The 106,100-nt window shown below is 51.9% G+C and overlaps 2 protein-coding genes and 2 long non-coding RNA genes across 13 annotated transcripts; 1 reads left to right on the top strand and 3 right to left on the bottom strand.

Annotated features, from left to right (window-relative positions):
* Nucleotides 1-41,641: 41,641 nt before the first annotated feature.
* Nucleotides 41,642-43,166, bottom strand: LOC148120573 (uncharacterized). Its single transcript, XR_015739015.1, has 2 exons — nucleotides 42,438-43,166; nucleotides 41,642-41,952 (listed from the first exon to the last, which is right to left on the bottom strand). It is a non-coding gene; the product is annotated as an uncharacterized LOC148120573 (long non-coding RNA).
* Nucleotides 43,167-44,346: 1,180 nt separating this feature from the next.
* Nucleotides 44,347-55,269, bottom strand: Slc35h1 (solute carrier family 35 member H1). Of its 7 annotated transcripts, none has more exons than XM_087911020.1 (11): nucleotides 55,185-55,266; nucleotides 51,583-51,747; nucleotides 51,045-51,398; nucleotides 50,551-50,701; nucleotides 49,772-49,835; nucleotides 49,058-49,130; nucleotides 48,473-48,641; nucleotides 48,308-48,391; nucleotides 46,022-46,197; nucleotides 45,260-45,389; nucleotides 44,347-45,093 (listed from the first exon to the last, which is right to left on the bottom strand). In XM_087911020.1, exons 3-11 carry the CDS (start codon nucleotides 51,162-51,164, stop codon nucleotides 44,972-44,974), a joined length of 1,089 nt encoding a protein of 362 aa, XP_087767146.1. In that variant the 5' UTR covers nucleotides 51,165-51,398; nucleotides 51,583-51,747; nucleotides 55,185-55,266; the 3' UTR covers nucleotides 44,347-44,971. The 7 variants fall into 7 exon arrangements, with proteins under 7 accessions (XP_087767146.1, XP_087767150.1, XP_087767147.1 ...); XM_087911024.1 differs by having other exon boundaries at nucleotides 51,045-51,395; XM_087911021.1 differs by lacking the exon at nucleotides 55,185-55,266 and adding an exon at nucleotides 55,012-55,158.
* A 1,272-nt stretch (nucleotides 55,270-56,541) lies between these two features.
* Nucleotides 56,542-94,822, bottom strand: Elmo2 (engulfment and cell motility 2). 4 transcript variants are annotated; one of them, XM_087911017.1, is made up of 22 exons: nucleotides 94,764-94,778; nucleotides 93,026-93,184; nucleotides 83,900-84,018; nucleotides 83,632-83,672; nucleotides 83,142-83,214; nucleotides 82,476-82,526; nucleotides 79,114-79,295; nucleotides 77,640-77,739; nucleotides 76,316-76,467; nucleotides 72,351-72,429; nucleotides 69,467-69,517; nucleotides 65,640-65,762; nucleotides 65,246-65,380; nucleotides 64,523-64,627; nucleotides 64,334-64,442; nucleotides 63,722-63,858; nucleotides 62,203-62,366; nucleotides 61,738-61,850; nucleotides 61,527-61,634; nucleotides 60,721-60,803; nucleotides 59,007-59,084; nucleotides 56,542-57,878 (listed from the first exon to the last, which is right to left on the bottom strand). In XM_087911017.1, the coding sequence occupies exons 3-22, from the start codon at nucleotides 83,975-83,977 to the stop codon at nucleotides 57,678-57,680; spliced, it is 2,163 nt and encodes a 720-aa protein (XP_087767143.1). In that variant the 5' UTR covers nucleotides 83,978-84,018; nucleotides 93,026-93,184; nucleotides 94,764-94,778; the 3' UTR covers nucleotides 56,542-57,677. The 4 variants fall into 4 exon arrangements, with proteins under 4 accessions (XP_087767143.1, XP_087767142.1, XP_087767144.1 ...); XM_087911016.1 differs by lacking the exon at nucleotides 93,026-93,184 and having other exon boundaries at nucleotides 94,764-94,822; XM_087911018.1 differs by lacking the exons at nucleotides 93,026-93,184; nucleotides 94,764-94,778 and adding an exon at nucleotides 91,189-91,212.
* Nucleotides 94,823-95,047: 225 nt separating this feature from the next.
* Nucleotides 95,048-98,367, top strand: LOC148120572 (uncharacterized). The gene is made up of 3 exons (XR_015739014.1): nucleotides 95,048-95,237; nucleotides 95,655-95,841; nucleotides 96,241-98,367. It is a non-coding gene; the product is annotated as an uncharacterized LOC148120572 (long non-coding RNA).
* Nucleotides 98,368-106,100: the final 7,733 nt, after the last annotated feature.

The following is a 106,100-nucleotide window of genomic DNA, read 5'->3' as shown; positions in this document are numbered from 1 at the left end:
CCAGTGCCCCCTCCTCATTTTCACTCCTCGGAGGACCATTATTCAATCCTGCAGGGCCCTGCTTGTGCCTCACTCTTTCCGCAAGTCTCCACTGCTCATCCATAGCTCTGATCACGGTGATGGGAATTGTTTAATTGTCTGCTGGGCACCCTGGACCGCTGGCCTCCTGCTGGCTCAGACTAACAGCTGTGTCGCCTAGCACACATACATGCTTAGCGGACACATGTTTACATTTTTTTTTCAACTGGATTATGAAGGAATGGACGGCTGCACAGGCAGGTGTATGGGTGGACACGGGAAAGAGGCCCCAGGGTTGGGTCATTGGGCTTCAGAAGATCTTTGGACAGGGCATTCTGAGGAAGGGCAGGTTTGGCCTTCTGCAGGACTGTCGGGTTGGAGGCACCCTGGGAGATAAAGGAGGAGGCAGACGGATTACAAGGACCTTGAATGTCACTGTGCAGAGCCTGGACTTAATTCAGTAGGCGATGGGGAGCCATGGAGGGGTTTTAATCAAGCAAGTGACGTGGTCCCACCTGTGCTGGAGAGCAGTCGCTGTGACTGCAGCAAGGACTGGGGTAGGAGACAGGAGGCCTGGAGGCTGGCAAGGAGGTTTCACCACGGCTGAGACTTTTCAAAGCCAGGATGCCTGGGTCAGAGCGGGAACCATGGGGTGGGTCGGGGAGAGAAGACAGAAACTTGGACAGAAGGAACCTGTGAAAATCTAGAACCTTCCTTCTTTGCCCCTGGCCTTTTAGTTAGCATAGGGGGAGTCTGAGGTCAGAGGGAGCCTGGTTCTAACTCCCTGCTCCCCCGCCATAGCCAAGCAATTGTGCCAAAGCAGGGCGAAACCACTGCATTCAGGATTACCAGCAGTGGGGCATTTCCGTAACCGATGTTTTGTCTATGGGCATCCTGAGTGCCCAGGACGGTGCTAAGGGAACTGGTTTGTGCATGTTTCTTTCTTTCTTTCTTTCTTTTTTTCCTCACAACAACCAACAGAGAGGTGAAGTAACTTGTTAAAAGTCACACAGCCCAAGTTGCAGTGACAAAGTCAAACAGCAGACTGATGGGTCTGATGGGGAAACAGCAAGGCAGGGCCTGGAGAACCAACAAGGAAGGAAAGGAACACCTCCAGATTCTGGAACCTTCTATGCTCAGACCCAGACTCAGAGTTAGGAAGGGAGAGGCCTCTGTAAGAGAACCCAGCTATAGGGTTGGCACTGTGTGCATCCTCAGCAGTAATAAAGCTTCTGAGGGGGAAACGGTGGCATAGGCCCAGGCCCCAGGAGCACCGCATGCAAGCCTTTTTGCAAATTAGACGAGAGTGTGCCTTCTCCAGGCAGATGCGGTTGCCTTCAGGGCACCTTACTTGTTGAGTGGAGCTTAAAATAGATTTCAGACCCTCCTCTCCTCCTGAACCGATTGTCCTCGAGACAGTCAACAACCTGCCCAACGCTGCACAAGACAGCTACACTTTCAGCCTCCCTATTCCAAACCCCTGCCTCCTAGTATCCAGGCTCTCTCCCATACACATGGACTCAAGCCATTTTGGGCAAATGTAACTTTTCTGTTAGTCTGCATGCTTCCCGCCAGACAAAGTCTGATGCCTCCTGCCCGTGATCCTGATGACAGCGTTAAGGTCAGAGCCTGTCCTGATTAGGGCAGGAGCAAGAAGTGTGGTGGGGATGAATGGGGGCAGCATCTAGGCTTTCTTTAGAGACACAAGAAACAAAACTGAAGGTTCTAGAAAGCAGAGGCCACCTGTCAAGTGTTCCTTCTTAAGGGTGTTCTGAGGAGCCAAAGCTAGTGGAGAGGACCCTCCCCATCCGTGGGGGGGGGGGGGCGTTGGCAAAATAAGGCTTGGAATCCTGAGCCTGGACGGAGGTCTTGATCTCCTCCCAGCCAAATATGACTGATGCTGCTTGTCCTGGCTCACTGGGGAGGGGTGGTAGGATTCTAACTGGGGTCTCAGCCTAGCCTCTTCTCAGGGTCTCCTTCCACTGTTAGGAAGTAACTCCTACCCTGTCCCAGGTCACCCAGCATGGGTTTGGTTACATAAACAGGAATGCATTCTCCCCCCACACCTGGGGCTGCATTTCCAATGGATTTTCCTGATGGAAGGAAAGGAGAGGCAACTCAGACAAAAGAGGAAATTTAATTGGCCAACTCGTCTATCTGGTGTGGTAAATAAACTGCTCCAAACTTTGCTATATTGGAGGTCCCTGTTCCAGCTCTCGCCTGACCCTGACAGGGAGCCTCAGAACCCCACAAATGAGGACACAAAGAACCCAGAAAGGGCAGAGGCTGAAGTCCTACTTCTGTGCAAATTGTAGACTGCTGGAGAAGCAGACACAACCACAGCCACCACACACACACACACACACACACACACACATGCACGCACGCACACACACGCATGCACACATGCACACACACACACTTTAGATACATGTACCCAGCCAGGCTCACAACAGTGTGTCATTTTGGTTTCTCTGTCAAAGTCAGTGAACAACTTTCTTCCCCTAGGAGCTCAGGGATCTACCTTAAACACCTCATGAGGCCTGGGTGTCAGGGTACCTGGGTCCCCATTCTGCCTCTTGATAGTGCTTGTTTTGTGACGTCGAGCCTGCTTCCCATACTTTAAGATGGGAAGGAGGGCAGCCTTGGTCAATCGCTTCAGACATGGTGACCCAGAGGCAGGTGCCCTAGGCGGAGAGAGACCTAGCTTGCTTGGTCAAGCACCCGCTGAGAGATACTGGCACTGGTAATGAAGGAAGAGGACAGAGACACCCCGTCAACCCTCCCAATACCAAGCAGTAGTTAAGGGACCACAGTGACTTCCAGGAGCAATGAAAAAGGCAAGGAACCCAGCTGGAGTAGGGAGGAGTAGAGGCAGACTTGAGGAAGAAGGTACCTCCTGACCTGGCAGAGAGCAACTGAGGCAGACTTAAAGAAGGTGGACACACTAAGGATGAGATGGACAAGAGTAAGAGTAGGCACTGGTGGGCAAGCGTGGGGGATATACCTAGCGACAGAGCACGTGATACATAGGTTTTCAGGACAGTAGGGAAAGAAGAGGGTGGGAGCTGGGAGCGAGCACCCCGCTCCAGCAGCCCTGCAAAGGCAGTAGCCAAAGCTAATAAACAAGTCACTGGCCAGGCTGGGCACTCCGGCCAGCCCGTTCTGGAACCCGGGGAGCGCTAGAATCAGACCCTGGTAAAGCAGAACGGGAACGCACACCACCCCGCAAGCCAGCGACCGGGGAGGGAGAGTGGGAGAGAAAGCAGAGTTCCCAGCTGCGCTTTCAACCTAAGGGCTGGCTTCAGCCAGCCAACGCTCCTGTGCCTGCCAGCAGGGGGTGCCCCTGCGGCTTGGGGAGACCTGGGGGACTTCGGTTTCTGTCTGCGCTCCGCTCGCTGAACCCCACAGGGTAGTCTCCCGCAGCTCCCCGGCTGAGGCAAGGACCCCTACTAGGCCACAGCGGGAGTGGTGAGGTCAGGTCCCCAGGCAAAGGCGACATGGATAGGAATAGTGTCCACCGAGGGTCCCGCAACCCTCACGGTCACAGGGTTCACGCCTCCCGGTTCCGCACCCCGGGCCTCGAGGGTCAGTCCCGAGTGGCGCTCGCTTTGGACGTGAGCTTGTGAAGCCCGGGTCTTTCTCCGTGGTGGGAAGAGAGTCCCCGGAGTAGCGTGCGGAGGAAGAGGGAAGCGCTGCCCCTCAATCTCCGCCCTCATCCGACGGCCGAGGGGTGCAAGGGTCACGTCTGCAGGGCCGCAAGGGTCCCTGTAGCCTGTCCTGCTCACCCCACCCCAGGGTGGCCGCAGCCGCGCGTGTCTCAGCGGCCCGACCCGCACACGCACCCGCGCGGCGCACACGCTCCCGCCGCGCCGATCGCCGATCCTCCAGGAGGGGCCACGAGCCCACGAGCCCATGAGCCCAGCCCGGGCAACACGGGGTGAGCTGCAGGGACACCGGGATCCCGGCCGGTTTCTAGGCTGGGTTCGTCATTCCCGCACCCCTTCCCGCGCGCCGGCCCTGCATCCCGGTGCTGCCACCGCCCCCCCCACCCCCCGGCCTGCGGGGCATCCCCGAGCTCTGGGTTCAAGGACCGCGACTCCGGGTCCGGGAGGTGGCCGGGCTGGGCTCAGCGCCGGGGAAAGTTTGGACGTGGAAAAGTCCCCTTCGCCCTACCGGGGAGGGGGCGCGGGATGGGCGCGCTTGTGCCGTTGCCCCGGAGCCCGCGCCGCGCCCGCCTCTCCCCGGTCCGTGCGCCCTCCCGGCCCGCAGCCTCCCCGGCGGCGATCGGCTGGCCTCCCGCGGGCGCCGCGCGCTCTTACCTCGGGGAGCGGCCGGGCTGCACCCTGGTCCCCTCGCCTCGGGACGCCAGCGAGCCACGGGATCCCGGCCAGGTCCGGCCCCGGCGTCCGCCTGGAGGAGCCGAGGGAGAGCGGGAGCGAGATGGGGAGCCGCGGCGGCGAGTGCGCGCGTGTGTGGAGGAGCGAGAGAGCGAGGGAGTGTGCGTGTCTGACTAGGGGGGAAGTGTGCAAGGGACGGATCCCTTCCTTCCTCCCGCAGCCTCTGGTGGAGACTCGGAGAATGCAGCGCCCGCCGGGCAGGAGCGTCGCGCTGTGCCGAGCCGCAGGCGGCCTCCGGGCCGGACCCTGCAGCCAGCCGGGGAACCCGGCCCCCCGCCCCGACCGCGCCCCTCCCTCGCCGGCGGGGCCGGGAGGCTCCGTCTCCCCTGCCGCCGGCCACGGGAAAGCCCCCGGGGAAGTGCTCCTCCTCCTCCCGGCCCCGATTCGCGCGAAGGGAGCGCCCCCAGGAGGGGAGCACGATCCTCCCTGCCTGGCGGCTCAGCTGCCCCGAGGCACCCGTGGCAGACTAGACCCAGTCCCCATTACTTCCCTGGCCTGAGACTTCGCTGCATCTAACCTACAAGAACACACACACACACACACACACACACACACACACACACACACACACACAAACACTGAAAGCTTGGCTTCAAAAGAAGAGGGTGCAAGCTAAGGTAGGGGCGGGCTTCTCAAGAAGCCACCCCTGGCTGGTTGCCCAGAAAGGCCCTTTGCACAGACTGAGGTTTCAGAAACAATCACTGTGCATTGAGGTGGACAGAGCCCCTTTCTGGGACTGGTAGTCTGCTGGCAGGTGGAAGGTGAGTTGTCCTGGGAAGAGAGCCATGGTGGACCATCCCTCTTTAGGAGAGAGCTCTGGAGTCCTGCCTCCAACCAAACCAAACCAAACCAAAAAAAAAAAAAAACCAAAAAAAAAACCAAAAAAAAAACCAAAAAAACAAAAACAAACAAACAAACAAAAAAAAAACAAAAAACAAACCAAGACAAAACCAAACAAAAACCCAGCCCAGCCTAAACTCAGTGTCCAGTGCCCCTTGTCTTTTTTTGCTTGGACTGCTTTTTCTCTTGGCTGCCCTGGGGCCAGCTAGGTGACTGAAGTATATCCTGCAGCTGTATGTCTTTGCCATCCCACCCCTAACCAGGCACCCTGGCCTGCAAAACAGACACTGGAGTTAAAGTGGAGGCAGCACCCTCCTCCAAGACCCTGCCTTCTGTGGGCCTCCAGGGAGCCACACAGTCTACTCACACTGCTGGGCGCTCTAATTTCCACCCCTCACACTCGTCCCTGGTGACCCACTTCCCCTCTGGGTGGTTGCATTTCTGGTCCTTCCTGCTAAACTCCATCACTCTTATTTATTTTGAGATTTATCCTCTACCTCGACAGCCAGTTGCCTCCCTCAAGTCCTTCTCGCGGTTCAGTCCCTTCATTGATCTCCCAAGCCTCGCTTTTGTATAGTCCCTTCTGGTCTCTTTCCTCCCTCCTCTCTCTATTCTTAGCCGCTACTCTTTCATGCTTTCAGAGACCAGAGGCTGGCCCTTCCAGATGCATTTCTTCACTTTCTGCGTCTCTCAGACTGACTTTTGCAGCTGTGGCTCCTCCTTTCTTGTCCCTCCCCATGCCTGGGTGTGTGCCGCTCTCTAAAGAGTCTGACCTAATTACATGGCCACAGGTTATTTGGGCCTGGGTTGCCGTCCACCCTTGACTGCACATTCTGGGGTGCTCTTCTCCCCAGAACTCTTTATTAAAATCTCACTTTTTACTCTGCCAACATCTAGCCTCCCATCTGAGGCTGCCTCCTGTCCTTATCTTTGACTCTTCTTTCCACAAACCTCCTCTGGACACATGCCAGGTATTGTCCTGGACTCTGGGGATACAGATGACTCACCATCATCACAATTGTCATGATCCTGTTTATGAAAATACAGCATCAGTCCCATTTTACAGATGAGGAAACTGAGATTCCACATTTTGGAATATCAGGAATACACAGTCAGCAAATGGCGAGAGCAGATTAATGTGTTCTGCCTGGGTCCTCCACCCTTGTTCTCCACCGGTCTGATAGTGGGTAAGCAAGAATCTCGCTGACTGCAGTATGTGACCAATGCAGCAAGAGGCAGTGTGGTGTAATAGAACTGCCTCCTCTCTGTTCTGCTTGGGATGGAGGAGGCAGGCCTCTTTCCCCAGTGTTGATGCATAACAATAGCGGTCAGCAGGCCCTGTGCTGTCCATTAATTTTTACATAGATGATTTCACTTGATTTTATACACAGGGAGGCCGGGGCAAAGAGAAACTCTGAAACTTGCTGCAAGTCACAGGGCAGGTGGAGGAGCTGGACTTGGGGCTCCACAGCCTCTGAGCTGAACTGAACTATTGCTTCCGGGCTAGCTACCGGCCTAGTGTACCTCGGGTGTCTTTATGACATGTGTGAAGGTGACCACAGCAGAGGAGAATCACTCCTCCAGGACTGCATGAAGTCATGAAGGACTTGGATGGATAAGTTAGGGATTATTCTGGGAGAAGCTTGAGGTTCCTTCGAAAGACTACCTTTGGGGTAGTCATTTGGGCCCCTGGTCTTCACCCTCTTTTGAACCCAGGCTTCCTCCTCCTCCTCCATTTCATGACATTTGGGGCCATAGCCCTGTGTCACCATGTTGTTCCGTGCATGGCAGTCTGCCTGGCAGTGTCTCTAATATCTGCTCACTAAACCCTGTGGCACCAGCCCCTTCTCCTAGTTGTGACAACGGTAAGACAGCATCCAGATGTTGCCAAATGTTTCTTGAAGGGCAAAGGCAGCTTAAGCTGACCATCAGGGCTCCCGCGTGAGGGTCTGCTCCAGGGTGTTGTGCTTTTGAACAGGTGTTACCAGGTGTGCGTGTATGTGTGTTTATGTGTGTATATGTATATATGAGAGTGTATATGTATGTATGTATGTGCATCTATATGTGTGTATATGTCTGTGTATATATATACACACACACACTCACACTGTGTGTGTTTATATGTGTATGTAGGAGTGTGTATGCATGTGCACATACACATACACACAGGCACACTTTCAGGTCCAGGCTCTTCCTCTCCTTGGTTCTCCCTCTCATTTTTACAGTTGTTTACACTATAACCAGACCCTATAGGGCTCACCTGCCTCTCTTCTCCCCACCTACAGCCCCAGAATGGCTTTCTGTCCTCCTGCTTGTCTGTCTGCCTGTTGCCTTGATACACATATTCTGCCTTCTCTTCTCTGACACCCTCCATCCTGGCTGTCTGTTCCTCTCCAGCAGTGTTTCTCTGCTGCTTCCTGAATGTGTGTCCTCACTTGTCCTCTCTACCTGTCCCCACGTCCCCCCACCCTGTCTCTGTCTTTGGCTGTCTGCTTTTCCTTAGTGTTCTCTCTCTCTCTCTCTCTCTCTCTCTCTCTCTCTCTCTCTCTCTCTCTCTGTGTGTGTGTGTGTGTGTGTGTCTGTCTGTCTGTCTGTCTGTCTGTCTGTCTCTCTCTCTCCATGTCTCTGTGTGTGTGTCTTTCTGTCTCTGCCATCAGCCCCCCTGCTCTCAGGTCTCCATGGTCCCCCTTCCCATGTCACTGGATTCTCTGACCTCACCCTGGTCCCTTCCCATCTTCCCTCCTCCCTCTTCACTTCTTTCCTCTCCCTTCCATGCTTCCCATCTCTCCTCTCCTCCCTCCTGCACTCCCCCTTCACTCCCTCTCCCCCTCCCTCTCTGTCCCTGGGAGCTGGAAGTTAAAAGCTCTTCCGAACTTGCTCTGCAGTCGCTGTTCCCGGCGCCTTTCATCTCGCCAGCACATTTGTAAAACTGCGCAGACTGAAGGGCCGTGACATGAACAACCAAAGAAATGTCAACGCTAGGATGGGGCCGCCAGCCCACAAGGCGGGTGGGGGAACTATTGGGGCACACCCCAGTGACTCCTCGGAGGGGATTCTTGACCCAGACAGGGTGGAGGCCCCTTATCATGGCTCTGTACCTCTTCAGAGCTGAGCTCAACACAGGGCGGGGCAGGGGCAGGCATGGTGGAGGAAGAGAAGACCTTAGGGCTGCCAGCTGGACCAAGGCAAGACTAGGCTGGCAGCTGGCATTTGGGAGCTCTGGGGAGCAGAGCTGGTTGGGTTTGTTACCCCGCAACAATTCATCCTGTTCAAACTCACCAACCAAAAGCCAAAATGAAAACCCTACCACCGCCACTTCTCAGCCCTGTCACCCTGAGCAAGTAGCTTTACTCCTGTTCCTCAGAGGAAAGCAAAGATGATTCTAGCAACATCTATGTCGGAAGCCTGGAGCGAAGGTTAGATAAATTAACACACGCATGATACTTAGAATAGGTGTTTGTTGTAGTCAACAAGAAATGGATCTGCTAGATAGGATGGTGGGCCCCCAAACTGCAGAAGGGGAAACTAAGAGTTAGAGAAGGAGATGACCTAAGGGAGGAGCAGGGGTTAAAGTCCCACTCCCTCTCTCCTTTTCCTTTATCCTGGGGTTTGTGAGCACAGGGTTGGGACTTGCACTCTAGCTGGCCGAGTTACCTGTTTGCTTCCCTGCTATGTCCTGTGGAGGGGAATCATAAACGCTTGCGAATAGATGGATAAAAATGTTGGACCGCATCAAGGTTAGAGAACTGAAAGGTGCTTCATTTGCAGGTGTGTGAGGGGCAGGCATGAGGAGCAGTGGAATGAGGCTTGGAGAGGAGTCTGGACCCTGCCCTGGGGAGTTCTAGAATGGGATTTTGCCCAGATCCATAACTCCCATCTGGCCTAAGAGCCGGCAGCACCCTGGACAGCAGACATGGTGACAGGCGGCAACCCACCTGCCTTGGCGCTGCCCAGAGACTGTTCTAACCCATTTGGCCGGCTCTCTCAGCTTCTGCCTGGAGCTAGGCTCCAGCCTTCTGCCCATGCCCCCACCCCCGACCCCACCCCCGACCCCCCCCCCCCCGCTGCCAATCTTGCATGCTTTGCTACGTCCCTTTTCTCATTCCCTCTGGCCCCAGATCCAAAGTCAGGCGTCCCACTGGGGCAAGTGCCCCTCCTGCCTCCTCTCTTCACTGCCTTCAGCCCTGAGGCTGACACTGCAGGTGGCTGTATGGAGACAAGAGAAAAGGTCCCCAGGGCTTTTCTGCTCGTCCCTAAAGATCCAGCAGCCTGGAACAGGGCCCAGGCACCTGGAGCGTCCCTCTTGACCCCCTCCTTCCCTGTGGTTGCAGAGTGAGACAGCCCTGACACCCACATTCCCCAAAAACACACACTTCAAACACTCCTCTCTCCCTGAATTATTCACCTGCCTCTCCCCAGGGCTGCTGCAGAGCGCCCAGCCCAGGTGCTGAACAGGAAGGAAAAAAAAATAGGAAGGCCCATTAAATTTAAACACCACTGAGGATTGTCAGACATGAGGTTCTATTCCTGGCCTGGAAAAAGAGCAGATACCGAAGGGGTGTGGATCAGTGAGGGGATAGTAGGGAGAGATCACCATGGAACTGGTGACCCACTAAACCATAGAAAGGCTAGGCCAGGGTGCCACAGATTCCCCACGCTGCTGGTCCTCATGTGTGAAGGGTGTAGTGCCTCCCTCCCTCACCTGCTCTGGTAAGCCGGAACACCCACCTAAAAATAGCTCTTTGCAGTTTCCCGAAAGCCCACCATTCCCGATTCAGCACTCGGGGAGGAGCAGGGCACCACTTCTCCAGCTGCCCGTGTTGCTACTGGCTTCCTTCCTGCATCTCCCATCCTGGAAACGCCAAAGCTATTTCAGGATTTTATCCTAACTCTGATCTTTTACAGTGTTCTTACCACTTGGAACTCTGTTGGGACTCAGACTTACTGGAAAACTCCTGTTTATCTCTCAAAACCCAATTCCAGTGGATGGCAAGGAGCTTGTTTGCCTCTGCACTTCATCAGCCTGGAACACCTGGCTCTGGCTGCCTCCTTTGTGGACCGTGAAATGAATATCAGAATCCTCAACGGTCAAACAGCATACAGCCATCACCGGTGATCTGCGATCACAGCTACTTGAGAACAGGTGGTTGGAAGCAGAGAGAGGAAGTGGGGTTGCTGAGAAGTGTTCCTCCACCCCCAGTCCTGGCTATGGTCCCAGCTCACTCTACTTTGGGCAGGTCCCTGGCTTGCTGAGAAGCACTTTCCTCCCAGTCCTGGCTATGGTCCCAACACACTGGTCCCAGGGCGCTGTGCCTTGGGCGGGTCCCTGTCTTGCTCTTAGCCTTGATTTTCTACCTTGTGAAACAGAAGGGGCATTGTAGGAGACAAGGAGGGTGACTGACCATTGCATGAAGGGCACTGCCTTCCCAGTCATTAGCACTCAGGAGGCTTTGCCTCTGTGTAATTTCCCACGCCATCTCTGCAGGAATTCTACTTTAGGCCTGAAATAGCTGGTTTATACTGGTTTATCCAAAACAACTGTCACACACACACACACACACACACACACACACACACACTGAAAATTTTACAAGCCAGTTTTGCAAGCCCTCGGAAGTAGCCCATTGGGTGTGTTTATCCAAGCCTTGCCCCTCAGGCTGCTCCAGAACCAACTGGTCAGCCTGGACTTCCCAGCGCCCACTCCAGGCCCTGCCCCTGTGGACCTGCTAGAGTGATTGTCCTTCCTGCCTTCAATCCCTGACCTCCCTCCTTGCTCAATGGCTGCCTACTCAGGACTCCTTGCTTGCCCTACACTCATCCTCCCTGTCTGGGATGCTCACCACAAGGGACCATAGTCCAAGTGCATCAGTAGATACTCAGGAGTGGACCAATGAGAATGGACACCCAGCGCTGCTCTGGGCTCATAGACCTGCTGTCGGTGTTTCTGGTCAATGGTACCTTGGTAGAGAGGTCCATCCCTCCTTCACCCGCCCCTCCCCCACTGCACATTCTTTCAGCCCTGTTTATCAATCTCAGGAGCTCTTCTCACTGCGAAGCTTCCATTTCACTTCTGGCGCATCAGGTGTGTGTCTCTCTGGAGTGGGCACGGTTTGAAGACAGGGCTCTCTCCTGTCCCGCCCACTCCCGCAGCCTCATCTCCAGCGCTGCCTAGCAGAGCAACCATTTCCTTCTTTCACGGGGCAGGTGGCTGTATGACCTTAGGTAAGTCACACCCCTCTCTTTCTGAGTTCCCTACTGGTGGAGGCACTGTGGGCTGCAGCTTCCTGCTCAGAAGCTGCCTCAGACAAGAACCCAGGTCTGGGATCTTGGTCCCTTCTATAACCCTAACTCACTGTGTTACCCCGGACAAGTCCCCAGCCACCAGCCACCAGTCACCAGTACCAACGCCTTGATTTTCACCTTTCTCTCACATCCAGTCGAGACAGCAGCTTGAGCTCAGGGGGTGTGTCATTTCGATCTCTGGGCCACATCTTCTGCCCTTCCCGCCCACCTCATCTCCTTCTCTTTAGCTCATTCATTCATTCCTTCACTCAACTAACACTTACTGATCATCTACGTGTCAGACATCGAGGACTTCCTTTCCAGTAGGGAAGCCAGTGAGCAAGATAAATTAGTAAAATAAATAGCATGTCAGAGAAATCTAAGGCAGGAAAAGGGCCCCGGGAGAACTGCAGAGGGCTGTCAGTTTTAGGAAGGAGGAGCAGGCAAATAGCTCCCCTAGAAGATATCCAGGCAGAGAGATACAAAGGAGGTAGTGGTATTGGTGAGAAAGAGCTTCTAGGCAGAGGAAAGAGCAAGCACAGAAGGGAGAAGCCAGGGAGGCCTGGTGAGTGTGGCACTCAGTGGGTCCGTGGGCGCTAGGAGGGTCGGAGAGTCAGGTGGTTGCTCCTGCGTCTCCTTCCCTTCATCCTTCTCTCCACAGAAAGCTGGTCCCAATGTTGATGACATAGGAGCCTGGAAAGGGGGGCTCCCATGCACCGCCCTCCCTCCCTCTACCCTCCTAGCCTGCGCTGCGGGGGCCTGCAGCTTTGGATCCGCAATTTATCTCCTGGTGCCAGGAGTTTCCTGGAGCCCAGCACTTCCTCCCCACTCAGCCCCGCTCCCCTGAGCGGCGAAGACAGGTGTGAGGAATTAGCTGTGGGGACTAAAGCCGTGACAGGAACCGGCACAAAGGAAGGGGACAGAGTGTAATGTTTATTACGTTTGAAGCAAAGCAAACATGCGGCCTATTTATGTATCTATAGAGAATTAATTGGCGAGCGGCAGCGAGAAGCAGATTATAAATTAGAATCATTTTCGCCAACTGAAACCCATTCATCTTGCTTCAGAATGGGCCTGTCACTGCCTCCTGACTAATTCCTTTTATATTCCATGTTTTTTCTCTCTGGCCCCCCGCAGGCTCTCACCTTGAGACCTGAACCCCGGGGGTTATCAGTACCACAGGGAAAAGTCATGGTTCTGTTTTCCCTGGACCTTGGTGCTCCTTTCCACCCTCTTCTAGAAGTACTTCCCCATAAACCGCTCGGGATTGAGTCCCTGACACCCTCTGTCATATCACTGTCCCTTTTCTTCCTACAGCCCCAGCTTGCCCAGACTCTCTATGGCCTTGCTCTGTCCCTGAGAGTCTGGCAGGAAGGGCCTTTCCCGAGGCAGAGTTTCAGACCAGGCAGGTGGAAGGGGCAACAGGAGGCTGCCATGCTGGGGAAGCTGGGAGCACTGGCGAGGCTGCCATCCTGGGGATGCTGAGGGCACTGGCGGCTGTTGCCTGCCTTTGATTCCTGGCTCAGAGCAGGCAGACTCCACAGGAATCAAAGAGAAACCACGTGGCTAGGGTCCTGGCAGGCCTGGCTCCAACTCCTCTCACCTGGAGCCCATGGAGATGAAAGGCCAGGGCAAGTGCCAGTCTTTGTCAGGCCCATGAAAGAGGTCATGGGCTGTGACCCAGTTAACCCTTTCCTTCCCGCTGCCAACGTTGTACCAGTCCTTTGGGTCTGGAGGCTGCCACACACAGGCCCTGTCTAAATTGGGGATAGCAATGCTAAACCTGAATGGCCTAGGGATGAACGAGCACTGGAGCGAGCCCAGCACAGGCCTGGTTTTTAGGGAGCATTTCTGGGTTACAGGTGGTAGAGTCCTCCGAACCTCAGTTTCCTTGGTGTAAGATGGAGGTGCAGAGCCTGAACTGACGCTAGCTAAGGTTTGTCGAAACCATGCAAGAGTACAGTGCGTGCTGACACACAGCTTTAATCCCCGCATTCAGGAAGCAGAGGCGGGTGGGTCTCTGTAAGATCGAGGCCAGCCTGGCCTACTAGGGCGTCCTTAGGCCAGCCAGCGTACATGGTGAGACCCTGCCTCAAAGAAATGAAAATGAAGCAAACCTTCAAGACTTCCAGGCTGGTCAGTAAACCGCCAACCCAGCAAATGCTCTTCCCTGCTCCTTCCTCTGGGCTGCCACCCACTACCTCCCTTCCTCATGATCCCCAGACGGAAGGTCAAATCGTCAGGGCCTCAAGAGCCTGCTTCAGCACCTGCAGCTGATGCTCTGATTGCTGTTTTCACACGGCACTGGGTCAGCATTCCACACATCTTCCCTGTCTGTGCCCTAGAGCGGCTCAAAGATGAAAGGAGACGATGGGTACAGTGCCTGCATCCGGTCGGAGTGTAGTAGACACAGGTACTACTTGGCATTATTGATTTGGGGCACAGCTGTTAGCCATGAATCCTGATGGTCAATCTCTCTCTTCCCCACCCTCCCCACCCTCTGGAAAACTCTAGCCATTTATAGTTTCCTACCACAATGTCACAGTCCTCCCCCATCATCTTCTGGGCACCTGGGGACTCTCTGTGCCGAGCCTCCAGAGCCAGAGCTAGGTCCTGAAGGATCCTCTCCTAGGACAGAGCCTTCACTGGTGAGAAGGTAGACTCTCAAAGTGGCAGACTGGCCTCTACCACAGCCCAGGGTCCATCCAAGATATTAAGATACTTGGCCTCATCACTTCAGGGCCCAGAACCTATGACCAACCCTCAGGGATCTGTTAAGGGTCCACAGAAAACATCAAGATGTAAAGGGAAGCAAAAACAAAGATTAGCTACAAAATGCCAAAAGAAAACTAGAAAATATAAATGAACATGTACCTAATCAAGTGTCTGCAAGACCCATCACTGGGCCAACTGGTCAACCGTGGTCCAGCTCCTCTTTTCCAAACTCACTGATAAAAATGGATGAGGTGGGATCACCATCTGACTACATGTGGGATACAGCGGATGAGGACTCTCAAAGCAGGGGTGCTGGGGATCTGTTTTGGTCTTCGGACTCTCTTGGGCTTCAGCTCTGCTCCCAACTCAGCGACTTTGCACACATCACTGCCGTTCCGAGTCTTCATTGTCAGACAGGAAGAACCACTGTCTGGATGCCAGGATGGCCCTGAGAAGAATGTGAGCCTGCTCTGGGAAGGCAGCAAGCACTTAAAAATGCTCATTACAGGCACACACCTATTAGCCCTGCTCCGCAAGAAGCTGAGGCATAAGGATCACAAGTCTGAGGCCAACTTGGGCTCCATAGCAAGACCTCGTCTCAGTAAATCCAGAGGACTGGAGGGATGGCTCACTTGGTAAAGTTGCCTTGCCTGAGTTCAAGTCCTATAACTCACATACAACAGCCGAGCATGGTGGTGCATGGTCTTAGATGCTGGGACTCGTTGGCCAGCCAGCTAGCCGACCTAGCCTAATCAATGAGTTCCAGGCCAATGAGAGACCCTGTCTCAACAGAAAGGTAGCTGAGGACTGGAGAACACTGGAGTTTCTCCTCTGGCTTATACGAGAGAGAGAGAGAGAGAGAGAGAGAGAGAGAGAGAGAGAGAGAGAGAGAGAGGGGAGAGAGGAGAGAGGAAGGAAACAAGTGAAGTCCCCATCAGTCCCCATCATGTGCTGTGGGGATGGGGGGAATGATGGGGATGAATGAATAGAAAACCTACATCTCCTCTAGATGGGAGCTTCAGCTCCAGGAGCCATTCCCCTACAGAGGTCATCGACACGCACGACCCTCAAAATGTGTGAGGACTTGTCACAGGCATCAGAAGCCAGGCAGGGCCACGATGTCAAATGGAGTCAAAGGCCAGGGAAGGAGCTTGTTCTGAGGAGGTAGGTTGAGCCTTCAGGGGGTCAAGACAGTGACACAGCCATTTGCCCCTTAGAGTAGACACGGATATATGTCCCCATCTGAGCGCCAGCACAGCCAGCCCTACTGGTACACACGAGCTCTGCCTGCTGGGGATTGTCCTCCACAATGGTTGGAGATTTAGAAAGAATTGTTGACTAACGTCCAAACACAAAGATTCTGCTTAAAATCTCAGTGAGATTCATAAATCTCAATACACTGCTTAGCATGCCTCATGAGGGACAAACCTGAGGATGGCTATCCCAACACTGTGCCGGGGATGGGGTAGGGGTCAAGGCACCAGGCACCCACGTGAGTGACAAGCAGGGAAGGCATGGGGGACACACACTGTGCCTGTCCTGGCGGTGCTGAGAATAGTAGGCACTGCGCAGCGCGAGCCAAGGGCGCAGCTTTGAAGCATGTGATCAAAGGAACGAGACCGGCGGGTCTCCACAGCATAATACCATTTGTGGATTGAAAGTCTGATCAGAAGGAGGTCGCCGAAAGCTAGATGTGTGTTCAAATTTATAGGACTGAGTACACTTTAAAAAAAAAAAGTCAATGCTACTGTATGATGATTCCAATAAAACAAACAAGAGACCACCTTCAGAGGGCTTGCGGCTTAGGAGAACAGATGCTCTTTTCCGAAGTGCACTCAGGGCTGGCGGGATGGCTCAGAGGGTAAACGCGCCCGACGACCTGAGCTCCGTTCCCAGGGCCCACACGGAAGAAGGATGTAATAGATTCCTGCGTGCCATCTTCTCTCCTCCACATCAGCACTGTGGCATGCACAGGTGTGCAGACACACCCTAGAGATAAATAGATAATGCAAAACTACATTCACACAAGTCCAACAGGCTAGCAAGAGCATGTGCCCAGAGACTGCCTATGGCTTTGCCTTTGGAAACTTCCTGGGGCATTTGGGAGATGCGGTGAAAAACCCCTCCAGGTTCATCAGGGCTCTGACACATGCCAGGCACTCGGGGACCACAGAGGCACGAAACAGTTTGTTCTGTCTAGGGAAACCCTGGAAAGCCGCACCTCAAACCCAACGATATGTCACTGGAGTCTCTGCCTGAGTCCTAGGCTCCTGTGATGTCCGCATCAGAGAGCAGCATCATTTAGCCAAGGGAATGAGGCTGCATGTTAGATGCTGGGGAGAAGCAGGCTGGCCACGGGCCAGATTGGGCATGGGTTCTTCTTGTCTTATCAGCTCCTGGCAGCTGGGACCCCTGCAGCATGAGCTGGGATTAATCTCGCAGGCTAGGCCCCACCATAGGACACCTGACATGGTGCTTAATGCTGGAAGGGGTACAGCCTCCTCTTCTCTGTCACCCCACCTACTCCTCTCCAGTACCCCATCTACTCTTGGTCATCATCCCATTCACCCCACCGACCCACTGCCCTCTCCGTCATCCCACTGCCTCACTGCCCTTCCAAATCACTCTTGGGCTTGTCTCTTCTCCATCCCAGCCTGGGCTGCCCTGAGCCCTTGCTTTTCTGCACTGTCGCCAGTAGCAGATCCCTTGTCTTGGTTACTCTTCAGCCTGTGGCCCGGGGGAGCCTCCTGGACTCAGGTACCCTGCTGCACCTGCATAGTTCCTGACCCTTCATGTAGCTTTCTGCCTCTCCTCTGTCTCCCAGAACCCACACCCACTCCTCCCCTTCTAACACTGAGTCTCCCTGAGTGATTTTGGCTCATTCTGCTCCCCTCCCATCCTTTCGGGCTGACACCTATGCATCCCTCAAGGCCCCATGAGAGCTTGCCTCTTCCAGGAAGCTCACCTGAACTTCACCAGAACTTCAGGCCTCCTCGTTGCTCCACCAATCCAAGTCCCTTTTGCTATCAGGATTCCCGAAAAGACATTTTACTTCTCCGCTAGGTTTTATGGCTAAAACAAATGAACTCTGGGTTTGGGAAATTGGAGGTGCCATCCTGGTTCTCCCATGGTGAAATTATGGTAGCCTTGGTGACCTTATGGCAGGGACAAATTGCTTGATCTTTCTGTGCCTTGGTTTTTTACCCTCAACATGGAGATGGTAATAGTATCTGGAAAAAAAATTAAAAGCAAGTGAAAACAAAAACCCTAGGGAAAAAGGTACTGTCTCCACAGGTTTGAAGTGTAGCGCTTAAGCGCCTGTCACGGAGTCTAAGAAGTGCCGGCCGTTGCTGAGCGTGGCTGTGCAGGCCTGAGATCCCAGTGTTGGAGTAGCAGAAAGAGGACTGAAAGTTGAAGGCCACATTGGGTTCCATAGTGAGCGAGGGGCTGTCTACAGAGACCAAGGAGCAAAAATGGCTCGGTGGGTAGGGGCACTTGTGGCCAAGCCTGATGGCTTGAGGTCAAACCCTAGGACCCACATAGTGGGAGGAGAGAACAGACTCTGGAACGTTGACCTCTGCCCTCCACATGTGTGACATAGCATGACTCATCTGCACACACACACACAAAATATACATACTTCCATACATATACACATATATACAAAACACACATACACACACATCATTCATACATACATAATACATAATATACACATACATATATACATACATAAAGAAACCAAGGACTGAGGTTAAACCTAGGCATAACACTTTGCTTAGAATTATGTGGGAGGCCCTAGGTTCTGTGCTCACCACTGAAAAAAAAGAAAGAAAGAGAGGAAGGGAGGGAGGGAGGAGAACGATTATTATAATTCATCTCCCTCTACAAGCTGTGAGGTTTTAGTGGTTAGAGTAGAGTCCAGACTGTTGACTGACCATCTGCTGAGACCCAGTTCCTGTGCACAGACAGGATATTCCAAGGATGTCCCCGAATGCTCCTTAAGTGCATGGCTGCCCGCCGAGTGCTCCTTAGGTGCATGGCTGCCTCCTGAGTGCTCCTCAGGTTCATGGCTGCCCTCTGAGTGCTCCTTAGGTACATTGATGCCTCCTGAGTGCTCCTTAGGTACGTGGATGCCCCTAGAGTGTTCCTTAGATGCATGGATACTTCCAGAATGCTCCTTAGATGCACGGACACTCCCTGAGTGCTCCTTAGGTGCCTCGATGCCCCCTTAGTGCTCCTTAGGTGTATGGATTCTCTGAGTGAATAGATAACCCCAGTGCTCCTTGGGTACATGGGTGCTCCCCCCGAGTGCCCTTTGGGTGCTCCCCATCATCCTTTTTTGAGCCCATGCTCTCAGAATTGTCTTACAGTTCACTGTGCTCTCAACTGGTGACATCTGGCTTCCAGCACAGTCACAACCTTTCCCACACTGCCCTAAGTAGGCTGCCCTGCCTGGGTGGTCCGTGGCCTCATTATCAAAGAACTTTCTTTGGCAGCGTTACTAATTAGCAGCGAAAGACGATTAGTGCCATTAACAGATTCAAAATGTTTGCATGATGGGTTCCTTTCTGGCTTTGAGGTGCCCTGGACAGAGGCAGGGGTGGGAGTCCTGGAAAGAGTGGACTGAGAACGAGATGGTGGGAGGGGTGAGGGAGCTGGCAAGAAAGAACAAAATTTAAAGTGGATGAATTATTTACCGCAGCAAACAATCGCAGACTCACTTCTTCTCACTTGGAACATCCCAAACTGTAATCTACGGCATTTTTCACATCTCCCTCGCGTGCCCAGTGATTTTCTTTACCGCTGGATCCGGAGGCCGGGGTAATCTTGGAGATTGGCTTAGTATCGATCACTGCATCCCCTCCCTGAGCTCCAAGCTCCCCCCTATCCTGGACACTGTTTCCCCAGCTTGACCATGTCCCCAGGCTGGGTGCCAGATGGGAGTTGATGAGGGGCCATGCTTTGTAGTGAATAGTTGAGCCGCCAGGATGGACCCCCTTGCCCTTAGAGCCGCCACAGCCTTTGTTGGTCTGGGCCCAGGGCGGCCACTAAATGAGCCCCTGCTATTTTGTCGTGCCTTTCGGATGCATTATGCCATTACCCTTCCGAGAAGCCTACGGTAGGTGTTATTAATCCCATTTTTCAGATAGCTTCAGTAGCTACTTCTTGCCCGCCTCTGCCAGTCCTGGGCCTCTGCTAATACCTTTAATTCATCATCCCACTGGCCCCTCACAACAGTCCTGCTGCTGAGAGACGTGGAGGTGACCCGCTGGCCTGGAGTCACACAGTGAGGGGCAGAATTGGCCTAAACCCTGCTTTTCTTACAGCCATCATGGGGCATAGGGGGCCGCTGCTGAACTGAGGGGCAGCCATAGCTACAGACTGTGAGGTGTACGGATGGTTTCCTCCCCATAGGGTCATGCTTTACCTACCCAAGGTGACAAGAATGTATTAGGCACAGTGGCCTTCAGAGAAGAGCTGGGAACACACCCTCATTCCCCCATCCCAGTTCCACCCCCAGAGTTGGCTGGTGGATCTTCACTGGGCAGCTGGTACTTCCTGCCCACCGAAGGGGGAGCGGCCCCAGGAGTCCAGGAGGTGAAGCCTTGGGAAGGACAACTGGAGGCAGAACCTGTTTGGCTCCAGCCTCCACTTCTCCAGGGAGCAAGAAGGGGCCCGTGTCTTGGGCTCTGGTACTCACTAGGTGACCAGTTTTCCGGAAGTCCTGACTTCCGGACCTGGCTTTCCACATGCAGAGTGAAATCTTTATCTTGGGTCAGAAAGGGAGGTGGCGATGGGTGGAGTGGGGATGGGTGGGGGCGAGGTTCTGTACGTTGGTTAAAGTTCAGCTGGTTGCCTCAGTGTAGAAGGGGGAAGACCGTTCTCCTCCACCATGCATGACGACTTCTTGACTCATGAGGGACCCTGGATGTCACGGTGGTGTGCGGTACCCCGGATGTCATTTACCCTGAAGCCTGTAGATGGGGCACAGGTCACCAGCAGTCAGAGACAGGACCACGGTGGTCCTTGCCTCCTGATGCCCCTAGTGGCCTCATCCAGGCTGCAGGGACTACTGGATTGTGAGGCTGTTCCACTTGGACTTGAGGGACCATGAATGAAGCAGCCTGGAAAAGAGGCAGGAAGTGGGTTCCACGACAGGTCCGTGGCTCTGGCAATTGGCCACCTTTCTCCTGGCTGTAACTGTAAATAAGTACCTCCCAGCACCGAAAGAGTTTAACAAGCAGTTGTGAGTGACCCACTCTATTAATGGCCCTTTTAATAATAAATAAGCACGTATTTAACAAGTAATGACAGTTTTAATGCCCTCAGAATCCTCAGAAACCTGAAACTCTGCCATCAGCGCTTTAGACTGGCATCTTCTGCTCATACATTTTGTCTATTTTTAAATTTACTCTCTCTTATTGACTAGCAAAAGCTCTTTGTATAGTAAGGCTACTAAGTGTTTATTTGCTATATCGTCTCCTAAATCCATATAAAGACTTCTCCTTAAGAGTTCAGAAGTTTAAACATTTTATATAGAAAAAAGTCTTTAAAAAATTTAAAAACTTGAGCCTTCTGAGTTTTGAGAGTTACTTAGGAGGCTAATTAATTCTCTGGGGAGTTTGGACGGACCAAGACAAGGTTGCGGACATGGGTGTAAGTGATGATCAGAGGAGCTCACAGACAAGAGCCCCAGTGATGGACTGCGACCGTGGGCGACTGTCAATCCCTTGGGGCCACCCTGGTGATGAACTGCGACCGTGGGCGATTGTCAATCCCATGGGGCCACCCTGGTGATGGACCACGACTGTGGGCGACTGTCAATCCCTTGGGGCCTTGCTTGTTCTGTTTGTGCAATGACATGTTTAAGATAGACCTCTAGCTGAATGGCCTAGGGATTTACCCTCTTCACACACACCAGACCTCCAGCAACTTCACCAACAGGGAGGGCATCCTTCTACTATTGTGCCCTTAGCACCTCGCAGAAGGCTACTGAGAGGAATACCCTAGGAGAACCCTGCTTGACTGAACCACTGGTTATAGCTGGGAGCAGTCCTAGCTCCATGGCATGCCCATTATCAGAGGGGTGGAATAGAGCGGATAAGGCAGGGTGCTGCCTGAGTTTGGATGTCAGCTTGTCTTTGCTGGGCTTCATGACGTTCAGCGTATGACTTCACCTCTCTTAGCACCTCTTCCTTACCTGCAAAACTGGGAAAGTCCATGCAGGCTTGCTGTTGAAATGTAACTTGATCTTGGTGTTAAGAAAGGCTCTTGTCTGGGGGCTGGCTGGAGAGACGGCTCAGCTGTTAAGAGCACTGGCTGGTCTTCCAGAGGTCCTGAGTTCAATACTCAGCAACCACATGGAGCCTCATAACCATCTATAATGGGATCTGGTGCACTCTTCTGGCATGCATGCAGAACACTGTATATATAATAATATATAATAAACAAAATTCAAAAAAATAAGGAAGGTCCTTGTCACACAGTAGGCACCTGGTAGGTTTTCAGCCCTCTTGAAGGATCTCACACATGCTATGTAGGTAGGCACTGTACCTAAGTTAGCTCGCCATCCCTTCCTGATGCTTCTCTATCGCTAGCCAGACAGCAACAGGACTTCAAGGGCTCAGAGTTTGGGTAGGGGCTTCCCTCAGCAGAGGACCCTAAGATAAGGATTTGAGGGCAACCTGTTGTTAGGATAGTGATCCCTGCAGTGTGGGAAAAGCAGCCAGCACAAAACAAACAAACAAACAAACAAAAAAACCTGCGACTACAGTACCAACGGGTGAGCGGAACCCTGAGGATTCTGGAAGCTCCACTCCTTCGCTCCCGTCTGGTGCAAGGATGCAAGAGTCCCATCCCAGTCCTAGACACTTCAGCCGCAGGTCCTAAGTCATCACTTACAGGCTGGACATCGTTCCCAGCCTCTCCCATCTGCCACCTGGACAGCGAAGCTGGAAGCCAGCCATGGAGCTGTGTACTGAATGGCTAAGGACGAGAAGCCACTTTGAAAAGATGGGCTAAGCAGTTGTCTCCGGCTGGCCCCATGGGTTCAAGGAGAGGCTCTGCTGGTAGAGGGGTTACACAAGGTTGGTCCTCCGTTGCTCTCTGCTTGAAATTGATAGCAGGTACCAAAGGGCAGAAGTGTCACCTCTCAATAAGATGAAATCTATGTCTCAAGCTCATGGAGACGACAGGAAGATTTATCAAAGTCCTGGCAAAATTAACATTTGGACAGAGGACACATGGCAACAGCGGCCTCCAGAGGGGGTCTCTTTGCATCGACTCAGGAAGGTGGACGGCAGAGGGTTGGTCGATTGGCCAGCTGGCCTTGGAGGGGAGGGATGTCCAGACAGACAGATGCTACGGACATCCAGGACAAGAGAAGACTGGAACGAGAGACATCACTCAGTGGGAGCAGGGAGGCGCAAGAGACTTGGGGCTCAGTCCCGGCCCTGCTACTTTTTGTTCTGATGCTGGGTCTCAGTATTCCCATCCGAAGGGCAAGAGCATTCTCCATGTTGGTCCCATGTGAGACTCTAGCAGCCTTGGGAGGCTCCGAGGAATCTGCCTGTAGAAAGAAAATGCTTTCTCATAGTTGGGGCAATAGGTGGAAATTGCTACCATCTCCATTTACCCGTGATTCAGAGAAGTGAGATCATTTACTCAGGACCCCACAGTGGGCTGGAGCCCTATGGAGATTTAACTCTGGGCCTGTTGGCTGCCCTAGGCCATGGCTCTTGCCCTGGCTTCAGACCCCACCCCAACCCTGGGCTGCAGCTTCGGTGGCTCTGCCTCTCCACTGTGCAACATGTGAACGAGGAGCCTAGCTCAGTGCTGGAGAGTTTGTCCAGGGCTGGTGGCATGTCCCCAGCACGAAACAAGCAGACAGGAGCTCAGCCTTGGAGACACCTGATCGGCATCTTTCTCAGTTCCATCCCCTACATAGCGCTTAGCATGGGAGCTCTGCACAGGAGCGAGAGGTGCTTGGTCTGTGACAGGGGCCGATGAGCAGTACCAGGTCCATGGTCAAGGTGACTTGGGGACCACACAAAGAGCCTGGTTCATATGAAACAGGTCCAGTGGTGTGAGCCCCCTCCATCCACACTGGACCTGTGCTCCCTGGAATCACTCAGAATGGTTCTGAGTTAAAGAGGGGTCTGCCCACCCTCAATAGGGTGACCTAGACCTGACAGGCCCAAAGAGCCCCCACAGAAGTCTCAACTCTGGCAAGGGGCATGACAGATTGATTCAGCAAGGGCAGGTGTCAGAGGTAGAGGACCTTAGTCAGTTACCCTGATGTATCTGAAAACCCAGCTTTGGGCCCTGGACTCTGGAGTGGGGAAAGAAGCTCTCAGTGGGACAGCCAGAATCCTAATGCCAAGAGCAGCTCCAGAGCAAGCCTCAGTTTCTCCATCTGAAAAATGGGCACTGGGAAGACCATCCACACCTCAAGTCTGTTTGGGCACAACTGAGTTTTTCAAACCGGGACTCTACACCGTTCAGATCTGAAACTGGGCCTCAGTGTACTCGCCTGAACCCACTGGCCTAGGCTGTAAGAATTGGAGGAGCTGGGGTATGTGCTAAACCTAGACAGTGCCCAGTCATTAGGAAACCTGCTATATTATTATCACCACCTGAGACCAGAGTGCGGGGTCCAGGCTGGAAAATGGCTTGAGCAAGGCCACTCTACAGTTAGAACTGTAGGGAGAGCTGTCACCTAAGGGCCTGGCTTTAGGGACCACAGCCGCTCACACTGGGCCAAGCCTAGATCCTTGGGCCTCCCCTCCCCCATCAGGCTGCCCCTCCCTCACCCTGGAGGAGGAGGCCCAAATCCAATTAGCCTGGGAGCCAACTGCAGAACGTCGTCCCTTTAATATTGCCAGAGAAGCTGCAGAGATAAATGGGAAATTAGAATTCTACTGGGGTCCCCGGGACCAGCCTGCCAGCCTGCCCTGAGCAGAGGCTGCGCAGTTCTCCTCCGGACCAGCGGAGCTGTCTTGAGTCCTAATGGTGGGGCTGTCTCTGAGAGGCCTGCTCCAGTCTAGGCCTCTCCATCCTTCCAGCCTCTGGCCTTCCCCCTGAGCCCCGGCCCCTCCCGCAGGAGTGTACTTTTGCCCCTCTGAGGCCCTTTCTGTCTCCTTCCACAGCTTCCTCTCTGGGTATCTGAGTGTGGTTGGAGGCTGTTGAAGGTCCCCCAGCCAGGGTGTCAGCATCACCCAGCTGCTTCCCTTGTCACTTCCTCCTCTGGTCTTCATCCAACCCAGGACCCTCCCTGGCTGAGCGTGGTCCAGGGCAACGAGGTGGGGCTGAAGCCTCTGCTGGGTCCTAGGACATCTATAGTTCCGTTGAGGGTTCACCACAGGATTGCTTCTGAGCCCCTGGAGCCAGTGTGCAAATGGGCATCTAAGACTCTCTACCCTATAGGGAGTGAGCTTCTAGACGGAGCTCCTGCTGCCCCACCTCTGCTGCTCCCTGCCCTGCTACACGGGCTCAGAGCAAAGCGGGAAGACTCCACGGGGCCTGGACACCCCAGCCATGACTCTGGTTCCTGTGGTCCTCCAGCCCTGCCTGAGTCTCCCCAACTCCCTCCCTGGGGGAACTCGCTGCTGCTGGGAAAGTTAATCCATTACAGTTTAAAGGCTCCCTTCCTCGCTGGCAGTAAATTACCTGTTTTGCATTTCGCAGCAACAACTTAACGGTATTAATTTATTGTGCTCTGTCTTTAACAAACATCATTATCATATTGCCAGCCAGGATTATGCAAATGGGAGGGACAAGGGAGAAGGAGGCCGATTCTTGTCCCCAAAGTCACCTTGATTTATTAACTTTGGGACTCTGCAATTGGCCAAGTCTCAAAGACCCAGGTAAACTTGAGGCTAGGAAAATCTAAGAGTTGGACAAGAGTTTGCGGCCAGTAAGGGCTGTTGGGGAGATCTTCCTGTAAATGGAGAGCTGGCTGGGCTGAGGAAGAGTCCCGTGTCACAGTGGATTAGTCCATTCTCTCTCTCTGGGTCTTAGCTTATTCGGCTGTAAAACGAGTTGACTAAGACCTACAACATGCACTGCTGAGAACGTGGCTCACTAGGTAGAGCGTTTACCTAGCTCTGAACTCAATCCCAGCACCACATAAAGCAGGTCCGGTGGCACATGCCTATTGGCCGTCACTCAGGCAATGCAGGCAGGGGCATCAGAAATTCAAGGTCACCTCTGGCTATCTAGAAAGTTAAAGGACAGATCTATAAGATCCTGTCTCAAAAAAAAAAAAAAAAAAAGCAACAGAGTTATCGCGTGCAAATTTGAAATCCAGCAATACCTTTTAGGCAGGCATGGTAATGCGTGCCGGGAAGCCTAGCACTTGGCAACTGGAGACAGGAAGTCTGCTTTGAGTTGAAGGCTAGCCTGGGCTACACAGGAAGACCTTGCCTCGCATGTGTCTGTGGGTGAACTCAGGCCACAGCGTGCATGTAGCCAGAGGATAATTTTGTGGGGTTGGTTTTCTCCTTCCACCTTTCTGTGGGTTCTGGTGATAGAACTTAGAGTGTCAGGCTTGTCCATTTGCTTCATCTTACCAGTGCTCAAAAAGCATCCTTTAGATTCACTCTAAGGAGGGTGTGAGAGGGCTGGACGGGGGTAGGTTGATAAAGAACAGAGTCACGTGATTCTGGGCTAACTAACGTTCCTTGTGCTGGGCTCCCTGGTTTCTGTGGCTGCTATCCCCAGGACATCTGGACAGTTAGGGAGCGCTCCTTGGATGGTCAGGCTGCTAGCAGGGGTGCTAGTTGGTAAAGGCGGTACCAAGTTGTGGGGGTGGGGCAGTACCGTCTGATTGGTCACTGGGCTGACTGGAACTATGGGGGCTTTCCTCCAAGTCTTTCTCTACATAGCTTCTGCAGCTCTTACTGTGGTTCTGGACTCTAAACTCCACCCCAGGCTCCAGGTTGGCCTGCCTGGAGGCCAAGGTAGGCAGCAGAGGCTAGTGACTCAGCCTAAACACCTGCCCTGCAGACCCAGCCTGCCTCCTGCTTGCCGCTAGCTCTTAGCTTTCACGGTTTTCATGGCGAGAGCTTGCCTGATTACACAGCTGGCTGTACCCTGGCCACCATGGCCCATTCCCCACCACCTGCAGCCTGGCTCTGCCAGGAACTCACTGCAGCTTCTTCCAAGCACTGGTGGGCTCTAGCCCAGGGTTCTGCCCCCGGCCATCAGGACTTTTCCCTGGGCCCTGTAGAGGCGCCAAGGTGGAGGCTGGACAGGGGCCAACAGATAGAGAGGGCGCAACCTGGCCCATGAAACTTAGGCCTGATGGACACGGGGTGTGTGTAGGACCAGCAGGACGGGTGACATCCTCATCTCTGCCTTGTCTCAACCCTCATGGCCCAGCTGACCCTGCCTCTGTTCTCAGTCTTTGGTCCCATCTAATGCCTAGCTACCTGGGTACTCGTTTCTCTTACTTCCTTCTCTTGGTCTCATCTGTCAGGGAACCAACCACGGAAGGAAGGGATAATGGAGGGGGCAGTCATAGAGGGGAGGGGTAACAGAGGGGCAGCTATGGGGGGAAGGGGTATGGAAGGGCAGCTGTGGGGGGAAGGGGTAACGGAGGAGCAGCCATAGAAGGAAGAGGTAAGAGAGAGGCAGCCATGGGGGAAGCAATTCAATTTCCAATGTTGGACCTGGCAAATCAGGCTGTGTCATGATAAGAAAGCCATTTCCCTCCCGAGATGGGCTTCTAATCCAAGCTGCCTTTGCATTCTGAGGCTCCCTCCTCCTGCTGCTGCACGTGCTCTCTCAGGAAGAGCCCTCTACTCCAAGTGAACCCTGCTGAGCAGTGGATCCATGGCTGGACAAAGGCCAAGGGCCAGAGGACACAGACCCAGGAGGACCAGAATTGTCGGTGTCAGCAGATGATCTCTAGGGTTGAAATCTAAGTAATCCATGCCCTCAGACAGAGCGGTGAGCTCACTGGATCCTCATACTAGATGGGATCCCTCCATCTTGCAGATGGGAAGAGAGAGTCTGGAAATATGTGGGGCTGTGGTGGGGGAGCTGGGAAGCTGGCACAAACCAGGAAAGGGGCAGGAGAGGCAATCCTGGAAAAGGCCCACTAGAACCTTTTCTTCCTTCTAGGCAAGGACAGGAGGCAGAGGGAATTCTCCCTCACATTGGCTCCTTCCTTTCGGTCAGCTGGACCCTCTGGAGAGGAAGAGAGAGGGGCAGGAATTTCATCCCCAGACTGCAGACCATTGGGTGGTGTTGGCAGCATCTTATTGCTGGCTGGGCAGGTACCCTATAGGTGGAGAGGCTAAGGCAGTCACAGAGACACAGGGGCCTATGGCTCAGGTGGCCCTGTGAAGTTTTTTTTCACATGTCATGGAGGACAGACAGCTGTGTGGAATCTGAACCCTGTTTATCTCCCTTTGCACCCTACCCCATCATTGACTCCCCACTGGGGAAAGACGGCATTCTCCGAGACAGGTAGGGTCTGTTATGCTCCCACCTGGCCCTTGCTGACCCCAGTTTACATGGGTGGTGCCGACTGCGGGAGATTCACTGCGACAGCTGGTGGCTGCGCAGGGCCGTGGGTGGTAGCGAATAGGGACTTGCGTTAGCAAGCAAGCTAATCTCATTTGGTTGTTGCAGCCCATACCATCAGGGCTGCATGTTAAGTGACCAGAGGCAGTGGCAGGCCCCAGAGAGGCCCAGAAGAGGGGCGAGCCTCTATGTAGAGGGAGGCAACCCAAGCCAGCCTTTGACTTGGAGATAGGGGCACAATGGGCAGCCAAAGGAGCCATGAGTGAGGGCCCATCTCATGTAGCATCTGCTGGGAGATGAACCCTGGGTCCCCCAGTGCTCTCAGCTGTGCCCTTTCTTCTCAGCCCTCCTCTGGGGGTGGTCTCATGTGGGTTGGCAGAAACCTGAGTCTGTGTCCCTGGACAGGAGGCATCTGGGGAAGCATCTCCCTCCTCTGTGTTGGCAGAATTGCCAGGCAGAGGAACCCATGGTCACAGCAGAGACAGGAGAGGTGCTGGTGGGAAAGGGACTGGGGTGTGCTAGTGGGGAGGGCTGTCTAGAGGCTCCTTTCCACCACCCCAATTCTCAGAGTCTATCTGGAGGGAGAGAGGGCCAGAGAGCACCCCAGGCAGTATGAAAAAATGAGGCTGGAAGCTTTGTGAACTAATCTAGAAACATCTTTTTGCTCAGAGGGGAGAGAAAGGAATGCCAGAGATGCAGTGCCTAGGGCAGGAGAGGGGGCTGGCTGGGAGCTGGCACTCCATGGGCCTCTGAATGCATCCGTGCTCCCAGCGTGGACTCACCTGCTGAGCTGTCCATGCGGAGGGAGATCTGGAGTCCCAGGGAGTCTGGCCATTGGGCAGAGAGCTGGGAGGTGGCCTGAACTCATATCACAACAGGGACAGGAGCTGAAGCCAGAGCCTGCGAGGCACTGCAGATGGTCACAGCTGTCACCTAGGTCCCTTGATGGCAGCTGCCAGGCTCCTGCAGCAGCTGACTCAGTTATATCCTGACTCAAGCTCTTAGCTCAGGTATAGCTGATACACGTGATGTCTGCCCCTCCTGAGGGGCTGGGAGCCAGACATAGAACCACCTGCAACTCAAGTTTCCTCGCCTGTGTTCAAGTGTCTGTCCTGCTGCCCTTCAAAGAAAGCCCTGTTTTCACGTTGCATCACCCTGAAAGCATCCCTCAAATGCTTGAAATCCCCCCAGTGCTCCGAAAAACCCCTCTGTCCACTGATGTATAATGGTGGGCAGTTCTTTTTACCTCTCCGAGCCTTTGTTTTTCCATCTGTAAAGTGGGAGTAAGCAAACTTTACTGGAAGCCTGAGGGTGAGGCTCGGTTGGCAGAGTGCTTGACTAGCAAACAGAAAGCCCCGGGCTCAGTCTTTAGTACCAAGGAAACCAGCCACAGTGGCAACCCCAGAAAGCCAGATGGAGACAGCAGGACCAGAAGGTCAAGTTCGTCTTTGGCTATATATTGAGCTTTAGGTTAGCCTGGGATACATGAGACCCTGTCTCAACAAGGAAGAAGAGAGTTGGGCATGGTGGTATATGCTTTTAATCCAGCACTCTGCAGGCAGATGAATATTTGGAAATTTGAGACCAGCCTACATGGTCTACAGAGTGAGTTCCATGCCAGTCAGGGCTACACACTGAAACCCTGTCTCAAAGATAGATAGATAGATAGATAGATAGATAGATAGATAGATAGATAGATAGATAGATAGATAAAGATAGACAGACAGACAGACAGACAGACAGATAGATGGCTAGGTAGGTAGAGAAGTAGATAGATAGATAGATAGATAGATAGATAGATAGATAGATAGATAGATAATAAAGTTAAAAGATGAAATGAAAGAAAGAAGACAGACACACAGAGGGAACAGTACAGGAAGGCTGTAAGAAATGAAATAGAAAGCACACACCCATGGAGATGACAATCTGCCGCAGGTGCTCACCCTATGCTGTATCTGAACTCTCAGGGACATGGACTTGGGTCCAGTGAAAGGCATGGGCTGGACTGAAGTCTCCACAGTCTGCCCGTGGGGAGCCAGAGAGCTATCTTGGGCCCTTTCACTTTCCAGTATGGCCCCCCCGAAGGCCTCAGGGTCTTGGTAAGGTCGTTGTCAAGTCCACGGAGCTCCAAGACCAACTTTGCTAAGTAATTTGATCACTTTCACTAGGGAAGGTAGAAGGTGCCTGCGCTAAGCCTATGCGGGAAGCCCCTGCTGAAGTCATGTGTAAGGGCCCTGGGGCTCAGGCCATCTGGCAGGATCAGAATCCTCTCCCAAGCCCCTCCTACGCATACCTTCCCCACCCCACCTGGCTCAGGTTGGCTGGATGCTGAAGGGGGTAGGTGGGGGTGCTCACTGAATGTGTGAGAAGCAGCTCTGTCCCATCCTTAGCCAGCTGGAGCCTGGGTCTGGGATGACAGTTCAGCTGGCAGTTAAAGTCCCCCTGGTTGTCTAATTTAATCACAGCTGTGTGCACGGTGACTCTATAAATAATTTTTAGTGCGACATAACCATTATTTCACTAATTGCTTCATGTGCACCCCTGGCCTGTGAGATAAATTAAAGTTTGCTGAGTCAGCACCTTTGGCCGCCGCGGCTCTGGGGCTTCGGAAAGTGCAACCCAACAACTAGGCTGTCCCTAAGCCAGGTTGAACTCTCAGGAGCATAGACTGGGCTCAGTCTGGCACCCTGAGGGCTGGATGTGCAGGCACTGGGGGTGGGAGGGGTGAGGAATCATGAAGGTGCTAACGAGGGTTACCATATATAGTTTTACAGGTTGTACCCTGCACAAGGGTGTTTGGCTGAGAGGCAAGAGTAGGCTGACACCCTGGATGTAAGGTGCTCCATCAATCCATGTGTCCTGTCTTGGATTTGTGAGCCCTGAGGTCGTACAAATGGGCTAGTGGTCCCAGATTTTTTACCCTAGCAGGCCACCTGGTTGTCAGGTCCCCTCCCTGTCAGAGAGACAGTGATGCCGTGTGTCTTGATGACAGTCTGGGGACCCAGGTTCTAGACCAGGGCTGCTCAGTGGCCTCGATCCCATCACGTTACTTCCCTTTCTGGGTTCCACCATCTCCACACTTCATCTTGTGTTAGTCCAGTCTAAGGCTGGCCCTGGAACCCACGCTGGCCTGAGTCCGGACCCTGGGCTCGCTCCTCCGCACAGCCCAGAGGCAAAGGATGTGGCTTTGTAAAATAGGCTCCTGATGTCAGATGAGTCTGGGCAGCATTTTCTTCTTGGTCTAACTTTCCAAAGAGCCAGGGCAAGAGGAAAGCTGGGATGCCACAGCTCCTCCCAAGTGTTAGGACTCTTGTCCTCCACTTAGGACCCTTGTGCTGGGATCATGGCGGTCTAAGGAGAGGCCCAGATCAAGAGCGGCAAGGCCTCTCCTTCCCAGCCTGTCCACAGGCCAGGGTGAGCACAGGTTTAACCCCTGCCAGTTTGACACTCAAAAGCAATCCTGGGTCTCCCTATCCGCCCCTCCCCCCACCCTGGAGAAACAGGACGAGTTAGACCTGAGTCCTCCAGGCTGAGGGCAGCTTTGGGCCTACTGCTCAGTGTTGCTTCCTTCCGGGACAGCTCAGGTCCTGTTTGTCTGTCCAGTGACGTCCGGCCCTGCAAGCTCTGAGCATGTTGTTCCTGCAAGTCCCTGTCACCAGCTTGGCTTGTCATGACTGAGGGCAGCAAGCCCAGGCCCCCCGCAGGGCTGGCGGGAAAGGCGCTTTCTAAGGATGACCAGAGTGACAGATGATCCTTGTTACCTGTGTCCTTGGCTCCCTGCGCAGGGCTGCGGCTGGGATAATTCAGTTATGGCCACCGCTGATTGAACGCTTATGGAGGGCCAGGCCCTGTCCCGGGGACTCTGCTCACATCATTCCTGGCTTGTAATGGCTCGAGATGCTGCAGGGAGGAAAGCGCTTTCCTTGTTTAATGAAATGAGGCCAGTGAGGCTCAGAGAGGTGCTGTGACTCTCCCAGAGACACACAGGCATTAATAGCGGAGCTGGGATTGGAACAGAGAGTTCTTCACTCCACCCCTGACCTACTGGCCTCATACTAGCACTGGCTTCTCCACCCTCCCTCCTGTTCTGGGCAGGCTGATGAGGTGGCTCATGAGGGGAAACCGTAGGACTATGGGCTATGTCATCAAGTCGTTGTCCCTGTTAGTGGTGACAAAGGCACAGCAAGGGTGGCTGAGTGTCTCTCGTGTCCCTGACATTGGCCTGGAGAGCTTCTCTCTCAAACCTGCCCTGCAGAAGGAAACCCCTCACCCCAGGGACTGAGACAGAGGTGTAGGACTAGCGTGTAACCTTTTGGACACATGCAGGGAAGGAGCGGGTGCAGTGGGGTTGGAGACAGAGCTCGGTTGGCAGAGTCCTTGCCCAGCAGGCATGAAGCCCTGGGTTTACTCCCCAGCACCACAGACACAGAGTTTAGAGGCATAGGCCTGTAATCCCAGCTGCGGAGGCAGAGGATCAGAAATCCAAGGTCATCTTCAGCCTATATATTCAAGGCTATATAGCTTAGATTTCAAGGCTATCCTGGGCTACTCTTTCTCAAAATTAAATAACAATGAACAGGTGGCAGGGTGGGTGTCACCTGAGGTTCCAGAAGGCAGCTCTCTCCCTGACTCCTAGGTAGCTGTGAGATCCGGGCCCCTGAACACCCTGCCCATCTGGAATGACTGAACTGGTTCATCCTTGTCTTCCTGACTCCACACACTGACTCCCTCTCCCACAGGTGCCATTGGGACAGCCCCAAGGCACGTTGCTAACCTCTGCCCTCTGCTTCCCCTTGTCCTTGGCACACCATTACCACCTGGGAGATGTTGGAAGCTGATGACAGCACTCTGGGCCAAGCTTCTCCAAGGTCCCTGCTTAACATCCAGGGAGGCCATGAGGACAGAGGGCAGCCGGGAGCAAAGTAGCTGCTGACATTCACAACTGATGCCCGGATCGGCCACGCGGCCTGCTCACCCCGAGTCATCCCGCCTGCCAGCCCAGCTTTGTGGGGACACGGACACCCCTCAGGCTGGCCTCCCCTCCTAGAGCAAGTCTGTTCCCTCTGGTGTCAGCCCTGAAGGCCTCTCTGTGTGGGCCCATCTCCCCAGCGTGGCCTCTTGATTGCTCATTTGTACTAAAACCCTTTGCTGACCACCTGTATGCCTGGCAGTGTTCCAGACACAGCAGAGGACAGGGTAGGCAAGGTCTCTGCTGCTCTGCTGTCCCGGGAGGACCTGGCAGTGAGCAAGCCAAGCTCTTGCAGGGATGGGAAGATTAAAAAAAAAAAAAAAAGAAAGAAAAGAAAGTGAGACTCCTCAGATAGGCTTCCAGCTATCAGTGTGGGACGAGGAATGGCAGGAAAACAGCCCGTTTTATTTCCCCAGTCTCCCCCTGAAACACAACATCTCTTTTCAGTTACGCAGGCTGGGGGCGCAGGATGCAGTATTACAGTGCCCGTGACTCCTCTGTCACCTGTAGAAATCAGATATTCCCTGTCACGTGGTAGTTGTCGCAGACATTTCGGAAGATCATTGACACTTATCACCGCTTCAAAATCGTGGCAGTTAATGGAACGGCTACGTGATCTTTGTGTCTGATGCGTCAGCAAGACGGTGGTCTGGGACCATATCTCATATTCGTTTTGCAAATATTTTGAAGACTGTACTTCAATATAATCAGCCGCCTTTGCCAATCTGTGTATTTTTTTTCCTTTGTTTTTCAAACATTCTTCAGAGTTAGGGGGTCATAAGCTTCACACAGCCCTGCCTCTAATGGGTTATCACCCATGCCTCTGCAGGAGGGTGATAAGCAGGACCAGGTCGAGATGGAGTATCCAGGACAGGACATTCTCTGGGGGAGGGGTATTCTATCAGCTACTCAAAGGTAACCTCCAAAATAAACTGCCTGATCAAGTTCACAGTGGGAAAGGGGAACCCCAAGGCCAAGGACCCTAGCCTAAGATGGATCTGAGAGCCCAGGATGCTAGAGCAAAGTTAGCATGGGAGAAAAGGTAGAGCAAGGAAAGCATGGCCTATGGTCTCACTGTCTGAGTGAGGAGGACTACCGCTGAGCAGGCCTGTGCCATCGGATGTGTGGGGTAGAAAGACCACTTTGGGGAGCGCAGGAGATGGCTCAGTGGGTTAGAGTATTTGCTGTACTCTAACTGTGAGGACCCCAGTTCAAATTCCTAGCACTCCCAGGAAAAGCCAGGTGTGGCTATATGCACACCTGCAACCAAAAGGAATGTTGGGGCTTGCAGGCTGCCAGCTGAGTTCTAAGTTCGGAGAGACCTTGTCTCAAAAGAGTCAGGTGGGGAGAGTAGTCGAGGAGGATGCCCACACACATATGCACTACACACACACTCAAACAAACAGACAAACATGAAGAAAGAAGGACTTGCCTTGGATATTGGCATGACATGGAGCAGGGGTTGGACACAGCCGAAAAGGAAGAGGAAGACCAGGAACAAAGTCAGGCATTTGGGGAAGCATGATGGTGGTGTGTACCAGACAGAGGTGGGCATTCCTGCAGGGAGAACTGGAGACTGAGCTTGCACCAGTAGAAGGAGCCCCAAGTCCTTCTTGGCCTGGCTCATGCATGTCCCCAGTCGATTGGCTGGGCTCTCGGTCCTCGGCCAGCTTGCTCCTCATTCTTCACCCATGGCAGAGGCTGCCAGCTGCCTGCCTTGGTCCATTTCCCCCTTCTGATGATGAGGATTGCATCCCAAGCTCGTCTGCAATGTAACATGGCCAGCTTAGAGGCCATATCTCCCAGCCTCCTTTGCAGTTAAGGGTTGCCATGGAGATCTAATTAGAAGTCATCGGGTGGGGCTTCCAGGAACAGGCTTTTTATAGGAGGCTGACTCATTCTTTTGCCCCTCTTCTTCCTCTTTCTTCCTGGAACATGGGCAGGATGTTGAAGGCCTCTGTCTCCAAGAGTCTTTTTGGTATATTATGAGGAAAAGTGAAGGGAGCCAGGGTACCATAGACCTAGCTATCTTAAAGGATGAGCCTCTATCTGGACTCCCCTTGGTGGGGACAAAACCCTTTAAGGGCCTGAGTCATTTTAATTGGGTTTTGTCACTAACATTGGGATAGAATCTCCACTGGACACAAGCACAAATCCTGCCTCTGTTGGACAGTGCCATCTGGATGATGAGAGGCCCCTGGGACCTGGTGTGCCGAATGCTGAGTCACCTATCCTTCTCTCAAGGACTTCTTCTTCTCCGGGAGTTTGCACACATGTGAGAGAGAGGAGAGATGAGGGCTGGAGAGATGGCTCAGTGGTTAAGAACATTGCCTGCTCTTCCAAAGGTCCTGAGTTCAATTCCCGGTAACCATATGGTGGCTCACAACCATCTGTAATGAGGTCTGGTGCCCTCTTCTGGCCTGCAGACATACACACAGACAGAATATTGTATACATAATAAATAAATAAATATTAAAAAAAGAAAGGAGAGCTGGTGGCATAAGGTCGGTGTGTAACCAGTTAGAGGATGAGAGCAGGTGGGCAAGCGAATACACGGCACGTGGGGCACCTATCTACTTGTCTACCACCCACCTGCACACGTATCACCCATCCACCTCTCATCCTACCCACCTACCCATCCATTCCCCATCAACCCACTCACCTATCTATGTAACCATATATATGCCTACCAATCATTCATCCACTCATCCACCTATCTCCTCATCCGGGCTCATCCATCCATCTACCCACCTACCCATCTATCCACCTGTGCTGTCTGGTTTTATGTCAGCCTGACCCAAGATAAAGTCATTTGGGAAGAGGGAACCTCCCTTGAGAAAATGTTCCTACTATCTTGGCCTGTAGGCAAGCCTGTAGGCAAGCCTGTAGGCAAGCCTGTAGGCAAGACTATGGTACATTTTGTCATTATGTCTGCTACTGCTGCTGCTGTTGTTGCTGATTGAAGTGGGATTATGATGGGTGGTACCACTCCTGGCCTGGTACTATAAGAAGGCAGGCTGAGCAAGCCAGGAAGAGCAAGCCAGTAAGCAGTAGTCCTCTGTGGCTTCTGCATCTGTTTCTGCCTCCAGGTTCCTGTCATGCTTGAGTTCCTTTCTTGACTTCCTTTGATGATGGACTGAGATGTGTGTAAACCAAATAGGCCCTTTCCTCCCCAGGTTGTCTTTAGTCATGGCGTTTTATCACAGCAATAGAAACTGTAAGACACCACCATCAATCTACCCTCTCACCCAACCATCCACCCACCCACGTATCCATCCGTCCATCTGTCCATCCATCCATCCATCCATACATACATCTATCCTTTTACACCTCCTCCACCCCTCTATCCTCCCACTCCCCCCTCCGCCACTATATGCTATACCTTATGCTAAGTACTGAGGCCTGAGATACGAGTAATACATCTTATTTGACGCTCACTTGCGTTTTATGGCAGACATTTCTTGAAGAAGGGAACTATGACTGTCCCCATGCAGAAAAGTGGGTGCTATGAGCCGTGCATACTCGGTCCCTTGAACCTTTTGAGTCCTGCGTCCTGTGTATGTATTTGCTATCTAAATACTTTTAATTAAGAAAATAAATGTACATCTTGTTTGGGTTTGCAGCGTTTGCCTTGCGCCTGCAAGGATTTCGGGCTTATGAGAACATACAGAGATGAATAGATGTGGTCCTGCTGCCTGGGAGCTGACAGTCTCGTGGGGAAGAGAGAAGAGCAAACAATTCCAGTACAGTGTTGTGGGAGGAGCAGAAAGCATGGAAGCCAGGCTGCTTGACTGTTTCTTAAATGATCCCAGTGACTGCTCTGGGCTACTGTCCGCAAGTGACCAGATCTTTCCTCTAGCCCCTGGGTTGAAAATCAAGATGCCTGCCTCTCAAGTACAATGTGGGTCTCCCCTCCAAGCGCAGGCCCTTGCATGCTTCCATCCCCCAAGACACTGTCATTGTGACCAAATGTCCAGGTTCCCAAGTGACTGGAAAAGCAGTCAGTGGCTGGGACAGCCCAGTATGCAACCCATGTCTTTACAGGACAGCCCCCGCTGGCCTAGAGTGAATGCCCAGGAGACAGCAGGAAGTAGCCTTTGGTTCCTAATGTCAGCTCAAGCAGGGCCCCTCCACAGCCTCAGGCTGGAGTGGCACTGGGGCTGAGGGCAGCAGCGGCTATTCGCATGCCTGTGCTGAAGAGGAGAACCTGGGCTGTTTGGAGAATACGGTCTTTTCAGAGCAGACCTTTGAAATCGAGCAAGAATAACTTTAAACAATAAGATGCTTCTCTCTCCCCCTCGGCTGTTGCCCAGGCAACGCCAGAGTGCTCAACAACTGTTTAGTTTTTTAAGAAACCAAATCTCCCTTCCTTTGGTCAGCTACCGCCAGGAAGATGAAGAGGCGGCGGAGGCACCCCTCATGGCCCATTGTGTGGGAACCCGGGTCAGCTGCCTGCAGCAGTGACATTTAAATCTGACGTTACATATTATAAATGAACCCCAAGCCGCACTCCTGAGGCTAGAGCTCCCAAACTGGAGGCTTTAAGCTCCAGCCTGTGCCTGTGAGTCAGGAGTTCCAGCAGTTTGGGGGTCATTTCCAGACACTGACCTCCACCTGCCAAAGCGGGTGGAAACTGGGGTGGGTGTGGGGCAGCCAACTGCCTCCACGCCTCTGCATTTCTTAGTCTGGGAGAGTCCTCATGAGGACAAGGGCCACCTTGAACGGGAAGCGTTTAACCCTAGAAGCTGAGACTTTCAGCGAGGCCTATTCTCTGTGGGGCCACTGAGGCCTCCATCAAAAAGGGAGGGAGGCCTTGTTGAGCCCCACTTCATGCAGAGAAACCAGTGATGTGTTCTGAAAAGAATCTTCTAGATGTCAGGCCCTATATCCAGAAATCCTATGTCCTTCCACAGAGGGAGGTGTCAGTGTGTGCCCATTTTCTAGCTGTAAAAATCGAGGTAATTGCCAGGCGATGGTGGCACACACCTTAATCCCAGCATTTGGGAGGCAGAGGCAGGCGATCTCTGTGAGTTTGAGGTCAGCCTGGTTTACAGCCAATGCTACACTAAGAAACCCTGTCTCAAAAAACAAAACAAAAACAAACAAACAAACAACTGAAGCAATGGATACAATTGCTGACTGAGAAAGGACCCAGAGCTGGGCCAGTCCAAACACATGGTGGGACTCGCAGCCTCTCGTCCATACTGCCTCAGGGAGGTTTTGTGACCGATGGCAGAGCTTTGCTGAGCTTTGGGCAATGTGCCCTGCTAGGGGAACCAGCTCCCCACTTTGCCTCCATCAGAGGAAACTGGTGATGTTGGTAACTCATTCTGGACTCTGTGTCAGGCAAGTTGAAGGACACAGACACAAATCATTCTGCATATCTATAATGTGGGGGCATATTCAGCTGGCAGATGCAGATGAGAAAGGCAGTAATTCTAACAGCCACTGAAAGCCTGGTGTGATGGCTCAGGCCTGTAATTCTAGCCCTGCGGCTGAGACAGGAGGATTGCTATGAGCTCAAGTCTAGCCTGGGCTATAGAATGAGACCTGAACTCAGACAAACAAAACCCCTAAACTAAAACAGGGCTGAGGGGCTAGCTTAATTGGTAAAGAGCTTTCAGTGTAAGTATGGGACCTGAGTTCAATGACCCAGCTACTTTTTTTCCCCCTTAAGAAAAAAAAAATCAGGTGTAGTGCTTGCTTGTAATCCAAGCTGGAGTGTGGGAGGTAAAGGGAGTATAGGGTGGGGGAGGGGGAGAGAAAGGCAGGCGAGGCAGAGAGGAAGGTGGATCTATGGGGTTCACTGGCCCATCAGTCTAGTCTACTAGACTAATGAATGCTGAATGAATCCAGTCAGCAGGGAGACTCTTCAAACAAACAACAATGTACGTACGCATGTGCTTGCACCCCCAAAACACACCATCTCGACAACCCCACAACACAGGTCTTATCAATTCCACTTTCAGATCAGAAGAGGCAGTACAGATAAGTAGGGGTTTCCTGGTTGGAAATCAATAAACGTGAGGACAGGCCCTGGCACACAGTAGGTTCAGAGTACCCACTGGCTGTCTTTCCTGGGATACGGGCTTTTCCCGGGGCTTCTGTCTCCTGGGAAACAAAACACACAAGAGTGGGTTAAATTTAGAAAAGCTAAGGCAGGTTAGACTCGACCCTTATCCAGCCGGGCAGCGGACTCAGGATGGGAAATTGGCTTCAGGCACAACACAAACACAGAAGTGGAAGTCTTGACACCTGTGAAATGAGAAAGGCAGGCAGGGACGGGGAGAGCCTTGATGGGGAGCCTTACTGTGCATGCGTGCGTGTGTGCATGCATACGTTAGTGTGTGCCTGTGTGTGTGTGCGCGTGCTCGTGCGTGCGTGTGTGTGTGTGGGGGGGGTGTTGGCAGCAGCAGGGACAGGTCCAGGCTTGGACTGAGTGGAAGAGGTCCTGGTCCAGCCCTGGCAGCCTTGTCCTGTCTGGGAACCCCTGGAGGCTTCACCTCCCTAATAATGACAGGGCAAATGGGCAGGGAACAAGCTGCTTCAGCGCAGAAGAACGTTTCCTAGCTTGTACCTTACTCCTCTCCGTGGGCCCTGCTCCTCACCCGAATGCCATCCTACAGCACCACCGCCCCTGCAGAGAGTCCCTGTCCCTTCACCCTGCCACCCAGCACGTCTCGATTAGTGCCGCTAAATGGCAAGCCCAGAGGTACAGTGAGGGAAGGGGCCCCGGTAATGAACTCCCATTGGTTTCCTGCGCAAGATCACTGCCTTAATTTACGAGGCCTGAGTGAGTCTCATTTCCCCAGTGCACGTTGAGTAATTAACTATTAATAAAAGCATTACTGAGTTAACCACGGGGGCATGTTTAATTCATGGGGCAGCCCGGAACAGGACGGTGGCAAGGCGCAGTGGGGGATTCCTCCCAGGGCCAAAAGATAGCAGCAGGGGTCTCTGCCTTGCTAGACCTCAGCCCCCTGTGGTGGGCCATTACTGCTGCCCCTGGGCAGAGGGGCCTAATTGGCAGGAGGGAATCAAAACTGCCTGGCATCCCTCCCAGAGAGTAGCAGTGAGCGTTGGGAAAAAGAAGGCTCGGGACTCTGGGAGGAAGGATTCCTTGTTGAGTGGCCAGGGTGAGTGACCTTGGACAAGTAGACAAACCTCTCTCAGCCCGGTTTTTGTTTGTTTTTTAATCTGGAAACAGGGCTGGGCACAACCATTTCCAGGGTGCAGTCTGACAGCAAGGATGGCACAGATGGGCAAGTGGCAAAGTTTTTGTTTGGGATGCTCTTCAGGACCTGTTAGTGAACACGGCTCGGGGAACAGCGAGGGAGGGGAGACACCTGCTCCTGAGACAAGAGGGGCAGGGCCCGTCAGAATGCCTCCTGGGGGTCCACGGGCTTTTCAGAAGCAAGCCAGTCTGTCCTCACCCTTTCCTGTGCACTTCTGGCTGGCAACAGTAAACTTGACCTCAAAGTCCAGGCACCATCCCGGTGCCCACCCAGCCTCCGTGCCTTTGTGTCTGCTCCGCCCTTTGTGTGCTCTGCTTTTTCCTGTGTCCCAGTGAGTGCTCATGTTGTCCTCAAGACTAAGTTCAAAAGGCCAAGTCTTTCTCAAAATGCCTTTCCTGACCCAGATGGGTTCAGACAATTGGTTATGCCCTTTTCTGTCTCCCATCCTGCCACTGTCTATTATCCCTCACCCATTATCTATCCATTCACCTGTCAATCTATCATTCACCTCTACATATACCTACATACCCATCCATCCATCCATCCATCCATCCATCCACCCACCTACCCACCCATCCATCCATCATCTATGCACCAATCTATTAATCCCTCAAGCCACTTACCCATTTCCTCGGCTGCCCATTCATCTACTTACCCATTCATCTACTCATTCACCCACCACCCACACACCCATCTTAACTGTCCACCCACCATCCATCCATCCACCCATCTCTACCCAGTCACTATATTGCCTTCAGTGTATACCCCTGAATTCACTCAACACTGGACAAATCAGGCTTTCCCCAAATCAGAAAAGCAGTAGTTCCTAACGTTTTAGGAGTTAAGAGAACTAAACCTAAAAACCAACCAACCAACAAAAAAACAACAAAACAAACGTGTGCACATCCATGGTAGATGTTACTCTACTCTGTTGGGATTCTTTATGGTTCTGGAGCTTGGCAATGGTCCTGAGGACAGCAACACCATGATACAGTGGGGGACTGACTGGAAGAAAACCTCCCTCGAGAAGTCATGTCTCATTCCAGGGGTGGACCCACCACTAAGACTGAGGTAAAGGCAGTTATCCCTCAGGGTAACTCTGATGGGCCCTCAGCTCCAGTGCCTAGGCACCAGGACTGCCAAATCCCACCCTTCTCTCTCCCCCAGGGCCACTTTCTAGTCGACTGACTTCCATGGCTCTCAATGGGCGTCTCAGCGGGGCCACTTTCTGTGAGGGTGAGTGGATGTTTTAATAATCTTTCCCGATCTCCATGGCTCACACCTGGCAGGCGCCTGCGGATTCTCCAGAAGCATTTCCTGAATGTATTCTGATTCCCTTGTCCCCAACAGGAGAACTCTTCTCAGGCATTAAGAGAAAGGGATGGCCCTGCCACCAGATGCCAGGGCCTGGGGGTTGCTGGCCTGCTTCAGGGAAATGTACTGGGTTGCCAACGAAACGAAACTGTAAATAACCATGGGGACAGCAGTCAAGCTCATTGGTTGCTCTGAAGCTGGGGGAAGGGGCCTGGCTGATGTCAGGGCTGTGTGGCCAGGGGGCAGGCAGAGGCTGGACTGGCACTCACTGCTGCTGGTGGGGGATGGGAACTTGCCCATCTTACCGAGCAAATCATTTCAAAATTACAACTAGCACCACCTCTGCACACTTTATTTTGAAAAATATTTTTATACCATTTAGAGAGGTGCTCATGTGAGCAACACAACACCCTTGTGGGGTCAGAGGGCAATCCGGGGAAGCCGGCTGTCTCCTCCCACTGTGCGGGGGCCCAGGGATTGGCGAGCAGCACTTTCCTGTCGTCGCTGTTGCTCACAGAGCCATCTCCCCACAGCTGAAAATTCCTCCATGAAGCAAACACCCATTAAGAGGCTCCTGTGTGTATTGGGGCTCTGGTGCTGGTTGCTCCTCTCCCTTGTCACCTGGGTAGGTTGTGACATTAGAAATCTGGATAGAGAGAGCTAAGAGTTGTATGTTCAACATGGCCAGTAGATTTCCATACATCCCTATCTTTACAGTTGCTCGGGACATAGAATTATTCCATTTATGGGCAAAGACACAAGCTCAGAGGTCAACATGCCCAAGGTCACCCAGCCACTGGGGCAGAGGGAAATAGATGACTTCTAGATCCTTGGCTTCTGTGAGATTAATATCCACAGCCAGGATGAAATGGGCCCACAAATTCTAGCTGTACCGGGCCACTTGGGATTAAATAACCCACATGAAGGGTCAGGAAAACGCCCTTCTGTCTGTCCTTCCCACCTTGCTCTTTTCCTGGGCTGGAAGGACAATGACCCTGTCTTCAAGTCCAGCAGTAGGCCAACACTCCCCGGATGGCTCACCCTGAAGGATGATCCAGGAAACTCCACCCTCAGGTCTACACCAATTCCCAATACCTAAGATGCTTGCAGGTACCATGGGGGCAAATTTACCTGGTGCCAGGCAACTTCTCTTAGGTCACTGGGGTTTTTCCAACACAGGAAGAAATGGATGGGGGATGCTCCTGAGTCCCTAAGGTAGGGAGGGTACCAGAATGGAATTGCAGATATAACAGGCTCTCAGCAAACCTCTGGCTTGTTCTTGTCCACACACCAACCACAAGTGTCCTAGTATATTGGGGTCATTAACCTTCCTCCCACTGTGGGCTCCTGGGAGAGGTGGTGGGCATGTAAGCACTTAAAGCTCAGACCTAGGTCAGCCCTCCCCTTTCTGTTGCTGCAGCAGCCCTGGAGCTGGGGACAAACAGTACAGCCTCAGAGACCAGTCACATCCGCAGCTTCCTTCAACCTGGGCAAACGCTGAGTTACCATGGTGATGCTGCAGCCCCCAAGATGCAGTGGTTGCAGACAGCACGGGTGGTTGGAGGGCTCAGGGCTGAGGGTGGACAGTCTAGACCAGGAGGCCAGGCAGCTGGATGGGCTGGGTGGGGGAGGAGGGAAGGAGGCCTCCTCTAGGCCTGGCTGGTAATTGCTGCTAAGTGAGGGGCTGTCATTGAACCCAACATGTGAGCGGTGAGGACCCACTCCACACCCTGTAATTACTGCACCAGACAGCAGTGCCAGCTTGTGTCCTGGAGAGGGGGGCGGTACAGAGTAGACAGGAAGCTCTCATCCACCTGAGGCAGCAGGCTGGGCTGCACAGCCCTCTCCCTTGCAGGCAGCCTCCCCAGTCCAGCCCCCCACCCTCCCCCATCCCCACCGGCTCACTGGGCTGGAACAAGAGCATTGTGTGATTCTGACCTCCAAGCTTGCAGAGCCCAAGGCAGATGGGAGGAACCAGATAAGGTAGTTGTTGTAGAGAGCAGAGGGTGGCAGGAACTCAAAGCTGATCACAGTTCCAGCTCCTTTAAGGGCCTCAGGCAGTCATGGTTGCTCCAGGGCCTCAGTCTCCTTGCCAGACTCTCAATTCACAGGGATCCCTCTCCAGCAGGAGGTGGGCAAGAACTCACTTTCGGAAACCAGATTTTATTGGGATGTAGCCACGCCCCTTTGTGTCTGTGCCATGCAAGGCTTCTTTCCTGCTTCAAGTTGCAACACACACCATATGGTCCTCCATGGAAATATTTACTATCTGTCCCTTCCAGAAGTCTGTGGTCCGTGCGTTCTGGGCACCAATGGAGATCTACTCGCTCCAGCTCTACACAGAGCCCCTTCTGGGTCTTTGCCCAAAATTACACAAATGCCACTGCTGTCAGGCACCCTCTGCTGCCAGGGTTTGGGCAGGGGTGGCAGCAGGCAGGGCTGGAGCCAAACTGTGAGCCAATGGCGCCACCTGCCGTGAGTGCCTGAAGCACTTCTATAGGAGAGCCTGGTCGGCGGCTCCCCTGCCAAAGCAGAGGAGACCAGCTCTCTGAGGAGGGCGCAACCACCAGGCGCCAAGTTACAAGAGGGCTCAGCCCCACAGCATGGCCCTTTTGCCTCCCACGGGACTGTGGTCTAGACAAGTGAACAACTTGGCCCACATTCCGGAACCGAGTCCCTTCTCACACACAGCACATAGCAAGCAGCCTTGAATCCTCACCCAGCAGCTCGGTAAATTCTCTCTTTTCTAGGCCATGGTCTCTCGGTTCTTGACAGTATTTTAAGAATATATACATAGTGCAATAATTTTCTTAGTCTTCTAACTGCTAATAAAAGAGCTGGGGAAAAAAAGAATACATACATAGTATTTAATCTGTAACATTCTCCAGAAAGCCTGGGATAGACATTATCCTCTTTCCTTTTCTTCTTCTTCTTAAAAAACAGACAGACTACAGCACAGAGAAACTAAGTCACACAACGAGTAGGACAGGGCAGAGAGATGCAAACCTAGGCTGTGACACTGGCAGTCTCCAGACAATGGTACTGAGCAAATACTCGTTTATTTCTGGTGGTGGGTCCGTAATATGACCCCAAGGATGTGGTCTAGGGCAGAAAGAGGAGCATGAGCTACAGAGGGCAGGGCAGGGCAGGGCAGAGGAAAAGGCCCCAGGCAGGGGAAGGAGAGGCCAGGCCCCAGGGTTCTCCTTGCTCTCATGCCTCAGGCAACATTGGGCAGTGGAGAAGGAAATCATTATTTCAACTATAAATAAATCCATTCTCTGAGGAAGCTGCTGTCCAGGTGATGAGGCCCAGCCTGTCCACAGCTCCTTCCCAGATGCCATGCCCTGCAGTCTGAACCCAGCAACCCGAGAAACTACACACGTCTAAAATTCATCTTGGCTCTTGGAGCCAGAGCAACAGTGGAGAAGAGGTTACTGGCTCCCTTCACTGCCAGCTCAGGTCCTGGGTGAGCCTGGCATTCATTTTTTGGACCATGCTCCCCAGGAAAGAGCAGGAACCACTCCCACCCCCACCAGGGTCCTACAGGCGACTCTGAGGCCACCACCTGCAGTTGCTCTGAGGAAGCAGCTGGGCTCCCGGTCCCCACCAAGAGTGGTCAGCAGAGCTGACAGCAGAGTGGCTTGCTTCCACTGCTCCCGGTCTGGTCACTGCTGCCCCTGGGTCACAAAATATTCCTCGTCATCTTCTTCCTGCTGGCTGCTCCAGAGCAGCAGCTCCAGGTCAGCGCTGGGGGCCGGGCCCTTCGGGAGCTTAGGGCCATCGTCACCTTGGGGTAGACACACCAGTCACTGACCTAGTAACCTTCTCTGGAGATGGCCCTCTATCCTCCCGGGGTGGCAGTGCCATCTGGCACATGTCCCAAGCTACAGCAACCGTTGGTAAGAGGTAGCTGGATGGCAGGCGGGACAGCCATGGGGAGGAGGCCACCATACCTCTAGAATGCAGGGCCTTGAGGGCCACATGCAGGGAGATGCCGGAGAGGCAGAGGGCGAAGCCCAGCCAGTTTAGGAGGCTGATCTGGTCACCCAGCAGGTGAGCCGCCAGCAGCAGGGTGCAGACTTCCTGTGGCAGAGGCAGGACATGGGGTCAGATGCTGGTGTGACAGGCTGACCTGAGGCAGAAGTGGGGACCTCTAGGCCCAGATCACCGGCCTGCAGGCCACCAGGTGTCACCGAGATGCAGCTGCACAGGTGCTTCCCAAAGACTCCCAGCAAAAGCAGAAAGCCATTCAGGCCCCGGATGACGACTCAGGTGCCCCATAGAAGGAAGCAAGCCTGTCATTGCTAGGCACCCACAGATGGACAGGCCTCTCCTCATCATAGCCAGAAGACCCTTACACCCAAATGTTTGCTTTGGGTATTACTGCTCCAGCACGGGGTCTACCTGTCTTAGAGGGAAGCTCCTCCACAGACCTGACTCATGTGCCCAGCTCTCAAAGCTGGGACTTTTCACTGATCAACCTAGATGAGGGCTCCAGGCCACTTCCACGTGAGCCAAGCTGCCAGTGAAATACAGCTCAGGCACACCCAGGCCTGGGGGTGGGAAGCCTGATCTGCAGTTACGCTGTGTGCACTGGCTAGAAGGGACACTTCCTCAGCTCTGCAGTGGGAAGACCAATCCAGGGCCAAGCCGCTGAGAGAAGCCCTCATGGACCTCCTTCTAGGGGAGGTCTAGGGTCACTTCCCAGTATGTACCTTAAAAATGCCAGCAATGGAGAGAGTGAGGCTGGATGTTCTGGAGACCAGGAGGAACTCGGAGAAGCCCAAACCGAAGGCCAGAATCCCGCCAAGGAGGAGGCTCCCAAGAACCCACAGGAGCAGCCCTGTGTCCTGGAAGCGGAAGATCTTCTCTGAGGTGGACAAATGGAGACCTGAAAGCCACAGGGAGAGAGTGGGAGGCCAGGGCCTGGTGTGACGATTGTCTGAGGCAGGAGACAGGATCAGGGTGTGTGAAAATAGTCCCATGCGGATGGCCTGAGTCCCAGGGACCATGGTGGCACTGCAGATTCCAGGGCAATACACGCCCATTATCAGAACAAGGAGGAATTGAACCTGTGGGTAGAGACTGATTGTGCAGGAATACAAAATGTATGGATGCGGGGCTCCTCACCTTTAGATTACGTCTGTATGTGAACATATATGTGTACACGCACACACACAGGCCCACACACACACACACACGCTAGGCATATACCCTACCACTGAGCTATACAGCCCAGCTCAAATCCGGGCTTTGCTACTATAAAGCTGCAGATAGATTTGAGTGGAGAGAGGCCTCCTTTTTGGCTATTGGTTTCCCTACTGAGAGAATGATGGGGCTGCAACTAGACTGTCATCTCTCCAACGAGCAGTATAATCTAATGAACAGATCTCAAAACACAAAAACAAAACAAACCTCACAAAAAAAAAAAACCCCAAAGCCAAGTGTGGTGGCACACACTTGTGACCACAGCTGTCAAGCTCAAGACCAGCCTGGCCTACATGACGCATCCCACACCAAACCAAACCAAACCACACACATGTAATTACATGAAAAACCTACAGCCCCTTGCTCCAGAGCACACTGTACAACGTGTCAATCCTTGCTTCATTTTTGGGAGCTGCGGCCCCTCCCTAAAGAGGTCCTGGGATCTTTCCACAGAAGGTCCCCACGGTGTGTTAGCGGGGTGAGGTCAGTATCGTCTGGGCACAGTGGGCACAGGTGGGAGCTGAAGGTGGACAAGAACTTTGGGGGTCAGGAGGAGGAGGGGGACACAGAGCTGTGACAACAGTGTGCCCCAGGCCAGTAGTCTGGCGATGCGGGCCATCTTGTTTGGTGCTGGGCTCAGCAGTACTGCAAAGGCAGTGGCAAATTGAAGGGAATTCGGGTAAGAGCAACATAAGTAATGAAGGCGCTTGGGGGATTAATTTACCAGAGAAGATTAAAGGAGCTAAATCCATGCAGCTTTGCTAAGTGGCGGCGACCAGGGGCTTTTGGATGAGGTTTGCAGAGCGGGGAACAGTGAGGATGCCTGGGGAGGGGGGTGAGTGTGGTGTTTGCTACAAGGGGCATAATGAAGGAATGGGGAGAGTCTTTAAAAAGGAAGAGCACGAGGCTCCACACACAAGTTTCCTGGACAACGAGGCTGCAGAATCATTTTCTCAGGGAGGCTGGAGACGCTTCGCTGCTTGAAACGTAAATGGATGTGGGCTGGAATTTTCGGTAATGACCCTGAGGACAGCTGGGACTCTGAGAAGGAGGGTAAACAAGACTAATCCCAAAGCACTGAAGAAAGGAAGGTGGCAACATCCTGCCCACCTTGTACAACCCCCTGGCCTTGCCTCTTCTCTGGAAGCCACAGGAGACAGAACAATTGTCCATGCACTCAGGCTGTCTCCCAACCCCAGCCGCGGAAGCTGCCACTCTGCCTGTGTTCCCTGAGCACACAAGGCAGAGCCTCCTGCCCCTGCTTCCCAGGGTGCCCTGGTGTCATCAATCCAGACAGCCACTACTCATTTTCTACCATCCCCCTTCCCGACCCAAGCATCCCACCTGGGACAGACCCTGGCTCTGCTCCCTGGGAGGCATGCACACATGACAGAGGGCCTCGCCTCCCAATGCCTGGTTGTTGAGCACCAAGTTTGGCTTGCTGATGAGCTCTGGGGCTTTGGGCAAGCTTTCACCTTCTCATTTCCTCAGTTTCTTTCTCCTACCACATAGGGATGAAAACAGTCCTCCACATCTGGTTATGGGGAAATGAAAATCTGGAGCTGTCCGCACCGTCTGCACTGACTCCTTGTACTTCACACATAATTTTTTTGTACCCTTGTCATGAGAGTCTAGTCATTCTCTGTGTATCTGTCCAGTCCCAAACCACGGCGTCTGGGGAGGGACTGAGTTTTAGATCTGGGCAACCTCTGCGGCTAGCACTGTGCTGAGCTCAGAGCAGCAACATGGGATCTGCTGTACCATGGTGCTCAGAGGTAGGAAACAGAGCGTACCTTCAAATATGGCAAAGAGAGGGAAGAGTCCCAGGAACATGAGTGGCTGCAGGTGGAACATGGTGTCAATGGGATTCTGAAGGCCTGCAGAACACGACATGGGACGTTGTCAGACCTGGCCTGTTGGCCTGTCTGCCCGACTCCCAACCCTCCCCAGGGGCTCACCCAGTTCAGCTTTCTGCAGAAGTATTTGTGTAAGGGTCCAGCGGATGCCACCGATGAATGAAGCCCCCAGCACCAAGGCAAAGCCCTCCACGTTGAACTGTGTGGACTTATAGGTAAACATGAAGAGGCCCCCAGCGATGAGAAGGACCACCAGGACCAGGGCTGCACGCTAGGAGGGGAACAGTGCAGCTCATTGGGAGCTCCAACCTCAAGCATGTGCCACATTTGGAGCTGGGGATAAGGAGCCAGCCATTCTATGCCTCATCTCTTCCAGAGGTTCTCTGGCCTGCTGGCAGACACGGCTTACACACAGCTGGCATGTTTCTAACATCGTACTTAACTTTTCAAACACTCAAAGCACTGGTGCCCATTCCAGACTCAAGTGCGCCCAAAGAGTACGAACCACCAAATTTCTTCGTGGGAACCCCAGGGCCCCAGGAAATGCTGGCCCTCCTGCACTTGCTTCCATACCTTCTGCCATCACCCCTATCTAGGTCCCCTCCCCAAGAAAGGCATTTTATGAGACCCAGGCCAGCGGTCTCCACATATGCAATGACAGAAAGGGAAAGAGATGCGGGGCCTCACCAGCTCCTCCAGCTTGAAGATGAGAGAAAAGATGAGGATGAAGAGCACGGCGGACGATTTGGTCATTGTGTACCTGGAGCAGAAACACCCACAAATACACAGCTGCAAACACCCCAACCCCAAAGGGCAAGCAGGCCCCAAAGAGCAAAGGCAGGAAGCCAGTGGGATCTGTGCTCATATGTAAGCTTTCAAGAGAAGCCTCCTAGGGGCCTGACAGTCACTGGGGGAGGAGTAGTGGGTCTGACATTAAGTTCATCAAGTTCTGTTCTCTATCTGGCTGTTGGCAGAGACCAGGTAAGGAAGATTAGAGAAACCTGGACAGAGACCTGAGGGGACTGCCTTCTCTAAAGCAAGACATCAGAGCTGAGACTGGTGACCAGCTGGGCTGATGGCAATGCTCCACTGCCTGGTCCTTCACTCTGCTGCCTGCTACCCCACCCCCATCCCGCCCCCACCAAGCAATTGTAGCTGCTTTGTCCAGTCCCCTGGCTTCTCCTTGCTGCCTGGTGGGCAGGTGCAGCATCTCTCTCTGCACTGGGCTTAAGGAGGAGCGGGAGGCTTCTTGGAGTGTTGCTGGGTGCCAGCAAAGAGCGGAGGGAGAGCAAGGGATGGTCCCAGAGACGGATGGCCCACTGCTGGCTACACAGACTGCCAGCTGGACAGAGCAAGTGAGCTTGGCCTGTATGGGGGGTGGAGGGTGCGGCCAGTACTCACAGTGATACGGTGATGTAGAGAAAGCTCCAGTTGGACAAGCCCACATCAAGTGCTGTTGCCAGTGCTATGGGGACAGAGGACAGGACACCAGGTCAGAGAAGCCAGTAGGCAAAGCATGTGCCTGAGGCACCTGAGGCCCTGCTTGCCCCTCCTTTCCAAGCAACTCCAGGTTAACACTTGGTCAAGAGTCCATCCTGATTGGCCAGACCCATCAGTTTCCTCTGTGTCTATCCTGATTGGCCAGGTCCATGAGTTTCCTCTGAGTCCATCCTGACAGGCCAGGCCCATCAGTTTCCTTTGAGTCCATCCTGATTGGCTAGGCCCGTCAATCTCCTTTGTGAGTTCACCTTGATTGGCTAGGTCTATCAGTCTCCTTCATTAAGTAATTTGAACAGCTCTAGACAAGAGCATTAACCTGATCCTGTCAAGCTGCTCCGGGGGCACCTGGCCATCCACAAGTAGCCCAGCCTGCCAACTCCCCCCCCCTCCCACCAGCAGGGCTTTCCCTCCTGACTTCACACTCCAGGGCCAGAGGTGCCCATCCACCTTTCAGGCCTTGTCACTCAAGACCAGTCCTAGGAAATCTTTTAGCCCAACCTAGCATGGTCACCCAGTAAGGCTCCGGGAGCCAGCAAGGACAGGGATGCTGCCTGCTTTGAAGAGAAGCAACAGTAGGAGACAGGTGAGGAGGAAGCAGGGGGGGGGGTACAGGTAGGGAGCAAGGGCTCCTCTGATCTCTGGCCTAGGCTCTCCAGCAGCCGTCCTCAGGCTGGACCTACCTGTGGGGGCCACTCTTCTGAGGTAGTCAGTCCAGCTGAGCACCACTCGGGCCCTGTGGCTGGAGCACTGAACCAGCGCCCTGGACAGGGCTGAGAAGAGGAAGATCACAGCCAGATGCAGCATGGTCATGAAGAGGGGAAAGTGGAAGCTCTGTGGGGCCAAAGCAGAGGGCAGGAGTGGAGAGATGTCGCTGCCCCTCTATCTCCTCCCTCAGGAGCCACCCCAGGGTCTCTTCCCTCCTCTGACAGCAGGGACCAACCCAGGGACTCAGCTACACAGTGACCCCTTGGAACAAGGGTTAGTCCCCACTGTGTATGGCACACAGAGAGGTGGCAGCCCAGGGGTTCATTCCTACCCAGTTTCATCACAACCTGCTGGTCACCTGCTTAGCCCTCTCAGGGCCAATGTCCAGGAAAAGTCACCATGACCCAATACAACTGTACCAACTCCAGCCACCTGCAGGCCAGACCTTGCGCTGCGAGGCCCCGGTTACCTTTGTCAGCCATTTGTTGTAGAAGGTGATGCCGATGGAGAAGCAGTAGTAGAGGAGGACCAGGCCCAGCGTCAGCACCGCCTTCCACACAAAGGCGACATCAAGGGCCCACCTCCCCATCCGTGGGCCAGCAGGAGCAGGAACCTCGCTTGAAGATGGTTAGCAGGAAGAGCCAGCAGAGCTGGACCACGGTTTTCAAAGGACAGTTCCCCTGGCTGGAAGAGTCCTCTTCACCTCCATGATATGGTTGTGTAATGGGCCCCAGACAGAGCCCTCACCTAAGGGGCTGGTGGCCAGCGCCAAACTGCTCCATGGCTAGCTGGATACGGAGGTCACAGGTCCCCAGCTCTGCTGCTGGAGAGAAGAGAGGGAGGGTCTGGCCACAGTGACCGCAGAGGCCACGGGTCCCACCCCAGCACAGGGACTTGGGCTCTAGTGTACATTCATACTGTCCTCCACGGGTTCCCACCAAAGTGACCTTTCAACAGGTAGGTGTATTGTCGGACCTTGCCTCAACCCTCCAGCAGCACCCAGGTACCTTCACAAAGGCCAGAGTCCGCCTGCAGTTCTGAGGTCTAATCTGGTCTAGTCTGTCCCGGCACAGAAGGGATGACCACCTTTTCAACCTTCCTCAGTACAAATCCTCTTTCTCAGGGACCTGCCTAGGAGCCGCCATTGCTCTCCCACTTTCCTTCTGTAGCAACTGAGAGGGGTGTGATTTGAGAAGACTTTTTTTTTCTCTTTTTAGTGCTGTAGACAGAACCCAGAGTCTCATGCTAGGGTCCATGCTATCATTGAGCCACACCCCCATCCCCCCTGAGTAATACTGCTGCCCCTCGTAAGGTGGCACTCCACAAGGGCCTCACACACACCTGGCACTCTCTATATTCTCCTTTGGTGTGATGGCCCCACGACAGTGTGTGTGTGTGTATGGGATTTCAGGGGACTCATCAGGTCTTGAGGAGCTAAAGTGACCCAGGCATCCCTTGCCCTGGTCTCCAAGAGGTGCCCACTAAACCAAATTACCACTTGTCAATCAGCCCAGCAACACCATGAGTGCCCAGGGTATACTACAGCTGTTTCCTCCCCACCATGCTGAAATGCCAGCTCCCATGGAAGCCTTCCAGCATCGTGGGATCTGACTTCCCTCCTTCCAGCCTGGACAGTCCACTCTGTACTCTGGAACCTGTTATCACATTCCCTCCTGAGGCAAACTGGGCTGGCTCTGGGCTTTGTCAAAAGGACTCCTGGGCTGTGGCTATCTCTGGGAGTTTGGAACCCTGCGTGGTGACCTGGAGAAAGCTCCTGGCGTTCGGTGAGAAGGGACTGCAAAGGCCCTGCCCAAGGAGCTCAGCACCGTTCTGTATTCTGAACATCTCTGATAGTCACAAAAGCTCACTTCTGATTTCTGTAAACATGGTTTTGCAGGGCTCTACCATACACTGAGATTGCGTGCTGTCAAAGTGGAGCCAAGAGTCCCCACTCTGGAAAACCTCTTTGCTGACAACAGCTCACATCTCTGGGGCTGCTATCATGGTTGCTGTGAGCTTAGCCTTATGGTGGACTCATTCCCAGGTATTCTATAGCAAGAGGAACACCAGTGACCTCATGTGACTCCAGCACCTCTGTCAGAACTGACAGATGGATACATTTTATTTCGTCATCAATTACCTTCCCTTCATCTACAGTTAGGACCCCACCGGTTTTCGGGTTAACGAACAGGCTAAGAACCAAAGACATGGTGGGTCCAAGGGAGAGGCACTGCCCTACTGGCCTAAGGCAGCCTTGCATCTTGATATCCTTTCTGCAGGCTAACATCTCCCCAGCATGCAGCCTGCTCTGGTCCCCATGAGCCCCAGAGGCAGACCCAACCGCTGACTAGATCTGTTCACCTGGGCCATTAATCACAGGGTCCTGTTTACACTGCTAGACAGTTAGGGCCACAGGCTCAAACCAACTTCGAATAGACCTCAAGGTCCACATTCTCTCAACGCCAGGGCTCTGTGGCCTGGCGCTACTGAATCTTTCTAGGAGAAGTCAGTCCTATATATTACAATCCATTATCAAATCCCTGTCTCTACCCACGGGATGCCAGGAGTACTATACCCCCAACTCCATACTGTAACAACCATATTGGGTCCAGAAGTTACCTTGCAGTGTTGGCTGAGCATGTGGAGGGCCTGGGCTGAGTCTCCAACACAGCAGGAAAAACACTATGCTCCCTCTGAACCACTGCTTCCCCTCCCCGGCGGAGCATGCTACACGCCAGGACAGCCTGTTCCCTTTTTTATCAACTTACTGGCCCGCCACCTTCTGATGAGTTCCTACCTGGTCACTACGGTGCTCTTTGTCCACTATTCAGCTTGCCTTTCTTTCAGAGAGCTTGTCTAGCTCCCCACCTCTAGGTGACTATGCAGAAAGTCACTACCCCCAAATACAAAGCCAAGCGCCAGCTGGAAAGCCCGGGAAGCACATGGCCCCTAGCTCTACGTGCCATCATGAAGCAGTGCTTGGCCTCACATCGGATACACAGACGTGAAACTGCTGAGGTCCTCACCCTCACTCTGCGGTGAGAGCAGACTTGCGATCATGTCTGCCCAGGCAAGGGATTCAGTCTTTCTATTCCCAAGAAACAGCAGCTACCTCAGAGCAGGGTGGGGCAAGGCTGTGGCACCTGGCTGCCCTCTATCACCTCAGCTGTAGCCCGGGTAGTGAATGAAGCTTAATGCTTCAAAGCACGGGCTGGAACATCAGAGCCCTGTGAGCAGATCCTCCGTGTCCACCTCCTGCTGAGATCACAGGTTACCTGGCCTGAGTGGACTCAGTTGCTCTAATCATGTGCTTTGGGGACAAGGGCGTCACTGGCATGAGAAGTGGCACTTCACCTCCTTTCCAGTGTCAGTCTGTCGGGCTGTGTTTCTGTGGCTCCCTCGTGAAACTGACCACTTCCTCCTCAGAGACCCAGAGGGCGTAACTTGCCCCAATCCCTTAAGTCTTCTGCTTTCCAGACAGCTGCTTGGCCAGTGCCTTCTCTCCAACTAAGCCGATCAGAACTGGTCCCTGAGGGGTGGAACACAGCTTTCTGCCTTCATTCCCATCCCACCAAGACCACCTCAAACTTCCTGTGAGGACAGAGGAACCTAACTGCCATTTAGGAAGCTCCAGTTGACAGCTCAACCTCAAGGTGCCCCAGGGAGCTACCCTAATATTCCTCAGGTCTCCATCCCACCCTGAAGTCACTCAGAAAGTCATCCTAAGGACTGTTTGCTCTGGCCACAGGCAGTCGTCCCTCTGCATTCTTATCCTGCCTTGTCAAACCCACCTCTAGTTATGTGTGGACCCACCCACTTCTCTTCCTTTCTCCACCACGGCAGTCTAAGCCACAGTTACCTTTCACCTACTGCCTGTACTTCAGAAAGAGCTATGGTTAGCGTTGTCAACTCGATACAGACTACAATCACCTGGGAGACGGGCCTTGGAGCACAACAGTGAGAGAGTCTCTAGATCAGGTTAACTGATATGAGGAAACCCACCTAGTTGTGGGCAGGGTCTCCCAGATTGCATAGAGGGGAAAGGGACACCAGCACACAATCATGACTCTCTGCTTCCGGGCGTGACCAGTTGCTCTTGCTGCCCTGACTTCCCAATGATGTTGCACATAGAACTGTGCGGAAAATCACGCCCTTCCCCTTCCTTCCTAAGTTGCTTAGGTTAGAGTGCTCTAGCACAGCAAGAGGGAAAGAAACTCAGACAGACAGCACCAACAGACTGGAGACCCCTGGGTTGGGGCCACAGGTCCTCCTAGGATCCCGCCTGCCAGAGCCCTGCAACCGCACACTCAGTCGTGTGCCCAACACATCAGCCGGTATCCTCCCGGGTTACCCGAAGTTCTCTGCTTCTGTCCCCCTTCCCCAAGGCTCCCACCGCGCGTGGCACATCCCACTGCGTGACGTCTGTGTTTGCTCACGTGTCATCGCCGCGCCTGCCCGGCAGCGTCCATCTGGTTCCCCCCAAGACTCGGCCCCTCGTAAGTGCTTGGTAAATGCCCGGCAAATGGGCCCAGGGCCACGGGAGGCCTAGGGAAACTGAGGCCCGGGCTGGGCGGGAATGCAGGGGACCGCCCACCGCACGCCCACTTACCTCCTCCGCCCAGGCGCTCGCCCCGAGACTCCTGCCGGAAGCGCGAGCTGGGCACTGAGCCTCTGGAGGCGAGACTTCCGCCGGAAGCCAGTGGAGGTGGGTGGAGCCAGAGCATCTTTCTCTAGCCAAGCCGGCCGAAGCCGACTTTATAACCTCTGTCTCTTTCCCTAAACTGGCATGCGGGAACGAATTACATATACTAATAACTCTTTCGTGTGCTTTTTTGTTTCTGGGGCCTTAAGCATCGGTAAATGATGTGAGGACCATTAAATTTAGAAATGTAGACAGTCTGGGCAAAGACACTTGTGAAATTACATATACCCATACATTTGTGAGAATTATTCAATAGGTTGAGTGGGTGAAGATCATCCCAGAGGAAACGAAACCCGAAAGGAAGGCGTAGTTTTACTGAGAGCCCAAGAAAGCAGGTTGCAGTGGATTCAGAACGCCAATCGTGCACACCCAGATTTGATTCATTTTAAGTACAGGGCATGTGGGCAAGAGAACCTTGTAAGCCGTGCAAGCTAGGGCTGCAGACCCAAGCTGGCCCGGTTCTCTGCTTTTGCCCTTCTGGGCTCTGTACTAAGACTGGCTGCAAACAGAGATCCTTGCACATGACTTGGCTGGGCTTCTGGCTCCTAGCGGAAGACTCAAGGCCAGAGTGTAAGCTGTGCTTTGTGCACAGTGCTGCTGCAGGCTGCTGCCAGCTGGCATCACGCAAGCATTAGTTCATTCAATGCTTCCTAAGATCTACAATGGTACCCATCGCAGCCCAAGGTCTTGGCTTCATTCAGCCCTCAAGGCCTGTGTTGCATGCACTTTCTATGCTGTCTGAAAGCGTCTGTCCTCACCCCCTTCTAACAGTGGCAAGAGGAAGTATCTATTTTCATCACTGCCCTCATTCAAGCCTCCTAGCTACCAAGGCTGCTGATGGGAGCAACAGCTTAAAACACCAGCTGGAAGGCTGGGCACCAAGTCCAGGCAGCACATGGGGTGCGGAACATGTCTTCTTTGAAAGGCACAAGTACTCGAGTTGTTCCCTGGCTGTGTCCCTGGCAGGGAAGAGAGGGAGGATGGAAACTTGGGGGTGTACGGTACGTCTTTCCACGCTGTACCCAGCAGGGCTGAGCAGGAAACACTCTGTCCTGGTACCCACAATCTGTGAGCATGCTTAGCCAGCAGGTATGAATAGTCTGTGCATGACACAGCAGGATAGACGAGGAGGGAAGAGGATGGCTCCAGGAAGGAGGCTGGGAACGCTCCCAGGCACAATGGAATGAAGGCTGTCAGGCGCCTCCCTACCCTTGTGGCAGGGAGCAAGTGCAGAGGAGCAGGTATTTATAGGTAGGAACCAGTCTCCATGAAAGAGTATTTATTGAAAACACGGTCACTGACAGGAAGCTGGCTGCTCTCTGGTTACACGCTTAGCTCATGACCCAAAGCATCCCTTTTTATGCTCAGTTTCATCTTCCCTTCAACATTCTATCCTAGGATAGGATGGTCTTATATAAATATATATACACGTCTGTATAAGTATGGCCTATAGTAAAGAAAATATATAGTACACTCTTGGTTGGGCAGTACCACCATGCCAGGCTACCAGTACTGAATACCATCATGTTAACATGCGTCCAAGGAGAGGCTGTGTGTGTGCTTCAAGTGCTGCAGTACCAGAGAAGGCCCATGGCACAGCTGTGGCCCTAGCTGCTTCTTGAAATCACGGCTAATGGCTAAACCACAGTGCCAGAAAGGAAAGAAAGGGAAGGCAAACTGCCCCAAGTCTGGGAGCAAGAGGGAAGCAAGCCAGAAGGGCCTGCAACTAGGGAGCATGGGAACATTCTTCCTCAGGAAGGAAAAGATAGAAATGGAGGGGGAGAGCTAGGACGCCTCAACCCGACTTTCCCTGGAGTGTTCCTGGAGCCTAAGAGAGCAGGACTCAGGCTGGAGGCCTCTGCCTGGCCAGCACGAGACTGAGTGCTTGGGGGAAGAGATTGCTACCTGTGTGGGCAAGAGAGATGGATACCCCTAGAGACAGAGATCTAAAGGCCAACCTTGAGGCAGCAGCATCTTGGCACAGGATGAGGCTGGAATGAGCCTGCAGAGACCTACTAAGCAAAAGCTCTAGGCCTGTCTTTGCCTGAGCCATCTGAAGACAGTCAGTCCAAGGCTCACACCATCCCAGTCCTCCAGCCCGCATGAGTTCTCCAGAAAATCAGAGAGTAGGGATGGGATGGCTGTTGGTAAGTCCAATTCCAGACTCAGGGTAGGAGGCAAGAGCATCTTGAGTTCACACCTCTAGGCCCAACCCCAGGCTCTGTGGTGCTAAGGAGGGCGGCAGGCCCTGACTTCATGACTCCTAGAGAATGGGGTCCAAGAGAAGTCCTGGGTCCCACTGGGTTTGAGGGGTAGTCACTATGACCACTCCAGAGTCTGTACAAGTAGAGGCAAGGCACAGGCTGCCAGTGTCTCTCCTGGGCCCCAGTCCCTTCCTGCTCATCCGTAGTGATAGACGAAGTCATAACTGCTGGGCTCCTTGGGGACCGGTGGTGGTGCCTCTGGGATCTGGATGTTCTCCAGGTCCAGAAGACGCAGCTTCATCTCCATGCTCAGCAGTGTGTCCAGGTCGCTCTTGGTTAGCTCACTGGACATGTCCTTCCCCAGGAGGGCGCTGAGTCCATCAATCCAGATGCAGTACTGTGGGCAAGTTGCAAATGTCACACCAAGGGTTGCAGTGGGACTCACGGCAGTGCTGGTGGGGACCATTCGGAATATGCAAAGCTCATAGGAGACGAGGGCAAGGGCAGATAGGAGATGGCTGTCACTATCAACTGACAGGATTTTAGGTGGAATTTGTGTGAAAACTTTGAATAAGGAATACAAGAAGCTGTACTGGAGCAGTGGGATGAAACAGGAGCAGAAAACACACACTCAAAAGAGAAGGAAGCAGACAGGGACTCAGCAGTGCTATTCTGTTTTTTTAAAAAAAGTCAATTATGTTAAAAATATTTTTTAAGGGAAGTACAAAAGAAATTGGCATAGCTTTCATGATGGAATATGCTTATAACATCCAAGCACTTGGGAGATAAAGGCAGGAGGACCAAGGGTTCAAGGCTAGTCTCAGCTTCCAGAATGCAATGGTGCAGCAGAGGCTCTGCTCTGTCAGCCCTCTGATGCTGTTCTCCTTAGTCTGTGCCTTGTGCACGGGCTCTTTCATCCAAACACAGCCCTACTGGCCCCAGTGCCTGCTCCTCCTGCAGCCTGACGCCAAGTGCTCAACGGCAGGCCCCCAGTTAACAATGAGTTAACTGAATTGGGCACTAACTTCGTCCTGGCTACTGGTGGACTGGGGTCCCTTGTTGTGAGAGCAGATCCATCTAGCTCCACAGACTAATTGCATCCACTCCATGTAACTGGGATTCAACTCATCTGGGAAGATATGACTGCAAGATCACACAAAGGAAAACCATCCCCATGCCATACCTAATTGTCTAATAATTGTCAGCTGCTCCTAAGGAGTCAGGTGGAAGACTGGTGTGGTGGTGCATGCCTTTAATCCCAGTCCTCGGAAGGCAGAGGAAGGCGAACCTCTGTGAGTTCAAGGCCAGCCTGGTCTACATATCACAAGAAAATAAACAAAACACCCCCCCCCCCCCGCCCCCAAGTAAAGTGGCAAATCCAACTCGGTGGTAGAAGGCCCACAGACTTGGTGATCCATTGTGCCCACCTGCTTTCAGGGGGACACTGCTGTGCTGACCACAGCCTCTCTGACTAAGAGCCACAGTTAGGGCACTGCTGTTCAAGGCAGTGCGGCCCAGTGCTTACCTCATACTTATTAGGAGCGATGAAATTCAGTGTCTCGTCAGGATCATACAGGATGGAGAAGGCCAATTCCAACACTTCCTACAGAAAAAGAGTTTGAGTGATACGGAGCAGTGATCAGTGATGATGTCACCAAGTCCCTAACCATGCGCCCAGGGTGAGTTAATCTTAGCTCACTCACTCCCTGGCACAGTCACACCTAAGAGGAGGTGGTAGTTTTTTAAACTTGGAACTTAGTGTGGCGGGACCTGCCTGGATCCCAGCATGTGGGAGATTGAGGTTTGAGGTGAATCTGGGCTATATGGGGAGACCCACCTTCCTCAAAAAACAAAACAAAAACAATTGCTGCAAAGTATTTTTAACATTCAGAACCTTGAATGCCACGACCATGTACCACCCTATGCTTTTATCTTCTATCCCAAGATGGCTGGCTTTCTCTTTGTATGGTGCTGTACTCAGTGCAAAAAAGTCCTGAGAGCTAAACACCCCAACAAAAGCAAATTACTGATGAGCTGAGACAGTCTGAGCATCAAGAAAATAACTGCAGTACAAAGAGTCACACGTGATCAGCTTAAACCCATGAGCTCATAAGAACACTAAAAACACAAAATGGAGACATAAAAATTGGTCACACTGTGTGGCGCCAGGAAACAACTAACAACTCATAGCTTTATAAGCAGTTATATGAAAGGAGAGTCAAGCCGTTAGCCATTTTCCTATAAACCACAGTGGGGAAGTAGATAAAGGCAGGTTTCTTTACTGAGACGTGGTTCAGCTCATTAGTAAACGGAATACCCCTAGTTTGCAAACCTTAGCCGCTGAGCAGCGATAGTCGGCTGACATGAAGGAGCACCACCCGGCCATTATGAGCCTCCTGATAGGCCCCAATACCATCTAGGAGATGGCCACACCAGGGCAAAGTCAAATCGGAACCAAATCAAACCTCTAGGTCCCTGTGCCAATTTACAGATCGGGGACAGAAGCACAGAGAGACAGTCAGCAAAACCTGAACTCTGGGAAATGACTACATAAGCAACATGGTCTATTAAGCTAATAAACTGCAAAGATGGGAAAAAGATGGAGGGGGAGGCATGAATGAAGGACTTAGAGACGCAAACACTGCAGCAAGCAAACCTACCAGAACCAATTTAAAACTGGGTGCAGGGGGCTGGAGAGATGGCTCAGTGCTCTTCCAGAGGACCTGGGTTCAATTCCCAGCACCCACATGGCAGCTCACAGCTGTCTGAGAGTCCAGTCCCAGGGGATCTAACACCTTCACACCAATGCACATAAAAGTTAAATAAATCATTAAAAAAAAAAACTGGGTGCAATGTGTGCATGTGTGTACATATGACATTCATAAGACAGCAGGTGGACATTTCAAGGCTAATGAAATATTTGATATTAAATTATTGCTTCTTATCTTCTGCTAGGTGTGGTATATAACTCCGTGGTTTTATCGTTTAGAGACACACAGTAGATACTCATGAATGAAGTGATATTCTACTTGGGATCTTCCAAAGTCAAAAGGAAAAGTGGGGGGCAGAATTTGCTGAGGCTGGTGAGCTGTGCCGTGAGGTCTATTTATTTTTATAGTGTTCAAACCTCTTGATATCGAGTGTACAGGAATAACTTACAGCGGGAAGAGACTCAGCGTGCACCTGGAGCCTGCAGGTATCACGCGGGTGCTGGTGCTCAGGACAGCCTCCCCACTCACCTTGTTCTGTTTCAGGGCACTCTTCTCTTTCATGTGGGGACAATCTTTCCCAGTGACAATGGCCTTAATATCTGCAACAGGAACTGATAAACAATGGGAATTAACATCTGGAAGCTGAAGCTGCAAACTGGTCTAGCACTGGCCTCAGTGTTGGAAGGGAAGCCCTGGGCAGGGTGCCAGGATGCGGCAGCTCCCAGGCTCAAGGGCCCTCCCAGCTCAGGAAGGTGTGCCATGTGAACCTGTCCTGCTCTTCAGTCTCTTCCTGTACACCTGGCTGTGCTACACAGGTGTTACTTGGGCTCATCTCCTTTAAGGAGTAAAGCTTTGGGCACCCCTCCCACTTCTCTTCCCAGTAGTGAAGGTGGCAAAGAGGCCAAAGCAAACGGCTGCCACCTGCTACACAGTGCCCTGTGGAAACATTCATTTCTCACACTGTCCTCCTTGGATAGAAGTATGGCATTAATCCCATTGTACAGTATAGAGGTGAGTATTAATTCACAACAGCTAGTGTTAGCAATCAACTAGGGGCTAAGCCAGGGTTCAGACCCTGTAGCTTTAGAGCCTCTGTACACCCACTGCCTTTCAGTGGAGTCCTGTATTGCCCTTCTGACCTACACACAGTCACATCTGGGATCTCAGTAACTCCTAACCACCCTGAGGTGGGCCAGAAATAGGATCTTCAGCAGACAAGGAAACTGAGGGTGTGTGCCTGAGACCAAACACTGGGTTTGAGACAGTTAGGACCAGCACTCAGGTGACCTGTTGAGCACAGGTGTCATGACACGCCAACAGAGACATATACCTACTTTTCTCCTGCAGGGATTCAAACGTCACCTCCCCTTGAGGGTTGTCATCCAAGTCACCATAATGCAGGACCTTGTGGTTCAGTGCCAAGCGGCAGTGCCAGAACCGCTCTGGAACACAGGACGGCAAGCAGGTAAGGCAGGCATTGCTGGGCAAAGGGCTGCTCTGCAGAGCCTCCTAGGCAGGCTCCCAGTGCCCTAGCTGCCCCCTTACCTTGCCGCCGACGGTTCCCGATCTTTCGGAAGCTGCTGCCCTCACACAGTCGGTTCAGGCGCTGTTGCTTGATTAGTTCCAGGATCTCGGGCTGGATTTTCTCCCGGAGCTCCCTGTGGCACACACACCCAAGTCAGTAGAAGACCATGAGATGGTGGGAGCTCCGGAGGCGGAGCTGGTACTCCCGGAGCTCCCTGTGGCACACACACCCAAGTCAGTAGAAGACCACGAGACGGTGGGAGCTCCGGAGGCGGAGCTGGTACTCCCGGAGCTCCCTGTGGCACACACACCCAAGTCAGTAGAAGACCATGAGACGGTGGGAGCTCCGGAGGCGGAGCTGGTACTCCCGGAGCTCCCTGTGGCACACACACCCAAGTCAGTAGAAGACCATGAGACGGTGGGTGCTCCGGAGGCGGAGCTGGTAGCAGGTCACCTCCCTCACGGGCCTGCTCAGTTAACACTTACACAATTGGTGGGGACTGAAAGTCATCCTGGCTCATCCTCTCGGACTGGCGCAACCGCAGAATCTCTGAGTAGCTCAGGCTGCGAAGTTTACTTTTGAACTGATCCAAAGAGTTGGGTTTAGAAGGCAGAGCCCGGGTGATCTGTTCTCGGACGACTTGCATAACCTGAGCAAATAAGAAGGCCACTCTGAAAATGGGCAGGCCCTCTAGAGACCAAGGCTCTCCCTCACCCAGGATAGAGTCCTGATTTCCAATGGATGTCTTCTCAGGTGATGACTCAGGTCACGTGACTGATGCTGACATTTGCTCTATTTCTCACACATATCATGTAGCCATGGTGGCAGGGAATCAGTTCTGATCTCAACTCTTTTTATTTCATTTTTTGGTGTCTTTGAGATTTGTGTGTGTGTGTGTGTGTGTGTGTGTGTGTGTGTGTGTGTGTGTGATAGCCCTGGCTGTCCTGGAACTTACTCTGTAGACCAGGCTAGCCTCAAACTTACAGAGATATGCCTGCCTCTGCCTCCTGAGCATTGGAATTAAAGGCATGTACCACAACTGCTTGGCCTGGGCTCAACTCTTGAACGCTCTTAAACCTATTCTTTCATTAAGACTAAACATGCTCAGACTCCAACCCCTTGTCTCTACAGAGAGGCATACATGATGCTGTTAACATTAGATGCTACATGGAAGGTGGGCACGGTGCCCAGCAGATAGGGTATTACAGTGTGCCCATTTCCCTAAAACAACTGTCAGAGAACAAAGCAGGGTGTTTTCCTTCTCATTGTATAGCAGCATGACCCAGTGAGGGGAGAAAATCTCAGAAAGGAGTCACGAGTACCCACACATACCCACATACCCCCCCCTCACACACACACAGTCTTATAGACAACTCTTTCTTTACACTAAATAAGGTTTGTTGTTTAGTTTTACTTTGTAGAGACAGGGTCTTGCTGTGCAAACCAGGCTGACCTAGAATTTATGACCCACAGCCTCACAGGCATGCACCACCAGGCCAGCTCACTTCTAAAATTTCCACAATGAGACGGTTAGTCTCAAAATACTGGGCTCCTGGAATGCTGGCCTGTGAGAGTGTAGCATGGCGCTCCACACTGGGGCACTCAGAGCACCAAGGCCTGATAGGCACCGTGATGTGCACAGCGTGCCAGCTCTCCTGCCTTGCTGACACTGGCTGTCCGTGGATCTCATCTACCACACTGCAGCCATGACAGGCACAGCTCTCCTGCTCAGCCATTCCCCTGACCCCTGTGGAGAACAGCGGCAGGTGTTAGCTTCCCCAGGCAAATGAAGGTCTTGGGCACCATGAGGAAGATGTCTGCTCAAGGTTACAAAGGGAGTCATAGCAGCTGAGACCCAGGCTCCCAGCACTTCGACCTTGTGACTCAGCACTGCCAACAGAGCTGGTTTTCCAGCTCAGGGACTCCCCAGGCACTTGCCGGCTGTCAGGGGCTGTCATGTGATGGTCTTCCTCCCCAGCCTCTGAGTGGTTCAGCAGCACTGACCTTGTTGAAATCCTCGGCTGTCGCCCTCATCTCCTTCCAGGTCTTGTTCAGCAACTGGATGCAGATTCCAAAGAGCTCTTCAAAGGCGCGGTCATGGGTGAAGAACATAGGATGGTAGTCATTGCGCCCTTCATTTGCTGTGGAGAAAAACCAAAAGCATGAAGGCCCTGCCCTCAGGCACCCAGGGGCACCCATCTAAAAACGCTGGATTCTCTGCACCCAAGTCCTGAGGACAAGGGACACAGACCACAGACTATAGCACATCAAGGAACAGGAAAGGCCTTCCCTCAAGGCCTTAGCTCTCCCTAGGTGTTTTCTCCCTTGGTCTCTCTCCACCTGGTTACAAACTCAGCTAGTCTTTACACAGTACTTGGGGGCTTAAGAGACACCTCAGATGACTAGCTCAGACAAAGCAGCAGCCATGATCATCACAGACAGGAGCTCAGACAAAACAGCAGCCATGATCGCCACGAACTGGTAAAATGGATGATAAGCTCATGGAGCAATTAAGAACAAATGGTCCCTGCCTGCAGCCCTCCAGTCCCCAACATCTAGCTGTCCACCATCTCTAGCTGGACGCTGGCTGGCAGAGAAGGAGGAGAGCAGACTTACGGAGCTCTCCAACCTGCAGGATCTCACAGAGCATCTTGGTGAGCTCAATGGCACTGCGGCCGAATGGACACTCGTGTTTATCCTCCCGGCTACTGTTCTCCAACACAATCTACAAGCAGAGAAGGAATGGGAATTGGGGGGAGGAAGGCATGGATGGGCACCAGGACTGAGAGGCTGCCCTGCCTTTACCCGAATGTAGGTGTCCTGGTGAACTTTAGCCAGGTACAACATGTTGTCCAAAGCCAACATTCCAGGAGGAGTCTGGGTGAAGTCCAAGGCTGGGTTGATATGGTTCTGGAGAAAGCAGGAGACCAGGTGTAAACAAGGAATGTGTGGAGCAACCTGAGGGCCTCCTCCTGCCCTCCCTTTCTCTCAGCTCCACCCTAGCATGTTCAAACACCAGGCTAAAGCTGACTTGTCATCCACCCCAGCAGCTAGCAGGCCAGCACCGAGTATGTACACAGTGTAGTTAAACCAAACCCACTTGCAGCTGAGTTGTGCTGAACCAGACTACGGTCACTCTAACTTTATGAAAAGCAAGTTGATTCACACAGACTATGGGTGCCATCCCTCCCTCTCCACTGTAGGACAGGGGAGCAGGGAGGCAGAGGACAGAAGCTAAATCTCAATACCAGAGAGGAGGAGGCGTCCCATTAAGGTGAGAAGAGACCACCACAGCTAGAACCACTAGGTACATGGTCCCCTCCCCTCTGCTGAGGCTGGCTTCCTGGACCTGTAACTAAAGAATCTGATTTGCATGCCCAGATGATGTACGCCCACTGAGTGGCCATGGCCAAGGCGAACTGAACACACAGGTCCTCACCTCTTTCTGTCTACTCCTCCAGGGCTACCACTATGGGAACTGAAGGCCTCCTGACTTCCTGTCTAGGAGGGGGCACCCAGGATACTTACAGTAAACCCCAGCATTTTATAGTCCTTGGTATACATGGCCTTGCGCTTTTCAGTCCCACTCCCAGGAACACTGCTAGGGTCGGACTCTGCGTCGAAGGCAATCCTCCGCAGTTCAAATATAATGTCTCTTTGAGCCTGGGAGGTGTACACAGTAGGTAGGTCAATCAGCTACCAAAGGGAGCAAGAAAGAGAACAGCCAGTCTCTTGGGAGGGACCAGCAATGTACAGGACAGAAGAGGGCTTTGTCCCAAGTCCTCAGAAGATGCAGCCCACACTAGCGTTGACAGAATCGACACAGACCACTTCACGCAGCATTCCCAGCACACAGAGGGTGGAATGATCACAGTCAAGAAGAAATAGCATAACTTACACCAGGAAGGCCCCTAGCACCTGCCTGGTCATTGGGATCCATCTTAGTCATCATTCTTTCTTCCAGAAGGTTAAAGGTCAGGACCTGAAGGACATAGAGCTGATGGGCCATCTCTGTTTTGATTGGACGATTCCCCCGGATCACATGCTAGAAAAAGCAAAGGCAGGAGCAGGGCTCAAAGGACTGTCTCTTCCTGAAGAGTAACATCCACACTAGGGGCGGGGCAAGTACACAGGACAGGGTTCACTCCTCCCTCCACAGAGCCTGCATGCTCTCAAAGGGGCTGGAGTGGAAGGGGGCTCCACCCAGTCAGAGCAGGTTCTTGCAGGCCTTCCTCTCCACTCTTGGGCCGGGGAGGTGGAACGGAGGGTGAAGACTCAACCTCAGACAACAGAGGGAGAGAAACACACCATCAAGATGAGAACAGGCCACCAGACCTAGCCCACCCAGGCTTGCACCACACAGGACTGAAGCCAGGGCAACAGCCAGTGCATGGAAGAGGGCACTGGCAGACAGGCTTTCCAGTCCATCACTTTAAATGATACGAAGCCACCTATAAGGAAGGTCTTTTGACTTTCCTATCCAACCTCACACCACCCTTCTAGTCCTTTCTCTCCTTGCCTCTCCTGTCACCCCATGTAAGCCCTGTATCCCCCAAATCATGTCCTGACTATCCTTGAGCATCCTCTCTATCCTTCCACTGTGGGCCCATCTGCTTCCTTTGACCTGATGCCCTCTCCTCACCTTCTCTCACCTCCCAACTGTCTTTCTCCCTGCCTGTCTTGGCTAATCAGTTTGGGTATCTCACATGGGTCTCTCAACCCCTGTCCTTATGCCCACAACACCCTGCTTTTCCTCCTTGTTCTCTGGACTTCTCAGCCAATACCCCTGCCCCACATCCTGAATCCTCTTGGGTTCTTGTCCAGCTTCTACCATGTCCTGTGTCCATCAGGTCTTACTCTATAGCCCTGACGTCATCTAGAACCTTTCCGTACAGTGTAGCAGTCACTAGTCACTTGTGGGTATTTGTGCTGTGGCCCAGTCACAGCAGCTACCCTCTGAGGGCTTGACAGATTCTCTGTGGCCTGGGCCAGCAGCACACACAGAGCACTACAGCAACATGGTACTTCCACACAACCCCGCCTAGCACTGCACTGACTCTGCAAAGCTCCCCTAGCTCAGCCCCCGCCCCCCGCCCCATCAACGCTGACTCTAGACCAGCCTTTTGGAACCTATGCAGTACAAACTGATGGCCCTAGGCTCACATGGCTAGTGATCATTGGCCAGGTCCAAACTATGGTATGCAGAGTCTACAATACACCAGACCGGGAAGCCTTAGTGTGAAAAGAGAAGGCTGGCATGTGTCATGATGCTTCATGAACACATCTGTTGCGTGCTGAAATGTTTCAGGTATCATGTGTTAAATACACCGGACATTAAGCTCCATCTCTCCCATCTCAAGTCCACGCCAGGCTTGAGTTATATTTCCCCAACTGGGCCTATCCAAGACCTCATCCTCAGCTGTGGACCTCAGGTGGTCCACTTTTTCTACATCTCCGCTGCCCAGTATAGCCGCCAAAGGCACACATGGCGGGATGAATCCCACTGAAATGAAAGTCATCCATTCAGAGCCCTGGTCCTTCCAAGCAGCATCCTCTTTGGACAGAACGTCTGTAAGTGGAATGTGTATCTGCCCAGCTGCCCTCAGGATGAAAGTGGGAAGTCTCCTGCCCTCGATCTCCTGCTGACACGTGCCCTCTCTATCTCTCCAGCACACTCTGCTCAGGTATCCACTCAGCACCCTCCAAGGTCATGCTCTGTTCTGTTCTCATAGCCAGGGGCTCTGCCACCCTTGTCTCCTCTACATCTCTTCTACCTTGCCCCAAATTCCTCAACTGCCCGTTCTCTACACCACCCTAAGCACCCGTGTGTCCATCGCTAGTCCCTCCTCCTCATATCTCTCCTTCACTCATGAGATGGCTAGGAAGAAAGGTGAACATCAAGGTGCTCTTGGGTTTTTGTCCCCTTTCTCAGGTGAAAAGGGGGGCAGGTGCTCTACCAATGCCACAGCCCTCTGGGATCACTCAGACGCTTATCCACTGCCTGGGAGATCAGTTCAGTCCTGCTGCTCAGCTGTCTACTCCGAGGGATTCTCTTCTAATTCATCAAGTTAAGTCTCAAACTCAGTAGACTTTCCCGAGAAGTGCCTCCTCACACCCACATGAAGAGGGGGTACCTCAGCTTGTTCTAGAGTGCCCACAAGAATGCACAGGAGCCTGTGCACTCCCACCCTGTAGGGGCAGTGTTCAATCATTTGCTGGGAGCAGGGGTTGCAGTGACTTGGGGACCCAGTCATGCCAGGTAAAGCCAGCAGACTCCGCAGGTTTGCTCAGATACTCTGTCTCTCTCAAAAACACATAGACCTACATACACGCCACAGAGAAGTTTCCCAGATGCTGTGGATGCACCCTGCCAGGCCCGTGCTCTATGCATTAGCTCCTTCAGTCCTCACACCTAGCTAAGCAAATCAAAGCTTAGGGATTCAGGGCCAGCTGCTCAAGATCACAGCAAACTGGAAAATGGCTAAAGCCCAGCATCAGCACCAAATCTTTATGCTTGACTCTGATGTTTATCACCATCATTGCTGCCCCTGGGTTTCCCTTTGTTTCTGACAACTAATAAACTCTCTTCCTTTTAGCCCCAATCTCTGATCCCCTTCCCACCCCCACTTGCTGCCTTCCCATACCCCACGTCACCACCATGGTGACAAGAATGAAGACCTCCACCTCTTCCAGACTCCTCTCCAACCCCTTAGCAAGTACCCAGCTCCTGCAGCATGGTCTGTGGTAACCTAGAAGCCAACCATACCTCTATCACCATCTTGACTCTCAGCCATGCCGGGAGGGAGACTGGAGCCTGACCTGAGCAGGTGCTCAGTACAGATCTGCGCCTGGCTCCACCCTGCACTGCTGGGCTCTGTGGTCAGGCTGGGTGTCTTGCCTATGTACCTGATACTTGCAGCTCCTTGAAAGGCTTCCTGACCCCACCCCTGCAAAGCAGATCTCACCAGCCCTGCCGTCTCCTGGCCACAGCTATGCTGGACCCCACCTTTCCTACCAGAGCACAAGGTTTGAGAACAGATTCACTGCCCTCAGCTGTCAGCGCCCTGTATGCCCCAGGTTTCTGAATTTCTGAGCTGTTGCTAGCTCTTTTTTTGCATTTATTTAACAGTTTTGAAGTCCTAACAAGCAGTAGAGATGGCTTTCACCTCTCCTTCCTGGAGGGGTTGCAATCTCTTAGCTGCAGTGGGGATATGTAGTGGTTTGAAAGAAAATAGACCCCAAAGGGAGTGGTACTATTAGGAGGTGTGGCCTTGATGGAGGAAGTGTGCCACTGTGGAGGCGGGTTTTGAGGTCTCGTATACGGTTAGTCACACCCGTTGAGACAATCTACTTCCTGTTGCCTGCTATCAACACGTAGCAGCAGCTCCTTCTCCAGTACCATGTCGTCCTGCACGCCAACGTGCTCCTTCCATAACAATAAAGGACTGACCCTCTGAAACTGTAAGCCACCACCTCAATTAAATGTTTTCCTTTATGGAAGGTGCAGTGGTCATGATGTCTCTTCACAGCAATAGAAACCCTAACTAAACAGGATGGCTTCCCGGAGGCAGCTTGGTTCAGACGAGTCCAAGAAAAATCTCAGGTTTCAGAATGACCTAGCACCTTAATAAGTAGTAACAATGAACCTGTCCTGTGCTCCACGCCGGCAATAATCAGAGCCCCCCCAATGGAAAGAGGACTACCAGCAACAGCAACCAGCATTAACAAAAGGCAGTCACCAGAACTCACGTTCAGGATTATGGAGCGAAGGTGCTTCTGTGCAAAGGCGTTGGCCATGTCCTAGGGAGGGAAGCAACAAACAGGTAAGGTAGGTGGTACCTGGGACTGCTGTCAGGGGACGGTGTCCTCGCAGCCTTGAAGGTTTTCCTTCCAATTGAAAGTAAAGAAACCCACCGACTGTCACATTTATTTGACTCTAAAAGTTTCCCTGCTTCTTTTCACAAGTGCAAATGGACTCAGACAGTTTCCCTTCAAACAGGCACAATAAACTGAACATCTTCACAGGGGACTAAGATTGCTTGAGGACAGGACACATGTTACAAGGATGCTGGTGATGGACACTGCACGCGGCGCACACAGCGGTACACGCACCACTCCAGGCAGATGGCCACAGCTGAAGAACCCCGAGCAGCACTCTCCTCCAGGACCAGGGCCTTGGGCCAGCACCAACACCTGGTTACTTGTGGCTGGTTTAGAGGGATGTGCTGTGTGCCTTTGGGTAATCTCTCACAATGGACTCAGCTTTCCCATCAGATTTGGCTCAAACTTTGACAGTAACATTTTTTTATTAAGTATCCAGAAATAAAATATCCTAAGAGATGCATCCTCCATGGAGATTTTTAAGGGCCCGTCAGTACCATTCTGATACACGAGGGGCTACAATGATTATCATGCAAGCTCCTCCTCAGCTCGCTGGGGATCACTCTGCCATGACACTGTCACCCTGAGGAGCTGCTGAAATTTCACTTAAACAAAATGGTCCCATATCAGGATGCTTCCAATATTATCACAGCTTTTCTCAATTTCTGGGTCCCTTCTTTCTAATACCAGCATTGTCTTTGTGATATTAATTATAGAGACTCCCTTCTAAACTGCAGCCTTGGCCACCTTTATAGGCGACTGTAAGTCAGCAGGCCTGAGGGAGCTGCTGCTCCCGTGTGTTCCACATGTCTAGTCAGGATCATCTGGTTCACTGTGACCCCCGAGCACATCCTGGCCAGCAGAGGACGGTGCCTGGAGTGTTATTTAAGTGAGACTAAACACTGAGTGGACAACTCACAGAGGCACTACCAGCAGACTAGAGCTTCCCCTTGGTGCTGCATCCGGGAGCATACCCTCCTTCAGGCCCTTCAAGTGACCTCTCCAAAGCTCCCTCTAACCAAGAATAAGCACCCAAATTCTTTTTAACCTTAAAAAATTGTACATGAGTGTTTTGACTGTGTGTGTGCATGTGGGCAGTATCTGAGGAGGCTAAAAGAGGGTGTTAGATCCCCTGGAACTAGAGTTAGAAATGATTATGAACCTCCATGTGGGTGCTGGAGTCCTCTGCAAGAGCCATCTCTTCAGACCTCAAACTCCCTTTTGTAAACTGTCTAACCCTTCTCATTCTCTATCTAGGAACAGTCAAGGAAGGGCCTGGATTTACCCTCACTCTGGATTTGGCAGCCAGGAGGTGACACATTCTTGGAATCATATGGAAGAAAGTCAGGCTGTTTCTGCATCTGATTCCAAGCTAATTCCAGACTCTCACAAAGGTGTCCTGAGGAAATGCCTGGCCACTCTCCCAGAGCAGGCATCTCTCCGTCCTTCTATCGCTCTCACCTATGGAGCCTTTTTAGATTCCAATAAACAGACATGTCAGCTTTCCAGGGCCTTGCTTCCCTGAGCAGCCAGTACAGTCCATAAACTTCCTGTCCAGCTTTGACACCCCCTCCGCCCAGGAAGAGTCAGGCCCTCTGCAACAGCAGCGCTACTTACAGTGGCGGGCAGGTCTAGAGGGTTAAGGTGCTTGTCCTGCCAGCAGAAAGCAAAGAGCACAGAGAGAAGCAGACAGGGTGAGCGGTCGGCTTATGGTTAACACAACAGGAAGGGAGACAGTCACAGAGTCACACCATCCAAACAGATAGGACAGACAGACCATGGATGCTTCAGCTCCTCCCTCTAATAAAGGAACTCCCGAGAGCCTGATGCATAGCCCCACCTGAACTTCATTTAATGGGCTCATGATAGTGACAGAGAATTGGAAAGCCTTACTTCTTGTACACTATGTATGCTTTTAGCAGAGATCTGGAACGTTAGGTCTAGGGTGCTTAGAGCTTGTTTCATTCTGTCCTTTCATTTCACAAAAAGGGGCATTCAGACTTGGAATGCTGATACACAGGCCTAGTCAAAGGAAGGACAAGCACTTGCCCAGGTCCTCCACTCAGGTCAGCACCAGCCCCATTAACCAGCCGTCAGGTCCCACACTATAAAACAGGGCTCTCCTGGGACCTAACGACAGTGCCATGAGTGAGTGATCAGGCAGATGCCGTCACTCCCACAGCTATAGGTAAGCGACTAAAGATGAGACAGGAAGAGCTTGTCACGATACGTGTGCCACACAGCTGGTGAGCGAGGACGGAGGCTGAGGATGTAGACCAGGGATTCCACAGATGAAACTTGGTGCCCAGTCCCATTTCAGCCCCAGTGGCAGTCAGAGGGTCTCCCCTTATCCCTTCCTCTTCTTGGTCCTCTAGCCAAGGAATTAGCAAACTAAAGGCATATTGAGTGTGTTGTCTGTGTAAACAATTTGACTGGAAGACAGCTGTACCATTGTTTACCTCCTATCTGAAGCTGCCTTTGGCTACAACAGCCGAACTTGACAAGTTGCCACAAGAAGTAAAAAAATATTTACCTTCCAGCCTTCAGAGGAAACCCATCAGAATTCTGCCCTGATCCCAAAAGCAGCAGGTCACCCACCTCCCAGTTCCTTCCTGGGGCTTCCTTAGCAAAAACACACTACTGGGCTCTGGCAGGAAATGTTGGGAGGGAGAACTTGGGAGCATGGCTGGATCCTTCTCTTTGCCCCGAACTCTCAGAAGAGCCCAGGAGGAAATTTTGGAAAGCTACAGACCTGTCGCTTGTCTTCCGGGGCCTTCAGGAACAGTGCGTTAATCAGAGCGATGGCGTAGGTCTGGATCTCCTGGTTAGAACTGTGTCAACAGAGACAGGCAAGGGAGTCAGGGGACTGCAGAGCAAGAGGATGATGCTCACAGACAGCTTAAAACGCTCGCAGATTGTGATCAAACAATGACCTGAAGCTAAGTCAGAAAAGCATTTTGCGCAGGCGCACACTTGACCCTGTAATTCACGGAAGGGATTTATCCAAGATAGTAATCAGGAAGCTATGCATGATTTATTGGCAAGTTGTTACACTAGAGTCCTATTAAAAAGACAAGAATGTTAAGTAATCCAAATACTCTCACTGGGGGCTGTTTAATATGCGAGACTCCTAAGAGCCTCCTAAAAATCTTGCTTTGGGGTGAAGATTATTAACCTGGGACTCAGAGATGGGTTTGGAGTATCTGTGAAGCCCAGATATGGTACAGAGAGACTCTAGCTGACTGCGTGTGACCTTCTCAAGGGGAGAAAAGCTCAGCTGGTTTGGTTTCCACAAACATCTGGGATGTGGAACAGGGTTAGAAGCATCCTTGTAAAAGAGCTTGATATGGGAAAATGTTCAAGATGAATTATTCAGCCAGAAAAAAAGAAGAAAAACATAGGTACGTATGAATGTAGAGCAAGATCTAAATTCTGGTGAAAACACACAAAGGAAAAAGCTACGGGGCCGGTCAACTTAGTGTTGAGCAGTGGTCCTGTCGGAGCGGGGTGATAAGTAAAGAACGTACTGCTTATGTTTTCCACATTTTCAAAGTTTTGACTACAAGTTTATCTTACTTTAAGTAAATAAAATAATCTTATAAGCATTTTCCCAGAATCTCATAATGCTGGCTTGGGGCTTCCATCTCCCATATTGTGGGTGCCTCCTGTAGCTTCCTCCAGAGGGCCAACAGCTTCCTGGTCAGGAAGGTCCCTTGCTGAGCATACATACACTGGTGACAGTGTGGGCTAAATATTCACGACAGAAGTCTAAGAAATGTCACAATTCTCTACTGTTCTCAAGGAGGGCAGCTAAGGTCACCTCCAATTCATACGAGGAAAGAGGAGTAAGGTTGCCGGGACCCATGAAATTTCTATCCAGAGTCTGTGATCTCTCTATCCTGGCTCTTCGAGAATGAAAGTTGGGGCTGAGGAATCCTTTAAAAATGACAAGATGATGCCAGGGCTGGTGGTACCCACCTGTAATTCCAAAATGTGAGATGTGAAAGGAAAAGGAACATGAGTCCAGGGCCAGCCTGGACAGCATGAGTCCCACTCCTCCTCCAGAAACACCAGCGACAAGGTGGGAGCAGGCCCACATGAGTGTTCTAGATTAATGGGAACAAGTTAGGAGCACTACTGGGTTGTGTTGGCTAGTCTATGTCACGTGACACAAAGTAGAGTTACCTGGAAGTGGAGAACCTTAAAAGAGAAAACGTTTCCATAAGAACGGGCTACAGGACACTTTCTTAATTAGTGATCAATGGGGGAGGACCCAGCCCATTGTGGGTGGGGCCATACCTGGCCTGGTGGTCTTGGGTTCTATAAGAAAGTAGGCAGACCAAGCCAGTAAGCAGCAGCCCTCCATGGCCTCTGCATTAGCTCCTGACTGGATTCCTGCTCTGTTTGAGTTCCTGTCCTGACTTCCTTTAATGATGAACAGTGATGTGGAAGCGTAAGGCAAACAAACCCTAAACTCCCCTATTTGCTCTCAGTCATGGTGTTTATAGTAACCCTAATTAGGAGAGGAACTGGCCCCAGGAGTGGGGTACTGCTGTGACAGACCTGTCCATATATTTCTGTGAGGACTGTAGAAGGACTTTAGAACTTTGGGTTAGAAAAACCATTGAGTGTTCAAAGCTTAGAGAGCTGTTCTGTGGGAGCCTGGAAGATAAGAACGCTGAGAGAAATGCAGAGGTTGACGACCTGGCTTATTGAGTTCCAGAGGGAGGCAAAGACTCTGCCGGTACATTTGTGTGAAGAAGCTGCGTGTCTGCTCAGCTGGAGCTGAAGAATCAGCTGTGATTAGCAAGGGACCAGAACCATTGAAGAGAAACCGTTGCTTTACTGGGACACGTGATGCTGGTTTGTTGAAGCTGAGAAATTAGCAGTGACTAAGAAGAGACCACTGAGGTGATATCTTCTGGGAAGTGTTTCCTGAGAGTACAGGGAAGCTATGTTCCAGAGGCAGCCAAGGTCGTACCTCATGTTGGTAGCCAGACTTGGTAATGTGTAAGAGTCACCCAGGTGGTACTGGTTTTAAAGGCATGAAGGGATATTGGAGAGCACCAGAGGCATGGCACCAGAGAGGCCACTGGGGAAGGTGCAGCTGGAGTGCAGTGGAAGCCCCAGAACTGAAGGGGCCATGCAGAGAAGTTGGGGCGTGGCACCGTGAAGAGAACCTATTGGTGAAAGCGCAGCCCAGCTGCAGCATGTGACCCCAGAGTTTTGGAGAAGACAGTGCCACGGCATGGCCACCAAGATCAGCAGCAGCAGTGGAGTGGAGCCAGCCTGAGCCCAGAAGACAAGCTGTGTGTGCTGCAGGGGACGGAGCTGGAGAAGTGCCCCAAGCCCCTCAGAAGATTGTGAGTTATTTACAGATGGAGTTTGACTTTGCTTTGTTCAGATTGTGACTGTGCCCTGGTTCTTCCCTCTTGAAGCAAGAAAGTATTTATTTTTGATTTTACAGGAACCCACAGTTGAGAGACTTCAAACTTTTTTTTAAAAAAAAAAGATTTAAGAGTTTTATAGAGACTTTGGACTTTAAAAGAGGCTATATTTTTAAAGAGACTACTTCTAAAGTGCTTGAATTTTGTAAGGCTGTGGGACTTTTTAAGCTTGTAAAATGTTTTCTATTTTGATGTCTTTATTAATGTGTGATCTTTGGGAAAGGAAAAGTTGTGGATTCCTAGACAAAAGGTCAGTTGTGCAGGTCAGTTTTATGTCAACTTGGCAAAGGCTAGAGTCATCTGAGAGAAGGAACCTCAAGCGAAAAAATGCCTCTGTAAGATTGGGCTGTAGGCAAGCCTGTAGAGCATTTTCTTAATTAGTGATTGATGGGAGGGCCCAGCCCATTGTAGGAGGGGCCCCTCCTGGGCTGGCGGTCCTGGGTGAAACTGCATCTACCTGTCTTGCATCTGGGAGACTATCCTAGATATATGCATCCTCAGGACCCCACAGGGGACATGGCCCATTCCAATCAAGTCCAACAAGCAGGAAGGAGAATCGGTGTCAATAAGCAGTGTTACCACCCTTCTTTAGGCAAGTTCGGCCCTTATAATCATGAACACTAGCTCCAAGTGGTGCCTGTGTGTCTCCTGACTTTAATACAGGCTAAATGTATGTTCTGATAAAGTAAGTTTGATAAAAGAAAAAAAAAAAAGCAAACTAAAACCATCTAGGCTGGCCATCATGCTAGTTTTTAAATTTTCTTTGATCCACATAGGTATGAAAGGTAGAGATGACTTATACATCCAGAGATGAGAAAACCGAGGCCAAACGACAAGGCCAAATCCTGGCATGCCACAGAGCCTGGGTCTGAGCTGGCATCCCAAACTCACATGTAGCTCATATTTCTGGATGTTGTCACCACACTGTTGCCACCATAGCAAATGACCACCCACTCAACAAACTAAGCTTCCACTTAAATCAGGAAGGGGCTTCAAAAATGGTCGAGTACTTGTTTCCAGGGAGCTCAGAACTTCAGATGGGCAACTGGTGATGAAATACAGTATTTTACATAAATATCATTGTCATGGGTATGAACAAGACTACCAGGCTCATAGAAGAGGGAGTGTCTAACACTGCCTGGCAGCTGGGGTCTCAACTATGAAAAGAATTCCCACAGAGGAGGAGGAGGTGCTGAAGGAATGTGTAGGGCCAGGCAGAATTCTAAGACAGAGGATGGACTGGCCAGGGGACGGTAGGGCCCTTACTCACACTTGCAGGTGAGAGATGAGCTGTCCCACGGTGATTTCCTCTGCTATCTTCTGGTACAGGCTCTGGCTGTTTAATACCATGCTCTCTAGGATGGCCAGGGACCGCTGAAGGATAGACACATCGACCATCGGCTGGCTCACATACCCTGCAATCTAGATCCAGGGAGAGGCACACTGGATGGGAAACTGGAGCCAAGGAAGCCCTTGATGCTCCCTTCTCAGCACACTGCCTCTATGTGGGCAATGGTGGCCAGGTGGATCACAACATCTGGTTTATGACTGCTCTGGCCGGTGAACCAGGATTCCCTCAGCATGGACGCCTCCATCTATGTGACAGTATCCACTCAACTGTGTTTCTTCAAAATGCTTAACACCTTAATCCTTTTCAAAACAAGAGTTCAACTTGAGGTAGACCTACTGTACTGACTCTTGTATCTTATCTTTACCTGCTCTTCCACTCCCTACAGAGTTAGACCATCAGACCTGGAGAATCCTTTAGCCAAACCCCTCTTCTCAGTTCCCTCCACACACTGTCACTTCACTTCTGCCTAAATGTTTCTAACATTGGGAAGTTCTCAATGGTTCAAACCAAGGATGTGAACTGCTAGGCAACGACAGCCTGGTTTTCATCCAGTTTTCTGGGCTGAGACTGCCCCTTCTGGTAGCAGACAGGATGGCAGATTTGGAAGGGCTCTTCTGCTGCTCTGGTTCATCTTGTAACCAAGCAGGCTACTTGTCAGATTTGCACAAAGGAAGCACATTTGCAAATGAGATGCAGCTTTCTCTCAGAAGAGCTGAGGAAGCAGGTAGCTCAGAGCTGATGACTGGCTGTTTTGTGCCAGCCTCCCTGACAACCAGTTCTGCTCTGAGCCCTGTCCTTGGTGCAGGCCCCAAGAGAGAGCAAACTGTGACTTGAGATCTTTTCATGGGCAAGTGACAATGGCCTCTCTTGAGACCAGGCTGTGAAAACTGAGCCACATCTCCCAGAGATGCGGTCAAGAGACAAACAAAGGAGCCACTACAAGCTGCTAAGGAGGATGTTCAGCGGGCCAAGGGAAGTAAATTAATTTTTAATCTGGTGACATTTCCAACATATGATGGGTTTATCAAGAAAGAACCTACAGTAAATTGAGAAGCACCTGTTAGAGTATACAACATTCAGGAGTCCTGGGAAGATCATTGCTTGAGGATGAGAATCCAGCCCCAGGGAATACAAACATAACTCCTGCCAGAGACTACATACAGTCTGCACTGCCGACTCTCCCCTTATGCCCAAAGAATGTACAGGGAGAGGAGGGAGACAAACAGAATGCTGGAGACCTCACCTGCTTAATAAAGGTGATTGAAACCATGTCCCAGGAGACAATGCCATGGTCCATGAGCTCTAAGAAGGCAGTCAGGGTGAATGCCAGCATCTCACTGTAGCTGAGACACGTGCGACACACACAAAACACAGAGATTCAGATCCAGGGAGTGCAAGTGTGAAGGCAGCTACAAAAGGGACAGCTCTCAGTAAACACCCACGGGAAATCTGCAGAAGCAGCAGTCAGTGCCTGCAGCGCCCAGCCAGCTGCAGGGCAGATGTGGCCCAGGTACCTACACTGCAAAGTTGGTGGGCTGCAGGCACCCAGGCTTGTCTTCACCATCTTGCTTCATCTCTGGGTTAGTCTGTTAGCTATCTCCCCAAACAAAGACTGTCAAAATGTAGTTTGCTGGGGGACCTATGAGAGCTTATATCCCATATTGCCCCTTAGGCCGAGAGGCACCAGGGCGAAAGGGACAGTCTGGGTGTGGCTATGCCTTCAGTTTCTGTCTGAGCAGTTGCCATGCTTGTTTTGTCTTCCCAGCTCTAGCTTCCTCTTCTGTAAGATCAAGTTAGTCTCAGAGCATTCGTCTCACAGGGCTGTGGGAAGAGCAAGCTGATGAGGTCTACTGTGCCCTTACAATAATGTGGTATAAGGATTAATCGTCTGCCTTTTGTCTCTCCTTACAGATTTAATCATTCATGCAGTGGCACAGTGCTCTACAGTTAACGAGCCAGATCCCCATTTGCCAGCGGTAATAACACTGCTAGCAGAATTCGGGGCTGAGTGTCATTCCCATTTCAGAGAGGAGACTAAGGTTGGTCTGTTGCAGCCCAACGCTCTCCCAATGGCAGGCAGAGGCTTCTGCTTGGTTCAGCTGGAGGATCCAAGACTTTAAAACAAATGCCTAGGATTAGCTGCTTGGCTTGGCTGACAGTTTTGGGAGCTGATCCGCTGCCTGTGAGATTTCTGACTCCATGCCTGTTAGCTTAGGCTCCACAGGCTTAGTTGGAGACGTGGGCACCTGTCACTCACTGCTGATCATAAATAGGGCCCAGCCACCTAAGCCTGGAGGGCAGTAGAGGTGTCCAGGCGTGGCGCCTGAGCTCCTCCTTGACAGTGTGGAGCAGGGAGATGGTATCCAAAGGGAGGCACGCACATCAGGAGAGAGGGGATGGGATCAGGGAGGGTAGACAGGTCACTAAGAAGATGACAGACAGCTGCCCTCTCTCCCCTGAACCTCATCAGGCCAAGCACTTTCCATAAGGTACAGGTCTGCTGTGTACTGGCTTCCTTCCTGACGCCCACGGCCCCTACTTTTACTACTCACCTAGTACAGCACTGGGTCACTCAACCCACGAGAGTCCCCTGGATGCAGGACCCCAACACGGACGAGACCTCTCTGTATGTGGACTTGGACTCCTTGCTGACACCACAGAAGTGAGAACAGGTCACGGAACTCTCAAACTGCTCGGAAGACTTTGGCCATACTCACTGGGACAGGAGCTTGGTTCCGCTCTCCACAAGTCTCGTCAGCATGACGATGCCATCCATGTTGATGAACTCAGTGGCAAAAGTCACGTCGGCTGAGAGCTTTGCCAGCTCCTTCATGGCATCCAGCCGGGTCTCCATACTGGATGACTGGGTCCTTTCCATCAGCTGGCGTGCAGCCCGGGACTGTGAGGCCAGGGACAAAAGAGATGCCATCTGCTCCTGCAGCAGGTTACTACTGTGGGCTCAGAGCCGAGCCCCGGGCAGAGTTAGATTTTCACGTGGCTTAGGAACTGCTAAATAAACGTTTATGGGACCAATAAGAGAATTTCCAGTATTCTGGGACTGATCTGTAGATATCTGTATCTTTTCCTTTCCTATACCCCTATAGCCTATGGATTTATTTTAAAATCACATCTCTTTTGTGTGCATGCATGTGCATGCCCTACCCTGAGTGTGGCAATTAGAGCATAAATTATAGGCTCTTTTCTTCCACCATGAGGTCCAAGGGATAGAACTCAGGCCATCAGGCTTGGCGGCAAGTGCCTTAACCCACTGAGCCATCTTGCTAGCCCCTGGTCTACAGATTTTTCTTTCAATTCCTACCAAGAAGATAAAGAAAACTGGGACATCTCCTAACTGTGCCGTCTGCAGGAGCAGGTCTGGCTTAACAGGGAGCGTTTTACCGATGAGCACTACCTGACAGTACGGGGTTCTGCTACAAAGCCAAGCACCACCCCTGGAAGCAATGGGGGTGGGGGAGGACTGGACATCATCTGTCAGAGGCCAAGGGCCCTGCCCTAGAATTTAATCTGATGACCATGATGGATCCTTCTAATTCTAAAGTGTAATAGGCCTGACGATGAAAACTTTAAAATTCAAAGTTCTAGATCACCCTTTCCCAAGAGAATCATGCTGGTGAAATGTGAAGGACAGAGGACCCAGAAGCCATGACCGTGAACCGCTTCCCAGACATGATGGCTGGTGAGGACAAATGCCTCCCGCCATGGGTCCTCCCCAAGCAGGATGCTGGCCTTCTGCCATGCCCACTCATCACCCTCATGCTGAACTTGCTACCACACAGTCAGACTCCAGCTCACTGTTTCATCGCGCCCGCTTTAAACGTAACATTTTCTCTGGAAAGGAGCAGGAAGAGCAGACTGCCCCAGGTCTGCCTGTCTGCTCAGTGTCAGGAGCCCAGTTCTTCAGAGGCTGGGGAGTGAAGCCAGCTACCCCTCCCTTGCCTCTCTGTTACAAAAAGGGGCCTGAGCCAGGCAATAGTGGCACACACCTTTGATCCCAGCACCAGCACTCAGGAGGCAGAAGCAGGCGGATCTCTGTGAGCTGGAGGTCAGCCTAGTCTACAGAGTGAGTTCCAGGACATGTTCCAAAGCTACAGAGAAACCCTGTCGCCAAAAATAAAAGGTGGGGTGGGGGGGGGCTGTGCCTGTACAAGGCTCACAAATCCTTCTAATCCCACAGCAGCAAATGGGTGGACAGAGAAAAAGGTCACCCATGAGACAGTCTATAGGGCATCGGTCTGCCTCACACTTAGAAACTTCCATCCAAATGTCAACCTCCCTCCAGAGACGGCCTTCCTGGCTGCTGTCTCCTCCACTTCATACAAAGGTCTACAAGATGCACTGCACGTCTGACAACTGTCACATGAAATTAGCAGAGCCTAGTGTGTGTTTGCAAGGGGATGGCGTGTCTTGTGGAGAAGCCCCTTTACAAGTGGAGGGAGGTGAACAGGATGCTGAGGAAACTGGCCAAGCCTCACAGGTCCAAGTTTGAACTAGGCTTGGCTACTTTTTCAGTTGCACAAGTGGCAAGCTACTCAACCTAAGTCCTTAGTCTCCTTGTCTGTAAAATGGGCAGAATGTCTCCCTCTTGGTTCTTTGGTAGGATTAGCTGACGCAATCAGGAGGGCTTAGAGAAACAAGGTACATGCTGGCTGGCGCTCTTTGTACCTGCCCCCTCCTAGGACAAGCTGGTTCTTCCCTCAACAAGAAAACATGGCCTGAAATTTCCTACAACGGTGACAAAGGCTGAGTGTTGGTGATCACCTCTGTCACAGTCCTGCCTCCCTGTCCTGATGCACACTGCAACTTTACCCCCTTTCCTGCACCTTCACCCTCTCCCATCTGAACTCATCCATGGGACACACGAAAAACTGCAAGAGAAAGAAAGGGGCCTCCGGTTGGAGAGCGGGCTGCAGGACTGGGCACAAAGACCTTTCACTTCTTTGCCAAATCTCACAAGTTTTGAAACACGTTAATGCGTTTTACCTATTTCTCATAGCAACACTTCTGGACTCCTTATCTCCCGAGTGCCTGTCCTCCTCTACACCCTTTGAGACTGAGCTCCCTGGTACAGCAGCAGACATAGGTCCTCTACTGTGCCCCCAACTATCACTCCGAACACCTGGCTGTCCACTTTCCTGCTGGAACCTGAGCTGTGCCGTCTGTGCCTCCGGCTGCCCTGCGCTCGCCCTGCCATCTGTGCTCATCACAAGTTGCAGGCCACATCTTCCCTATCCTGCTCCCTGTTTGAGTCACTTCACATCCTTCCTCGCCACTACCCCCACCCCACCTACACCCCTTCTTTTCGTTTTGAGACAGGGTACTATCTGTACGATCTACAGCTGAGGTTGGCCTTGACCAGTCTATAACTGAAGATGACTTTCAACTCATGATCTTCCTGCCTCTACCTCTCAATGCTGGGGTCATAGGCCTGTTACTACTCCAGGCTCCTGCTTTTTACTCCCTTTCTGGTAGCTCCCTTTAATCACGTTTAGGGTTGCTTATACAGAATGAGAGTATCCCCTTGGGCTCCCCTGTCCTCACCCAGCACTCCGCCACATTCACTAAGGTATCTCCTAAGTCCTGTCATCCCACCGCCTTCACTGGGATGTGAGCATTCCTGACCAAGTTCTCAGAGGCCACTCTCCCACCAGCCTCCCTTGCCTGCCTGTGAAACTAACCCAAAGGGAAGCACAGGCCACTTTCTTTGTTGATTCCCTTTCTTTCTGAGTAAGGTCTGAGTTCACAGAAGCCATGCAAGGAACTGTGGAACTGGTCTCCAGAGTCCCCAGACCACCAGTGCCGCCCCAGCACACCCTGAAGCCGTGGTCTTTCCTTCCTTCCGTTAGTTCCAGCTTTACCTTCGAGGCTGAGGCTCCAGAAAAGCTTTCTGGAGACCCCTATGCTGAGGCAGGCTGCCCTCTCAGTCCTGAGAGCCTGAGTGACTCTTTCCAATGCCAAGAGGCTGCCTGCTGCCCGTGCTCATAAGCTGCCAGCCAGGCTGCGAGGGCGAGGGATTTCAAACGCCACAGCACTTGGTGTGTTAGCTGACTGGAATACCTACCGGAGAGACAGCCAGCTGTAAGATTGTCCCATTCTTAATGTCACTTCGAGTCTGGGAAGCAAAGAATCAAAGAAAACAAAAAGACAAGATTAAGAGTGCATGGAGGTCAACCAATAGGGACTTGCGGTCATTTTAAAAGTGCAGTTGGCTCTCCTCATCTGCAGATGATCCAGCCAGCAGTGAACCACAGATCTCTGCATGGGGAGGTTTGCTTTGAACGGTATACCTGTAGCATTACTAGGCAGCAGGTACTTCCATGGCCTGCCCGCTGCATGAAGCACATTCTCGACTGGGTTTTCATGTGCATGTGTCAGATGAGAGGCAGCTACTGTGACATCTGAACACCAAGAGTTTGCTGTCCTGGCCTTCTAGGGACCACTCCCCATGGAGACTGAGGGACAACTATAGTTCACTGAGGCTCTGCAGCAGGCCTCCTCTTGCTTGCTCCTTGCAAAGAGATCCTAAGATTCTCCTCAGGAGTTCCGGGTCTCAAGAAGCAAAGGCACTCAGCCACTGGGGAGCAGACTGGTGTACTCCATGCTCCAAAGGGCAGCTCTTCAACCAGGAAATGGGCCGCCTAGACAGCGAGGAAGCTGGATAGTGCCATCCCTTTGGCAGGTCACTTGCAAGCTAAGTTTGCCCTGACCTTGATTACTTTGTTCTTACCTGCTCGGTGACATAGAGCTGGGGCCCATCTGCATAGCGGAGTGTGTAGTACTCCGGGTTTGGCAGCGACCACCTGTGTGAGAGAAAACAATACACCCTCTTGGCCTCTCCTCTGGGCTTGTCTAGAGCAATAACAAATGCTTTTCAACAGTGACTTAAGGACTGTCAGCCTGTCTGGAGCACAGTGGAATCCAAACAAAGCTTTGAACAGAGCTCCTGAGAAAGGAAGGCTCTCCACCACAGTGAGGGTCAGTACCTCAGGACGAGGTCCAGACAGAGGGGCGTGGGTCTCACATACTGCCCAGACCACCCAAAGGCCACTCCTAGGTCCAAGAATAAATGAGAATCTCAGGACGCCTCAGGAACATCCTCATTAGCTGTCCTTCCTTGGTAAGACAATGACCCAATAGACGCTCTCTGTACAAGTTCCTCCAGGGCAGGGCAGCCTCCCCCACTCTTAGCTGTCACTGTGGAAAGGAAGTCAACTTACCCATCACACACTTCCTTGATGATGGATGCCAGGGGCCGTTTCTGAAAGAGATGGGAGGAGATCTTTCAGCACGCGGTTTGCTGCCAGCAGAACCACTCAGTCTCTGATGAGAAGAAGCTTTCCCAAGCCACAGTGACCATCTTCCCTGCGGAGGTCTGGCCCAGCGCATAGGCTTCCTGTCACTGCCCTTGCTTATGATGCCAGTGGCCTGTGGGCCTAAACACTTCCTCCTCTGTGCACCTGACCCCTCCTTAGAGCTCTGACATACCTGGTCGATTTCAAGGAGCTGGGCATTAGCACCTGGCCATTCAATGGCCACCTTAACAATGTCTGACGGTGGAGGCATTGTTCTCAGCGGGCCCTGCTTCAAGACACAGACACAGCCGCCTGCAGAGAGAACCAAACAGAAGGGAAGGTCAAAGTGTGCCTTCCTCTTCATTCCAGCTGTCCGCTCGGGAGGGCTAAAGCGACACACAAAACTGTGCGGTGCGCAGTGTCTAAGTTCATGCCGCAGCTTCTCCGCGGGCTGCTGTCTCCTTAGATCCAATCAGCGGCAGAAATGGGACAAAGCTCTCTGTCATCTGCAGCCCAGGCGGCAGCAAGATTGGCCAGTGTGACAGTCAGTGTGAGGGGCCAAGAGGACTGGGTGGGAGCAGAGCTCACTGGGTGCAAACCCCATCCTGGGGACTCGGGAGGAGAGAAACCCGTGCTCTGAAGCAGAAGGGAAGAGACAGTCTTTTCTTGGTTGAGTGGTTAGCTGAAGGGGCCAGGCCACTTCTGCTCAGCAGATCCCAGTGTCGGCAGGGCCCAGTCTGCTCTCTCCTCCCCACTGTTGTGGCCACTCCTGCCCCTTCAAAGGACACACAGTGTGGAGACTCCTCCCTGTGGGATAATGTGGAATTCAGAAAATGGAGACGAGAACTGAGACAGGAAATGCTATTTTGGTCCCTAGTGCCAAGGGCAAGGGCTGCCAGGAGCTTGAGTGCAGGCGGTAAGGATGCTCTCATACTAAGACCCTCTAGAGGGCGGGGCTGTGGGAGTGCAGCTGAACCCGCCCATCACACACAGACCCCTCTAGAGGGTAGGGCTGTAGAAGTACATCTGAGCCTCCCCCCACCATCACACACAAAGACCCCTCTACAGGGCAGGGCTGTGGAAGTGCATCTGTGCCCCACTCCCCATCACATAAAGATCCCCTCTAGAGGGCGGGGCTGTGGGAGTGCAGCTGAACCCCCCCATCACACACAAAGATCCCTCTAGAGGGCGGGGTTGTGGAAGTGCATCTGAGCCCCCCATCATACACAAAGACCCCACTAGAGGATGAGGCTGTGGAAGTGCATCTGAGACCCCCCCCATCACACACAGACCCCTCTAGAGAGCAGGGCTATGGAAGTGCATCTGAGCGCCCCCTCCCCATTACACACAAAGACCTCTCTAGAGAGCAGGGCTATGGAAGTGCATCTGAGCCCCCCCCCCCCCACACACACACTGCCCTTGAAAATAAATGGAAATAAATCATCTGGGGCAAGTCTGGGAGATGGGCTCATGTGACTGGTATCCTAGGCAACTCTGGTGGCTTAGTGGTATTCTGGGCAGCACTGAGGCTCTCTCCAAGGCCTGACGAAGGCAGTCACTCTGCTGATGGATTATTTCAATGTATATTTACACTTCTTGCCTACAGGTTCAGGAGCGGGCGCTCTTTTAATGAAAAAGACCTTTTGCCTCCTCAAGGTTCAGCCCCTCGCCTGCAGTTCATGCCTGGCTAATGGGGACCGCCTGCCTCTGTTGGCGTGTGCAACACCGCTGTTGCTAAGTTGTTAATCGTGTGTGATATCAATTTTCCAGCCCCAACAGATGCCAGTTCTCACAGCCTGGTGGGCACAAACCTCTTGTGAAAAGGGTTCGTGAAGTGTGTCCTCTGCACCCCTAGGCAGAGAGGAGGAAGCATAGACCATTTCCTGAGGGGTGGGCTGTGTCAAGAGCCAGTTGTCAAAAACATCAGGGTGTGAAAGTATATCCACTGCTGCTTCCCAGCAGCCCTCAGGAAGAGGCAGGGCAGCACCAGACTTGAAGAGGACAAGAGTGAGGCTTGGTCAAGCCCTAGTTGACCTAGCTAGTAAGTGGGGTAGACAGCTAGAGCTTAGAGTTGGCCAACTCTTCCCTCTTCCCTGAGCAGATCTGAATTCCCTAAGAAGACAGCAGTGGGCGGCTGTTTCTGCAGCTCCTGGCAGAACCTTAATGTGTAGTTTTTATGTGCCTAGGCCCACATCAAACCTCTAAAAGGAAACTGGCCCCATGAGGCTAACTTCTGGAAGAGAGGCTCCAGGACAGCAGGGCAGAGTGTGCTCTGCCAGGGTGGAGCTGTGACCCTGACAGCAGAACATCCCTATGTGGTGAGGCGTCACTGGCACTGGAGGCAAGACTCCAGTGGTGAGATCACTTCTAAGAACTGACATGTAATTTACAACCAAGTGCATGGACCCAAAGCATACCTACATATACATGCATATGTATACAGATTATAAAAATAGGAGCACACGAGGCTCCTTTAAACCTCCACCCAGTACCACTCTAGACAATGCACCAGCCCTCCTAGGGCCTACCGACTTCACTGCCACCAGGGGGCTGGGCCTGCTTTTGTGCTTCCTATAAATGGAAGTGTGCAGTACAGCTTTCCAGACCATTTGTCAACAAGAGATTTTTCTTTTCAAAATAAGTGGGGCCTGGGTCAATGGCTCAGTGGGTAAAAGCACACATGCATGCATACACACGTGCACACAGTGAGTAGCAGGCACTCTGAAAAAGAGCACTAGGCTGGGACGCTGTCCCTGCTGAAGAGAGCAGGTGGATTCAGAGCCCACGACTGTCACATCTTTACCCACGTCTCTGTCTTCTGTTCTTGAAACACGAGTGTGTTAGTTCTAAAGTGCTCTGGATGCCCTTTGAGGTGCAAGTTCACGATTCCAAAGTAGAACATAAAAATGTCCAAATGAGGATGACCTAGGTCCTCAAGGAAGTTAACTCTTATTCTGCTGTCAGGAAACATGCCATACTCTCTGGACTCCTTCCTGAGCACTCCCTTTGAAGGTCGCAAGCTGAGTATGTCGTCACTACTTTGTTTTGGTTCCAAGTAATTTAGTCATCACATCATTTATCAAAGCTGGTCCTTAATGATTCATTTCAAAACTCTACCCATGTCATATAGAGCAGGAAAATCTCCAGCCACCCAGGTCATCCAAGGGATGGTAAGAGGCCCGCAGTCAGCGACTGTCTTCCCCACAGACAAGCAGACTACTAGCGCTGAGTGATGTCCCAGCTGTCCCAGCTGAAGGAAAGAGAACACTTGGCTTTAGTGGACAAGTCCAATCTCATCTCTGAACTTGAAGGACACTGACTGAAGAGGCTGGTGACAACAGACATAAAAGCAGTAAAGTCACAGCCCCAGTGTGTCAGGGCGAGCCAAAGCTACTCACAAACCAAAGTCATAGGAAAAGCCATGAGCCTCACAGAGGAAGCTATCCTGCACAGCTGACATGAGGCCAAAAACCAGCAATGAGAAAAAATCAAGGGATGGGCAAAGCTTGACCACTTTCCAAATGCCACAGCAACACTTCTTAAATAAAATGCCCCTGTATCCTGCCAATGACAGCCCTTTACACTGTGTTAGCCTGCATTTCTGACTGCTGCAAGGGAAAAGTCCAAGACTAAGACTGGCCCAAGCTGGGAGGATCTACGACAGAGGCCAAAATAGACAGTGGTGTCATGATGCGAGATGATTGATGTACCCAGTGAGCACTTAGCTAACACTGGCTAAAATCATGAGCTAAACCCACTTAGGGAGGCTGGTTTGCTTTCAGCAACCCACTCACAGGGTGACTCTGGGGTCCTCAGACATGACACTTGTGTATAGACAGCCTCTAACTCATTGCTTCTCTCATTTTATAGCTGATGCCTCAGGAACCCTGGAGACATCTTTTTTTTTAAAATAGGAAAAGTGGTCAAAGTTCAGAGAAAATCATCCTCCATCCTATTCATCCAACTGTAAGGAGAGAGGGAATGGAAGGGAAGGAGGGATGCAGGGGGGAGGGGCAAGAGAGAAGGGAATTACATCAGAACTGGGTCTCAGTGATGTCCAAGTTCACTGTCTTCCCTCCACACTGCTCTTCCTTTGATGAGGTAACATTAGCTAACAATTACACAAGGCGAAGACACCATTAGAATCTCCTCCCTCCTCCCTCTCCTTTACAGAGGTAGTAAGGATCTAAGTCAGGGCTCTGAGCTTGCTAAAGAGCACTCTGCATTCCCGGCCCTGTTTTAATCTTACTATATTTTATTTTTATTTTAAGGCAGTGAGGAGGGGTCTCATAAAGTTGCCCAGGCCTAACTTGTGATCCTCCTGTCTCAGTCTCCTAAGCAGCTAGGGTGACAGGCCTGTGCCACCTGGACCCCACAGCCAATCTGTAGGGATATGCTTTCTACATAAGGGAAGTCAGGGCATCCGAAGTCACCTGGAGTCACCTGGTCACCAGGTGTTAAGTGTTAGAAAGCCGTACCAAAGAAGGCAGCCTTGCGTGTGACCATCCCAGCTGCTCAGTGGAGACTTCAAGTCCATGCACTGAAAGGCAAAGCCAGATGTGCCCAGAGCCCTGTCCTACAGGAAATGGTCCTCCATGGTCTACAGAAGGCTGCCCACACTCCCACGGTGCCGGGCCAGTATAGGCAGACCCTTCCTGGCTGCTCGTGGCCAAGTTCCCTCGTTTTTCCTGCACCTTTGCAAAGTCCCTTCTACTGGCTGTCAGAGAGCTCCTATCCAAGCTTCAAAGCCCAGCTGAGACATCACCCCCCCTTTGTAGTATTCTTCATTGTGTGTGCACTGTTCCCACATTGTGTCTCCACAGATTTCTTCACTAGCTCCTCCTACCGAAAAGGACCTCTGTACACCAAAACCCTGTGGCTCTGGCTTCTTCCACTCCTACTAACTAGAGCTGGCTCCCAACAGGCAGGAACTGTTTCCATCAAGTCCAGAAGCCTTGCAACACAATATCCCCACACAATCCTGTTTTCAGAATGAACTTAGAACAAGCCTTACTGGGGAATCTAGCTAGGGGAAAACATCTCTTCTCCTTCCCCCAGGACCACAAGGAGGGAGACCGGAGCAGGACTTCCCAGACAACGCACACTCAGGGATGAAGGAGCTCCTTGTAGGGAAACCCTCTAGCACGTGTCTGCTTACTCTCTTCATTTCCATTTCAGAAAGGAAGTGGGAAATTAGGTCGAAGCAATTCAATAACATTGCAAAATTCTCAGGGCTATAAATAGCCACCCGCTCCACCACTCACAGCAGTGCAAGCAATTCAACAGCAACCGTCCAGCATGAGAGCTCTGGAGTCCCACTCCCAGCCCACGGCCCCTGGAGAGCTCTGGCGTCTCACTCCCAGCCCACGGCCCCTGGAGAGCTCTGGAGTCCCACTCCCAGCCCACGGCCCCTGGAGAGCTCTGGAGTCCCACTCCCAGCCCACGGCCCCTGGAGAGCTCTGGAGTCCCACTCCCAGTCCGCAGCCCCTGGAGAGCTCTGGAGTCCCACTCTCAGCCCGCAGCCCCTTCTGGCCCAGTGATTCTTCACCCTTCTTCCTCCCCAGCTTTCTTTATTCATGACCTCAGGGTTGCTAGGCAAGTCGCTGGGCCTGAGCAAGACCCCAGTCGCCTGCAGCTGCCTTGAGGGCACCACAAATACAAAGATGATCAAACAAACAGAAGAGGGGTTCACACAGATCCAAGAGTCCTGGAAGGGCAGCCCCAATGCTGCCCTCCAATGACACAGTCGGCGCAGCTGAACATGGCAGCACAGGCACCCCAACAGGTCAATCTCCGAGCGGCTTCTGGAAGAGGTGAATCATGAAGGAAGGTTTCGTCCACCACCCCTGCAGGGAAGCATCAGGCCGAATCCACCAGCAGAACAGGAGGTGTAGGGGTGAGAGGATGCCAGAAGGTTACCAGCCCCGCCCCTGCCCCCAGCTGGTAGGGATCCCTGTGTGCTTTCTGTTCTACGCTGCTTGCCAGGAGTGGGGGAGGCCTGGGTGAGTTTGGTTTATGCTTCCTGTGACAATGCTGCCTCACCAAGGAGGTCACTACAGGTCACACCCTCTTTTTAATCAAGCTCAAAATCTCAGTGGAGGCTTCTCCCCTGTGATCTTTTCATCTGAAGAATGACTCAGTTTCCCTCAGCTCAGCCACACTAGAGTGTGGCCCTTCGGTGCAGAACAGAGAAGATCAGGACTACCAAACCCACAGAAACTGAGGGTTCTCCTTTGCACTGACATTTGAACACAGGCCTCGCCCAACTGTGGCTAAGGGCCACCATGCGAAAAAGCAACATATGTGTTAAGAGGCTGTGTGGCACCTTTCCCTGAGCTCACTCACGCAGCAGCCACCTTATGGAACTTCTGTTCTTGGAGGACGGTGGGCCAGTTCCACGGTGGTGTCCACACTTCTCCCTGTACAAATCATGCACCTCTCACCCACCCCCTTGAAACCATGACGACTCTGCCCCTTTGCTGTTCGTCAGTTCCAGCACCCTGTCCAAATGGCCACCTTCTACAAGTCCTCCCTTGTGGCTTCCTAATCCTTGATCCTCAGGTACTGGTGATGGTGCCAGTCCTTGCTACACACCTTCACGACTGTAGATTTTACAATCCTGCCTCTGAAAGCCTCTTACCCAGAAACCAGGCACATGGCATACTCCTTAGGAGTCAGTCTCCTCCAGCTCACACCCTCTGGATTGGGTTCTGCCTTCAGATGCAATTCAAAGTGGTTCACAGCATCATGAAGTCGTGAAAAAGGCCCTAGACCAGCGGATCTCAACCTGTGGGTCACGATCCCTTTGCAGGTTAAACAACCCTCTCACAGAAACCTAAGACCATCCAGCATCTCAGATATTTACATTACGACTCATTACAGAAGAAAAATTACAGTTATGAATATATAAAATGAGAATAATTATATGGTTGTGGGTCATCACAACATGAGGAACTGTATTAAAGGGTCACAGCATTAAGAAGGTTGAGAACCACTGCTCTAGATCAATGGCTCTCCTACTGGCTGTGTACCCCCAGTAGCTGGCTGGGTCACTGAAGTCTCCTCCAGATGACTTTACTGGAGGCTGAGATGGAGACCCTGCTCCAGGAAGGGAAGCAGCCTGAGGACAGGGTGACTAAATGGCACACCTCCTCCCCGTCTACCAGCTGTCCCCAGTTTGCAGTACAATGCCTAGCACAGAGCTGAGCCCATAGAATTCGACCCAAATGCCCTCAGGCCTAACTGTCTTTAAAAGTAATGAACCATTAGTGATGGCATTATCCATTTCCCAAAACTTGTACATCCCTGACTATAATTATTCCGACAAGTAATTCACAAAGGGTCAGATTTCAGGGGGAATAGAAACAAACAGAGAAAATATAGATGAATTTTAAGAAAATGTTTCTCAGGCCAGGAGAGATGGCTCAGTGGTTAGAGCACTGGCTGCTCCTGCAGGGGATCTGGGTTCAAACCAACACTCACATGGCAGCTCACCACAGCCTGACAACCTCTTCTGGCCTCCACAGGCACATATATGGTGATAGAAATACCTGCAGGCAAAACACCCATACCCATAAAATTAAAATATATATATATTAAAAAACTTTCTCACCAAATGGTTACACACAGAGAAAGAGCTTGGCTAGGGTGGGGCTCGGCAGGCTAAGAGTAGCCTGAGTTGTTCCTAAAACCCGAGGCTATGGGCCCAACTCGTTCAAAAGAGACCATAACAAACAACACAGCATTGTTCTCTGAGAATGAGGCCAACCCTTTTCTCTCATTTCATAAAGAAGAGAACTGAGGTCCAGGGGAACTAGCAAAGCCAGGCCAGGCCAGGACACCAGTTAGGGACAACAACAACAAAAAGCCCAGCCCCCACTTCTGGGTCACTCCTCGCCTGCCACATAGCTTTGCTGCAAGCACAGAGTCTCTGGACTGGATGTGGAGGCAGGGAATGAACTGTTTTCCAGCCCTGACCCTCCCATGAAGCAACGGCACTGAGTGATCAAGGTCTGGAGCAGCCAGACCTGCACCTGGATCCCAGCTTTGACAACCTCCCTATTATAGCTAAACCAGGGATTAGAACCAACCACTTCATGTGAACATGAAATGGGATAATGTGTGCAAAGTGCTTCACATAATACTTTACACAAAGTAGGAAGAGTTCCAACTGTGTGAACTGACAAACTCCTGGAACCACGTATCCCAGCACAAAGGAGCCCTACCTGCTACACTGTGGGAACCACGTATCCCAGCACAAAGGAGCCCTACCTGCTACACTGTGGGAATCACGTATCCCAGCATTAAGGAGCCCTCCCTGCTACACTGTGGGAACCACAAATCCCAGCATGAAGGAGCCCTCTCTGCTACACTGTGGGAACCACGTATCCCAGCACAAAGGAGCCCTACCTACCTGCTACACTGTGGGAACCACATATCCTAGCACAAAGGAGTCCTACCTGCTACACTGTGGGAACCACATATCCTAGCACGAAGGAGCCCTACCTGCTACACTGTGGGAATCACGTATCCCAGCACAAAGGAGCCCTACCTGCTACACTGTGGGAACCACGTATCCCAGCACAAAGGAGCCCTACCTGCTACACTGTGGTATACTGTGGGCAAAATGGGAGAACGGGTGTCAGGCAATGGGGAGAGGAAAACGCACAAAAAAAGTGGTGGTGTTGCTACTATGCTCAGTGGAGACACTTGTTCTGGTCCCACTGCAGGCCAGTATAATGACAGGAACATAACTGTTACTCAGCCACTAGGTCCTAGAACTCCAATTCAATGAGCACTCCCAGTGGGATGAGGAATTCAAGTGCCTTAGGCAGCCAAGCACATAAGTAAATAAACCAAGCACTAGGGACCCAGCAAGTTATGAAGCTCTACCCTGCCTAGAAGTTCAAATTCAGTTTCTTGGGGTGGACACACACATATCCACACATTCATCATGTAGCTGGACCAAGACACCACTTGGCAATTTCTGACACAGAAGGGATCCCGGGTCTTCCCACACCATGTGCTCTCTTGTACACACGCCAGTCATCTTATGTGACACGATTCTGTCTACGTCCACCCTGAGCATCCTGAAGATGAAGGCTGTCACTTACACTGTGCAGCCACCTCAAGGGACCCGGAACAGCGCTGCAACAGTGAGCACCTGGTGAACTAACTCACCCTGACTGACAGTTCCAGTCCTGTTTCCCAAGCATCTCTGAGATCCTACAGGTCATGGAAAGTTTTCTGCCCCGACCCTGGGACCACGCTACATTAACACAGATGGACTAAGGAATGGTGACTTGGTCAGAGGACTTGCCTTGTGGGTTTTTCTTTTCCTTTTGAGTTGGAGTCTCACTACACTGCCCAGACTCATTTTGAACTTCTGTATTCAGGGGATCCTTCTGCCCCAGCCTCCATAGTGCACACCTCCAAACCCGGGACAGGTTTTCCTTAACTATGCTCACTTGTAAGCCACCTAGGAAGACATGAAGACACAGAGAATGCTAGAATATACTAAATATTGGTGCAATTACTTTTTTTAAAGTCTAGTCCCCACAAACCACACCCCAAACTTTCTCGGTACCTCTTAGACATAGCATTAAAACACAAAAAGTATGAGATTCAAGAGTAACAAACAAACTGGGCATGGTGATAAATGCCTTTAACCAGGGGCCAGCCTGGTCTACAGAGTAAATTCCAGGACAGCCAGGACTACACAGAAAAACCCTATCTTGAAAAACACCACACACACAAACATACACAGAGACACACACATACAGCATCCGCCTGTTAAAAAGAACAACAGATGGAGGCCCTAGCCCTGGCTCCTTCGCTCACAAACTGTAGAATGAATCTGGACAGGTAAAATCTCTCAGGAACTTGGCTCTTTTTAATTTGTAAATGTGAATAACGAGTCTCCTCCAAAGACCATAATGCATTAAACCCCCTCACATACACACAGCACTGAGCACTTCCAGCCAGCGCAGCCACCATAGTCTTGTGGTTTCGGGCCACTTGACAAACGACTGCTGCTGTGCCTCTGTGAGCAAGAAGGGCTGTCCCAAGTGCAAAGTACACACCAGAGTTCAAGAAGTTAGTGCACGCACACAAAGTCAACAACTCCATTAACACGGTTTTACATTGATTTTGTGAACTATTAATTATATACTGAGACATACGAAACAAGACATTAGTAAGTTATTTTCACTTGCTTATTTTACATTCTCGAGATGTGACTATTGGAAAAGTTTAATTAACAAATGTGACTTGCATTATTTTTCTTTGAGAGAGTCCGGGGTGAGCCTACTGCCTGACACACAGGAGCATACCAAAAGGTGGCTTTCATGCCCCACAGATGGGATGTCAGGGGCTGCCCTTGCATTCCTTTGGACATATCCAAGCCCTTCGTTCATTTATTTAGTAAATATTTATAGTGCCTGCCCTGCTGAGATGTTGTGGGTGCATGGAGCAACATCAGGTCCGGTCCTTCTACCTGCTAGGACAGGAGACATCAATCAACACTTCAAACAGTTATAAAGCTACAGAAGTATAAGTGCTGTGAGGGACATCAGAGCGTTCAGAGTGTGGCACCCGGATCAGAACTCGGGACCCCGGAAGCCTCCTGAAGGAAGACTGGGAGGATGAGAAAAGTTTACTAGACTATACCGAGAGAAGGACTCGGAGGGAGGCCAGAGAAAGGGATGCAGAAGGAACAGAACCAGGCCGAGGAGCAGCCTGAGTTCAGCGAGGGCGGCGAAGGACCAAATCTGCAGGGCCCGGGAAAGAGAGGAGGGTGGAGACTGGTCCCGGAGCATCCCTCGACATTGCAGCGCTGCGAGAAGAAACGGATGAGAGCGGCCTGCACCGAAGCAGGGCGGCGGAGAAGGAAAGGAGAGGGCCGGTATCGACGGCAGGGGGATGACCGGGCCAGCGCCGTGCCCAGGCTTGGAGCTCAGGCAGCCACTGCCCTCGGCTTCAACCCCATCCTCGGTCCCGGGTCTCCCATTCTCAGTGCTCCGTCCCTCCGCCCCCGGCCCCGCGCGCCCCACACTCACCCGGCGCCCGCCGAGGCCCAGCTCCGCGCCCGTGTCCCGCCGCCGCTCCTCGGGCCTCGTCCGCCCCGCCCTCCTTCGGCCCCGCCCCGCGCTCAGGCCTGCCCGGGCTCCTATTGCTCCTCTTTGCCGTCAAGCTGAATATTCTTGCTTCCATTGGGCTGTTTGTCTGTCACTAAAGAGGAGGCGGGACTAACTGAGGGCGCGGGCTGGAGCGTCGCCGGCCGGCCCCGCCCCTCCGCGGAGGCCTCTTAAAGAGACAGATTGCCTTTCTCCTGCAGGCTATTGGGTCTGAAGGAACGTGATTTCCCAGCAGACACTAGAGGCTGCTCCCCACCCAAACTTTTTTTTTTTTTCTTTTATTTCTGTACACAGCCTAAGGGTGAAGGAGGTTCGGGGGAGAGCTCTGGGTCCTTGCGACACGTTGTTGTAAGGAGCAAGCTGTCCTCTGTTGACGCTCACCTGATCGACTCAGCGGTGGGAATAACTGATTTGGGGAACTGAGTGGGAGGTGACAGTCGTGTCAGAGGCTATGAGCAGCCGAGATGGAGCTAATTATACCGGCACCAAGGCCTGACCGTGGGCGCTGAGCAGAGGCAGAGGGGTACAGCTCAGCTGTGCTGTTGGTAGGGATCCGTGGGAGGTGGCGTTCGTCACCGCACCTGCAGATCTAACAAGACCGGGCACCGCGCCAAGGACTCACTCCTGCCATCTCCCTTACTGCTCCCAGTAGGCTGGTAGGGAGGGCAGTATGCGATCCCCAGTTGCAGAAGAGACGACTGGGGTGGGAGTGGGGGGTGTCTTACGGGACCAACTATACAATCAGTGATAGACAGCAAGGCACTCTCTCCCTGTTTAATTCCACATATTTTTTTAAATCGTTTCTCTTAGCAGATCCTTATGACAATCCCAGAAGACAGACATCTTGTTATCCATTCTGTATTGAAACGGACACTGAGCAGAGAGATAAAATAATGGCCACGTTTCCTGTGGTACTTCACTGTCTTTGAAGCAGTTTTATAGCCACTGTTACACTGACTCCCGCAAACATTTGAGAATAGAAAACGGTTCTTCTCAGCTGGTGAGTAGGGTGGTACCCGGGCAGCAGAATTATCCTCACAGTCTCCCTGCTGATAAAGCCCCTGCAGGGGCCTTCAGCTGGCAACACTTCCAATGGGTCCACATGCTGCTTGCTTCAGCCACAGTTTCTGTCTCTGTTTTCGCGGAATGCAGCATGGAAAAATGTGGGTTGCGACTCCAGCATCGCTTTATTCTGGAACATAAACGGCGGCAGCTAGGGATAGTGTACCTGGCCTAGTCTATATCACCGTGTTGGGCCAAGGTTGTCTGCTGCTCGGTTGGGGTTCAGAAGACCCTGTCAGGTTCATGCTATTATTGTTTTTTGTCATTCATAGTGTTGTGAGCATCTTCATGGTTGTGGGTGATTAATATGTTTGTTTGCTTGCTTATTTTGTAACAGGGTGTTGCAGGAACATTTGAACAAATGTCTAAGCCACCCTTAAGGCGCCAATGACCAACCAAAGTGTCTTCCATCAAGTCCAGCTTGGAGAACCAATGAGTTTATTGGTCTCACTTACAGAACATGGGTGTCATCGTTTTCCTTCTATTGCTGTGATAAAACATCACAGCCAAAAGCAACCTGGGGAGGAAAGGGCTTATACCTCCGTGGTCCATCGCTGAGAACTAGGGCAGGAATTCAAGCTGGGAACCTGGAAGCAAGAACTGAAGCAGAGGCCATGGAGGAACACTTCTTACTGGTTTGCTCAGTGCACTTTCTTACATAACCCAATCAACCTGACCAAGGGTAACACGGCCCACAGTGGGCTGGGGCCCGCCCCACATCAATCACTAATCAAGAAAAGACTCCACAGACTTGCTTCTAGGCCGATCTAATGGAGGAAGCATTTTCTCAACTGATGCTCCCTCTTCCCAGATGACTCTAGCTTGTGTCAGGCTGACAAAAACCGACCAGCACAATGGATGAGGGATTATTTACAGAAGTGTGGGGAGGAGACCCCAACAGCCACACCCCCAGAAAGTCTTACCTCAGCACAGATGATTGCTTCCCCATAGCGGCACAGAGTCCCCTCCTCAGCCAGCTTCCCACCTTGTAGTCTAGTCTGAAGCCTGCAGAGACCGCAGGTCATGTACAATTAGTAGGAGATCCCAGGCAACTGACCGGCAAGCCTGCCACTCTTCATGATGGACTTCAGTGAGCCTCCTGCCCTGAGCTAGCCCAAAACAGGATGCCAGGTCCTATCCTCCGGCCCTTTCCTGCTACCGCGGGATGCTCTGTCTGGGCAACATTCCCTTGTCTCCTCTGCTTCCCCACTTACTCCAGCCCGTGAGCACCTTTCTTTCCCTGAGCCCCCTAGAGACTTATCCGGCGACCTTTAGTATCATTTAGAATAGAACCTGCTGGAAATTAGGTTCCCCGTGATCAGCGACTTGGTGGGATTTGCTAGTTGTCCATCAGTGGCCCTTTCCCTGTTACATGGCTGCCCTACCCTCACCCCATGTGTGACAAAGACCGAAAGCCAGCTGGGTACCTCTTTCTCAGCAGTGGACACGAAGGCATGAAACCTCAGGCTGAGGTGTGAAGTCAGCTGGCACACCCTCCCCATTCTTCCTCCTTGTGGGCTACACCCAACCTTGACCCTGTGATGACCATGATGTGTGGGGCAATGACAGAGCCACCATGTGGAGAATGCCACGGTCCCCAAACAGTCACCTGGACTAGAAAGCTCTCCACTGGCCCAGAAACACTCACCTAGAGACAGTTGATTTGATCTTTGTCAGTGACTTTCGGAACTGGATCGGTCTCAGCGTCGCTGTGTAGTGGAGGATGACCCTGAACTCTTCGTGATCCTCCTGCCTCCACCTCCTGAGTGCTGGGATTACAAGCATAAACCACCACACCTGGTTTATGCAGCCTGGAGCTAGGACCTAGGGCCTCCTTCACACTAGACAACTGAGCCCCACCCCCAGCTCTGCCAGTGACTGAAGAGCTGACCCTGTATGCACACAACTTTGAGAGAAAGCCTCCTTAACCTCTGTGTCTCCACCTCCTCTCTCTGGCCCTGGCCATACTCAGTGCACACCGATCTCAGGAACAATCACTGTGGGGCTTGCAACTCTTTTCCTTTTGGTCTTTGCCCATGGTTTCTGAGGAGCATTAAATTTAAGAGGGTTTCCCTCCAGGTTGGTTGAGTCCGGGATCAGCTCTTTAGAAACTCACTGATGAGCAGCAAGATGGCTCAAAGGATAAAGATGCCTCTGAACCTGAGGACCTAAGTTCAGTTCCAGGGACCCACATGGCAGAAAGAGAACTGAATCTTGGAAATCGTCCCTTGACCTCCACACTTGTGCCCAGACACACGATTAATCCATTAATGTAACATAAATACTGTCTAAAAGGCCACCGACAGAGCTGGGGGTATGGCTCAATTGGTCAAGGAGCTATCTTTAGCAGCAGAGGAGCTTCCTGAAAGGCTGGTGACTAACTTGTGAGTGACAGGAAGCTACAGTGACCAGAGACCCTTTGAGAGCTCAGGTTGCCAAAATAAATTCGTTCTGTTCCTTTCTCCCCTCCTTGCAAACTTTCTTTGATTGGAGTCGAAGCCCTGGACTTATAGCTAAGTTGCCTTGGAATGGGGTAGCTACACTCAGCAAAATAGGAAGGGTTTCCCAGCCCTCCCCCAAATCATGCTCCCCCAGCTCAACCACTGGGCAGTCAAGATCAGGTCCCCTGTCTGTTGGTGGGGTTGAGTCTGTGGAGTAACTCAGCTGAGAGCCACAATAACATGAATCCAGCACACTGAGGTAGCATAACCCTCACTGCATCATACACCCCTCCTCCCAGAAGAGGTTTTAGATCTTTCTGAGACTCAGAACAATGGGACAATAACAGTACCAGCTTCAATGGATGATCATGAGATCTAAATGAGAGACAGCAAATCTGGAGTGTTTGGTACGGTGCCTGGTACATCATAGGCATCCAGTTAATTATAAGTTTTCAATTGGTGTGTGTGCACATGTGCACATGCCCATGTTCGAGTGGCCTATGCATACGTGCGCCTGTGTGTGTGAGTAAATGTGGGGGGCAGAACTTGACACCTGGTACCTCCCTGAATTGCTCTCCACCTTGTTTATCTATTAGTGGGGGTCAGGGGGGTACCGTGGTGTGTGTGCATGTGGAGGTCAGAGGCCAACTCTCAGGAGCTGGTTCTCTTTCCACCTTTCCTCCAGGGATCAAAGTCAAGTCGTTAGGCTTATCCACAAGTGCCTTTACCTGCTGAGTCATCTTTCCATTCCCCCCCTACACATACACACCTAATCCTTTGAGACAGCATCTCTCACTGAAACAAGTCTTACTATTTAGGGCTACAATGGCAGGCCAGTAAACACAAGACTCCACCTGTCTTATTCACCCTGCCCTGGTTTTTTCTTGGCTTTTCTGGTCTAGCAGGTTTTTAGCCCCACATCTGACTTTTTGTTTTTGTTGGTAAATAGACTGACTGATAGAGACTTAGTTTAAGCCTACATATAGGAGCCACAGCAAAGCTGGGGCCATGGGACAGGAAGGCCTGGCTGTCAGGCCACTGACTGTGGGGCTGTGGGGCTGCAGACAATCATTAAACTATTAGTAGATTCATGTATAGCTGCTAAGCTGACAGCAAAACATCATTTGGCGCCCCACATAGGCACCAAATGTAATCATACTTTCCCGTGGGCTGCCAATTCCAAATAATAACACAGAGATTTATTATTAATTATGAAAGCTTGGCCTTAAGCTTAGGCTTGGCCCTTCTAGCTCTTATAACTCAAGTTAACCTGTTTCTATTAATCTACGTTGTATCACGTCTCTTTTTTTTTTTAAATTTCATTTACTTTATGTGCATTGGTATTTTGCCTGCATGTATGTCTGTGTGATCTTGGAGTTACAGACAGTTGTGAGCTGCCACGTGGGTACTGGAATTGAACCTGAGTACTTTGGAAGAGCAGCCAGTGCTCCCAACCACTGAGGCATCTCTCCAGCTGCACGCCTTTGACCCCTCTCCCATTCTGTATGTCTACTTGTTCCACATCTCATTGGCTCCTTGCCTCTCTTCTTCCCAGAGTCCTCTCTCTGCCTGGAAGTACCACCTAGTCTCTCCTGCCTAGCTATTGGCCATTCAGCTCTTTATTAAACCAACCACAGGGACACATCTTCACACAGTGTAAACCAATATTCCACAACAGACGTGTACTACCACATTGGGCTTTTACATGGGTTCTGGGATCCTCTCTTTCCCTTCTGAGCCATTCCCTAAGTTTTAGATGGTTCAGTATTTACTGAATGAACTGTCCATAGTTTTTTAATTCCCCTGCAATGAGACTGAAACCGGAACACAGGGGCATGCCCCTCACAGTTCCTTAGTCCCTCTGACCTACTGCTTCTGTACAGCTCATCATTCCCCACCCCCATGGCTTCACTTCCCCCCTTGCCCAGCAGACCCTGCCTTTACTCTCTTGTCTTCAACTCTGATGCTCTCTCCCCTGCCCAGTGACTTCTGGAAGAAATCTCAACTCTTCTTAGACCAGGGCCCAAGCACTGAATGGAGCCAGAGCAAGCCACAATACTTTTCTGGCTCAGGAAGGCCCTCCCCACTCTGGGGCAAAGCCACTGTACCATGTGGCTCAGGGCAGCACCAGCATATTCTCATCTCAGTTTGATTCCTCATCCTTAGCTTGTGACTTCTCGTTTTCGTGGGGTAGAGGAAAGAAACCATAAAGAAAGAAGAACCTCTCCCCCACCCTAGCCCTACAGCACCCCTGCATCTCTTTCCTTACCAGAAATGCCTCTCCCCTCCTCCAAGATCAGGGCAACTGTGCAGGCACGCTCCACCATCACTCTCCTGCCTACTCCTTGCTGCTGCTACCTGCTTTGGACCTTGTATTCATAATTTTTCTCATTCCTTCCAAAAAAATACCCAACAAAAGTAATTTAAGGAAGGAAGCGCTTGCTTGGCTCACAGTTCAAGGGAACAGTTCGTTATGGTGGGGAAGGCATGGTGGCAGGACTGTGACGTTGGTTGTCACATCACATTCACAGGCAGGAATCAGAGGGAGATGAATGCTGGTGCCCAGTTAGCTTTCTTCTTTTCATTCAGTCCAGGATCCCAGTTCATGGGATGGAGCCACCCACATTCAAAGAGGATCTATTATGAGATGGCACAGCCCACATTCGGGGTGGGTCTTATGTGGGATGGTGCTACCCACATTCAGGGCAGGTCTTACATGGGATGGCATTGCCCACATTCAGGGTGGGCCTTTTCTTTTAAAATTTATTTATTATGTATACAGTGTTCTGCCTGGGCATATGCCTGAGGCCAGAAGAGGGTACCAGATCTTACTACAGATGGTTGTGAGCCACCATATGGTTGCTGGGAATTAAACTCAGGACCTTTGGAAGAGCAACCAGTGCTCTTAACTTCTGAGCCATCTCTCCAACCCCCCAGGGTGGGTCTTATATGGGATGGCACTGCCCACATTTGGGGCAGGTCTTATATGGAATGACATTGCCTACATTCAGGGCGAGTCTTTCCACCTCAGTTAACACACTCTAGAAACTTCCTCCAGATGTGCCCAGAGACTTGTCTCCTAGGTGATTCCAGATGTGCCCAGAGACTTGTCTCCTAGGTGATTCTAGGTCCTGTCAAGTTGACAACCAACATTAACTATTACAGAACTTAAATGCCCCCATAGACCCATGTGTTACAGACTCAGTCCTCAGCCCAGTGATATTAGGCAGTGGTGGATACCTCAAAGAGGTGTGGCTTGGGGGAGGTTTTAGGTCACTGGGGTATCCTCAAAGGGGACGGTGAGACACCACTTTCTTCCTCTTTCTTAGACTTAGCCATGACTTGAGCTGCCCTCCTCAACCACAAGCTCAACTCAGACCATGAAGTACCACGTCACCACAGGTCCAAAACGCAGTAGTGCACACCCACCACAGACTGGAACCTTCCAGACTATGAGCCAAAAGAAGCATTCTCTCTTTCTAAGCTGATCGTTTCTTACCGGCAAAGAACCGACTGACAAACACTGACTGCTTCCTGCCACAGCAATGCACTGGTCATTCCATCAGCGCCCATGGATTCTGTCAGATGAACCACAGCATAGAATGTGGTCCTCTGAGCACAAGAGTTGCCATCTTCACCAGGTCGTCTGTGCCTTATTGCAAGAGACTACCATGAGTGGGCCTGTAGGCTGCTGCTGCTTCCCAGAGAAAGAGAGGATAGAAAGGGTTGACCCTTGCCAGGGAGTCTAGTGAGTTCCTCCTACACCTCCCAGCCAACTGTATGTGATTCTGCTCAAGTCATACATGGCCTTGGGGGAGTCTCAGGAGGTCTTAGAGTGTACAGACTTGGAAATGTCAACTGAAGGGGGAGGGCTCCATCTCTGTGGCTCTGGAAAAGCCATCATCCATCTGGGAAAATTTTTCTGGTGAGCTACTTTGAGGTCCCCCACACTTGTGTAAGCAACCCTCACCCAAACTCTGTAAATAAGCCAATAGACTCACTGATCCATTGTGCTTTGGTTTGTCCTTGGGGGAATAAGGAAGGTACAGACACTGTTTCCAAAGGGAATTCTCATGACAGACCGTCTTCAGAGTGAGGGGAGCAGAGCATAGCACAATTTTTTTTAATGCAACAGCGTCTCTTGCAGACTGACCTTGATATCTCTTGTGTGATCAAAGTTTTCTTGAATCCCTGATATTCTTCCTTAATCTAAATTATGGAGGTTCAGACATACACGTCCACCATTCCTGGATTTTAATTTTTCACGTCTTTAATTTTTAAATTTATTTCCTTCTGATCATGTTTGTGTGTGAGTGTGCGTTAGTCATGATTCTATTGCTTTGAAGAGACACCATGGCCACTACAACTCTTTTTTAAATATTACTTTTTAAAATAATTTATTTATTTGTATTTTATGCATAATGATGTTTTGCCCACATGCATGTCTATGTGAGGGTGTGGGGTACCCTGGAACAGGCATTGTAGACAGTTGTAAGCTGCCATGTGGGTGCTGGGAATTGAACCTGAGTTCTCTGAAAGAGCCCCCAGTGCTCTTAACTGCTAAGTCATCTCTCCAGCCCCTGACCACTGCAACTCTTATAAAAGAAAACATTGGGGCCTGCTTACAGTTTCAGAGGTTTAGTTCATTATCATAATGGCAGGGAATATGGTGGCATGCATGTATACAAGATGATGGAGAAGTAGCCAAGAGTTCTGTACCCAGATCTGCAGGCAGCGGGAAGAGAGAGATCTCTCTTGGGCTTTTGAAAACTCAATCACATACTTTCTCCAACAAGGCCATACCTCCGAATCCCTCTCAAGTAGTACCACTCCCTGGTGACTAAGCATTCAAATATATGACCCTCTGGGGGCCATTTGTATTCAAACCACCACTCCACTGTGTGTATGTACATATGTGCGTGTGTGCATGTACGTATGTGTGTGTGTGTGTGTGTTATCACTCTCATTTTACAAATGAAAAACCTGAGACAGCCATTGTTAATTGGTTAAGAGGAAGCTGACATTCAAACCCAGTTCTTTCTGTCTGAGTTCTAGGCCTGAGACTTCTTCCGAGACAACATTACCTTGTCTCCCTCAGGACAGCTCTCTGCTTCAAATAGAAAGAGAAGCAAAATGGCTTAAAATGAGCAAATGCAGAACGGGGAAGAAATTTATGGGGACTTGGTTCTTTAAGCAGGAAGCAAAGGGCACAAGGCAGCCAGCCAGTCTCGCTTTGGCTCTCAGAGCCTGGGGTTCACATAACTCATGATAACTTAATTTGGGAAAATCGTTCTTCTGGGAACTGGGGTTTCTGGTGCATTTGTGTGCGTGGAAGCAGAGGGAAGGAAGGGCGGGCAATTGGAGACTGTGGGGAGCAGGGAGCTGTCAGCCCCAGGAGATCAAGCACAGAGAGCCTGGAGAGACTGCACTGCTGGAGCAGGAAGTGCCCTTTCCAACACCCAAAGTGTACGTGTGTGTGCGTGTGTATGTGCACGTGTGTGTGTGCGTGTGTGTGTGTGTGTGTGTGTGTGTGTGAGTATGTGCACACACATAAAGGGAGGAGGCTAGTCAAGGAGACTTGCAAAGTTTCCAGCACACGTAGTAATGAAAATAATAGCCACCACTTACCAGTGTAACTAGAGGTGGAGGGCAGGCACCAGTTTAAGGATTGTACATTAATTTATTTACTCCTGGGAACTTCTACACTGCATTGTGTTGAACCTTCACCCCACCTCTTTGGATAAGGAATTATTCTTATTGCTCTCATTTTTCACAAGCTTAAGTTGGCGCTTACAGAATTAAGCCATTTGCTCTATAGCTATTTAGTAGCAGATCTGGGGCTTGAACAAGTGGACTCTGACCTTGAGGGTCAGAGCGCTGGAAACCACTCCACATCCCTTAGGTCTGGAGCGCCCCCTGCCTTGTCTCCTAGTAACAGCTTCACTTGAGGGACTATGTGAGGCTCTGAGATTTCTCCTTTCTTTTTCCTGCCCTTTCCTCCTCCCTCTTCCCCTCCCTCTTCCGCCTTTACTCTCTTCATTTTTTGAGACAGGGTTTCATGTAGCTCAGGTTAGCCTTGACCTTGTTATGTAGACAAGAACGACCTTGAAATCTCAATCCTCTTGCCCCCCTCTCCCAAACTCAGGTCTCAGAGGTTTGACTTTTTTGTTGTTGTCATTGTTGGAGACAGGGTTTCTCTGTGTAGCCCTGGCTAGCCTGGAGTCTACAGAGTCACCCTGTAGACCAGGCTGACCTGGAACTCAGAGATCCACTCTGCTTCTGAGTGCTGAGATCAAAGGTGTATGCCACCACATCCAGCTTCTCAGAGCTTTTTCAAAGGAGTACTTTTAATTATGTGTAGGTGTCAACATATGGGTATTCACACATGAGAGGCCAGGAGAAGGAGTTGGATTCCTGGTAGGTGGGGTTATAAGGGCTTTTGAGCAGCCTGACCAGGCTGCTGGGAACTCACGTTCTCTGGACGAACAGCCAGTACTCTTAATTGTTGAGCCATCTCTTTAGCCTGCAGGGATTTCTGAAGCTACTGTACTGGTGCTCCGTGGGTGGGCGACTTTGCTGTACGAGGAAGGGAGGGAGGCGGTGGACTTCTGTGGGGTTTGCACCTGTCTGAACAGGAGCTCTGCCCTCAGCAGCTCTAGGGATTGCTTTGCCAGCAGGAAGACCTCAGGTGATAGCAACAGAACGTCTTAATTAATATCTACCACCCTCACATTCACAGTCTGAGAGTGCGAAAGCAAAGAGATGTCCACTGAGTGTGTATGTACATAAGTGAGCATATATATGAATGTGTATGTATGTGTTTATGAATGTGTGTTTGTGAGTGCGGGGTGCAAGTGTAGTATATGTGTTAGCATGTGGGTGCACACGTGTGTATGCGGATGTGTGTGTGGTGTATGTGCATATGTTTGTACAGGTGTGCATGACCATGTGTGTGCACTGAGTCGGGGAGGACATCCAGTGTCCTGCTCAATCATCCTCCACCTCATTCTCTTGAGAGAGGGTCTCTCACTGAACTTGGAACTAGGCTGGCTACCAACAATCCCGTCTTCCCCAACTACGAGCCTCCTGTTTCCTTCCCTCTCAGCACTCAGCTACAGGTGCACACAGACGGGAAGTTTTTGGTGGGGAATTCCAGCTCAGACCCTCATGACTGTTCAGACAGCCCTTCTACCCACTGGTCTGTCACCCAGCGAAGGCTGGTGAACAAAAACTACAGTGTTTGCTTCTGTAACTGGCTCCAGCTGACAACTCAGATTCATCCTTTCTCCTCTGCCACCCAGCTGGGCATCCTCTCCCTCCTGGCCTCCATTTCATCATGGGTGAATCAGCCCTTGCTCATCAGGGCTCGAGCCCTTGCTCTGACCTTTATCTAACTGTCTTCTCCCAACCCAGCTCAAGATGTCCCAGTGGTTCCCTGGGTCCCCACTGTTCAACAGTTTCCTGGGCTCCTCACACCACAGGGTGGCTTATCCTACCTGGTGTGGCCATGCCTTCCTCAGCCTGTTAAACCTGCAGCATGAAAGTTCACATGGTCACATGACTAATCCTGCTTTTGGTCCTTGTTTCTAAGATACCACGGCACATACTGGCATAGACTTTGCCCTTAACTGGAGGAGACAACCCTGTTCCCAAACGCGCTGTCTCAGCACCTCAGCTGAACCTTAGAGAGGCCATAGCCATCCTGCAAGGAGACTGTTTGGAGATGGTGTGTATTCTTACTGTTCAAAGTGTATAT

The sequence above is a fragment of the Myodes glareolus genome, chromosome 10 (genome assembly GCF_982192425.1).
Source record: "Myodes glareolus chromosome 10, mMyoGla1.1, whole genome shotgun sequence".
NCBI lineage: Eukaryota > Metazoa > Chordata > Mammalia > Rodentia > Cricetidae > Myodes > Myodes glareolus.
Note: the sequence above shows the minus strand (reverse complement) of the source record. Positions and strands in the feature narration are given on the sequence as shown.

Excerpts from the sequence above, each read along its gene's own strand:
- Slc35h1 (XM_087911019.1), bottom strand. The coding sequence starts at position 51,164 with ATGGGGAGGTGGGCCCTTGATGTCGCCTTTGTGTGGAAGGCGGTGCTG. Across the intron at positions 48,642-49,057 it reads TCTTCAAGCTGGAGGAGCTG|CGTGCAGCCCTGGTCCTGGT; the intron begins GTGAGGCCCCGC and ends TTCCCCTCCTAG. Across the intron at positions 48,392-48,472 it reads TCTGCAGAAAGCTGAACTGG|GCCTTCAGAATCCCATTGAC; the intron begins GTGAGCCCCTGG and ends CGTGTTCTGCAG.
- Elmo2 (XM_087911016.1), bottom strand. The coding sequence starts at position 83,977 with ATGCCTCCACCGTCAGACATTGTTAAGGTGGCCATTGAATGGCCAGGT. Across the intron at positions 72,430-76,315 it reads CTCATCTCTCACCTGCAAGT|TTCTAACCAGGAGATCCAGA; the intron begins GTGAGTAAGGGC and ends CTGTTGACACAG. Across the intron at positions 69,518-72,350 it reads CCCCGGAAGACAAGCGACAG|GACATGGCCAACGCCTTTGC; the intron begins GTCTGTAGCTTT and ends TTCCCTCCCTAG.